We start from the raw sequence: 144,179 nt of genomic DNA, 5'->3' as shown, positions 1-144,179 counted from the left end.
ATTCAGCACACCACATGGTCTGATGCATTTAATGCACCTTGAACAGTGAATGACATGAAGGTCTTGTTGCGAGGGTTTGTACATATCAAGATATCGAGAAAGGAAGGTGCTCGCTGGCCTTTGCGGAACACAGGGAGACAGTGGCTCCGGCACACAGAGACTGAAGGCAAATTAGAAAAGATCTCATTAGGAGACTGATGTCCAAAAATTAGTGTGAAATTTGATAATGAAGACGCGGCGGAATCCTAATCAGTGAGGAAGCAGCTCCAGCCTGCACTGCACTGGGATTTGTGTTATTTCCGAGGCTATTGGGATTCTCAATGCACACTAAAGCTGTAACCAGGTGGGCCTCTGCCTAAGGCTGTTGCTTACATATCTAGTGAAGTAATCATCAGATCTCAGCAGGAAATTTTGCACCCCGTGACCCCTCACACATCATCACATACAATACCGATGGCTGATTTTCACTCCATGTCAGAGAAATGGCACAAATGCTTAAGAAAGGCCACGTAGAGTTTCTGTTCTAAGGGCTTCTGCTATTGTATTTGACATATCTGGCGGTTGAATTTAAATTACACAAACAAATGTGGAAACAATGAAACCAACTCCAGCTGTTTGTGAATATGAGATGATACGGAATACGTCTTCTCACCTCAAAATCTGCTTTATCTCCGCCACGGGCCACAAATACTTAGTCTCAAACAACTTTTCTAAGTTACACCAGCTGTTGTCTCTGTGTTCAATGAGATGAGCGTAAGTGTGTAAGAACTTGATTACCAAGAAAGATGTTCGACTTTTGATTTTTTTTTTTTCTTTAATTGATAGGCAGCTTGCACCTCACATATCTTCTCACTGACATGAAGTGAGAGAAGAGAAATTTTATGTTATATCATTAATGGTGTATTTGCAATTCCCTCTAAATATCAAAGGCTGCAGAGTTTCTTTCCCGATAGGCAATTTTTTCAATACTTCATAGTGACTGGTGACTAGAGTAGAATAATGTGTCCCACATTGAGTAATGTTCAACCAAAACTACAAGCAAACACACTTCTGTGCCGTGTCATTTTTCATGGTGTGGCTTAAAAAGGTTTCATCTGTTCCTGGACAACCTGATGGAGTTTAATCATCCCAAAGCGGGCGCAGCAGGACAAAGCCAGCTGAGACAAATGTCTCAGTTTAGTATGATCACTGGCAGATCTGGAGCATTTTCTATTTGTATGAGCCATATACAGCTTTATGCACCATCTCCTCCTTCTCTCTCTGCCTTGCTCTCGCTCTCTCTGCTTGGTACTGCATTATTTATTGTACCAACTGAAGATTTATACGTAGTAAACAGCGGATATTAGCCCTTGGCTTGAGAAGACCAGATGGCTGATCAATATCTCTCAAGCCATTGATGGTGAGTGAAAAGGGGATGTGTTGTTTGAAAATGACACAGCAGCTGGGTAAAGATCCACACCCCCCCACCACCACCCCACCCCCCGATCTCCATTTCCTTCCTCACTCTGTCTCCACTTCTCTTCTCTGTGTCTCTTGGCTGCACCAGATAAACTCCGTCCCTCAATCAGACTGACCCGTGTAAGCACCCCATAATATAGTGAACTAGTGGTTCAGTCAAAGAAAAAGGAACAAACTCAGGCTGGCAAAATGCTGAACATCAGCCTGCCAACTGGCTCCAGCCGGGTGGATGGATTGGCGGTGTTGGAGGGAGTGCGGTTGACTGTGGTTTGGGGATTCCCTTGCCTCTGTCAGAGTGCTGCAAAGCCATCCATCAAGTCTATTTTTATGGGCCTAAAGAGCTAAACCACAAGCCTGGGGGGAGGATATTAAGGGGCCTGACAATGTGAGCTGAGGCAATTGATCTATTTAAAACAGCAGAGGCAAAGCAGTGGTGCATTGCAAGATTTGTTGCGTTTTCATTTACTTCTGCGTTTTTCAGCTTTTGATTAGATCTGGATGGCCTGTGGGTAAACATTGTCAGTAGAAAGCATTCGCTCCCTCTGAGGGCCAGAATGTATATGAATGTCTGTGTCTACCAGCTGCCCAAACTGGCAACCTTGTTTGTCTGTCTGTATCAGCATTTCCCTCATTATGAAGGCGAGGTTCGTCCCCCAAAGGACATGGAGATTTAAATACAATTCTAACCACATGGCTTCACAGTTTATTTTCCCCTCATAAAGTTCAATGCCATTTCCTGGCTAATTATGTCAGTGGTGTTCCATCACTAGGTTGGTGTTGCTTCTTCACTGTTAATTATTAATTGTGTGTATATAAAAAAAATAAATAAAAAAAAGATAGTAAGACTCAAAAGATTTGTCCTTGACATTGGAAAAACAGATAAGTGCACGCTCAAACAAAGTATGAGTATTTGTATTATAAGGTTCAGCAGTACAAAAACATTGTTAGAAGCAAATAATAGGGGGAGCAAGTCTATCCCTTTCACACTGACATCATTATTCAACAATGCCTATTGAGTCTTTTGACATGGGTTTGAAGCATTTCTAAGACATTTCTGGTGTGGCATGTTAAATCCATGCTTTTCTTTCATGCGGCCTGTCATGTGTTAACCACATACTAACATAGTCAACAACACACCTGAATAATGTTTCGCAAAAGCTTATTTGCAACATATGTATAACGTTAACTGCTCATAGCAGAGGAGCAGCAAGCCAATCCTGTCTAGTAAATAAATTACACCTAGAGTTTTGGCAATTAAAAAGCACAAGTACTATCTGAGTTCTATCATGAAAATATGATACTACCCAAGGAAAAGATGACCTTTCTGCAACCAGGAAAATCAGGAAAAACAAAGTACCACAAGGACATCAAATAAAGCTATATTCTTTAATGGACTACGTGCGGTTTCCATTAAAGTCAATCTAGTCAATGTCAATTAAATCTGAGAGCTCATCATTTTGAGACTGGAAGCAAATTACAATACCAGAACATGTGATATACACCAGCTTCTGACAAAGTCCAGATCCATTTATTGACAGAAACGTCATGATCAGTCCATGGTAATTTCGCTTTAACCTGCAGATCAGACGAACATATTGATTTGAGAAAGGTTTCTGTGTACAAAAACTGGCACAAATCCGACATTGCACGCGCACATTGTGTGAAAGCTTACATGTTACTGGGAGGCGTTCGTGCTATTACATAAATGTACGACAGGCAATGTGAATTACAAAGTCTGGAAATGTTTTCATTGCGTTGTTTTTTTATGCAATCAAGATGGACGAAGAAATAAGCTCAGCTGTTATTGTAGTGAATAGGAATTTCCTCAGCTGGTCCCCTACAGCACGGGCTTGCTGTGTTGCATCCATTCTTTGGTCCATTCAATCTTTTTCTGAATCTCTTCTGTTTTCCTCCAGTTTTGACAGATGACAGATCATCTCCCAAAACACATTCGTCTTTCTTTTTCCACTCTCTCTTTTGTGGCCAAATTAGGACTTTTTATGCAGAATCACTCTGATGACTTACTCCACCAACATATTCACCTCTATGGTATCAAATTTCACCTTTCATCATCTGCTTCGGGGCTCAGCACTCCATTCAATCAATCCATGGAGAACAGATGCAAACAAACATCGATACAAAAATGGTTCCAGTAGATCTTTTTGGGTCTAATGCACCCTCACTTGAATAGTCCTGTTTGTGCCTGCCGTATTCATGGTGGTATTCTTTGTTGATCTCCTACAAAATGTACCCATATGAAAGCGCAATCTGTGGGGATGGATTTTAGAACACCTTATACTGTCATTTTTGTCTGATATGTTTCAGCTTAAGGAGTGTTTTCCACTTACCTCCACTCACATTAGTGTTGATGTTCTTTTTTTAATAGCATACTCATGAACACCAGGAGAGTCTTGCACCTTCTGGACAAACCTCAACTACTTGAACGCCGACAGCGGCCAGTGGGGCCAACATCATGTGTCTGATGGCAGCCTGGGTGACCGTTTCTACGAGTACCTGCTGAAGGCCTGGCTGATGTCTTACCAAGTGTACATTGTTGGTGAGCTTTTTATTCTCCTACACTTCCAAAACTAGATTTCACATCATGAAAGGAGAAGGAAAGACATGTTTTCTATAGAATGTGACATCAACAGAAATATGGTGACTCCCCCATTTATCTGTCCCCACTGTCACGTGTCCGTCTTCTCACTGTGTGTATGAGTTTGAAGTGATAAATTAATGCAAAAAGGCTTAGTGTCCCTGCCCCCTGAAATCGCTTTTGTCTCAACCTGGTGGACGCTGAGTTGCACCAAGGCTCACCAAGAAATGCAATGTCTTCAGCTTGTCTTGGGTTAACTTGAGGTCGTCTCTCTCTCTTTGCTGTTATTGGTAAATGTCTAATGGAAAGGCGTCCAAAACCACCTCAAGTAGTTCATCCAATTGTGAAAGAGTAAGAGCTCTATTCTGAGATCCTTTTAGATGTCTAAACCTCTCATCTTCCCACAAAGGTCAAGCAACTTATATTTGAATGTTTGTATTTTTCCATCCAAACCACAATTTTATAACCACATGTGAATGTTGGGATGGAGTCCAGTTAACGGAGCTCAGCTCACTGTTCACCTCAACACTCCAGTAGTTGCATTACTGCGGCCACTTGGTCTCTCCTGTGGCCGAGTTCATCATCTCTCCTCCCATTGCTTTAAAATAGGAAATAATACAAAATAAACTCCTTTTTTTCTCCCCCCAGGTTGGTGTTAGGCAGGATCTTGTGTCGACAGCACAGTGCACAATGTTATTATAAGTCATGAAAGTTTTATCAAGGGATAAGTAGCCCATGGGTACTAATCACTCCGTACAATAGTCTTGATTAAGATGCCGGAGGAGGTAGAAGTGTCAAATTCTGCCATTTTGACCAAAATTTATGGATCTGGTGTATAAATCTCTGATGAAGTTTTTAAAGAATCAAACTCTCTCAGCCTGTTTAAAGCTGGATGTGAGTATGTGTGTGTGCGATCAGCTAATTCAAGGACAACTTTTTACTCAGTGTGCCAGAAATGAAACAACAGAAGTGCTGGGAGAATGAATCTCAGCATGTTAAACATCCATCACAAAATAAAATCCAGTATCAAGTAGCTGTGCTTGGTTAGAGGGGAAGCTTTACCTCAAATGGCCTAATGCGCATGTACGATTTGTTATTTTGTTAAGAGAATCTTTTATCTGTTCTTCTTTTCTCCTCATTTCATGTGTTTCGTTCTATTTCAGTTCAAAGAGGAACAGACTCTGTTCCACTAGAATTATGCTGTCCAATTCTGTTATGTCCCATTTACTGTGATACAAGAAAACGACACAATCCCTCATGACCTTGTAGCAATACAAAAAGGAAAAAGGAAAAATCTAGTTCCCGGAAACCATCCTCCAGAGGACAGACACAGGCGTGTGTTCGAGCTTCTTTCCAGATTCTTATGAGGACATGAATCCCGTTTGCTCGCAGTGAGGAGGAAATCGACAAACGAGACAAGTCAATTTTGATTAATTTCAAACTCAACCTGTTTAAATCACATCTCATTTTTTGAAGCGTTTTCTCTCAGGGAACTAAAATAAACCCTCCCAATTAAAGGAAGTAATATTTGCCACCACCTAATTGGGCAGATTTTCATTCTTCAATAAGTTGTGCTCTAGTCGGCAGAGCCATAAACACCAAAACCTCTCAGCTGGATACTGAATTTCACCCTATTGTGCTCTAATCTGTAGCACTGGGGTTAATTCAACAAAACAATTCAAATGTGAGCCTCAGACTTCCGTTTTAAATTGAGTTTGCCCAGGGCGGCTAATACAGTTTGAGCAGTTAATGTCAGAAGAGTTGAAGCAATTTTGCTCAGTAAAACATTAGCAGAATGCAGCAGCAGAAAATTAACAAAAATAAAAACAATTACTCATGCATTCGTGTTTTTTTTGTATGTTGTGGTGCCCACGACATACAAAATAGGCAATACATTCAGAGAATTCCGAGTTTTGTTTAAGGTGAAGGCTTCAGTCAGTCACATTAAGTCCTACGCCCAAAACTCATTGCCCTCGGGCAGTGCAAGTCACCTTTTGCCATTTTAATGACAGATAATCTGCGTTCCCCATTAACACATAGAAAAAAGGGCTCAAACCAGGGACATTCTCACTGTGAGGTGAGCACACAAACCACTGCACCGCTGCGCGTCCTAAATCAAGTTCCTTCGTGTCAATAGTTTAGTGTCTCCGTGGAAAAGTGGTGTACAGTAGCTCAACAGTACAAATCTCTGCCTTCACCGGCGATTTTTTGTAATCTGTCTTCAAAGGTGAAATCACGAGGCTAAAACAAAAAAGATCAAGCACAGACTCCATCTTACTCTTGTGGACAAGAGAAGCGTTTCAAAGAGATCCGACACGTCACTTCAAAGGTCTCTTCAGCTCAATGCTGTTTCTTCCACTGTTTTGGCTTTTTCTTAAAACCGTGTGCGTTTTATTTTGTCCTGTAATCTTCCATCCATCCCCGCGCCTTCCCCTTTCCCACCCCTGACTCTGTTTGAAATATCTTCTTCTTTTTTTTGTTGTCATTCGCTTCGAAGATTACACAAAATGAAAGATTAATCAAAGCAAGTAAGTATTTCGAGGCATAAACAGGATTAGAAATTGATTTAGAAGAATGCTAACAGGTAGGAATGAGGACAAATTTTCATTTCGGCACTGCTGCTGTATAGTTTGATTCTCATATATAAGCATCTTCAAAGGAGCGTGAGCTTTAGATAATGAGTCCTGAATCCCTCATCGGTCCTGGATACCTGGTGTTTGATCATGTGGTTTTGGCTCATACTTCAAAGGTAATTTACCTTTTTTTATCCAGCGCTGATGATTCCAAATAGTGTGTCTATTAAGACTTTCTCCAAAAAAACAGGACGAGAAGATGAGAAGATAGTCAATTCTGCTCCACTAAATTTCTTATTCACAAAGGAGGTGTTAAAAGACTGAAATACATGGCCCTGAGCTGACACTGACATTCATCTCAGACACAAATGTGGCCTGATGTCGGAGAAAAACGAATTATTATCATGTAATACTTTCCACCTCACAGCTATTAAACTCGGACTTCTACTCGAGCAGTGAAGTTTTCAAGAACTTAGCCCACGGCGACACTTCAGTGAGAAAAAGAATGGAAGAAAGAAAGTTAATTCTTTGTAAGTTTGAAAATCCAAAGAAGCACGTTGACTGAAGCAAACACACATTATTCTGCACCTCGTAAAATGGAAGAAATGTAAACTCTGAAACCAAATAATAGAAATAAATAATATATGTGGGAGGATGACTCCTCACAGGAAAACCAAAACTAAATCTAATTCCAAGCTGAATGTCAGATTTTTTTTTTTCATCTTTGATACATCATATATTATTAACTGCAGTAGGTATTTATAGGGAATTTAAAAAGAATATCGGTTCTTGTGCTAATTGGAGGCTTTTAACTGTAAATATCAAAATATTGTTGGAAATATTATTCATACTCATATTGTGTTGTTACACTAAAGCAGGACCAGTAAAAGAGTGCCACGTTAACCTTCAAATTTGCACTTTTTTGTAGCGTCATTTTTGCAAAAACATTTACTACCAAAAATTACTACAGTTTTAATGATTGCCTCTGGTGCAAAATACAGTGAAATTTCCCCCCCAAAATATTTGGCCTATAGCTGTTTCATTATGTATGTTTTTACAAACTCACCCTGCTTTCAGGGTAATCCTAGTTTTTTAGCAATGAGATTTTCATGCCAGCATCACCTATATCTCAGCTCGGGTCTCAGTGTTGTGTTGCGTCTGCAACTCTTTAAAACAATCTTTTAAAAAAAAGACTATGTTTCCTTCCAAAGTTTTATCATTTACTTGGTGGTTTTGGGGCCGGATTGGAGCTTCTTAGGGGTCCGGCTTTGGTCTATGGGCCTTATGTTTGACACCCATAATGGTTTTTTTGAAGATGTGATGTTAATTGATTAATAACACAATTATTAATAGCTTTACCCTCAAAATTTCAGTTTTTAATCAAGATTTCTTTTTTCTTCCTTTTAAAAAAAAATTTTTTTAAAGAAAAAATCCTGGTGGGATAAGACTGATCTCCAAAATTATTCTGCTGCTGCGCCTCTCCTGAAAGCCGACCGCCATAGACAAACGTATACGTAGCATTTATGTGTTTTGGTGCTGTTGCTCTTGTTGTTGTGCTTCTTTCTTATTTACTTTAGTACCCACTAACATAGCAGGTGGGACACCTGGTCTGAGTCCTTTAGATAGATATATGAGACGTTTTACTCGAACAGTTTCCTTCGCCGGCAGTGTGGGAGCAGCTGGCTGATGGCTTTTATCTCCCGCTGATAACTAGAGGTGCATCTCTGGGGGGACTTTAATTTTCACTCACCAACATCGCAACTGTTCGGTGGGAAGCACTTTCTAAACTAAGTCAGTCATTCTGCTCATTGACAAGCCGGGCAATCTAGCTGAGTGTTATGGCATTGTTAAAGCCTATAAATGTACTTGTGAGATTATGGGGCTGCCATTGTAAAGATGTAAAAAATGAGTATCGGCTTTGCAAACTCTCCCGAGACTCTTGTTTTTCTATCTGCTTGCAGTGAGTTATACTTAAGGAGGTGTGTCCCTTTAATTGCAGTCCTGTGGCTTTTATATTATAGTATCGTTGGTGTATCCTGGTCATTGGAAATTGCTAAAGTAGATTATTGGAACATTGTTGCTGAGATAGGGACCCACTCCGATTCGGCCTTTTACTGCTCCCCAGGCTGCCATTGAGAAATATAAAATTCTCCATAATTTACATTTTAACACTTCCTGAAAGACACAGGCCCATTAAGAAGCCCTCTAGAGGAGTTGCCTGTAGTTTATACTTTTATGAATCTTCCAGAAGGGTTTTTACAGGCTCTGCCTGACTACATGTGCCAGATCGTCCCCACAGCTGCAGTGCAGCACATAAAAAAGGAATGGTAATTAACGGAATAAACAACATTTCAGCAAGGGATGCACTGATAATAACATTATCTCAACAGACTATTTTTTTATTTTAATTTTTTAAGAAATATCATACAAGCACATGTACACATCTGTGGTGCCAGAAAACGTGTTAATGCACAACATTTGGGATGTTTTATTTAGTGGTATAATTTTTCATATTTGTAGGCATCGTATATTCAACACATTAATGGTCAATTAAAAGAGAACGCAGGACACAGTGGATATTGCATCGTTGGCCATTACACCAGTATGGTTTTACAAATGGAACTAGCGCTGACAACAATGGTCACATTAAGCCTTCATAAAGATATTGAATATTTGATATTGAATGTTAGGCAATATATTTGCCAGTATAAAGAATGTTTTTTTGCTTATACTCGATAACCTATCAAATAATGAAATACACCTTAAAGTGCTTCTGAAATAATTCACAAAAACATTAATGTGTATGTACTATATATTATGTATCTGCACAAGTATGCATCCAAAAAAGATCTCATTTGATATGCAAATAGTAAAAGGATTTTCACTGCTGGTTCATGCAAGGTGCTGCCAATCCATTGGGAGCAGCTTCGAGTTCAGTGTCTTGCTCAAGGACACTCCAGCATGTGGACAGGTAGAAATGAGAATCTGCACCATTCCCAATTTGTAAATTAATTACTCAAATACAATGTTTACTTGTATGGTGGTAAATTATATGTTTTAACATTATCTAGTATTGCATTTTTACACAAGTATATTTTATATAAAAAAAAAAAACATAGAAACCAAATGGTTGTGCGACTGATGAATGTAGAACAAAAAGGGATTTACGACCTCTGATAAGATTTGAGTTGTTAATTATTGTATCCGTCCAGTTTTACTGTCTTTGGAAAGGTGGTGCGGATCTGTTCAGCTTTTACAAAAGATGCTGCTGTTGCTGCGGTAAAAGTCTATTTTCCCGCTGGCTCTCCTTGACATTTGTTTATGGACTCTAATATGAGATATTTTCTGGGTCGTATCAATCATCTACTATGTTGTTTTAATTTTTTTTCCAAGATTCAACATTCGAGCTGATTGAGCCGAGTCTCTGATATGTTCAAAACATTTAATGAACCCATCAACCTTTCAACACCTCCAATTCCACGTGTTTGTGCTTGAGATTACGACGAGATGCTGGAAAATCCAAACACACTACACAGACTGAGACACTGCAGAGCCACCGAAACCGAAACAGAGACAAACCAGCAACCAGAACAGAGTGAAGGTCCCCAACATATACCTCAGCCACCAGGTGAAGACAATCACACGATCAGGCACAGGTGAGACACATCAGGGCAGGGAGCAGCAGTCGTTGTTTTCAGGAATCATCATTTGTGGTGAGTGCGTTTCTGTGTAAATACGTGGCTCAAGCGCAGATAAATATCACAGTTTTTTCAAATATCTGGGTACGTGTAAACGTGGGCCGAAACAATGGACGGTGTCAGAATCACAAAATAACACAAGAAATTAAATCTGAACCACGACTAGGTTGTTTTGGTATAGTGTGTTTGAAAGAACCGCGATCATCCATAAAATGCACAAAAATAAAAAACACAATGTATTTGCTGTATTTAGCAGGCTTTATACTAAAACAACTAACTAAACAGTTTTAAGCATTTTTTTTTTAATCACAACTGAAATAATTAGGGCCTCCAGTTATAGAAAAAGTGCGATTTGTTTTGTTCTAGTGTTTTTTTAATAACTTTTACTGAAGTCTTTAGAAATTGCACAGTGTTAGAGAAATTATAGGGGTTTAAAATGTTTGCCTCCATCTATAGCTTTTCTTTACTTATTTCAACTCTTGGAACTCCATTAGTAGGATGTAAAGCTGAGGCACCTCCTCCAGTAAAGCGACACCAACTGAAACCCTGAGACAGACTGTAGAATCCTCCACCGCACATTCCTATAAGATCAAATTTTTTCGATCCATCAAGCGTCAGAATCCCCAAAGTAATTCCTTCGGTGTTTGCGAAATCACATCCACGAAGTGTCAACAATGTCAGCAAACTTACCGCTCCACCCTCTGACTCCATTGCTCACCTCATTATCCAGCGTTACAACTGAGCGCAGAGTCCAAAGTCATTACTCAGCTCAGATCATCCAGGAGGAAGAAAGAGCGGAAAACACTTGTAACGTGCTGGTAGACATGGCTTCACTCTGTCTTTCAAGCAGTGCAGCGCTCTGATTAAGCAGCACCTTTCAAATATACTTTCCCCCTCACTGTCCCCCGTTCTTTGGCTCTGACAAAGACTCTGACAAAGTCTTTTAATCTGCATACCTCTCAGGAGGTAAAACGTGGCAGAATAAGAGTCTTTCTTCAAAACTAGAAAGTTAGAAAGGGACATGTGTGAAATGGACCGCTGCAGAGAAAAGAAAAATGGACAAAATCTTATTGATCTGACTGAAAGAAAAAGTACTGCAATTTATCCTTTGCATGAGGAAAATCACCCCCCTCGTCGTGCTATTGTCAAGTAAGAGTTAGAAATATTCAAAGTGGGATTATGTGTGGAACCTATTGTTCATGGTTGCCTTCCGTTTCCAGATGCAGGCAGTGGTACCTGAACGAAAACTACACAGAGCGTTCCTGTGGAGAGGGTCAGCAGCAAAATGTCGTAGTCATATTAGGAAAGCCCAATTAAAAAAAAAATCTAAATATATATATATATATATTATTGTTAATATTATGAAGGAATATGCTCTATTTAGATCATTTTCACACTTTAGCTTAGCGTCAGATGGTGTTGAGGGAGCCAAGCTGTGAGCTGACAGCTACCCGACGTAGGCGTTAATCCCTGCTTGCGTCAAACTGCATGGGTAACATAGTGCTCTTACCATGTAAACGTCCCTGGTGCGAATCCACGTTGGACTTGGGGGGGGGGGGGGGGGGGGTTTGCATGTTCTCCTTGAGCTTGCATGGGGCTGTTTCCAGTTATTCCACAGACCGAAAACAGGAAGTCTTTTAGACCGCGAATGGGAGTGTTTGTCCTGTGATTTCCTGTCACGTAAGATGAATGACTGGATCACACCGCATCAAACTTGTTTTGTCCATCTGATCAAATTATTTCCAATTGAGAGATCAGATCGTCACATTGTTTGACTCCTTGCAGTTGGCACTCCCCTCTAAAAGCAAGAAAATTCAAGTTTGCATCTGTGCCTGAGCCTTTTAATGAGTTTACAAGCGCTCCCCCTGTGCCTGCGTTGGTTTGCCGGGGATGCTCCTCCATAAACCCTGTTTTAGCTTTGTCTTGCTTCAGTTCTTCTTTAGAAAAAAATAGATAAAGAAGTTGGGGCAGCATGCCAAAAACAGAGCGAATGACCCCCTTTGACAATAGAGTGCAGCTTTGAGGAAAGCAACGAGAGATGTGGTGACAGAAACTTACTTAGATATTTTAAGGTAACTTTTTGTTTAAGTAGCCATAATTTGATTTGTTGCTGACTCTGTTTACCACGGCAATGTGTGTAATATATGATATTTCATTGTTTATAACTCTGACCTCCATCAAATAGAAGACTGACCCCCATCAACTGCAGGTAATACATTTGCAATCAATAAATAACCTTATATGTGTTGCCACAACAATTCCTAACAGGGATAAATCAAGAATAATGGCGAAACATACAGGCACAAATAATTTTTAAAATGTAATGTTTCGTAAGAATACGTGGAAGAGAGTATATAGTAAAACAAGCAATATTGTAAATCTGTTGATTATCAGGCACATTATCATTTTCAAAGTTTTATTTGTGAATCAAAGTCAAACAACTTGAACTATAGGTTGTTAACAATCACATGGTGGCGTATTGGACACTCTTTTCCTGACACTCCGACGCTTCACCCGCACTGTTCAGCAGAGTGTTGAGTTCAAATGGAAGGATTTCCGCAGATTCCTTTGGAATGTCTTTGTCTCCACCCGCCGGGACACTGATATGATGCATATGTTGACACTGGCGAGATGGCACAATGTTCACATTAGCCGTTTGCTGAAATGCCAGCTTCATTCACTTTGACTGGCTGCAGGAGTCCCTGCACAGAGCGGAGTCCTCCTCCTGCTGCTGCTGCTGCTGCTGCTGCAACGAAAATGCTAAATTGGCCATCAAAACTTTCTACCTCAGTATAACATGTTGTGTGATGGGTCTATGTTAGCATGTTTATTCCATTAGCATTCTAATGTTTTAGAATAACAGATTTTCTGTTTCTTTCTTTCTTTCTTTTTTTTTTTTTCACAATGTCAGTCAAAAGCAAGTGTTTGGGATTTTTTTTCTCGGGCTGGAGCAGGTGTAAAAACAACAGCGGTGACACCAAATGACATGTCACGGCCACAGGTGGCTCATCTTTGCAATGCAGCCCTCATTAAATTGAGCCTCCTTCAGTTAAAATCAGCTCTCTTCAACCTCAAACATATCAGTCCATTTCAATAACAGACATACTGTCTAAAGCAAAGAAAGGTCCCTTTTCCATGGTGCCTTTTCTCTCTCCTCTTTGTAAGATATTTCCTTCAAGTGGCTCAGCTTTCATTTTTTCTTCCAGAAGCTACCTTGTAGTGAGATAATCATGGTCCATTAAGACAACACAGACTTGAAAACTGTGGGCCTCAATTTGATTTTGACAAATGGGCCCCAGACACTGAGTGCCTCTTTCAATAAGAAACATAAAACATCATGATGTGCTAAATTAAAGTGTAAATGCCAAGCAAAAGCATGAATAAATCCAGCCTCCATCCACTTCCCAAATCCTACGGTAGCGATTACAAAGTGGCCAAACAGAAAGTTAGAGTCATTTCTAGTGTTACAAGGAGCCACTCGCTTCCTAAATAACTATCCCTCAAGGAAAATTGCGAGCAAAGACATGTCAGTCCTGTCTTTCAAAAAGTTTATGTGCATCTAATTTGGAAGTATTTCAGAAGGAAAATATTGCTTCATGGATTATGTCATTTAAAAAAAACAACAACAACAGGGAAATTCAATTGACACATCTTGAAAAATCTCAGTATATTGCTCACTGAAATTTCATTCATTGCATGGAAATAGTTTATCTTCCAACACATCTGTTCATGCCACATAAAGCTTCACGGAAAAAGTCTTGTAATTTGAAAAATAGCTTTTGTCAAACCCATAATGAATTTTGCTTCACACGACCAACTTAATATATGACACATACTGCAAAAAAAACAAATCCCTCAATCACGTAATCCAACAGGTCTAAAACCTCCAAAAGTGAATTCAGTTCCATTGGCCTCAGTTGTACTTCATGTTTCGTGCTTGCAAGCATATGTTCAGGATATGAGTATAGATAGCTTTCCATTGGTTTCTCTCCGAGACGTTTTGTAGCGAAGGTTTGGAAAATAGCATTAACTAAAGATAGTGATTTCATTTAGTAAGTGAAGGATGTCGTTAGCAGTCGCAAAATGTTTACCTGTAACCATGTGGATCGCCATGTAAACATCTTATTATCTCATGACTGACAGGATATCTCTTTGCAAAGTAGTCATTGGCATTGGTTCTCCCTTTCAATTAGAATTTCACCTTACAAATGGTAACATGTCTCAGAAAATCACTTTATGTTGTTGGTTTATTTTCTTGATTTCATCCACTGGAAGGCACAGGCTGGCTTACACAGAGATCAGCTGGGCTCAGTGTGAAAAAGAGTTTTATATAGAATGAACCATAAACTATGCCCCTCTTAGCAGATTTTTCTCGTCAGTCAAGGTCTTGGAGAAGACTCTGAAATTGTGCTGAGGATAGTTTACTCCATTATCATCAAAATGCCAAAAAATGAAAATACACTAGGTGTAAAGCAATACTCAACTTAATGGTCCGATGCCGACGCTCTAATTGTTGAAAGCAATATCTTAAAAGCTGCAGAAGTCTCTTATTAAAAATCAATACATATTACTTCAAAACATACTTCTCTGGGATGATCTTTGTAGAGCGTTTGGCTTTAAAGCATCAAGAGAAGCTGTGTGAATGAAAGCCGAAGCAGAAAGGACTGTGGCAGAAGGCAGTGGGCATAGCTCCTTTTTTCTACATTTTATGTTTTACAATATTTCATAAAAACCACATAAATTAGACCTCAGCCGACCGGCTCGTTCAGGCTTTCACCAAAAGACGTACTTTTTTTCCCCACTACTGTGATATACAGAAGGTGTAACTACACATAAACATTAATCACTACTTGCCATTTTTAAGCAATCAACTTCAACATGAACTTAAACCTGTTTTCATAAACTATTTATTAGGTTTGTACTTGATGCTATAAAACATGTCAAACGAGGCTAAGAATTTATGTACAAAAGTGACCGCTCATTCTTCTTTTATTTCAGGAGACAGTAATCTGCATTAATTCAATCAGCAGCGACCAGCTCATGGCGGTGATGGAAACCCATATGTGACAACTGTTTGCTGTGGCGAAGCGGTGAGTCACGGGCCGTGTTATGCATGTGCAGACTTCTTGCCAAATTTTGAGGGCAGTTCTCAGTTAAGCGCGATCCCACCAGAGGGCGGACACCAGAGACAGTCGAGGGCTTGGGCATGGTGCCGAGACCCTTTCACGGAGAGTTAGTGGTTTTACACGCAGGATCTCGCTATGTTTATGCATGTAAAATCTTAGTTTGACATTAAATTTGAAAAATCCGATTTTTTTTAAGGTGGGTCACTCCAAAACGAATTAGATTGAAGGATTCTGACGCATGTACCCTCTCCATTTAAATTTCCTAAGAGCTGCTGCTGACTGCAGTTTTAGCCAAGTGAAACCAACAGCAGCATAGAATACAAGAGAATCAATTATAATATAATTTATTCTAGTTTTCCTGCGAAAGGAAAAATGCCAATTTAATATTAAAGAAATAATAAGAAAAAAAACACATCAGAGACCCCGGATGTGTTGATGAAGGAAGCTAGCAACCGTATCGAATTATTACAGCAAATACAAAAGAAAAATGCAACGTGAGATAATATGTCACGAGTCAAATCTGTTTGAAAAACAGCAGAAGAGATTCAGAAATGATTAAAAGATATGAGAAACAATACGAGGGAGAGAGGGTTTTTTTTTTATAATATAGAAGTCCACTACTAAAATTCGTGGGGAGCTAAGTGAATAGTCTAGATTTTGGAGGTCGGAATAATTTCTTTCTGTGTATTTTTCTGTGCATCTGCTCATGTAGAAATGTAGTATTTCTATGTTGGATGCGCGGAGACAGCCCGTTGTTTGCGAAGATACTGGGAACAGTGTGATGCGTGGGGTTTCCTGGATAGAATATTTGTGAGTGATTTGGGTCGCCAAATGTCAAAATTCTTGAGGTTTTAAGGTATTTCATACTCTTAAGATTGTTAATTGCTCGTTCTAATGTATTTCTTTTATTTCTTTGTGAAGCACTGTGAATTGCCTTGTGTCAAAATGATGCTCGATAAATAAAATTGCCTTACCTATTTGTTTGAATCTCTTTGCAGAACAGAGCTGGGTGTGACCAGGGTGTGCTGGGTTGCTTGGATAACAGCTGGATTTGTTTTGTAATCTGTCAGCGTCTGTGGGGGGGTTGAAGTGGTCTGGTTATGATGTGCTCTGACACCGTCACGACCTGCTGCAGGTCTGTTTTCTTCTCTGCAGGTGCAGGTGGCGTTCTCTGACTTGACTGGTAGAAATGAATGGTTGTCATCCGTAGTCTAATATAGAAATATGGTCCCGTTTAGAGTACATATATAGGAATATTAAGCTTTTCAAATCGTCATTGACGCTCAGGTACACAAGTAGCTTGTTATCTCATACCCCGGAACAGCCATAACATTATGTCTAATATTACGTAGGTCCTCCTCATACCATCCAAGCAACCATCAAAACACTGACTCCACTATATCTTTGCAGATGTGCAATAAACTGCGAGGTTGGAGCCCATACACAACCAGATGCATCCCATGATCCCTTGTGCACATATGATCTTGACGCTGGTTCAACACCTTTTGTTTCTCGGACCATTTTTAAAAGATACTGACCTTTGCAAACAGGCTGTCTGGCCATCACAAATATCTCTGAATCCTTCATTTTGCATTCATAATCTGGATCCATCTAAAAGAGTTTTTCATTTCACCTGCTATGTAGATTTCTTCCCGCTATATGTATACTTCATATACTGCCTATGATCAAAGTTAAGATGAGACACTTGAATGGTGTAGAGAGGCACAAACATACTGTATAAGCAGTGGCACGGTTGTTGATGGATAATCAATAGCCTCAAAGTCACACACAAGCGTGTCATGTTATACAGAGTAAAGATCAAAAGATCAAACAGACTTGCATGCTTAGTGCAAGAAGTTTGTGTTTCAAACCTTCCTTCTTATTTTTTCTTTTTTTTTTTCTTTTTTTTAACAAATCTGCTCTGCTTCATGCAGTGGCACTGAAAGCAAACACAGGTTTCTTCAAAGTTGGCTGAACAAACAAAATGGACGGTCTCATCAAATGCTCACTGGCTGAGAACAAAAGGATATCTGACAGCACTGAGGTTAAGACTGTGTGGCACTCTGAGCAAGTGAGAGCAATTGGAAGTCAACCATACAGGTGGTGAACTGAAGCAGCCTGAAAGGGATCCAAAGCTACAGGGAACTTCAAAATAATGGAAGGATTTTCACCAGCAGTATGGCCAACCTCACACATTAGAGAGTCAAATCACAGACCTGTAAATACTGTTATCTTGTCCTATCAAAGCTTCCTTTTCAGGACTCTTTTTCCTATACACAGTTCTTTCACTGTAGCTCAATGAATTTACCGCTCATCAACTGTGTGCGTCCCCCAATGAAAGAGTAAACACAAGCTTACTAGGTTTCATATTATAAAGCAACATGTCTAGACATTATTAATATATAATCAGACATTATTCCCTCTATTCCTGCAACATGACTGCAAGTCTCTTGACCCTTTAAGCATTCTGCACAGGCATCAGCTCTGTGGTGCCTTTAAGATGCTTGAAAATGAAACATTATCAAAAAGGTCTGAGAGTATTAACATCACTCAGGCTGCATTCATAAGGGATGAAAACATGAAATAAAGGTAGCAAAGTCCTGCTCTCGCTCTCAGTCTGACTGAGACCTCGCAGAGTAGTATGGATGGCAATGTCAATACCACCGGCTCTTTGTTTTATGGCCATAATAGCTCACCATCCATCCTTGGTTTGCGGGTTATTGATTACAGTAGGCTTAACATCATGTGAATTCTATTTGTGCCCTTGGCCACGACACACAGTAAAAGCATAACTACCCATTAAATTTCCTCCCAGAGCACAAGCAACTTCTGCATTGCCTTCACAGTGACAAATCCTAAATAGCATCATACAGGTTTCATGTATGACTTTAATGTTGTGACACTGACTCTTGCTGCCGTGTTTACTCTAATTACACTTCAGAAATGAAACAAGTGAATGGAGTACAGCCAAATGAAGCCAAAAGCATTTAGATATCTCGACATATTAACCTGATGTCCAATAATATATGTTTCTCTAATCTGTCTTGACAGAAATATTGGTGAAAATTACTATTTTGAGGCCCTCAATATTCTAAGTATGCATTTCATGTGATGATAGATCTTGTATCCAAATACAAGAGAGGCTTTTAGATGACCAATTTTATTATGGGAAAATTTATGTTGCAATTTCAAAGAAATAATCCCGTTGGATTTAATATTTTACTATTTTCACAATAATTGATCACAACCACAGAAACGTTTTTGTAATTTTAACAAAAAAAAATGAAATGATCCGTACAAGTTATCTAAGGAAATTAAAACTCTGAATTACAATGTTTTTATATCGTATCCATATATAAACGCTTGTGGGGGTCATTTTTGCAGTGCCAGTTTTGAACTAAATGTATCACTGTTTTTATCAACAATATCATTGAATATATTATTACTTTTCAAATATAAAATAGTTAACGTTTGATCATGTCACCTGTACAAGTACAAAATCCACTAATATGAGGGTGGATCTCAGTCCAGGTTTCACCCAGTCACATACACACAGCAGCTATTGTGACAGAGACCTGCTAGATATTCTCAATAAGTGCAGTCAGTAAGATACGTTTATTAAACAAAGCAAAGCTAATGCTAGTAAATCATTTCACCACTACGAGCTGGAATTTATTTAAGTAAACGGTGAAACAGAGAATAAAAAAAACATGCACAACTGAAATTGTTGTTGTTTTTGTCACATTTGTAACTTTTTGAGAACCATCTTCGAATATTCTGACTTCATATGCTGAACATTCATTCGTCTTGGGACCTGCTTGTGTTACAGACGCTAAGAAAAAGATACACAATAGCTGAGGATCCAAAAGTGTGGATTGGCGATGCAACTTGGTGTCGTGGTTCGTGGTCTTGCTTTGGCCCGAAGGACCTTTCTGAGAGGAGTGTGGACGGATTCTCAGGGCATGTTTTCACCGGCTACTCCTGTTTTGTTTGTTTTTTTTCTCACAGTGCAGAAACGTTTTGCCAGTGAGGTTAATTGGTGGCTCTAGCACAGTCTGTGAATGTATGAGTGACTGTGTGTCACTCTGGCTTTGCCCTTGGATGGACGGGCGACCTGTCCGGGGTGATTCTGCCTTCACTCACAGTCGGCTGGGATTGGCTTCAGACCGCGCAACTCTAGATTGGATAAAGTGGATGGACGGATGTTTCAGTGTGGATTGCATATTGATAAAAATGAAGATGGCTTTGATTTCCACACACTACTAATGTGATGATTCATGTCGATCAACAGCACACATAGGTAGTAAACATGCCCCACTTTAGACCCACAAACATACCGATACAAATCCTGAATGAGACAGAAATGACGAAACCTTTGAGATAAGAGGTGAAACATCTCCAAAATATAAAAAAAAAGTTGAATTATGCTCTTGATAGAAAAAAAATCATTTGCTAATATTAATCAAAACAGTAAGCATGATGTACATTTTTTCACAGAGATGATGTTCATTCCAATAACCAGGTTAATCGTAATAACTCTAAAACTCAAAGTAATTTAATTAAATCAACTAAGTAGCATTTACTTAATACTGTAGCTCAAAGAATGTTTACATTAGTTATACATATATAGTGGCCATGACACGTGAGTTGAAAGTGATGGAAATTACTAATATCTTTCCGCAGGTGGACTTTTTCAGGGTAGTTCAAGGGATAGAAACAAACATTAGGTCTGTACCTGCATCTGACGTTGTGATACAGCTTTATCTTTTTTGTTTTGTTGATTTAAGCTTGTTTACGAAGGAACATTTAAAGCTTCAGGGGTGTATGTATCACATGGTACACTAGATAAAAAAAACCAAATATTCTTACTTTTGAAGAACATCAAATAAAGCTCCGTCCAACTGAGGGAGAGTTTGCATATAATCACAGTGCGCATCGCATGTGTAGATTATTTTAAAAACAAAGTCTCTTCACCTTGACATTTTCCTACCATCCTCTGTCTCTTCTTTTTTAGTAGTAAGTAATATTTCTCACTCCATCTGTCTCATTTGCAACCACATGTAGACACACAAACCTGAAAACTCATTGTCGCATAATTTGTAAGGTTAAAAAAAAAAAAAAAAAAAAAATTATTTTATCGTCTGCCTTCCACTCATCCTCCTCCTCCTACAAACCTCGTTGGAAACAGAGATCTACGTCTTGTTATGAAGGTCGGTTGCCAACAAAGGTGCTCAGTTGCAGATTCAGCAGCAGCAGCAGCACACAAACACACACACACACACACACATGCACGCGCAGATACATCACAGCCTGAACCTGATTGAAAATATACACTTGGACATGTAAGGATGATTATATGTACTTCACTGTATGTGCATGCATGCATATCATTAACATCTGCCAGTCTGCCATCTTTAAAAGGCAAACAACTTGCAAACAGGCAAACAGATTTACCCCACATCTGCACGCATCATTGTAATGCCACGCAACGTCGGGGCAGCCAGATGGCAGCGAGCTGCAGCTGAACAGGAGAGATCAGCTTTTGAACTGCGGTTTCTTCCTGTCTTGCTCAGAACTGTAACACGGAGGCTCACGGGAAATCGCACAAGCAATAGGGCCAGGCAGGCTTCTCATGAGGTGAAGAACAGACCACCTGTGCCAGTGGGGTGAACGGAAGGCAGCGAGAGAGTGTGTGGGCGTCTGTGTGTGGGTGACATTGTATGTGTGTGTGTGTGTGTTTGTTATGCAATGGAGGGAATGAGGTGATGAATGAGAAGATCTTACAGTATCTAGGAATACAGCCAGCAAAATAGTAAAAGGTTGGGTTTTTTTTTTTTTCCTTATATAAATGCAGAGGACAGCAACAAAGTAATGGGAAGTGGAAATGAATTTTTACAATGTGGATATGCAGCATGTTTTGGGCATACTATATCTCACAAGATTACCACGCAAAAGGATATCTACTGCATTAGGAGGCGCTTAGTGAAATCCTTGAAGAGAAGACTATTTGGTGTTTTAGTCCAACGGGGTCTCATGGTTCAGGGACCGTAGAGGTTTATAATGTTGTGAAGTGTGCAGTAGGCGCACCTCCCTTCGTTTTTGGAGCGTCTATAGAAGTAAAAAGTGATTTAGCACCACACACTCACTTGCACGCACGCACTCTAACACATGCACAGAGTGAATGCTTCATTAAACTGCATCTATGCTCCCAAATGTGCCTCAGTAAAACCCAGAAGGGACGGTTACAGACAGATGAAGACCAATGAATTTCTGTGGCAGCTAAGCTTATCTCAGAGATAAGATGGAGACCCTTCAGGGAGATGAGAACAGAGACTGAAAGATGGAAGGAGCCGGAGAAAGGAGAGTCAGTTCACCAGAACGTAATGGGACAGATGTTGAAGGAGAAAGACAGAAACAAAGAGGAAAAGACAGGGGTAAAGACATTCAATCTTCAGATAAGAGGGAGAGAGAAAGACAGAGAGGGATACATATTGCATGTTGGAGTTCAGTGGCTTCAGGTCAGTCTACCACCCTGTCTATATTCCTTTATTTGGTGCTAAAAAATGGCTAGATTAGGACTCTGCTCTGCAAATGTAAATCAGCTGGTGGGGAGATCAAACACTTTTGGTTGATTTAGCCCTTCGGTCCTCACACTTGCTTCCTATCAGAATGGAAAATGTTACAGTTCTCCCTCTGTAAACCCTGGGAGAATAAGAAGTAGACTTCTCCCGACTGCAGGAGCACCAACCTAACTTTTTCCCTCTCATCCACGGCTACACTGTGACCTCAGATTTACAAGAATGTAGAGAGAATCCACAGGATACTTGTGCACGCTGAATATGTTGGTTTTTTTTTTAACTCAAATATTTTCTTTTTCTCAGTAGAGTGGAAAGTATCAGGTTTGGGCACAACATGATTTGCAGGAAAAGTCAGTTCTAATTAGGGCTTAACTAGAAGGCACCCTAAGGAGACTAGCGTGTGACTCTCCATGCAAAATATCCAACGATATTCAACCCTTGATTCTACAGTAGAGTGTGCAGCCATTCGTTGATAACCTCTTAAAGTAGACAAGTAGATGAAGAGTAGTTGTGGTTGGAATGAAAAGGTTTCACTTAATGAGAACACATTGGAATGACCTTTGTAAAAACATGGAAGACATGAAACGAAGGTTGAACGTCTTCGATGAGGAATACAAAACAAGACTTGCTGATTCATAAGTATTATAGTGGGTTTTTTTTACTGACAAATACTAACCAGCTCCTATTATGGTTATGGAATCAGCATCAGACATATTACATATCACAGGCCAGTAAAAACTCTTACTGCTCTGCATTTGTTCTAATATTGTTAAATGGTGGGCATACATACATACATACATACATACATACATACAGTCTGTAGTCGCCAGGACATTTCCATCATAATGAAACCTAATCCACAAGTCATACTTTTTTCTCAAAGGCTAGGAGCATCTTTATAGACACGTGGATTTTTAAAGTTTTGTCCTGGCCTGTGGTTAAAGATTTCTGGGAGGGGTTGTGTGAGTGTGTAATGAAAATTGTCTCCATTATTACATAACAGTCGGACAGCTCTCTCAACAGGATAAAGAAATACATGGATTTCTCCTTGGGCTGTTCAAAAAATACTGGTTTTGTTATATATATTCTCAAAGTTTAACAATCTCTAAGCAACCAAATACTGTCAAAAAGTAAATGTTAATTTATGCCTTATTAAAGCATTTGCTATAAACGAATATACTGTGCAAATTATAATAACAGTGAAATTGAAGAATGCAATTTACGTTCCATAGCAAAGACAATTCATTTGAATTTGATTATGAGTTTCACATTCTTGGAGATTCCATACTGTCCTCTTCCATGACGGGTTAATCAAAGGAATGACTGCCAGTCTTAGTTTACAATGGGTAAAAGGCCTCACCATTGTCAGGTCACTAGATCAGCTAGTCACAGAAAGACGGTCAATTCTTCATGCACACACTCACAGCTATGTGCATATGTTTTGGATAGTGGTAGAAAATCTTGAAAACTATACAAAGAAGTCCCGGAACCTGAACCAAGATTTTCTGACTGTGAAACAAGAGTGCTGACAACTGCAGCATGGCACGGCTTTGAGCAATCCATCTGGTAGGTTTTGTGGTATTTGTGACTCATACAACCTCATTTCAGTGTGTCCGGCAGGATTTGAACTCATACTTTCAAAAACCTGGTGTCGGTGCAGAATTCCATGCGAATCTGTCCAGCAGATGTTTGCAGGATTACTAAAATCTTCAATCTACTGAGAGCAGGAAAGGGCACCACCAGTGTCATTAGAATTCATTATGTCAGCATCATGAATATTTGCAACCAAATTTGATGGCAGACAGCCATACAGAAGTTGAGTCAAGGTGCCGGAGTCTGGGCGAAGAGGGGAAACTCGTCAAACTAAAAAAAGGCATTTCAATTCTTATAGCACAGCTGTGGAGTTAATGATAAGATATTTCCATAGTAAATGTAAAACTATAAGTCGTTTGTTTGAAAATACACTCATTGCTTTCACATTAAAACTCCCCTGCGTTGTCTGCAGAGAAACAGAAATGTAACTTGGCTGAGGCGACATTTGGATTTTAAACTTTACAGAGAGTTGCTCAAAACCTAATATCTGCTATAGCTGGACGTATAAAGCATGTCAGCAGTACTGCAAAGGTTAGCAGGAGTCTCGGGCCTAATGGGGGTCATTTGCTTTAAAAAATTTATGTTGCGGCGCATTTTAAATTACAGCATCTATTATATGGCAGATGCGGCGCTGTATCTCATTCACGTCTTCATGCTCTGCTGGGCTGACACAGACCCGAAGCTGTTCATTTCAGTCAAAGGTGTTTTGTTGAACACTAAAAGCTTAATGCCTCAAGTGGACAACTGGTCAATGATTTACTGTGCAAAAGTGCTTCCACAAATTATTGGAGGTTTGTGGATCTTTGTAAACCCTTGCATCGTCACTGCACAAGCATCTAAACAGCTGGAGGTGATGGATGGTTTATGGCCTGACAAAATGTAACATAAACTCCGTAAATATATGGGTGTCACCGTTCTACTCTATTCGAGGCTGGATTTTGTGAATATGCTTAGAGTCGTCCAAACACAGAAGAAACTGGTGATGAAAGCTATCAAAAGGTATGGGACCTTGCAAATCCTTGTGTTTATATATATAGGCACAGTACATGGATTTAGCTACAACTGTTTTAAACAATCATGTGGATAATCTCCGGCTTTTTTAGCTCATTTTTCTGTGAATTCTAACAATTCACAACAAACAGTCGGATCTAAATGTCAATACGTAAACAAGCCAGAAACAAACTCAGGCTTTGCCTTTTTGGGTGAAACGGTACCACTAATGGCATAAAAAGCATTGAATAAATAAGCAATAACCTCTGCATGTGGGTTTTAGCTGTGTGTAAGAGTGTCTCTGAATGACGTAATTCAGATTTGCTCTGTTATGCTCCTGAGTGCAACCGTCTGAGACCTCCCACCCCAAGACACCATAGCCATGACATTTGAAGGAGTTTCAATTCAGCGACAGCTTAAAGGGAACAGGAACTGGAGGGGAGAGATGATGCAAAGCACACTGGTGACTTCAGGTTACAATCTTTGCACAGGGGCCTTGAGAATCTCGGATACACTCAGGGTGTCTTACAACAAAATTAGCAGTCAAAAAACACATTACTGTTGCACCCGGTGAGTTATATTCACAGGAAAATACAAGGCTACTCCACCAGGCACCTCCAACCTATGAGGCTATGCTGCCAAAGTAATGAATAAAAGATGTTTCGCTGATTATTAAGTTACAGTGCCAGCAGTTTGAACAGACAGACACGTTAGTTTTCAGGGAGAACAAGCTGATGCCTTTGCTGGCTCCAATGTGAAAATTAGATATACAGTATCTGTAATTTATATATATTCTTTATTTTCCACTTCTGTTGGGTAAGAGTGATAAAGATGATCATGACACGGGTGCAACTTTTTCAGTTTTTTGCTACAAAAGGTATATGGACATCAAGAGCCTTAAGATGATACAGGTGCAAGCAAGACTTCAGACCTGGTTCAGTGTTCAGACAAGGTTTATCAAAGGACAGAGAGAAGGGTGATTTTGTCATTTCATTGTCAGGATTATAGTTATATTTCCTCGATTGAGAGAGCAATAAAAAAAGAAAAAAGAATTAACTTGAAGGAAACTCACACAATCAAACCATCACAATGCGGCAGAACCAAAACAATAAAAAATAAAATAAAATAGGCCAGAGAGAGTCAAACCAGGAACAAACAGGGATTGAGGAACCGGCCTGAACATGCAAAGACAGACCCACAGCTTAAATGCACCACCTTTAAAGTGCTTATGCAGCTGTAAAAAGAAATCACCAATTGAAAAGTCTAATTTCACAGTTTACAGGGGTTGACATGGCAGCAACAAATAAGCCGCACTGCCGCCTCCAGCAGTGCTGCTTTAATGCTGCTGTCAGAGTCCAGAGGAGAAACATGCTCGTCATCAGACACATCAACCGAGAGTGGGGGGTGAAAAGCTCGGGAGGAACATTGTGTTTTCACACTACAAATATGCACATTTACTGTGGAGCTGTTACAATGCTCTTGGTTTGTTTCTCTGTTTTGTTGATGTGACGAAAAGCAGGGCTGAAATTAATGCTGATATGTGCAAGCAAAAAAAGACCAATCATATATATATATATATATATGGAAGTATGATTTTGACGTTTTACCCAAACCGCTGCCATGCTGAGAGATGTTAGACCTGCTTCTGGGAGATCTTTGATAGATGCAACTTTTCAAGCAGACAATACACACTTTCATTGTTTGCTTGGGGGTGAGCAAGGTATCAAATGCATGGAGAAATGTGTAAAAATAAGCAAACATGAACAAAGACTGGGATGAGTTTCTGGCATTTGATATATTGCAGGTGACAAAATATCAATTTACATTAACTGACAAAACAAGGCAAACATGAATAATCCTATCAATAACAAGCAAAGTCGTCCTCCGCTATGAGTCTGGAGTCTCAAATTCCAGTAAATGTGACAGCAAAGAAGAAAGAAAAGGCAAATAAATGAGATTCTTACAAGCATTCCTCACATATAGTTTTAGTACTGCAGTATGGCGCACCCATAATACAATTACAATCCTCAGTACACAGACAGTTACAGATAATACACACTATAAAAGACATTATTTATGAAATTAAATTTGATTTTATGCCTTGAACCAGAGATTTGGCTCACTTCAGATGATTTTCTGTAGCTTTCACTGCGGCTGCACCACAGCAGACAATCCGGGAAGGGAGACAAGCACTCAGCAGTCATTTTCAAACTATGGCTGCAAAAACAGTAGACTTGGACATTTCTGCAACTTATGAACGTTTGAATGTAGCCTAAGCTCAAACCCCCACACTCATTACAAAGCCCCTGATTTTAACTTGTAACGACACCCAATGAAGTAAAGGGATTCGTGAGTTGTTGTCGTACATGTCAAAACAAAAAATGATTTAAAAGTGGATTAATGCACAGTATAAGAAACTTTTTTTTATATGCATGTTCGAAACAACTTTACTTTCATGAGCGACTATTATCAACATATCAAAAGAAACTCAACATTTTGTTACACTTTGTTACAATTATGTATTAATGGTTGATAACATAATGCCGACCATCAATATAATAATGTTGGCCTTTCTCAATGTAATAAAGCCTACACCACAATAACTTTTAATGGATACATCTGACTGCATTTTCTAGAAATAAATGCTTTTTTTGCAGGTTTTGTGCAATTTGCCTATCAAAAATAGGTCTAGTGGTTGGGATAGATGACGTACTCATTCATTGACGATACATACCATGCAACACTCTCTCAATTATGGTTTGTTACGCTATTGACTTTATTACATTACTGGCAGTTATTGGTCGTCATTAGATAATAAAAGTGAAGACTGTACTATGATTATTAGAACATTGCTTAGTCTATTTTATAATTTCATATTCCGCTCTTAAAACTGTTTCCAACTGAACTATTGCGTTGTTATCACACGTATTCAATTGAAAGCAATAGTTAAAAAGAATACCAAAGAGCTAAAACAAAGGGTAAATTAATTTGACTTCAGAATGGTGGTGAATGTAGTCAAATTCAACAAAAAAGTAATCTATGAAATGGAACACAAGAACAGAAGTCTCCTAAGGAGAAAGTGTCACACGAGAGTCTTAAGGGGGAAAGTAGTTACACAAGTTATGTCTGTGGATGAAGGCACTTTGTGGAAATCCACTTTTTCAAAAACACTACTGACACTTGTACTGCGGCCATGCTCTGGATATGAACACTAACTGATTCCAAATTTATTTAATAGGAATACAATTCTTTGTTTTGCAGAGCCCGTTAGCTGGGCCCATTAAACTCCGTGCTCTACTCTGTCTGAACAACAATGGAACCAATCACTTCCACTGATGCTGTTTCTAAACAATATGCCAGGGTTCCAGGTAAGAGTTATTCAGGCACAGACAAAAGAAGAAAAAAAAGAAAAGAAAAAAAAAAAGCTCTCCATAATAGTTTATTTGAGGTCTCCGACAATTAGTGAAAAGAACCGAAGCCCACACGAAACAAACGAACGAAACTAAACAAGGGAACTCAAATTTGAACACAATGCAACAGAAACCAGGAAACCATAAACAGAAGCATGCAGAGACGGAGCTTCGATGCAGGAGCTTGGACGCCTGTTTAAGGGGCTTTTGCACAGGTTTGCGAGCACCAGAGTGCACATTTGTTAGAGACTATCCTGTAGATGAGTCACAGTAGTTTGGTGCAGCTGCTTGTCGTGTTTCAATGGCTACTGGATTCCCTCGCGACAACAAGGTAAAAGGCCAGAAATACTGTATGTTTGCCTTTCTTCGGGATTGTTACACAAAGAGACTGAACACAGCAAACACATGACTTCTTGTGTGTGATGGATGGCTGTGCAGGCACCCTACCGAAAAGGCAATGAATCTTGCATTGGCTCCCAGATTGGCCGCAGTTGTTTGTGTTCTCCTTCGCCATGTTTAGCCACATCTGACACGCGCCGGTAGTTCCAAACTATGGGAACCTTCTGAGCGTCACCTTGTGGCATCCATTTGGTTTGCTACACGCTATAAATGCTCCAGATATGGACCGCTCCAAGACCGCCTCTTCAGAGCAGCGGCTTTAGGGCGAGCGCTGTGAATGCACCATGATTCCGTTGACGCAGACGGCTTCAAAATGGGATTTCTTCAGTCCTGACGGTGAGGGTACACTCTCCCATTTCACCTATCTATTTGTTAAAGTGTCCTTGAGCAAGACACCGAACCTCAAATTGCTGTAAATGGACGTTGTTCACCTTGCATGCCAGCTTTTACCATTGGTATGTCGATGTGTATGTGCCTGCTTGTGTGAGTTTCTATACGGCAGTGAACGCACGTTATATCGGAGAAATCAGTTTGCATCATATCTCTATGTCCATGTGACGAAATTTAGGCTTCATGTATGTACATAACAATGAAACAGTGGAAGTGAGGCGAATCATTTAAATCGTTAATCACAAGAAGACCTGATACTTGAACAAGGAACAAGAACACCGGAGGAAAAATCGTCTTGTAGGCGGAGGAGAAAAATCTTTTTGTAAGTGGCAACAATAACAACAAACGTAATGCTGGCAAGGACATTTCATACTTCACAAGAAATTCAAACTTTCGCACTGCTTCAGTCCAAAATATCCAATGCTGTGTACAACTTAATGCACCAGCAGGAATACAACCTGAAATACTTCAAATTTCTGTCCAATCACATGGACGTTGTCAGATACCACATGAAAAAAAAAAAAACATTCTGTTTGGGTGGTGTATCGACAACAAGCTGTGAGACCGCCTCATCCAACAGTTTTCTCTGTTCTTAAGCAGCATTTATGGACCGTAATGCATATCCAACAGAAGTGCTTCTTGAGCATTGATTTGGGCGTCTGTGGTATCATACTCACCTCAGTACTGATTTTACTTACATTTTACTTCTACTCTCTACATTTACACAAACATAGCTACACTTTTTAATCATAACATTCTTAAAACTATTAAAAAAGATGTTTTAGAGTTACAGTAGCAGTTGGTGGTAGCAGTTCACTTTTTTTTTTTTTCTCTTATCTCTTATATACAGTTTACTGTAACAATAGAAGTTAGTCAAATAACTTGCTCTGTTAACTTTGGATGAGCATTTTGGAGTCATTTTACCAGCAGAAAAAAAACATTCAAATGCTCACACTTTGATCCGCTTGTCTCTGGCTGGAGGTGTTGATGTCATCAGTTATTGTTTATCTAACTTACAGAACACAAACTTACTCAAGTGTGTGTTTGCTGTGGATGTGCTGTTCGCAGTAGAAAGGTTGATACACAGGATGTGTGTGTGTGTGTATGTGTGTGTGTGTGAGAGTCAGTTACAGTTTACTGAACAATCTAAAAAGAAAAAGAAAAGCCTGTGAATTTCTTCTTGGGCAGCTCAAAAAATTGCTCCAAAATTTCACAGCCAGGAGCGAGCCAAAAGCCATTTTATCCAAGTATAATCCATCCGAAAGCGATTCTCCCATAATATGTCCAGCGTACTTTCACTTATACCAAAGTCTTACTTTAGAGAAATGCCTGTAATTATACTTCAGTAAAAAAATATCAGAAGAGAGCATTATGCTGGGGTCTGTCTGTCTTTCAGTCTTTTCACTTTGAAATCTTTCTGTTGCAGTCAGACGTGAGCCTCAAAATCTAAAAATGTTTAGAGGTAGACAAGGGGGTGCGAACACGTAAAAACACAGGTACTCTACAAAGATGGACAAAGACCGGAGAAATATTACAAGGTGGACTGACTAAACATGATCTGGCAAACGGCGAATACACACATCTGAAACAATCAGGGGGAGGATAAATCAATACAAAGGACGTGCAAAAGACCACACTCACACACACACACACACACACACACACACACACACACACACACACACACACACACACACACACACACACACACACACACACACACACACACACACACACACACACGCACACACACACACGCACACACACACACACAAAGAAAAAAGAGAACAACTCACAGGTGCGACGAAGACTGAGCAGAAAAGTACTGAGACAAGATAAAATAACAGTTAGAAAAATAAAACATGAAGGTATTTATAAGAAGGAAACCATATCAAAGGAAGACGAGGAGCAGGAGGTACAGGAGACAAGGGGGGAATACAGATGCAAAGGAAACAAGGCAGAAACACAGCACAGCACTAAACATGATGGCTGTGACACAACAGTATACAGTGGAGTCAGAAAAATCTGACAAATACCAAACCAAAGTCATAATTCAGTAAAAGTTTCCAAAGGCAAACATGTTTGGGTTTTTTTCACCTCACAGAAACGATAATAGTTTCTTTAAGCTGGGAAATCATCCATGCATCGGTGCGTCTGTTGGCTGTTTGACATACTCCATTAACAGGATTACCAAAACACTCTAAAATGTTTCTCTTTGTTTTCAAATTCAGACGTTCAGAAATTCAGACACAATTAAATTGTCACTTCTGTGAAAAGCTCTCAATGACTTAGCCTCACGTGTCTTTCACTCTGTAGTTGCTGCAGTATGTCATCAAATATTCCATTAACTGTTTCAGTGATGAAGACTCACAAGCATTTGGAGATAGGTTTGGCATCGTTTAGTACCGTTGCTTTTTTTTTTTTTTTTTTTTCACAAATGCAGCCAATTTCCTTCTATTGCGCATTTGTTTGTAACGTCATATTGTTGGGTGAAGGATCTCCATGCGTCTGCCGTTCACTCCAGCATACATTCATGTGCCAGGTACCTCTGCTCGTGTAAGATAAGTGTTTTTCTAATATTGCACAATACTATTCAGTTGTTAGATTTCCCATCATTAATCGCAAATGAAGTTAAAACATCAACCTTGACCTTCTTTGTGTTGCCAAAACCTTCGGAAGCAAAAAATCTACAACCTCTTTGAAATTGTTGAAGCCAGTAAGAGGGGGGGAAATGCTGTTTAAAAAAAAAAAAAGCTCATTGTTTATTTATTGTATACAGTACACAATGCATATTTTATAGCATTCACTTATCACTGGCTTTTTCCAGGTATATCAGGTACTTTTTGTTTTTCGTGTGCTGAAGCTGGGCTAAAACGTCCAGAATCAGCTTGCAGCTTTTCAGATCTCATCGAAAAGGCTGTTTACATTCTCTCTATTATGATCAACTGCACATGTGTTTTTATCTCAAAATGAGGTACTTGACTCTGCTGGGAAAAAGTGTGACAATTGTTGCTCAGCATCTTAATTTACATGTTTTTTGTTAATTCCACCAACGTTCTCCTTTAAAAAGGACAATTCATATTGGGATCTTCAATGGCCCCATGATCAAAAAACCCTGCAGTCAAAAAAGAAAGAAAATAATAATAAGTCTTAGGAGAATCTCTTTCCCTTTAGACATTTGAATAATAAATGATCTCTACTTCCTGGACCTTTCCTGCAGGTCTAGGCCTGATGTATGGGAGGCCAGAGGGGACATGTGGACACATTAGGTCTGCACAAATGGGAAGTGAGTGATGGCAGGAAGTGTTGACATCCTTTGACAGCCCAAAGAGCGAGAAAACAAGGCTTTAGCACTCGGGTCGTAATCATCTGCAGACAGCGGTAATTCATACTTACACAAAGAAATGTCTGCAGGACAAGAGCATGTGGCACCAGATAATTTCTTGCTAAACTTTGAAATGTCAGTGAAATGTTTTAGTAATCACTAATCACCCTTCCTTGGTATTGAATTCCTGCTACACTTTGCCTGCTTTGCATAGTGCAGGCCAATTAATCCAACTTGGCTGCTCCCTCTTTGAGTGCTAATGCGATTAATGGGATTGTGACTAAAGCTAGTTGGATGTGGGTGACCATGCTCCTGCGAATGGATGAAAGCAGTCGCAGAGAGGCGCGTGTTTATAGAAGTGAAGAGATATTAAAATCACTTCTGAGGTGTCGTGGAAAATCGGTGAACTGTTGACCCGCTGTGGCGTCTTTATTATAAGAGGGAGAACAATCACAGAACGCTCACAGCAGTCATATGAGAGTCCAAACAGTGGAGATGAACAGAGGAATATATTAGAAAGACGAGCACAGAATGCTGTTGCAGGGTGCAGGAGGCATTTCTCACACAACACACACACACACACACACACACACACACACACACACACACACACACACACACACACACACACACACACACACACACACACACACACACACACACACACACACACACACACACGCATACACACATCTGGTGCCTGGTGCCTGGGTCAGTCTGACCATGGCTTGGGGATGTTGCTGCCGTGTGAATAAATACGCTGACACTATTCCCACAGGGAGTCAAGGTTATTGGACATGATAACAACAGAATGGGCGCAGATGTTTGGATTACTGGAATGAGTGGGAAAATACAGAGTGTGCTGGATATAGGAGGTATCTACGTATAACTAAAGCCCTGTTTTCACGACAACTTCCAACTGGAAATGGAATTTTTTATTTTTTGTTTTTTTGGTTTCAGAAATGTTTCACATTCAGATGAAAACCTTTAACAAAAAAAAAAAAAAAAAAAAACTCTGTACATACCCAATACAATGTAAACATTTTAGTCTTCGGTATCTGGTGTATGAAAGGAATATGTTTCCGCGTGTGATCCAGATGAGGTTCGCAGTGAATGCACACTTTGTTGGAGGAGTCTGAAAAGAGTGAACGGCACAAACACTCGCCATTCCTCCATTGTTATTGTCATGACTCCACAGAAAAACTCTTGATGAAGTATGCCTCGTTTCTGAAAAGTTCTATTTTCTCAGGATCCAAGGTCGCGCAGTGAAGAGATCATATAAACATGAATAGAGAAAACATATAATGATTGCCATTACAGAAGACTGTCTCCAACAGAGAGGCAGAAAAAAACGGGCCACAGCTGTTTTGCTCCAGAGACCATGAGCAGGGATGCAAACGGTGGCCTGGTGGCCGAAACCCAATGACTTCATTTTAATCAAGAAAACAGTCTGGTTTTAGCTGTAATAATGTTGTTCCATGACGCAACTCTCAACTGCGAAACTTGGCAGGATTTTGTTCTTCTTGTCGGATTTTGTTCCATTCCCATGCATACTATCAAAAACCGTGAACTCATTGAACCCGTTCCTCCCGCTTTGAAAATATTGACTGTAATAAAACCACCATTTTATGTTTGCAGCACAAAAAAAATAATAAAAAAACCACCAGAAGTTGGCCATGTCCTGATTCTGTGCAGGCAGTTCAACTACAAACGCACTCCCCAGTAAACTCCATCCCACAGAGGCCACTGCCCTCACAACTGCAAAGCAGCTCAAAGTGTTTCACAAATCCAGAGACAAAAGGCAAAGCAAGAGTGAGCAATTTAGTGTTAGCCGCTTTGTGAAGGACCTCGCAGCCCACACAGCGCCATTCAGGGGGCTAAAACACTGGCCGGGATTACGCTTATCAAGCATCAACTGTTTGGTCACACAGACAAAGGCTTATTGCTGTGGGACAACTTTAATGGCCTGTGGCTAAGTGCAAAGAGCGCCTCTTCTAACAGAGGAAGAGGGGGAGTGGAGGAGGAAGGGGTGGTGGTGGTGGGGGGAGCAGGGAGCAGCAGCGGCACAATCACTCCTTTCGATAATGATGAGAGCAAATGAAGGGATGAGCAGTTCGGGTTTGTTGAATGGCATTATCTCTTTGGACCATAATGAAAAGGGAGCAGCACATGAACCGCAGAGTGAGCGGCGGAACAATAGCAATCCCCCCGTCGTCCAGAGGTCCGCGCGAGATTCAGGAGCTAATAATAGCTGGGCGGATGAAAAAGTCTGCTGGAGCCGCGCGATGAAGGAGTGAGAAAATGTCGTTGTCGAATTCAAATCTGTCAATAGCACGCTGTCAAAACAACACACGGAGCCGTTCCAGTCGGTTTGGCGTAAATCCATAAAATGCAGTTTAAACTTTCACGACCTTGGATAACAGGTGTGCCTCACCGCCTTGCTGTCACCTGCATGGGCCAAATTCCCTGAGTTTAATGAGTAGCTTTTCTCACATAATGCAAATCAGTTTTTATTCTGTAGGAATGTATCATTTTGACAGGGTAAATGAATTTGATTGTATTTTCCCTCTAAAAACAACAACAACAACAACAACAACAAAAAACAACTTTGACGCATAACTCCAGCTTTGCAGGCTACGACGTGAGCGCAACTGGAAATCGACTTTAATTGTGCAAACATTTTATCACGATTTGACGTTTTTCTAAATCTTTGCCGTTTCCTGGCGTGATGCAAATTATTACCAAAATATCCAATTACTTTTCAAATCAGTAAATGTTTTTTTTTTGTAATATATGCCTTGCACGTTGACACGTCCAAATCCTCTGACTGCTTTATAATAAACTTCACCAGGGGCCTCAGACCACGCGCCTGAATCTCTGCGATTACTTCAGTGAGAGCAAGTCACTAACATTAGACCCGAGCAGTAAACCAGAATAATCCTGTAAGGAAGGTAAGACACAGGTCATGTCATACACTCTTTTTCTGTTTTTTCGTTTCCCCCAAGCTGCCGGTTTAAAATCCCTTCAAGCCCTCATGTGTCCACTGCTTTTTTTAGGCTCTTACTTTTAAGGATTTTAAGAAATCTTATTTGTGTCTGAACCAGATCTTTTTTTTTTTTTTTTTTATCCCTTTCGAAATGGCAACACTTCCTGTGTTCTTTTCAGCCTGCAGTATATCAGCTCATACCATGTAATACATTTATCCTGGCGTCAACATTACACAGAGTTCACCTGCGTATTCCAGTAACCTCTGATACACTCTCCCAAATCCATCAGATATAGTCTTTTCTTGCGTAAATCCGTTCAAAAACTACATATGTAAATCCTGATCCTCACTTTTTTTATCCTCTCCAGTTATTTTCTTAATCCTCAGCTCCATCTACCTTCTCTCTGTCTCTCCTGATGCCACTTCCTCCCTCCTTTTTTTTTTTTTTTCCTGTTACACAGCCCATAGCTCATCTCCTTGCCATGCTGTCCACTTCCTAGAACCACTGAACTCAGACCTGCGTTTGCTCAAGGGTAATCCGTAAACAGTAATAAATGCTTTGGCATCTCTCACTGCGGTTTTTCTCCCGTCCCACATCTCCCTCTCCTCCTCCTCCGTCTCTTTACTGCTGCTTGTCTAATTAAAAGGCATACAAAACATTTTATTATGACTCTGAGACTTGAGGCTCATCTCCTTGCGGATCTACAGTGCGAGGGTCAATTATACGACGCGCACTGCTGAGGAAAATTAAACCCACCATTAGCTCCTTTGCGTCATCCGCGTTATTGCAGGGTACACGTGTAAGAGACGTTGTAAATTTCAGCCTGATTTTTCTTGGGAGGCCCATGCATTGCTGAGTTTGCTCTTGTCATGGTAAAGCGTAATTATTATGGAGGAGTTGTGTCACAGTTAATTTAATTCAGCGATAAGATGACAGACTAGCTACTTGGGGACACGGAGTAATCACAAAATAGCTGCTGGGGCAATAAAATGTGTGTTTGTGTTTTTGTTCCACGAGCGCAGCATTTGAAATGACATGCAATGGACCAAAGCCTACTCTGCCATCTCGAAAAACCAGGCCATTACTCTGCCTATTGATATTCCATAAGAGTTCTCATTCTGAGGCATCTCCTCACTTGCATCCCGGTTCTCTGCTCTGATGTGACAATCTTTACTTGCACTCCAAAAAAATTTGAAAAAAATAACCCTCAAAACACACACCCAACATGAAAAAAACAACATAGCAAAAAAACACAACACAACTCTTCACATATGCAGTCAAAGCGAGGGAGGTCGATGAGCCATTCTCCATTTGCGTTTGTTCTCATCGTGACAGTCTTTCCTGTGGAGTCTGTGGCAACTGAATACTAAAGAGCGGGGCTGTGATGTGGAGAAGGCGTGCAGGTCCCAGTCACCTCCCCAGAGACGCCAGGTGCCTCGGCGAGCGAGGGAAGAAGCGGAGACCTAGACTTTATTCATTGATACCGCCCACTGAGCTAAAGAGTTTCAAATGGGAGGAATTACAGGATCAATAGTGTGATTAGCAGAGGCCTTGTAGCTGTAGCGTGTTGTTGGCAATCCATCGCATGAAGCTAAACCCATGGGACAGGGGGGCCGGCTGCTCCTTCCACATGTGGAGACTTAGGAAGGATGAGAAGTGCACGTGAAAGAACCTGATACATATCTTTAAAAAAAAAAAAAAAAAAAAAAAAACCTGCGGCCTCAACAAGCTTTTAGATCTAAAATATATTGTCTAGAAAAAAAACCTTGCTGGTAATAAATATCTAGTCTAATGCAATCAAACAATGTTATGTTAATGCAGATAAATCGCACTGGTGAAGCCTGAGTCGTGTGTTTCTGCCAAATATCGGCGAGAGAGGGTAGGTAAAAAAATAATAAAAGAAAGGCACAGGCATATGGCAGAAATAGGAACTTGTGAGCTGTTTGAATATTGAATATGTATTTGTTCTCGCAGGGATCCAAATGTCAGATTCGCTCTACTTTTCTCTTTGAAGTCAAAATGCCACTGTGACATCCCAAACAATATGAAGCACAGTGAGACGAACCTGTGGTGGGGTTGTGAAGTAACATAAAGCAGATGGGGATCATTACTGTTCTGCTGTACAAATAAAACACACACATTAATTAGATCATTGTGCGAGTAATCCTGTCCGGGCCGAGCCTCTGCCGTCTCTGCTACGGTGAGCTGGGACTGGGTCCAGCCCTCTTTGACAACCGATGCAAATAACACAGAGAAAAGTCCATAAATATCGATAAGTCTCAGAACAAACCAGTCCGACCATACTGAAAACAAAAAAAACGTGTTTAAAGTTACTTGTTTTGCTTTAGGTGCTCGGGATTGCTATTGTTTTCTACCCACCCGTGTACATTTATTGTTCCTGGAGATATTTTCTGCTCTCAGATGCTGAAAAATGTTGCTTGTCATGTTGCACCTGCCTGCCTTGACAGTGCCAGGAAAGTCTTTCACAATGCAGCCCAGTCGAAGCCGCGCATCTCAAGTCATTCTGGGCTTCTTTTCTTTTTTTTTTTGTGAAAGGACATGGCAGCACATTCATTTCAATAAAAGCATGTTACTGGTGCGTGCACCGTACAACTTTCTCTTGTTTTGGTTTAGGATGCCTATAATGCATGCTCATTAGTGTCTCACACTGGCTGAGTCTGAATATGTGTATAAAAAAACATCTTTGCAAGGCTGTTGTTCAGATTCAGGCACTTTGTGGGGACTTTATTAGCAGATATAGTCATGATTAAGTTTTCATCATTGCACAGATACTGCATATGTTTTTGTTGGTTCAGAATGATCCCCTCTCACCAACATGGGGGAACAGATTGTCTCAGACATGGGGCTTATAAAAGCTATGTTAGGGCACGCATTGAAACATTGGGAAAGGAGAATTTCAACACACAATCTTTCATTACCTACTGTTTAACGTTTGTTACTATATAAATTCAGTCTTAAGAAAAGCAACTTATTTATATGGAATAAAAATCTTTTGGAAAGTGTAAAACGGACTGGAATGACATCACATTTTGCAACTTTAGATTAAAAGAAAATCTCTCAATCGAGAAAGAGTCTTACTGTGTGTGCTCGGAAAGCTTTTCACAAACCTGTTTCTCAAAATGGAACTTTAAAAAAAAAAAAATGTTTTTTTTATCAGAAGACCAACGCGTCCTGGAACTGATGTTCACTTATCATGGTTCGTTTTGAAGAAAGAAGAAAAACATGACCAAGGTTACCCACCCTGTCACCTGTTGAAGCTGGGGGGGGGGGGGGGGGGGGGAGACTTGGGTGTACGTAATGTGCAATGATGCTGTAAGATGCTGCAAAATAAATAAAAGGGAAATGGGATTCTTTTTTTTTTCTTTTTTTTTTTTTTAACCATAAGGATCTACTAGGGAAAGTCTACTTTTGACTTTCATGTTTCCATCTGTTTTTGCACCTCTCAGCATTAACCTTGCTCAGAGGTGATCCATTGGTAGTGGGATTCAAACCAGTGAAACTGGTTACAAGCTTGTTTCCTCTAGAGTCTAGATCGATGATTCCCAAACTTTTTCTTGAGGTTTTTTCACCATTCTAAACTTAGGTACATGTGAAATACAGTTTCTTTATAATATTCTGTAACGATGGGTTCCTTTTGCTGTGCGGATAAACTCTCTGGGTTCACACAACATCTCGGGGTGTTTGTTGGACCCGTGATATTTCAGTTTACACAGTTTTCCACTTTCATTCAGCAGTTTCTCGCCACAACAGATGCATTCAGCTCTTTGCCACTTTACCTTTGTGGATATTGCTTTTGAATGTTTTCTTGAATATTACACTTTTAATGTAAACATGTAAACTTGGTAAGTGTGGGACATAAATGAATTAAATGCAGATTCATTTATTTTTGACGACCAAAAATATTATACCACTTAGAATTAAGAGGGCTTCATGACCCCAATGAATCTTTTGTGCTCTAGACCACCACTGTCCCTTTACCCGAGTACCTGCTTTGTTTGTTGAGTTTTCTTTCATTTCTGAGTTACATCCCCTACCTATCAACTCAAACTCTGTAGCACCATTAATCTTTATTTTGAATGAAGTATCGGTTTAATTAGTGTGTTTATATTGATCCTAATTGTGAAATATTAAACCAAACGAGCCTTGGACACTCCGAGATTTCATCTATTTCTTTCAGAACTAAAAAAAGGACCTGTCACAATCTTCTGAGCTGAGGACTGAATGAATTCGGCCTTGCAACCTGTGGTAATGGACTGTAAACTGAGTGGGCCAGCCAGCTTTGTTTTTAGGCTCCGCCACAATGCCTAACATGTGAAGAAAAGTCCCACACAAACAGCACAATAAAGCATAAGTTTGTGACATTACGTTTAAAATATATATATATATATCACACACGGGTCCCCACAGAGCAATTTCTTTATTTTTTTTTCCCCTCCGAGGAAATTATTGGCCACGGCGGGCCATCACACATTCAAGGAGGTGAAGCGCGAATGCTGACCCGCACGTAAAAGTGGCACACCAGCAGCCACTCTGTCCCCCGGCCTCTGCTGTGTGGCTCTACAGTATCACTAGTTTACCTCCGTTCAGACCGGTCTTTATGCATTTAGAGCTGCTGGCTCCGACGTACTGGCTGAATTTCATTACAGCATGCTATTACACGAGCAGGCTGCCGGGCTGGCCTTGGGATGAGAAGGCCAATCAATACAGTCAGTATCTGCCCCCTCTAATCTCTGTCGCCTGTGTCAGACCCGCTATCTGTAATAGATCTTAAGGATTACAGGAGCCCTTCTTAAGACACTTCTCTTTGCTGAGAACTGGCTGCCCAACAGGACCCATGGGGGCCAGGCCCAGTCATGCTGATCCAGCAAGAGTCGCATGGGGAGTGCCAGCAGGATGGTGAGAGTGACACACTCACGGAAAAATGAGAGGGGAAGCAGTGGCATGGCTTGAGACGGAGATAGGAGAAGGTGAAATAGGAGTAAAAGGGATGTCACAGGGGAGGAAGGTGAAGAAGCCAAGAGAGCAGCCATGACATGGAGAGATTGATAGAGACAGGTGAAGAAGAGAGAAAAGGACATTGGAGTGGGAAAAATTGGTGGGTAAACACAGGGCGAGGCTGAGAGAGAGAGAGAGAGAGAGAGAGAGAGAGAGAGAGAGAGAGAGAGAGAGAGAGAGAGAGAGAGAGAGAGAGAGAGAGAGAGAGAGAGAGAGAGAGAGAGAGAGAGAGAGAGTTGAGCAGAGAGGAGGATAAGCACCAGGCCAGGAAAGGCGAGAGCCTATGTAATTTCTCTAATCCTCCTGGCATTTACACTTTCACCAGACAGATAATAAAAATGAAAAATAAAATGGAAAACTTTCCCCCTCAGACTGGGCACAGGATTTTTTTTTTCTTTTTTTTTTTTTTTAATCTGTTGCACTGCTCAACTTTTTCCTTTTTTCCTTTTCACAACGCCTCAGTGGATGTGTGCTGAGTCGACAAAATTGTGTCGGTGTTATTACTGCATGTCATGGGAGATGTGACTCAGTAAGGCTTTGTTTCATCAGCCGAGGCAGGCAGACGGACCCATACATACATACATACATACATACATACATACATACATACATACATACATACATACATACATACACACACACACACACACACACACACACACACACACACACACACACACACACACACACACACACACACACACACACACACACACACACACACACACACACACACACACACACACATACATACATACATTCCTCTTTATATTGGGCTCTCTGTATGTAATTTTCATGTTTCCCTTGTACATACATGAAGTTTCGACAACCGAAACTGATGCTTTCCCTTCACAAAAGACTGCCGATAGCAATGAGTGTGTGTGTGTCTCACTGTCTGTCTCCTGTTAGCCCTGTAATAGACTGGCAACTTGTCCCGGTAGTACCCTGTCCTTCATTCAATGTCAACAGGGGTAGACTTCAGTCCCTGCGGCCCAGACTTGAACAAAGTGGGTATAGAAGATGGATGGAGAGATTGGCCGCTCACTAGTGCAGTGATTGGCACGGTTGCATTGCAGCAAAAGGTTCCTGTTTTGAGCCTGCTGGGAAGAGGCTCTATCTATACAGAGTTTTCCCTGAGCATATGTGGGTTTTTCCTGAGTGTTTCAGCTTCATCCAACAAACTGGTAGCCCTCAGTTGGTTAGTTAGTGTGAACATGTACTGTATGTGGGATGAAAAAAAATGGTGCCGACAATTACTTGTAAAAAAAAAAAGTGTGAAATATTAAATAATGTAAAACCCAAACAAAGGACTTTTGGAGTTAAAAAATGAAGATGAAAAAAAAAAAAAAAAGGATTCCAAACAATAACAGAGCAAACGACTAAAACCAGGGCAGAACAAAAAGGCATTTAATGGGACAGGATTGAACCCAATGACATGACGGGGTGGAAAAAAAAGCTGATTGAGATAAATAAACGAGCGAACAATGACACACAAACATAGAGAGTGTGGCTTCCATATAGACACAAGCAGAGGGTCAACAAAACATAGCTGGCGACAAGCTGGGAGTGTAATCAAAGGGGAGACACTAAAGAGGACAGAATATGAATCGAGACAACAACTGGAAACACACATGGCAGACAAGGAATTTAACTACATCAAGGAGTCTTAACTTTTGCATAAAAAAGTCTAAAAACAGTAACATAACTAAAAATGATTAAATAGCTAACACAACTAAAATGGATCAAATAAAGATTAGAAACTTTTAAAAGGGCAGAAAAAAGAGTCTAACAGTCTTACGAGTAATAAAAAACTGAAAAATGGGTAGCACTGTTAAAACTGCTAAATAGTAGAAAAACAGCTTAAAATGTAATAAAAAAAATATTTTAAAATATTCTGATAATATAGATGTAAACATAATTCTGTGAGCTTTGTCGTCTTAATTTGGAAGGTTAGATATGTTCTGAAGCTCCAGATACATTTTTATAGGTGGAATGTATTAAACAACTGTTGGTGATGAAGGTTAAACTAGACTAAGGTTTTGAAAACAGAACAACTTGATGGGTTTTGAAGGAGGTACACAAATCATGAAGGAGACTAAAACAAGGCTCGATGATGAGAAGAGGAGAGCGAGGTGGTCCAACACAAATGTCGCGATTTTCTGACCGTGGTTAGATTTTCCGATCTGAATTCGACAGAAAAACATAAACAATTCTAAAATTCATGTGGATTCATTTCAACCCACATTACATTAGATTGCCTCTTCATCGAGGAAAGAATTGCATTCAGAGTTCTCGTTCTTTTTCCTACTTCTATAAATATGTAGATTCTGAATCATAGCAAGTCATCATCTTTCATGTTTGTACATTTCAAACTCTTCACATAATGACAGAAGTATGATATATTGTGTGTCGCGTTCCCTCTGTTACACACAAATGCCTATAAATTTAAGCGGCATCGGCGGACGAATCCACTCTTCTGCTTTCTTTTCTTCCCCCCCCCTCTCTCTTACCGAAACAGAAATACATGCGTGCAGCCATACTTGGAGACACGCACATGCAGACGGGAGATTGAACTGTCGTAATTGTGAGCAAGCTGGAGGGCAGGAGCCATGTCCAATTGTTTTTAATGTGCATAGCATGGGAAAGCAGCTTCGATACACTTGTAAATCAGGACAGACAGCAGCCCGCCAATTAGAGAGACGTCACTGTTCATAACCAACAATGCATGTTTGTGTTGCTTCTGCCTGTCAGGAGGAGGAGGCCGCACGGTGGAGACCCAGCAGTCCAGACATCGTTTCCACGTGGGGGAATCCGGTGTTTACCTTCACGATGAGCACGGCATCTCGACATGAAAGAGGTCTGTTGACACTTTAATGTCATGAATAAAACACCTTGTTACTGTTTTGGCCTTGGAGTTTACAGGCACAGTTTTTCACAGCAGCGGGCCCCGTCCACAGTTTGTCAAGATAATTACTCGATGGGAAGCAGGAAGGGATTTTGCATTTAAACTTCTTGCAAGGATTTAAAGTCAGCTGTGCGCTGCTGCGCCAAAGGATACAAAAGGGCTCCTCCCTCTTGAGTGAGAAATTAAGATGAGAGAAAATTGCAGTACTTTCTCGCCGGTACACAAAGCACTTCACGCTCTTCTGCAGCTCCTTCTGGACTCAAACAAACCTGTCCCCTTTCTAAGCACACCACAATTAACCTCAAGCACAAAAAGGTCAGGACAAAGTCATTTCAGTCGTTTTCAGTCATTTCAACAACTCTGATAATGTCACTGCCCCTAAATCTTCCTGCATCCCCCGCTCAATGATTGGTTCAACCAGGAGCCAGATTAATGTGTTTGTTATATAGCCTTCGGGAGGCCAATGTAATTGCAAAAAAAAAAAATGCACTAAAGTTATATGTATTCAACATCCTGTATTATTGTGCCTCCAGTGTGTGTAATCACAATGAAACAGTAGAAAAAACTTTTTTTTAAATGATGAGTTTTCTTTTCTTTATCAGTGTTTGATCCTGACCTCAAACCAACCGTTTGTTATACAAAGTAATACATCAACAGCCTTCACAATATCTTATTCACTTTGAGAGTGTATTGTTAAGAAGGTTATTATTAAATTGACCTTTCTAACTGACCTTTTTTTTTTATAGCATCAACTAAATGTCTGATGCAAAAATGCAGATTAACCTCCTATTGAGAGCTCAGAACTTTTGTTAAGGACACAATCTCAAAACAAAAAAGGTGCAATAAACCAAGTAGGACAATGGGCTGAAACATGCAATCCACAAATAATTTAATATTCGAAAAGTATACAACTATAGCACATTATGTTTGAGTGAGATACTGTATATCTGAACTCTGCCTCTCAATGTCACAGACGTAAAACCCAGTGTGAGTCGCTCCTATTTCCTAGGAATGCAGAAAACCAAAACATTTTGGTACATGACAGGTACATGATCTGAGTTTTAGGGTCTTGGGGACTCCATCACTCATCTCTTTGTTGTAAAAGTGGACAAGATGCTGGACCAAATTTTTAGAAGGGAATAGAGACGGCTCGCAAAGAAGTGCATGTTGGTTTTTCTGGAAACCGTCAAACAACTCCGACTCTTGTTGGACGATACAACTAAAACGAGGCTCTTACATGTTAAAGAAAAAGGAGAAATTCTCTGAGCACCCACTTACCCTACAGGAAAGCTTCCACACTCTTCAGATCATTTTTGTCAGATGTATTGTAATCATTCGTATCATTTTTTTTTGTCTTTCTGTTTACTGATATTGATCCATTTTTAATTTTTACTTTCCTGTATTATGTTGTTGTTGTATATTTTTAGATGGTTTATACCGCCTTTATTGTTTTTGTTAGGGGTTATTTGTAAAATGTTAAAAAAAAATCCAGTCAGTTAAAAATTAAAACAATAGATCCATTCATCCTTTACACCCCTTCTTTCAGCTTAAGGGTCAGACGAGAAGAGACTCTCCAGAGTACACTGGAGACACGGCCATCACATGGCAAACACAGAGAGATGGACAACCACACACACTCTCATTTTCACCTCCAGGCGATTCGAGAGTCATAATCAATCTTCTGTACTGGTTAATCCATTTCAGAGTTGCAGGGCACCGGAGTCGATCCCAGCCGACAGAGGAGGTATTCTCTGGACAGGTCTCCAGCCCATCACAGGGCAAAAACATACTCCCATTCACATTTACGGGCAATTAAGTAAAGGGGTCAAATATAAAATTAGTTAAAAAAAAAAAAAAAAAAAAGACAGAAAAGGAAACTGCCAGCCTCCATCCCCACAATGGAAAAATGGCCTTTTAAGACTCCACTGCTCACTGCTCCTTTGTAGTGCAGCTTGACAGCAGGTCAGGATCACCTGCACCAAGAGAAGAGGGGAAAAGGAAAAAAAAGGAGAGGAGGAAGGAATGTGTGCAAAGTGTTTCTCATATTTTTTACCAGCTGTCACTATTTGTTTCAGTTTTCCAGGTTAGTTTTTGCTAAGGGGGTGCAAATTACATTTAGCAGACTTTTTAATATTCCCAGCAGCCGTCCGTGCGTCTGTCACAATGACTTTACTATACCTACGGGCCCCGTTTACAAACAACAACCCCCATGTTACTCCGTGACTCCGTGTCAAATCACACAGTAACATAGAGCTGCAGTGTTCACGAGACTAACCAGTATTGTGAATTCTGTCAGCGCCGGTATTTGTCGCTGCAACTAGACTCATGAGAGAGGACTCCGTACATATAGAAGATGAAACTAGCAAACGCAAAGCAGCTGCCAGCTATTAAAGCGGTCAGTCTCACCTCCACGTTTTCACAATCTAAGTTCAATACAAGAAATACAGGGAGAGCTTCCTGATGGTGCACAGCCAGCACTGCGTGGGTTTGTTAAATCACAGAGCAAGTAATATCTAATAATTCATATATACAGTGTTATAATGTGCTTCAGTCAGTGGTGCTTTATGACATTTGTCAGCCCACCCCCATGTATCGGGCATGAGTGCTCTATACAACTGGCATGATGAGTAATTTGACCCTTTTAGAGTACCAGTCACTGGACTGTGGGTTGTTTGCCATCACAACTGTCCAAAGGTTGCAATTTGCTTGGTTTTAGCCAGTGAAATCACAATCTTTTGGAAATGTTGAGTTTATTCCTATATTATTTGCCATGCACTCATATTATCATATTTGAATCACGGTGCAAAAATCTGAGTCAATAATAGAAGTTCAGGCCAGCCACATTCAAGATAAAAGAATCACACATAAGGTGAGATCACACTCTGATTAATCAAGTTATTTCTGTGGAATTACAAACAGAAAACCTTCATTTTTTTTAATCCAAAAACAAACTATTATCAACAACTGTTTAAAATGTCCTCTGTGTTGGAACAACAATCCACTGTTGTATCCTGATTTGTGAAGTGGTCCCTCTCTGTAGTTCCCATTATCCCAGTATGAGTATGATCAATGACTTGCTCTAAGGTTGAGTAGCCAGATTTGGATTGCCTGAGTTCAGAGTTACAGGAAATAAAAGACCAACTTCTTGTGAAGCTGTGGTCCGGCAGCCTCCTCTGTCTCCTCGGCACTGGCACCCGGTTTCCCCTTTAATTTGGTTCTTTGCACTTCAACATCACACGCACCATTTACACCACTTACACCCATCCATCATCGCTCATTACAGATGTTACAGACAATCACACTCCATTTAATTGTCGTCCGTTTGATTTATTTGACATGGAATCATGATTTTTGGGGGGAATGGGATGTTCTATGCCCTTTTCGGTTTGGTCTTAGCTTCAGTTCAGCTCATCAAATGACCTTGTACTGAGTACAATTAGAAAGACAACATTAACATTATTATTTGAATCTGTTGATTAACATTTTGTGACAGTATGGGAGACAGAGCACAACACTGACAGTCAAAGTGAGAAAACGGAAAGTGAACGCAACAGCATTCGCATAAAGGATTAATCAGATTTTAAAAAAATTTTTTTAAAGATGTTTAGGCATTCAACAATTGGAGTTGTGGTTATTTATGATTTAAGTTTTTCAGTTGGTGCAGTGGGCCATTTTTCAATCACAAAGTTGTTGGTTCATGCCCACATCTCCTCCTACCGTCCATGAGTCAAAGTGTCCTTGAGCGAGACACTTTACCCCATTATTGTGTATGAATGTGAATAATAATGTAAAGTGCTTTGGGGACTGTAGAACCAGCGGAAAGCCACTAAATGAGTAAAAACTATTTCCTATCAATGCCAAAATTCATACAAATAATCCCATTCATCAATATGCCACTCACATCCTGATCCGGCTCGCGGGGCGCTGGAGCCAATCCCAGCTAAGTATGGGTGAAGGCAGGGCACACCCTGGTCGCCAGTACAATTATCTTCTTTCCAGGTTCATTGATAGGTTTGTGCAATTCACTGTAGGTTAGTTTAGTGTGTCGTTGCCTACACACTGGTTTCCGCTTCAGAAAACTGCAGGTTGGTATCACGTCTGCATTATCAATAATGACTGAAATTCAACTTTGAGTTAATTCCAAGTTTTAGCCTTTTGTTGAATGTATGAAGTGCAAAAGGTACAGTTGCCAGGACACGCTTCTTTGTTTGGTATTTGCTGTGCTGCAAAAGTTTTGATCCATTTTTTGGCGCTGGAAATCAGTTAAACGATTTCCCTTGGTGTCGGGTGGATCAGACAAGGTAAGTGCCTGGTTTGTGTGCGATGCTGTCGTGTGCGGGACTTACAAGGAGGCGAGGGAAGCAACCTGATATAGGTTAAGCATAGATGGGATTTTCTAGACAGCCTCTGTAGTACTATTCTTCTGCTTGTCAGCAACAATGTCTTTAATACATATACCAACACGTTATAAAGAGAAAGCATTCCAGGCGACGGCTACATTTCATTTTCTGAAATGCATTTTCAGAAAAATGCATGGTGGCTTAGTGGTTGGCATTCCCATCTCATAGTGAGAAACTTTTGTATTTGAGTCCAGGCCAGGGCTTTCCGTGTGTTTCTCCCTCCGTGTCCAGGTTTCCTCCCACAGTCTAAATCATGCATGTGGGGTTAATTGATCCCCCTAAATTGCCTGTAGGTGTGCGTGGTTCTCTGTCCCTGGGTTTGAGATGGACTGGCGATGTGTCCAGGATATACCCTTCAACCATGGTTAGCTGGGATCAGATCAGGCCCCCGGCAACCCGATTCGATAAAACCTTATTGACAATAAATGGAGAGGTTGCTCTTTATAGGTGTCATGTCTGCTCCATGCAGAAGGCGCCTCATTGAGAATAGCTCATCATATTCCTGCAGCCAATTAATGTAGATGAATCTAATACCCAATTATTGCGTTGTGTCCTAATTGTATTGTCGTCATTCAAAAGGACAGGCGTGTAGCATATAAATAAAATCACTTTCCATGAGTGACAAATTACATTTTTCTGACACCAAATGTATGCAATCACTTGACAGTCATTTTCCTGGGCTTTTGTCTGCGAGAACCTATTTTGCACGAAAGGTCCATGAATATCTAATTAAAATGTTAAAAGATAGAAGGGGAAACGCATATTTTGTCTCATTTTATTCATTATGTGTCCCAGTAATTGGCACTGAATGTCACCGAGGCGCGATCAGATGCTGCGGCGGCGGCGGCGATCAGGTGAGTGCCTGGTTCCTGTCAGAGTGGGCACAGATCTGTCACTAAAAGGACTGACAGAGGGCTTTTCAATGGCTCCTCTCCTGAATCCTGTTTTGCCGTTGCGGCACAATGTGACTATCTCAGCCTTGACAGCTATCCAAATTCATTCTCACTGCTCACACAGTGCCCAAAGTGCGGAACATTTCCTCTCAGTCTATCCAGGAAATAGAAAGAAGAGGCCACTGCAAGATCTTCAAATGCAGGTCCGTGGCCAAAGCCTCGCACTATCGCTGTTATTCACCATACCGTCCCACTACTTCAAGGTATGACGGTGCAGTACTTGCCTGAATAAATTTTAGGCTCCTTCTGCTTCGCTGTACTTAGTGAATTCAAACTGAAACAACCATTTGCTGTTTGACTCCACTTAACATCATTTCCAAGGTGGTATTTGTGCTAAAAGCAAAAAATGGGATGTTTTCAACAAAAAGAAGGGGATATTCCTCAAATACATAGTGTGCAATGAGACTTACAAAAGCTTGTTCATTTACAATGAAAACTTTGAAGTAGAACCCATCAGCAAACGTCATTTGTCGCCTAATTTTGGGTTTTCACTATCTGTAAGGCATAATCATCAGCATTTCTAGAAATAAAAGGCTTGAAATATTTCACTCTATGTGTCACGAGTCTATATCATGTATGGGTTTGACTTTCTGAAATGAGTGACAAAAAAATCTTGAACCTTTTCATGATATTCAAATTTTTTGAGATGTACCAGGAACAGGATGAAAGATGGACACTGAGGGGGAAAAAACTTGAAACACCAATGTCAGCTCGGAAGTTTCTACTGCATGTCAAGTCAAAGACGCTCATCACTTTAGATGCAGTGCGCAGGTGAAGTGAGTAGGTCAGCTCTCTTTGATCGAGGCTCTTTAGTATCTCATTGTTGCTGCAACCTCGTGCTCTTAAGTCTTTTTTTTATTTTCTAGAAACCTGGCATGTGGTGTCAAACAAAATACACATCAAGGTTTATCAAACTAACATTTTATTTGCATCGCAATGTCCGAATTTAAACACAGAGCAGGACTTTACAGAGACAAAAAATTAAAAAAAAAGAAGCCAAGCTGCAGTACATGGTTGCAGCCAATTGCCAGGAATAATTCGTTTTTATTTTATTTTTTTCTATTTTTCCATGACCAAGAAATTAGGATTAACTATTATTATAATTATGAATTTGGCGTGAGAATGTATGCTCAAGGAACTGGTAAATCCCTCCCGCTCCCCCTTTCCTGAACCCTCCCAGCCAATAAGCACCCTGGTTTTTACTCATATGGTGTCCTTGTACAAAATAGCAAAACGTTAAGTGCTGATCCATCAAATATCATGAGTCTGACCCCAGCTGCCTGATTCTTGCACGGTCAACCGTGGACAAATTTCACATGCACAAGTTCTCACACATTTAAAATACCTCAAGTGAGCTCTTGTATTCCTATAGTAGGATGTGCTGTTAAATTGTAAACAAATTGACTTGACTTAAATAAAACTTTGTGGAGTTCTAAAGCAGCTAAAGAGACATTTACCGCAGCCGTCCTGTACTTTCCCAGTTGAGCAGCTTGAACCCACCCGAGGGTGGCAAATTACACCTCCGCCACTTTGGATTGTTTCCAAAATGCAGATTCATTCATTTTACACACGCCTATCGTGTTTAATTAACTAAAGATAACTAGTAATTAGGCGTTATTTGGAGTCCAGCAGTTGTCATAATGACGAGGCTGAATGAGAACGACACAACAGCACAAACAGCTCGAAGTGCTCAGCAAAGCGTGAAAGTGTGAAGACAATGCTGCGTCCTCCCTGCTGGGAGGGGAGCAGTCAGGCGGGTGCGGGGCTTAAAGAATACTGACACAAGCAATCATATCTGGATAGCTTCTCTCGCTAAGTGTTTTTAGATTACATATACTCTGCAGAGGCCATCTCACAAATTAGGACGGAAATGTGGAAATGCTTTTTACCAAGCATGTTTTACATGTGCTGCTGGAGCAGAAGTCGGACTTAATGATTCTCATTTCTTGAGATCTTGAAGTTCCACTAAGAATGAATTCACCGGAATAACAATGCTTTAACTATTCATCGGGCAAGCGACCATATTCGGTAACTGGGGTGTCTTTTTTTTACTTTATTTAACAATGGTGATTAGAAGTAAGTACCGGAATAAAGAAAGACCATAGCTTGTTCAAACTCTTATTTAGTACATAAATGATAAGTAAATAATTATTCTGACGCCTTTCAGTCAGGTTGTCGTCCACACCACAGCACGGAGACAGCGCTTGTCAGTCTTCAATGCCATTTGTCTGAACACAGATAGAGGGAGAATCTCAGCTCTGGTTTTGTTTGAGCTTCATGCTGCATTTGACAATGTTGATCAGGACATTCCGCTCTGTATCTAAAACCAGGCTGTAGACCTTTCTGTTTGCTGCTGCTACCTTTCAGTAAAGACTGGATTTATTTCATCTTGCAGTCTCACTTCAACTGTTGTACTTTTATACTCCTCGGTTTGCTCTTCTTTCAAATGCTTTGATATCATGGATATCTTTTCCTTTTTTTCTTTTTAGCTTTTCTTATTTCTATGCAACCGTTTATTGTTTTTAATCTACCTTTTTCATTGCCCACCATACATATTTTTTTAATGTAAAACACTTTGAATAAAATTTTTGATTAAATGTGCTATACAAATTAAGCTGCCTCGCCTTGCCTACTGACATTGTTTCCAAACACACACGGAATAAGCCTATTAAGTTATATTGAACATAGGTTTTTTTCTAAATAACACATAGTATTGTAGGAAAATAATGCCCAATAACGCACAAGCAATATGGAAGGCGGAGTAAAACGCATTTAGAGATTTTTCTTTACTGCAAATGGTGTAATATGTGTGATTTTACTCACGCCAACAATAACTCAACAAAACTTGAGGATAGAAATGTAAATTTCTACAGACTAAATAGGGTCAAAATTACTGGTTCGGGATTTTGTGTTATTTCCCATCAACACTGCGGTTAATATAGTGATCACTATGATACTCACATCAGATTTAGAGGTCTAAATATAAAAAAAAAAAATATATATATATATATATATATTTTTTTTAAGATTAAATCAATATTACTCAGTTGCAATAATGCAAATGTCCCCATTGTGGGACAGCTAAAGGATTATCGTATCATATCATGCCTTATCTTATTTAATGTAACTGAATAAGCATTTTGGATGAGATATTTCTTCAAAGTCTATGCTGTTAACGTTTAAGAAAAAAATGATGTATGTTTATATGGCACATTAGAACTGTTCCACTGTCCCAATGCACTTAAAATGATTGCCACTTTCACTCCGACACCAAATGGTAGCAGCTCCCCTACAAAGTGCTCTCACACCATTGAGGGAAACATGGGGTTCAGTGTCTTGCTCAAGGACACTTTGACACATGCTCAGGCAGAGCTGAGCGATTAAACCATCAACCTTGAGCTTAGAAACAACCGGCTCCACCACCTGAGCCCCGGCCACAGTGAGAGCTCTGTCGCAGCACAGACTCTGGATGAACAGAGCTCATTAACCAAACAGCAGGACAGTTTACTATTGGCCTGTTACTCACACAATTACCATCAATTAGCATAAAGTGATCAAATCTGTTGCTGGTAAAAAAAAGAAAATACATATTTTGGGGGAGAAAGTAGTGATCGGGCATTGAGGGAAACCTGACTGTTTTATCAATTAGTCTTTGCTAAATATAATTACAGTCCAGTCACAATGAAACCAACCTCTGCATGGAAAGAGAGAGCGACTCAGTGGTGCACCAACAAACATTGTTCACATTCCCACCTAAATTTCTTACTTTTGGAAATCATCATGCAGCAAAACTGTGGACCCAGCTCTGGGAAAGGAGACACACAGTGCAACGCCAACCTGCTGAGTTGGACAAAATATAAAGTTATATTGGGTAAATAAAACATCTGATGTTGATTTTTTAGCCCAAGCCAATTCATCAAAACGTGCTTTGATCAGCTACTTTGAAATAGCCCAGAAAAACATATCTGCAGTCAATGTATTATTGGCCAAATGGTGGGAAAATGTAATTATTGTTTATTGCGCTGATCATGAAATATCAGACTGTAATTTCATGTAGCTGTTAATCTTGGATCCAAAACACAGGGGTGATGTTTTTCTACATTTTTGTTACTCTCCAAGCTGCTTGTTTACATCACAGCGGACACACACACACACACACACACACACACACACACACACACACACACACACACACACACACACACACACACACACAGAGCTGAGTGTGGAAGGGGCTTTAGGTTATTTCTTGCTCGAGTCAATGACAGCAGGGCTCGTTACCCTGTAAGTGCCACAAAATCTGCCAGTAAGGGAGAGAGTAGAAGCAATTTATCAAACACCTGTTGCACAAGAGAAACTCAAACAGCATTTGTTCTGCGGAAAGCCTAACGAAAGCAGAAATGTAATATCTTAAACTTGCACCCTCTGTCAACACGCCGCTCTCGTCTCATCTACAGATTACATAACTCCCTCCCCGTGTTGGTTGTGTCCGTCTTGTCTGTAGGCTGCATGTCACTATCATCTATTCCATTTCTCTATTCGTCACGGGGGGGGCTGGGAGCAAAGCCGGCTGACAACAGGGGGAGAGGGGGAGAAGAGAAAATCGAGGCATGCATAGGGAGAACGTGCAAACTGCTCGCTGTGAGGCACGAGCGCTCGCCGCTACACTACAGTGAAGGCAACGTGTCGTACAGCCTGGACAGATTGCCAGTCAATCACAATGCTTATCCCACGTTCACACCTAACTCCGCGCACACACAGAGGGACTGTTACATTTCATGAACCAAATAGAAAGAAACAATGCAGCAATTCAAGTTTAGGAGACGAGAGACTGAAATTTTTCCCCAAAATTCTATGGAAAAGCTGCAGTAAAAAACAAGATGAGACAGACATGCTTGGCAGAGCAGGAGTCTTTATAGAGAGCTTGATTGGCTTGATTGATGGCAGGTGTGCAAGGAAGGGGTTGGGCTGGAGAGCAGAGGGGGAGTGGCCATTTGTGTCCTGCAGCACGTGGAAAACAAACAGAGGTGGGGGACAAGAGACGCGAGGGACTGGGGAAAACACCCGAAACAAGGGGAAAGAAGGAGGAGACTGCCATTACCCATCAAGAACATGCAAACCCCACACCGAAAGCCCTCTGCACCAACACTGCGCCGGAAGCCGCATGAGACATTTGCTAAACTTCCTGTTCTCCAGCAAGCAGTGATGAGGAGCAAAGGATGAAGGTCACTGCAGGTGACTTCCTAAGACAGCGCCCGGCAAATGTTTTCTGTGGTCGCTTTGATGTGGCATTATAATTTCAGTCCCCCAGTGGATAAAGGAATCACACATCATATCTAACCAGGAATCACTGGCCAGCACCATTGAAGACATGCATATTTAATCGGAGTAATGTGAAAACTCATGTGTAAAATTTGGTAGCAACAACATCACTTAGTAATGGTCCTCTTAGGAAAATAAATACAGAAACAGCATCTCATTTAGATGTATCAGAAACATTAACATGGATAATTATACTTAGTTTACCATATTTCTGTCTGATTTTGAGCAATAAATGTGTCGCCCACAAACGTTCCCCATGTTAACCCTTTAATTTATGCAGATATGAGACTTGTTTTGTACATGGGAAATTGTTAGGCAATTCATCCTCTATCACAAGCATTACACTTTGGAGCGTTATTAGCCACATACAATGCTGATTGCTTTGATAGATCATCGACCACTGGTGAATATATATTGACCAATGTGTTTTCTGAGGTTGAACCATATGATGGAGCCGCTATTATCTCTTTGCAGTACGTCTGAGTGCAAGGACAGCATTTATTTCACCCTTTTTTGCCTCAAAGTTCTGTAAGAGCGACTAATAAATTGTCATCTGTGTGCCATTTGTCAATAAAAGCCCATGTTTGTGTGTAACCTTCACGCAGCTCCATGCCGGAGAAACACAACTCAACAATTTATTATCAACTTTAAATCAGTTTGCAACGAACAATCTGCACTGGCTGAACCCAGCTGAACACAGACTCCCAACGTTGTGGTTCCAATAAAACTGATCACACACACACACACACACACACACACACACACACACACACACACACACACACACACACACACACACACACACACACACACACACACACACACACACACACACACACACACACACACACACACACGTGCACAAGATAATGCAGGAATATTACAAAATGGGGTTCTTAAACCCATCACTTTCTAAATCTGTGCTCGGTGTCATGAATGACTTAGGGTCTGATGTTAGAGGAAAGCAACATGCTGGCGTGAGCAAACTGAATGAGCTGTAACTTTTCCTCGACTTAAGGAAGTAGTACTGCATGTTTTGAGTTTGAACTCGAGGAGGGACAACAAATTCTTCACTTGTGTGGAGCCAGGAAGTACATATAGATATGTCTATATGTAGAAATAGTGAAACTAGAGATCCTCAATTTCTTTATTCAGTTCAAATTATTCAGAAAATAACCAAACATTGTGAGAAATATATGTGGAGGAAAACATTGAAGGACTTCTCTACCTTGCCTTTGTTTGTTGTGTCTGTTTGAGTAAATACTTTTGAGCAGCCACGGATGCTGAATGTCTTTGTCGGTGTGAATGTGCTTTGGTTGTCCATGTTGTCTGGTTCCTTCTAGGTCATGTAACCATGAGTCACCTCTGTCACAGATATTGCATTTAATAAACAACCTATTTAGTCTCAGTTCTTGAATCCTGTGTTCGTTTATTGTGCTTGGATACACAAAGTCCCTGCAACCATGAACAGGACATAAGCGCTACTGTATAGAAGATGGATGGTTGGATGGATGGTTGGATGGATGGATGGACAATCTTTTTTGTAGTTTCCCCATCAAATTATCTTGAAAACAGACTTGATGTTAAAAAGGAACACATTGACACAAAAACACACAATTTGATGCAATAAAGTGGGTTTATCAATATAAGACATATTCAAATAGCAGTATATTTTTGTGGTTGAATAAATAGAAAGCATATTACACAATCAGGATTAGAATGAAAACTCAATAAGAAAATGTTCTATTCGTGACAACACATCTCTGGCGGATTTGTATATTTTGTAAACAAAGCTAATTATTGCAATTAATCTTTTCCTTCTTTTCTGGGCATTTACTGCTTTTCATTCTACCTCTTATCCCTTAATTTGAACACTGTTATACTGATGTCCTTTTAGATCCACCTATCATTTCTCCTGGAATAAAGAGATGGAACGACGCCAATCACCATGCAGGGAGGGAGAAAACAGGAAGAGTGGCAGCCCTGAACAGGAGTGGATCAATGAGTTTGGTTGTTTTATTGTAGCTTACGTGTGCTGCGGGAGAAGCATGTGTGCAGGTCTGCGCGGTCCACATAAATGGCTATTCAACTTCCCTGGCAGGTTTCAGCAGTACCGTGGCGGCGCCAGGGGGGATGTGCATCTTTGCTTAATGTTTTCCCTGGACGGAGCAGAAACACAGTTTGTTTTAGTCCTGTCATGGCCTGTTGGGGCTCTGCTCGATGGTGAGATGCCCTAATACATATTGATAATCATACACTGATGGTAATGGTAATAAACCACCTTTGTCACAGTGCTCAGGCACAGCAGAGTAGAATGGATTAGCCTGTGTATTATTCCCCCTTCCTTAGCCATATTTCACTGCTACTCTGCGAGACACTAAGCCAAGCTCATTGCATATTCTGCAAAGCACATATGGTCTTGTATTAAAAAATTTGGAGGCAAATCCAGAGTTATGAAGCGGCAGGAGCCACACTTGGAGGCCCAATGCAGCAAAACAACTTAATGTCAGTCACTAATCTAGTTGCAGGTGTTCAGAAGAGCAGAGCTCAATTAAACCAAATTGGCTTTCACACAGTTATTCAAATTAGTTTAGAATCAAACCCTCGCAAACTAAATATGCTTACCTGGGCAGAATTGCCCTCTTTCCTGCAACTCTCTGCCACGCTAGCTCCTTTTCCGAGACACTGTCGAGCTGGGAGGAGCTGAAATAAAAATGAATTTACATTTAAATCAGTGTGGAAGGTGAACAGAAATGTGATCAGGGTCTGTGCTTTTCCCACCGCCTTAATCAAAGTTTTGATGTGATGACACGCGTCCTGTGAGAAGTTTCACCGGCTCGTATCTCAAGAGATACCAGAGGTAATAAGTTAGTAATGTACTGCCCACGCCGCAATTAAGCATCAATTAAAGCCACGGGCTATGTGTCCGCTGTATTACGGGGCTTTAAACCTCCTAAACCTCTCAGAGACTTTTCACCCGCTTCTAAATGCACTGGAAAGGTCACGTCTGCTTTAGTTATAGTGAAGGAGATAGGAAGATACTCTTGTTTGGAATTAGAAAAAAAAAGAAACTATTAAATGGCTGAAAGCACAGTGTTCGGAGCCAGTAGCATTTGTAAGAAAATCATCTGTCTTCTCTTGTCGTTCGTCCAGCAAAAATGCTGAGTCAGCTTGTGCAGCCCAAAATGCAGCAGCTGCTTTGTAAATTTTAATTGCGAGATTCATACTAGTCCCTCTAAACTTAATATAGATGAGGCGTTTTGCAGTGTAGCATTACCTTGAAAAAGTTTCATTTGGAAAACATCAGGCTCCCTTGAGTTTCTGTTTAATTGACATGTGCACCAATGTTATTGTCCCAGCTTTCTTTCACTTGCAATAAAACTTTTTGTTTTCTTTGTATATTCTTTGCTCGTGTGTGCCCTCCTAAAGATCCTTCGTCCAATCATATTCGGTGGTGGAAAAAATTCTCGCAACAGTCAAATCAGTTCATTCACTTCATGTTAAATTGGGCCTACTCTCAGTTGATATCGTTTCCTTTCCGTCTTCCATCTTACTTTCTCTGTCTGCTCTCCTACATCAGCAGAGTCTCTGATGGACGGAAGACAGATCAGTCAATCAGTCCAGTACATCCCCCCTTCCCATCCAATCTCCACTGATTTTTATCTCCTCCTCCTTTTGTTTTTTCTACGTGAATGCGCGAGCGCGTCCGCTTGTCTTTCTGTCTGTCTCTTTGTGTGGCTTTGCTCGGTCTCTCCGGCCCGGCAGATGAGGATCAGTCAAATCCAGAGGGAAGCGAACAGCATGTTAACAGAGCCCGGAGTACCTGTGGGAATGATGGCCAAGGATGGGAGGCCAGTTGAGGCTAAGTGAGTCTGCCACTGTGAGCTGGGAGAGAAAAGGACTGCTGATCTGCTCAGTCAGAAAACTCTCACCTGAGGTTTGTGGACAGAATTTGGAGGAAATTACAACCGATGTGGCCGCGAAGCCAAAAGAAAAGGAGATAACTAATTATATTGGGATTGCTGCCCTGTCTTCCATGACAACCTGTGATAAACAGCGGTTTACCGGCAGGCTGATTTCACAAAGAGCGCCACATGGTTGTGGACTTGTGTGGATTATGACCTTTTGCACCAAACAAAAACAAAGTACTGTGACTTGAATCGACCTCAAAGTGCATACATTTATATATATATATATATATATTTTTTTTTTTTTTTTTCCAAAAGCCATGAAATGCAAAGCTAAAAGACAGTGATCACACAGCATCGTTAAAATCCTTTCCCTCCTCCCTAAGTTGTTTGAAGAAAATGTCGGGCTAGTTCCTTGTATTTTTGCAAAATGTAATGATTTGCATGCAGAAATATGCTGCAATTAGCCCGTGCAGTGCTGTAACTGAGTTAAAAGACAACTTCTGTGGAGTACAACCATATAAACAACCTCTCATACGTTGTTGAACACGCTGTCGAGACCTAGTTCCCAGCACCCACAAAAAGAAAAAAACAAGCTCCAACATAAGGCAATGGTACGGAAAGCTTTACTTCAGATCTTTTACCCGACGACCGACGTTGTGACGCTCTCCATCTGTGACACACGATTTCTGTCTGGTGAAGACTTTGGACCACAACCTCCTTTACCGGTGAAATGCCTCCGAGGAAACATTAATGAGCAATTTTCTGATAATACAAACCCATTACCCTTAGTGACCATAACACCAACAGTTCATCCTGTGAATATAAACCTTGTTGATTTTCCACAGAAATGGATTAATGCGACATTTATTTTCTGACTGAACATTTAAATGCGAAAAATTTTAAATGACACCATAACTACGAGCCCCCCCCCCAAAAAAGATGTTTATTTAAGACCCGGATAAGGAAACTAATCAGAATATATAGGGAAAAATTCAAACTGTGAAAGCCACTATGAAAAATAATATACACAAATAATAGCAGAACCTCCAAAGAAGACATTTTAATTTGTCTATATTGTTTAACTCATTTAAACATACGTTTATGATTCCTGTTCCAAGGATTTAGTGGCTCTGGTGATTATTGGCCAATAATGTTTCAAAGATTCTTCCTGCGGTCTGGACCTGTTTTTTTTTTAATTTAGAGTCTAAACTCCTCTTAAAACTCAACACTGATGAGTTTAGTTTGAAAAATCAGCCATCTCCTGTCTGCTGAGCCGGCGAGATCAATTAAAAAGGAGATACAATAAACAAAGAGTCATACATTATTCAAGGAATTGTAGTTTCTTTAGTTGCGATAAATCTATACACTGATTTAACTTCAGGTGGAAGGAAACTCAAGCCCTCAAATGAACTGACCTGTTGTTAAGCTTCCAGAAAAGACAGAGTCACCTCTATACTCCACTCTAAAACCATTGGGCACACCTTTATCTCATCAGGTCCTCGAACTTAGACGCCCTTTCTCTGTGTGTATACTGTACATAATCCACGCATTCTTCATTCGTCATGGCATTTAGGAGGCGGCGATCAAGCTTTGTAGGATGGACAGGGTGTGGGGCGACTTGGTAATTTGTATTGCAGAGGCACACAAGTTGAAACTCCGCCAATAACATATTTTACATCTACCCGACATGATAGATGAGACAGTCCGCCCTGTAGGATATTACCATTTCTCTCCGGTGCGTCCAGCTCTCTCGCTCTACTTGGTGATTGTATCCTATAAATACTGGCATGGTTTTTAAAGTTTGCTCAATTTTAACACTTGTCTTGACAGCACATTCCTGTTGTTCTTTTTTCCACGGGCAGACAGCACCGTTAGCATTGGAGTTGGTTTTGTGACAGGGACACATTCATCATGTAATAAAGTGATGCAAGCTGTTAGAAAAAACGCCAAATTGAAACTCAGCAACTGTGAGTTCCTCTGGCTGCGAGGGGGGATCGTCGTTATTTTAGGGACGTGTTTTTTTTGTGCCTTCAGTGCAAGTGATGACCAGTTACAGACTGGAAACATGAAAGTTAGTATTTCTTCAAATGGAAAGGTTGGATTCTTTTTTTTTATGCTTTTATTGCTCTAGTCTACATACATGCACATCAATCGACTTGGGCTTTTTCCTCTCAGTCTATTAAACACATAAACAGAGCATGCTCTATTATAGTTTCAGAAACGTGCTATTTGAACACTGCTGTCACTAATGACATCACTATACAGTGTGTGTGTGTGTGTGTGTGTAAAAGAAAGAGAACAATGTGGGTCCACAATATTTGTTTTTTTTATTCTAAATGCTCAAACTGCAAACACAACTCAAGTGTAATGACTCTGCATGTAATAGAACAGTGTTTTACTGCCACCTACTGTTTAGAGCAAAGGGCAACACATTCTTAGGTGTTCTGAACCTATGAAATGATTTCAGAAATGGAAATAATGAAATGATCGGTTGAAATCAGGCATCACTACTTGATTTGTATATTATTTTTTTTCCAAAACATAGACATGTATTATACTGAATTAAAAAAAGAAACAGAAAAAAAAAAAAAAAAAAACATTTCTGTGCACTGTGATTTATAAACAAAGCAGAATTCAGAAACTTCACAGAAAACCACTGCGACCAACATCTGCGTCTTATCTCCACCTCTTGAGAGATTATAATGCTGTGAATCTAAACAAGCAGTTAGACCATTTGTTCTTTTCACTTTACAGTTATTGACTTTTCAAACAGTTATCAAGAACAATTTAAGACAGGAAAAGCAAAAACCTCTAGTTCCTGAAAACTTGAACTACAACACTTTTTGAGTTTTAGCTTTAGTAATAGTCTTACTAGCCACAGAGAATGCCAGCAGTAAAACCAGATCTGATTCAAAAGCCAAACTGATCAAAGTTCTGAAGGTTGTTGACTTCAGACCAAGCGCTGTGTTGTGCCCCATCCATTTCCGAGGCAACTGCATTGCCTCTGTCAAGCGTGTGATTTTGCCCCCCGATGGTGGCGTCACAGTCGGGGCATTTTATCCTTTCCATGGCCCCTCCGCACTCTGTGATGACATAGATGTGGCCATTAGGACATTTGTGCCAATGTCCAGGCCGCATTTTCATGGCCGAGACGATCATTTTTCGATCCTCCTCACTGATCCCCAGGCCACTCGATGGGATCTTCTTCGTCAGGTCCTTCAGCGCTTCTTTTACTCCGCGTTCGTCCTGCTCAGAGAACTGCCCAGGCGCTTCCAAAACGTCTCTTATTTTTTGCGCGTCACATTGAATCTCGTCAGTTTGTTTTCTCTTTTCCGCCATGTGGCAGCACGCATTGAGTTCAGCCAGGAAGTGGAGTCTCTGCAGCTCTCTCTGCAAATCGAAGACCTGTTGGTCTGTGAATTTCTGATGCTGATGTTTGATCCAGTACACAAACTCTGATACACTCCGTTTGAACTGGAAGGTGTGCATGGACGACATGCCCTTTTCTGCAACGTCCAATAGCTTTCCCACTCTTACCAGAAAATCTATTTTGTTTTCCAGAAACCATAGATCATTTGTAGCCAGGTTGGGCTTCTCCAGCATTTTGCTGATGTCCTCAAAATCCTGCACGGAAAGATTTTCAAGGATTTCACTAGCTTCAGCCCATCGCTTCAGCAGAGTTTCCCTGTGCATTTGAAGATCGGGTTGGGGACCATTTATTTTTTCCTTGACCATTTCTATGTCAGCCAGGCGTCTGTTGATGCTCGATCCATAACGTAAATTTTTACGGATGGGAGTTCGGCACCTGGGACATTCTTTTAGTTTTATGGCCACCTCCTGTCCCTCTGTGGCCTGGTCATCATCATCCAACTTCATGTATTTATCCATTGCTGTGTATTCTATGATGTGTCCACAGTCTTTAAGCTCAATGAAGTAAGCATCGGGTTCGTCTTCGGTCCCAAAGAAAATCTCGGTGACTTCCTTGTGGTCACAGACGCGGCATTTCTTGGGACATTTGTCTCCACACAGTCCGATGCATGGGTGGCCACAGCCCAGGGTCTTATCGCAGGGCTGGGTGCAAGGTGGCCGGTCACATGGCTCATGGCAAAGCTTGGTGCAGCTTTGGTGCTGGCACTGCCAGGCGCAGGGTTCGACACAGGGAGAACAGGCCTGCCCGCAGTACTTCTTGCACTGACTGTGGACGCAGCAGTTCTCACAAGGCATCCGACATGGAGGGCAGTCGCGTGTGCAAGGCTCCTTGCACTTGTGAGAGCAAATCAGGAGACGCTCGCATTGCTTTAAACAGGGGGAATGGTAGCGTCCCTGATTACACCTCCCACAGGTACCTTTACAGGTATGGCCACATTTTAGCTGGTGCCTGCACGGGGTCCGACACCCTGGCTTCTTTTCCTCGGTTGTGTAGAAGCACGCACCTTGTTGGATGTGTCCACACGGGAGCTGCAAAGAGACCGCCACTGTGCAGTCCACAGTGCATGGTTTCCCACAGAGTGACGCACATGGATGTCCACATGGTAGAGTCTTCTGGCAAGGCTCCTCGCATGAGAATATAGCTGGGTCCAGATGGCAAGGAACCATTTGTGTGTGCTGACATTGTGGTACGATCTTCTCAACCTTCACTGGACAATCTTTTAGACATTCTTGGTGGCACAGAAGTTTGCACGGGTGCCCCATGTCACATAAAATCTTCTGGCACGGCTTCACACACTTAAAGTTCTGGTGCTCTGGATCGTATGGATGACACACACTTGCGCAAACATGGCCACAGTCCAAACGGAACTGGCATGGCTTGGTGCAGCCGCCCTCAGGTGCTTGCTTGAAGTCTTCAGCACTGGAAACGGACGCCTTTTGTTCTGGATGATTCTGGCAGCACAGGGTCAGGGCCTTTCCGATCTGCTTGTTACGGCTCAGAGTGTGGAAGATATTGCCCCACAGTTTGACAGTGCAAAGAATCTCTCTGTTCCCGATACAGTAGAGGCCCTTCTTTGCACGCGACAGGGCGACACAGACACGATTGGGAATGCTCAAAAAGCCAACTTTCCCCTGCAGGTTGCTGCGGACCAGAGACAACAAAACAATATCGTTCTCTTCTCCCTGATACTTGTCTACCACATGAACTTTCACCCCTGTAAACTCGCTGGCGGGCATAAGTTTGCGCAGACGGTGGAGCTGACCAGTATAGGTTGTGAGGATTGTAATTTGGTCTGGTTTATAGTCCTGAAGGAGAAGGTAGCGGCAAAGAGCTACAACAAAGTCTGCCTCGTGTTGATTCTGGTGACTTTTCCCATCTTTGATCTCCTCTTCCAGGTGGTTGTGCTCCACAAAGAATAAATTGGCGTTGAGACCCTGTAAGACAGCATTAAATAAAACTTGATCAACGTTTGTTTTCCTCCTCCACCAATTTGTACAATTCTTTTGAAATTGAAATTCTTAATCTGTTTTACATGACCCCATTTGTACCTAAATCGTACGCAGTACACGAAAGACAAGACTATGCAGATTTCTTTTTTTTTTAACAATACAGACAAGAAGAACAGAAATAAAAGCAAGGAATCTAAAACCATCCATACTTTGATGTTTTCGTAGTTGAACACAGAGGGATGATTTTCGAGCTCCGGGTAGATGTGCGGGGTCAGAAGACGAGCAATTTCGGACCTCATGCGATGCTGAGGAACAAACAAGAGCAAAGACATGGAAATCACATCGAGCTGCTGAGGCTCCTGATCTATGGTGAAGTAGTGCTGAGCACTCCCACCTAATAGAGACAATGTAGTAATTTTGAGTTTGGGCTCTTCTGCACATTTGATGTAAATTTGTGACTGTGCATGCGATTGCCTTGCTGTGAATGGATGAGAATACCTTTAACAATACAAATTCTACTTATTTTGTCTTGAGATGTGTTGATTACTGATAGATTAAAAAAACCTTTATGACCAAAAAAAGCTATTTTTATCATTGTCCACCAAATCAAATTTCCCTAAAGCTGCAAAACTTGTTTAACCTTGATAATGAGGCTCATTGTAGCATCCCCCCCCCCCCCCGTTTTGGTAATTGTTCTTGAATTTTAAAGCCTTTTTACTTATCCAAGAGTGCAAAATAAAAAGATAAAAATGTTTATTTAGGTATAATTCACTGAAAGCTTCAGGGAGTCACTGGAAAAGGGCCAAAGAGCCACATTTGGCTCCAGAGCCGCAGACTGCAGACCCCGGGATTAAGCCAAAAGATTATCAAATGTAGAAACACAAACCTGGTAGTCAAGTCTGACAAAGGGCAGTTCCATTTTCACCAGCCTCTCAAACATGGACATCTCCAAGTTGTAGTTCTTTGCAAGGTCATACACTGTGGCACTGGGGCGCAGCTAAAAGAAAGGAAACAAATACGTTAAAGGGAGGTTTGTAAGTCGGGGGAGCCTGTGCACTAAGTTCAGACTCTGAAGTACATAATGTAAGTGAAGATGACTTCTCTGGTCACAGGAGAAGGAATATTCATTCAGTGGAGACTTTTTACAAAGGTCCAATACATAGAGACTGGACTAAAGTAATAAGATGCAAAAGCTCTTTAACTTTCTTCTGCTGTCCTTTTAGGTTCCTGTTGTTTTGCCCGCATTCGTGTGTGTGTGCAAAACTAATTTAGCTAGAGGACAGAGTGCGATTGTGCATGTACAGTATGTGGGAGGGGTGTGGAGGAGGCAAGACAAATTCTCGTGTAAATGTGAAGCATTGTGTTCTGCTCGATTCAACACTGAACCTGTGATTAATGAATAGCACAACAATGTGCCAATGCTTATTTTACTTGGAAAGTGTGATCCATCCACCTCCATTACATGCATGGATTCAAGTTTGGGTTCCTCAAAGGCTCGGAATGTGTGCTGATGTGATCGAAATAAATATTAGCTAAAGATCCACGCAAAACAACACTGATATTACGATTAAAATAGCATATCTGCTTTGCTTTGAAGGACTTTCTACATAGAGTTTAAACCGATGCAACAATAATGATTTAAAATAGTGCACTTGAGGCTTATAAAATGTAAATGTAAGAGTGTCAAATCACTTTCACGACTGATGTCCATTGGTTTCCCAGGCTTGGTTACAATAAAAAAATAAATTAACTCCTTTTGAAAATGCTATCCTAATGGTTGCTAAGCGTCCAGTGCAACAGCTTCAGGTTTGTTTATACGAGCATAAATTCATGCAAAAACTTTGTTTAACAAGCAAATACTAGTTTGGAGAAGACAGAAGTTTCACAGCAAAGAGACGGGGATCGAACATTGAGAAGTGTGAGGGAACTGTGTGTATTTGTGATCACATGCTGCAGATTGCTAGACAGCCTGCCCGGCCATATGTCCTTGGCAGGCCTTGACAAGTTGTTGTATAATCGTCTACAAACGTCCAGCATATCACTCCTCACTCTTCAGTCTCTTGTAATGGCTGACATGATTTATTTTTTTATTTTTTCCCCTCTGAGACAACAGACATCAACACAAATCCACAAATTAACCGGAAAGATTATCCACCGCAAAGATAGTTGTGAAGAGTTTTGCTGTGCGCAAGCCCACTTGAAAAGAAATGTCAATTGTAGGTGCATTTGTTCCTAAAACCACTGACCTGCTGGTGGTCTCCGATGAGAATGAGGTGTTGGCATTCTTTGCTCAGTGCGGTGATGATGTGTGCCTCCAGAACCTCCGCAGCCTCTTCTACAATCACCACGCGCGGACGCAATTCCTGCAGTTCCTTGCGGAACTTGGCCGCTCCTGTTGTTGTCATGCCGATAACCTGATGAAGAGGTAACAGTTAGTACGTATCAAAACACTGCGTGTTTGGTACATAAGCACATTTGGTTCATGTTCAGGGTTTGTGGCAGTAAATTAAAGTATTGGTTCCCTTTCCTGAAGTTGTCACCTTGTGTTGCTATCTTTAAAATACATATATATCAGAAATATGTTGACCCAAGAGTGAAATTAACTCATGTTTGTTACTTCTAGACTCCAACATTAGCTTCATGTTGAGTCTAGAATAGAAGTAAAAATTCTTCTTCTAACTTATTCAATTATTAACCACCAGACTATACCATAGCTTAAAGGCTTGGTTTCTAGGTTTTCTAAAAGTCAAATGTGGAACCAGCTCCCAGTTTCCGTTAAGGAGGCTGACAGTCTCTACTTCTAAGGTTAGGCTAAAAACATTTTTGATTTCATAAAGCTTACAGTCAGGCAACTCTGGACCTTTTTTTTTTTCTGTGTGTGAAGCTGCTACAGGTTAATGTTGCTGGGCAACTTTTTTTTCCTCATGCTCCACACATTCATATGTCACTATTACTATGAGCCCGGTTCTGCAAAGGTTTCTTCCTTAAAGAGTCCACCGTCACCTATACATGCTCATGAGGGATCGTTGAGTTTTCCTCTGTAAACGTCTAAGTTGAAGCCTTTAAGTTGACTGTGTTGTTAATAAAATGGCCTGTTTCACTTAATAAGTGCTTTCACAATTTAACAACTACATCATCAAACAATACGCCTCAATTTATTTCCTGGAGTCCTGCATTTCCCAGCATTGAGATGAATCTGAACAAGTCAGAACAGTCCTATTGGCTCATCACTCCAAGTTGTCACGCACAAGCACAAAAACCTTCTTCACACTGTATAGTCTTTATGAACTGCATTTTTTTTTTTTTTTAGAATGCCTTTGTTTTATTGGTAACAGCTGAATCAGGAGATTTATCATTTATGTAGCAACAGCCAGCTGATAGCACAGCACAGAGCTAAATGGGCCAATTCTTCATCTCAGGACATTTTCTTTTGCTATTTCTAAAAGAACAACAAGCTAATATCACAAAAAGTTTAGTTTACATCCCCTTAAATCACATTCAAAGTATTCAGTCCAGTTACTGTGTACCTTTGCCTCCTTGAGGACACAGAGACTCTCGTGTCGTTTTATATCTGCCAGTCTGTCCACTGCATTCTGATAGGACACTTCAGACAGTTCAGTGTTTGTGCGAAGCTCCACCCTGTAGCGCCTCACCCACAACCTGCAGACATCAACCACAGAGACATGCAACGTATGGTGCTCCGTGTTACAATGACCATGGCAGGATATACCGACAGAAACCTGGCGCTTTTATTAGTTTAAATGATAATCAGGTCTATTTCAACAGAGTCTTGATCTGACAGTAGTATATGCTTGGAGCCGCATCTTGGCCCTCTATAGTGAGAAAGTCCTCTGGGACAGATTTTACTGGTGATTAGTTGATTTAATGACACACACTGGGAATATACTTCTTCCAAACTGAGGTTTCTTGGGGGATGAGACGAGCGAGGCAGAAGGAAGAGGAGAATTTTAAGGACAAATACACAAAATTTGCTTTAAGAGGCGATGAAAGATAAGACTTAAAAGAGTTGCGTAATGTATAAACGAGAAAAAAAAGAAGTGAAGTAGTTGTAGACCCACCGATAGAGACGCCATCTGTCTTGCTGACTCAGGGTCCAAACATCCAACACGTGGCTCTCTTCTACTTTGGTCATAGCAGTGCCATTTTCCAGCTCTTTCCGAATTACTTTCCTCATCTTTTTCTTCTGTTGCTTTTGGAACTTTAAGAATCAGGACATGAACAACATTAAACTTCAAAACACCAGTTTATTCAGTGGTCGGTTTGCTTTCAATTAGATTTCAGCTTTCATATTGTCAAATCAAAACTGGATGGTATTCTCTGAGTAAAAAGACACATCGAATGCAAGTATTAGGAAGAGATCTAGAAAAGTGTAAACATCAAACACTGTTACCAATTATCACTGTTACAGTTATTTAAACAAACAAAGTAAAGAAGATGTATATTGTTATTAACATTTCATTGAGATATTGCCATAACCAACTATTAATACTTCCAACCCATTTTGTTTTTCCTTGTCGATGTCTCATTTTCACATTAGTCTTGATTATGTAGGGAGTGATCATCACGGGGGAATATAAAAATGGACAAAGACGGGCCAGAAAGGGGTGCATGATTAAAACCCAGTGAAATAGACGAGACAAGACAAGACAAGCTTTCGACACCAATTGTCCCCGTCTGTCTTGTGTAGAGTGCATCGAAAGCTGCTGTGCACCGGCTACTCGGGGTGAGGAGAGTCTAACCCGAATCAACTCAGAACTGCGGGCATCGGCAATCTTTGAAGCCATATTTAAACTGTATTTATAAAACAAAAGTTTTAACTTGTAAAACAAGGTTTGAAACACACCAAAGCCAATGTACTTTAGCTCCTCCGTGGCTTTTAAGTGACAAGACTGGAGGAAGACCAAACCTGCAGACAAGCTAGATGCTGCAAGTCCAGCCTGTAAGGATGTGTCTGAATTGATTACTTATAAAATCAATCAGTTCTCGACGTTAAACCCTCTTGTCATGATGAAGATCCTCTTAATCTTACCTGAAATCCATCCTCATCCTCATGCTGCTTGACCTGTATGTCAGCATTATCCAGGCTCATGGCCAGCATCAGCTGTTCCACTTCTCTGACAGCCGCCTTCATTCTCGCCTTTCTGTCAACTTTTTCACCTCTGGGAGGAACGCCCCAGTCTTCAATAATCCTGTCTGCCTGCATCCAATCCGCCTCCTCCTGGATTTCAATAAAATCCACTTCCACCTCTTCATCTGAAGCTACAGGTAGCACATTGCAGGGGAGGACATGCTATTAGGGTCATTTTATTAGCAACATGTATATATTTATCATGTTTAGAGACAAGGTATAAAGTTTCATGAAAAAAAAAAAAAAAAGTGTGATTAAACATAACAGATCAAGAGTTAAGAAGAGAGATTAAGACCGGTAACAGACAATCTGGAATAAATAACCTTCATTAGGCGAAAAAATAAATAAATAAGTGCATTGTATATAATCAAGATGTTAAATGTATTCTACTTTACACGTAAAAATATTGTTCTGTTCCAGTACAAGAAAGTACAAATAAAATGTGAAATTTTCATAATTTACAAATCATCCCGCAGGCCTGTTTGGACTCCATGGCATACCCTGATATATATATATATATATATATATGATCTGAGGAACAGAGAACAGGGACATCTTTTCAAATACCTTTAAAATTTGATATGAATTAAGTACCGCCATTTCCATGAGTTGGCTCGCCTTACAGTCATTAAACAAAAACGTTGCAATAACTACTATTGAACACCCACGGAGACATACAACAAACTGATTTAGTGCTGAGATGTGTCATCAAGTCATTGAATTCCATTACAAGGACAAAGGAAGAAAAAAAAAAACCAGTTACATTGAAAGTCTAAAACTAATAGTATATGCCATTGACTTGAGAAAAAAAGGATTTCATAAAGCCTGTTCAAAGTGGAGCGTATGAGTTATTTCTTCCAGTGGAAGGAATTTAAGGTGTAAAACAGTGTTGAAGGTGCATCAGCAAACTGAAAGCTTTTAGAAATATATATATATATCGCTTTTTGCTGCAACTATTTGAAGCAAAAAATAATGCAAAAAAAAAAAAAATCTACTAATGATCAATTAACTGTTGTTTAACAGTACATGGAAAGGCCTTTTCTAAAGGAGCTTTTTATGTTGTTGTTGTTGTGAAGTGCCTCAAATAGCAATGGGCTTACCAGGATTTTCATTGTCATCCTCTGTCTCCCTCTGGAGGAAGACGGTGGAATCCAAACCCAGCCACTGCATCATCACGCTGGGCTTCTGCTCGTTCCAGGTCATGAATCCATCCTGTGTCTGCACATCGTTTTAAAACTGATGAGTTGACTCTCTTTTGAATTCTGATCAACTCTATTGGCGCACACACACACACACATCTTAAACGTATTCTTGTTTGAACTCACAGGCTGAAATTGCAGACTGAGCCAGTGCCTCGGTGAAATGAAATTCTTGAGGAAATTCTCACGCAGTACACCTTTCAGAGAACACTGCAGCTTGATAGTGTGCTTCTGGAGCTCCCTCTCCTCTTCGCACACCTCCTTGTAAACCTGGTGAAATACAAACACATACGATTAAGTGACGTAAGTGATTGCAGCTTGCACTGCAGACTTGACTCGTATTTAATAGCTTTTACTTCCAAAGTATTACAAATCTATGACATTTTTTTTAATTTAAAACTTTCTATGAGCTGAAAGGTGTGCAGCTTGAGTGTCAGTTTGAAGTTAATTACATGAGGTGGAAAAACTCTACTAAGATTTTACAAGACATTTATTGCATCTAGATAAATGTACATCATTTGATTTAATGCATATCAAATTATTTTTTATGCCCCTGTAATAAAAGTAATGAAGCAAAACTGGGATGCATAGACAAGAGGTGAAGTAAATGGTCAAGATATGTGACAAAGCATACGACTGGATAGACTTGAGGCGTTAAAAAGATTGGTTTGGTTAGGAATAATTAAAACCTATGACATTTGCCAGATAAGATATCACAAGATGACAGATACACGTGTGAAAAAACTTGAAAGCATAAATATCGGTTCTGAAATATCCTTTGTGGGTTTAGTAGAATCCCATTATACTCACCGCACTATATGCAGTTTGCAGGTGAGGTGGCAGAGTGTGCCTGAAATTACGTGAGCTGGTCAGCTCTCTCAGGGTGAACCTCTTCAGTACCTCACTGTTGCTGCGACCTCCGACTCTTACGATGCCCCTTCCCAGAAACCTGTGAATACCTGAGTCACAGAGTCAAACCAAATGCAAGTTAAAGTGAGAGTTTATGCCGATTTCAATCCATTTTGATACAATCGTGAATTTGTCGTACATACCCTCCAGGAACTGATCCAGTGCGTGGTTAGTGTAACACACGACCAGCATTGGAGCGTGCTGTACTCCATTATTCCAAAGTTTTAGATTGGTCAACAGAGCCTGAGCAATCTTTAGGCCAACGTAGGTTTTCCCTAAAAAAAAAATAAAAATAATGCAAGATTGATTAACACTGATTGATTTTCTTATATTAGTGGGACATTTTACTTGTCCATACATCATGTCGCCCTTCAAATATATTCGCTTATGCTTGCATTCTACACATCACATTCACAAATGAAGTCATCCCGCAAACAATGGCTCCTAAATTTCTCAGTGTCTTACCTGTGCCTGGAGGACCTTGTATTATGGCCAGCTCTTTGGTGAGGGCCAGCTGGAAGGCTTTCATCTGAGACTCATCCAGTCCCAGCGTTTTCATTGCCGGCCAAGCCTCTGGCACCAGGCTGGAAAATGGTCGCATTCCCTTCTTGTTGTGGGGTTGGGTGACAGACGACAGATCATAAACATCATTCCTTCGCAGATAAGCTGGGGGCTCCACTTCCTTGTTGCACTCCACAATGTACCTGCAAAGAATTATTGACTCTCGCTGATGTGTCACAGATAAAGGATGATGTTTTGAGCTCCGCAAACATTATGTTTTAGTTGACAATGTTCAGCTATTCCATGACATTTTTAGGTGATTGACTTGCGTTCGACGCAAGTGGAGAAAAAGACAAGAATACAGTGAAGAATGCAAGTGGTTTTCCCAAAAAATCTTTGGAACAGTCTGCTAAATGGACAGATAACAAATATTTTATGTTTTCGAGAGGGGCCCTGCACACTCAGACCATAACTCGACTTTAGGAGTTAACCCTGCAGTATAACTGACTGTTTCTGTTCTAATGCAGGCTTTAACGCCCCCAGAAAACTCAGAGACATGTACTCTTACCTCTGGAACGGCAGGTCCTCCTCCAACTGCTCCTGTAGGCCCTCCAGAACGTGCCGATAGGCCTCAAAGTAGGCAGTCGTTTCAACCATCAGGAAAACCTCGTGGTCCTGTAAAATGCGAAAGCGGTTGTGAATGGTTTATCTTTCTCACACTGACATTAACACCTCCTGTATGTTAAAACAAAACTGTACACCAGCGTTCGGTGGGTTAGCATTAGGTTTAACCCTTAAGCTTAAGCTTAACGACTGTTACACACTGCACCTCCATACCTCAACTCTGGCCAACTTGACTTTGCTTTCCTCTGTGAACATAATCAGGACCTGTCCTTTTTGCAGGTCTCTGGGGTCTCGATCCGACACCGTGGCGAACAAAAAGCTCTCAAAATTATCGGAAGACAGGCACACCAGTGAGCCATAGATCAGCCTCTTGGAGTTCTCCCAGCACACAAACTGTTGGAAAGACAGAGGAACCACTATCAATACACACAACACGTGCATTTTCCAGGATGTACCTTACGATGATCACAGCAATTGCTTCACTAAATCATTTATGTCAAGACAAAATTAAAACCCATCTAAAGACTAACCTTCAGCGGTTGAATGTCAAACTGGACAATGTGAGCAAGGCCAGTCCTAGTGCATTTGGGTGCGATTAGTTTTGCGTTGAAATACACTCTGATATCATCAAAGTGCTTCTTCCGTAGGTTGTCATTCCTTCCCACATCCATTTGTTGTGCGAGGAGCTGCTGGATCCCCTCACGGAGAGGCCGCACAAAGTCTTCTCTGAGCAGCCGGAAGTGTGTGTCAAGGTAGACGTGGGTGTTTGTGTAGCGCCGACTGGTGCGGTTGCGCCGCAGGAAGGGCCTTTGGGCCTGATGGAACTCTTCAAGTGTTGGGTAGATTGGTATGGTCCTGAAATTCTGCTGGTCTCCTTCATCTGTTTCCAGAGATCAAATCATTCCCACATTTAGAAAACTGTGTGCCAGAAGGAAGGCGCTCTCGTTAACTGCGCAGAGGCTCTTACCTGGGTCGTCGTCGTCATCGTCGGCGGCGGCAGGTAGGCGGGCCTTGTCCGAGCTCAGGGTACCCTCCCTGGATCGCTCCTGTAGTTTCCCTATGATGCCCTGAAGACTCGCCACTTTTTCCTCCATTTCAGGCTGGATGTCCACATCTAATTTCCTCAGGTTGCTGATGGAAGCTTGAAGGAGAGTAAGAAGCATCCCCACTGTATGGACAGAGCTGGCACGGAAGTTGCTCATCACCTAAAGGGCATAATGAAAGAACAGTTACATCCAGATTAGTTCCTGTAGTGTTACGACATACTTTCTTTTAAGCTGTATTATTTATTTATTAACAGGATAACCCCTTGAGATGTAACATTTTGTTTGTGAGGGGGTCCTGCAACAAGCATCTCGAAAGAAATAATAATAATAATACAAAGAAAAGATAAGCAAAATGGCAAAACGACGACGAAAACAACAACATTCAAAACACACAACATGCATACAGGACAGTAGTGTTCAGCAATTGTGCAGCCCCTCATACCAACAATAGGATTTGGTGCAAAGAAGAAATAAATTCCCATGTGGTATTTGTAGCCTAATCGTGGGATGAAAGCAAGAGACAATAACAAAGTCTAAAGTATAAGAGTAGCAAATTTGCAGAGGCAATAGAAATAGATATTGTTACCATTGTCAGTTTGCCCATTATTTTGAAATAAAACCAGCAGCAGTAAAAACAACAAATACAACAAAATGAAACAACAGCAAAGGAGAGTTTAAAAACAGGAGCAATACGTTTGTAAATGTTTGTGACATGCAGTCCTAAACTGATTGAAGGATGTAATAATATAATATACTTTATTAATAATATACGAGTGGTTCTTTTGTTTACTTGGATGTACCTCTGAGAGAATAGCCAGGATGTTGTCTAGATGCTGTGGGTATTGTGCTCTACGGACCGGGTTGGACTCTGACCCCATGCCCGCTAGATACAACGGCAGGTTGGTTCGGAAGAATGTCGAGTCTTTAATGACGCCTGCCAGGTGCTGCAGCGTGCTTCGGTCTGTCCGAGACTGAAAAGCTTTCTTCATCACCCGGCAGAGGAGTTCGGTGAGATCCTGCCTCATGCTTGGTTCGTCCAGGACAGTCTTCAGAGCGGGGTGTGAAGACAGGGTAATGGCTACAACAGACGAGTCTTTGTCGTAGAGTTCTTCGAGAGTTCGAAAGCCCAGACCACGGCCTTGTGGTGCCTTCACGGGACCTCGAGAATTTAATCTATAGGCTCCTGCTCCCCTCACATCTGTTTCAGCTGCATCACGCACTTGACTTCTTCCCATCGGAAATCTCTTTGCATCTTGCCTTCCATGAGCGCCTCTTCCTCTTCCTCTTCCTCTTGTATTTTTTTCCATAGCTCCATCTGCATTTGTTGCGCCTCTTCCCCTGCCATTCGCTTTTACCACCACATCTCCACCCCTGGCTCTACCTGACTGTGCTATACCTCCCCTTCCTGGCTCTGATCTTGCTGTACCTCTCCAGCTCGTTCCTTCTCCTGCATCTGTACTCCCCTTTGCAGATTGACCTTTTCCCCAAGTCTTTCCTTTCCCTCTGGCGCTTTTCTGGGTTTTTTTCTGGTTTCCTTCTGCACCTCCAGATATGCTGCCTCCCTCGTCATGGGGGTCCTCATTTTTTACAGTCATGGGCACGCGATCCATTTCTGGAGAAACAAAACATTCATGTCAGGGCTTTATAAATGAACCACGTGATAGACTTAAGCTTTATCAGATCTTCCTTGTTCTCAAAGTCCACTTTTTTCTTGTTCTTACAAGTCACTTCTGATAAATCTTTAACTAGAAAAAAAACAGATTAAAATCTCAAATGAATTTAAGGATTAACTGAAAATAATAAGCCGAATGTATCTGTGAAAGGATCAGATTGATGCTTGTTTTGTGCACTGGAGAGGACTTACTGATTAGTTTTCCAAAGTGCATTTTTACTACTACAGATGACAAATTACCTTATCAGCTATAACTTCTGAGGGAATTAAAGCAATACTCCCCCAGCTTGTTAATTGTGCATAGATTAAAAAAAAATCTATTTAGTATAGATGAATGTTTGGCAGACTATTAAACATAAACTGAACCACGACACATTTTATTTATAAACAGCACTTTGGTTCAATTGTAGTTGTTTTAAGGTGCTTTACAAATCAAGTTGAATTGAAGTATTCACAGTCTTCTTATGCAAAATGTTGTGGCAAGTTACTTTAACTTGCATTGATTGAACCCCTTTGTAAAGTGCGCCCCCTGCTGGTCGAAGTAGTTTCATTTCCTGAGAAATGACTCAGAACTTTTGACACACCTGCCGATACCCCCCCAAGGTTGTTCTGGTGAATCAGTGTTTGTTATCGGACATAAGTTTTTATAGCTTCAATCATTTGATTTTGAATTTTATAAGAATACAATAACTGTGTTTTACAGTTACATAATAACACGATTTTTTTTTTTTTTTTTTATAGGTATGATTGTTGAGAAAGGTAATAACACTCTTTACTTTTCTAATACAGCTAATAATGTAAAAGACTTAAGGGTAAAAAAACAACAACAAAACAAACAATGAACCTCTGTTCTTATATAAAAGAAAGAAAAAGTCATGTACACGTTGGTAAACAGGGGTGTGGCAGAGATGAACTCAGCATGTAATATAAAGTCACATTTACGACGATTTCATTTCTGGGATGCGTGTTCGTGACATTACCCAGCATTTAATTCAACGTTTATAAAAGAGATATCTCTCTAATTAAACCTAAAAACTAGAAAAGTTTAGATGAAATATTGTTTCCGGTGGTTTATAATGAATAATATTTCTATATACGCATGTATTCACACAAGAAAAAGTCTCAAAATCCCAGGCAGAATATTTCAATGCTGTTATATTCTTTTTTTTTTTTTTTTTTTAGTCCCAATCATTCGAAGGAAAGGAAGATAACTTACCAAAACTTTATTCTTTGCAGCTTTCAGCGCATTGTGTTGTCTGGTCGTCTTCCTCCAGCATCTCTGAGCACTCGGCTGCTGAGCCTCCTCTTTAAATATCCTGTCAGTATCAGTTTCGTTTCATCACAAGAAAAACCGCCATGACTCAGAGAAGTGGAACCTGAAACCTAGCAGCTAACAACCCCGCGAGGCTAAAACAACACGTCGTTGTTTGTTGTTTCAGTTAATTGATTGTAAAATGAGGGAACGCGCAAAAAAACAGTTCTAGTAAAAAGCTGCAAAATGGAGCAAACAGGTGAAGGAGTCACTTAAAATTGTCAATTGTGACAGACAGTAATTCTGTATCGTGCAAAAAAAAAAACGATCAAAATATTTAATTGGTGCATTAAAGCAATGGTTGGGCGGGCCTACGCGTCACATCACCAAGACGGGAGGTTTTCCAAAAAAATGGTAAGCCTGCTCCTCTGATTGGCTCAAAATGTGATTGACACAAGAATCAACGAATCAGGTGTAGCGGTATTCAATCGCTCATTTTCGTTTTCTCTTTTATTGATTTTGTCAGTCTTCCCCCCCCCCCCAAAAAGGGTATTCATTTTTTATTATTCTGACTTTAACGTCAGAATGATGATTTTATTCTGAAGTTAAAGCCTCATTAGTTTTTTTAAATATTATTTTATTGGGTTTTTCTAACAGACCATGTTAAAACACAATATAGAACATATAGTGAATTGTAATAGCAGTAAAAAAGAAAGATCAAAACAGAAACGCAATCAAACAAAGCAGAGCGAGAGAGAGAGAGAGAGAGAGAGAGAGAGAGAGAGAGAAATCCCAAGAAAACCCAAAACAAAATAACAACAACAAAAGCTGTAAAAACAGACAAACAAAAAAAGAAGAAGGGGAAATTGTTGAGACCTGCCTGCAGTCCAAAGCCCAAAGTTAGAATTCTGATTTTAAGTTGCTTTAGATTGTATTGACTGAAGCTCTCTGCAAAGTGTGCCCCTTACTGGTCATACTTTCCAGTTTATCTTCCTGATAAATGACTGAGAACCTTTGACACACCTTTGTGGTGATTTTCCAAGGCTAATAAGAGTCCATTCACACTATGTTGCTTTAGAAAAAAAATAAAGTACTGTACACTTTGGTAATTGACACTTCTGTATATCACAAACAAGGGTGTGACAGAGCTTAACTCAGCAACTTTGATAGAGCTTTTCACATTTGTGTAACATTCACAATGATTTTATTTTGGAGATGTTTTAAGTCAAACTTAAGAATTCTGAGAATATAGTCCGAATTTTAAAAAACAAAACAATTCAAGACACTTTTTTATGTGGCCCTCTTCCGTGAATAGCAAAGTGGGTGAAATACATAAATATGCATGTTCACAACATGTTTGTTCATGTTTGTTACGCATTCATTTGTTTGTTGAAACATGACGCATGATTGTTGCTCACTAAGATTATCTTGTCATTATTCTGTTATTCTTTCCTCTAATGCAAACCCCCACTTCTCCAAGTAGAATTAACTTTAATGTAATGTGAAAGACTGAGGGTTATACCAATATGACATAGCGCTTGGTAAATACCTCTTCACATTGACTTTCTTTTCATTCAAGCCTAGCCCAAAATGTCCATGATTTGTAGCTTTGGTGTTGATGCATATGGCCACATGATCTCCTGATTTAAGAATATAAGAAGATGCAGAATGAAGAGACTGACATAAAACATATTCACAAGAAGTGAAGTGCAGATAGAAAAAAAAACGTCACACATTGAGAGCTCTTCTTCCCGTGTGTGTGTGTGTGTGGGGGGGGGGGGGTTACAGTCACTTCCTTCACAGTGAAAGAAGACAAAATAAGACAAAAGTATGAAAAGTATACATATAGTATTATTATTGTTATTATTATTATTATTATTATATTTATTATTAGTATTATTATTTTTATTGTAGACGCCTCCCACTCTTAGGCTTCCGTCATCTCGCCTACGTCATCACGCAGTCTGAGCAGGGAGGCTAAGCTAACGCAGCTAATGCAGCTGTATCCTTGGTCGCGTATGTTCACGTAAACATGTAGTCGCTCCTGCGGTCTGGCCGCGTCGCTATTGGAGGGTGTTGAGTAGTTGTGTAGCTGCTCCGAATAACGATGGCCTTGCCGCAGAAAGTTGCGGTTTTCCAACTGGGGCAGTGCCGCGTTAGTCTGGTAGCGAGCTGTCCGGCTGTGTTTGTATGAGCCGGCCTTTGCTAATTAGACAGCCAGTTAGCTTCGGCTCTGCAGCTTAGAACAAACAAAGTAGGAGGATGGGCAGAAATGTTATCTAACATGGACACGCCGAGAAGTGCAGAGGAAATGAAGAAATCCAGGAGTGTCGGCGCGTCGTCGCCAGTGAATGGAAAGCAAGGTAATGGTGTCAAGTCTGGTCAGTTGTTTTCAGTCTGTGTTATCATATGATCCGCAGGCTCCAGCAGTAAAGACTGTCACAAGACTGCTTCTATAACATATGGAATCGTGTTTTGAATGTGTTCTTCATATTGTTCACAATCAGTTAAATTCTTCCTAAATACACCTACCAGCCATGCTATTGTGTACATTTGGACAAGCTGATGTCACAGTGCTTCTTTTCAGAGTTTACAGTTTATCACTTCCTGTTGACAGTGTGTGAAAAGTGTCTTTGTTGTAGAAATTCTTCCTCTTGACAATGAATCCGACACTGTTACCTTTTTCTTGTGGTGCCTGATTTGTAGGGAACATGCATCTGTAGGATGAGCAGCAGAGCTGAGTGTGTGGTTTGCACCCCTGGAAGAGTTGCCAAATGTTCTCTTCTAATGCCATATAGCTTTTGTTTTTTTGTCGATTGGCGTTTGTTTGCATGATGAATGAAGTCTGAAGGAACATAACATTCTGGTTGTGTTGGTCACTCTGGTTCACAAACGTTCAGTGGGGACTGCCGGCAAGTCTCTCCGTCCTCTTCACACCCACATTCTCAAAGTATTCTCTGATAAACTGTGTGGGGGCCAGTGTTGTCATCATTGAAGGTAGCGCTCATTCCCAGGGACCGGAAATGCAGGGTTGCCACTGGATGCAGAATTCAATCAATAGCAACATAAGAAACCGTATGGCATTGGCAAATGTTTTAATTGGCATACTCACTCTGCTGCTTATCCCACAAATACAATTTCCCCAGTAATGTGTCACCATTTAATAGTGAACGCAATGAAACTTTCCAGTGGTGTATGATTTATTGCCAATAGACATTGTGAACAAAAACAAATAATCCAAACTTTTCTGTACATACTCTTGTCCAACTTCAATATTAAGCGTATAGTTTAAATAATGTCTGACAGCTTCAAGGCCAAGTGAACACTTGCTCTGTGAAATTGTTGTATATGACTTATGGCTGTGTTTGCTGTACAGTAGCTCGTGAGTGTAATAACTGAACAAAGGTCAGCTACTAAAACATGGCGTGTTTTTTTTTTTTCCTTGTCGTAGACTGGGACAGCAAAAAAAGGAGGAAAATTGCAGACATCACACACGCCCTCAGTGTGAGTCCAGTCGACGTCGCGGCTCTGAGGAGGATGGCTATCAGTGAGGGGGGGCTGCTGACCGATGAAATACGCTGTCAGGTTTGGCCCAGGCTCCTCAACGTCCCCCAAAATGTCTTGGAGCAAGATCCAGGTACTTTGTCCCAGCCAACTTCCAGAGAGCGTGCAGATGAATGAATGGGTGAATGCTGCTGCACTTACTTCTCCTCCTCTGCTACGTCTGACCAATGCTGAGTTTTAGCAGGTGCAAGTTCTCCCACCCAAAGTTGTTGATGATAAATATGTTTGGTGCAGAAACGGTGGAGCGAGAAAATAACAAGGACTACAACCAGGTGTTACTAGATGTTCAGCGCTCACTGCGGCGGTTCCCACCTGGTGAGTAAATCTTACCTTCCAACTGTCATTGTTCTATCAGAATAGCTTCACTGATTCTGAAATTCCACTTTGAATCAGTTAATACATGTAGATGGAATTGATACTTAACAGAAGGTGATCATTCTTATACTAGGATAAAAAAAAAAAAGGCTGTATCATCGAAAATAATGATAGTAAAAACACATGGAATTAAACAGCTGTTGTAACGGTGCAACTTTGAACTTCTCAGTTGCATCTTTGTTACATACAGTTTTACGTAGTCCTCAGTGTCTTCAGCATATTCTATTCTTCGAATCACCCTCACGCTCCAGTTCAGCCTGCGGATCTCATAACACGTCATCATTGTTGCCATCAAACGTTGTGCAATAAAGCAATTTATAGCCCGTAAAGCTTGTTAACACCTAACACCAGTAGCCGCATATTGATCCTGGGATATGGTATGAACTTATAAGGATTATAAGTGACACGCAATATTTTCACCACCTGATCATGTTTCGACTAGAACCAGGTTCCTTCCGTCTCGAAGGAATTCATAGCCAACAGGGTCAAATAATGGTTTAACAGATCAGTGATCAAACAGGTAATGTTTCCACTCGTGTTTGTATTTGAGTGCAGGTAAACTGCTCCTTAAACGGATCAATCCAGTTCGAGTCATCATGAATTAAATCACGTCTGATCTGGTTGGGACTGTTTGCACCTCAGAGATTTTTTTTACGTTCAAGAGAACAGTGACACGAGGCTATCCAAGCCCACTGCTCCGTTTCATGGAAGGTGGCTTTGTGCAGGCATGCCAGACGAGCAGAGAGAGGGTCTTCAGGAGGAGCTAATTGACATCATCCTCAGAGTCCTGATCCGGAACCCTCAGCTGCACTACTACCAAGGATACCATGACATTGTGGTCACCTTTTTATTAGTCCTGGGAGAGCGCCTTGCAACAGCTCTGGTGGAGAAACTCTCGACTCATCACCTCAGGTACCCGACGCAGAGCGCTGCGCACTGAAACTGGAGCAGGATCATTATTCTGCAGTCTTTCTTTTGGAGCAAGTGCATTTCTCAGAATTTCACTTGGTGCTCTTTTTCTCAGGGACTTCATGGATCCCACCATGGACAACACAAAACACATTCTTAACTATCTGATGCCCATCATCGAAAAGGTCAACCCCGAAGTGCACGACTTCATGCAACAGTAAGGACATTCTGACAACAGCAGATCAGATCTTTGCCACTTTCTAAAGAATAAAACAATAAAGGTTTGAAATATGTTTCACTGCTTGAATTAAATGGGAAACATGGAGTGCATAATATGCAGTTATTAGCTGGTTGAGCTTCATTTTTTTTCCTCCCATGAGAATCTAAAGTCAAATCGAAGTTGAGTTTCCAAAGATTTCTTTTGTACGTTCATGTGAGCTGATCCCATTGCCTGCTGCTCCTCAGGGCTGAGGTGGGTACAGTCTTCGCCCTCAGCTGGCTCATCACCTGGTTCGGCCACGTCCTGTCAGACTTCCGTCACGTCGTGCGGTTGTACGACTTCTTCCTGGCGTGCCACCCGTTGATGCCCATCTACTTCGCTGCTGTGGTAAGATCTTGCAATCACTAATCCCGGTTTGTGTTGGGATTGATTTAGAAAGTCACCTTCTAGTAGCCGCCCATATTTGTGACCAAAAGGCTTGAACTTTTAAAGTCTCGAGTCAAGTTGCTCTTTGTGAACGTGGCCTTTTAGTGGAGGTTGTGATAAGTTTGGCACTGTGCCTTTAATAGTTGGGTAAAGCCAAATCAGAGAATGAAGTTGCAATGGTTGACTGATAAATTCATCGGTCCCTGTATCACATCACTGCAAACGACATCATGACTCTGACAAACTTCGTGGCCTTACACTCACGTGCCCTCGTATGTTTTCAGATTGTGCTGTACAGAGAGGAGGAGGTGCTGGAGTGCGAGTGCGACATGGCCATGGTTCACCACCTGCTGTCTCAGATTCCACAGGACCTGCCGTACGAGATGCTCATCAGCCGAGCGGGAGACCTCTTCGTCCAGTTCCCTCCGTCTGAACTGGCTCGAGAGGCTGCGTCCCATGAGAGGTACCGAACCCCGTCGGGTTGTAGATTTGAATTCTTTGCAGTCACGTATCATAAAGGTTAACCTGGATAACCTTTCCATGTTCTGCCTCCTCTACAGCACGGCGGCCTCCACCTTTAAGGACTTCGACCTTGCATCCACTCAACAACGACCGGACTCGGTTCTCCGCCGCAGACGCAGGCAAAAGCAGGCCGCCATGGAGAGCGCCGCAGTGAAGTCGGTCGTTGTCGCGTCGCAGCCTTCGGCAGCGAGGCGCTTTGTCCGGTTGGCAGTCATGGGTCTGACTGTGGCTTTAGGCGCGGCGGCGCTCGCAGTGGTCAACACCGCGCTGGAGTGGGCACCTAAACTCGACCTATTTCCATGAACTGCTTCACTTCGACTCCTAACACTCCCACTCACCTCAATCTGACGGGTCTGTTTCTAAGAACCCGTCAATTAAACCGTACGCCACAGAGTCTGTAACACTGACAAACACATGTGCTCTAAACCCGACCTGTTAACGCTCCTTTTCTTCAAAAAGACCCTGCTCCGCACAGGTCTCCTAAGACCCCATGCAGTGGGCCATTTTATGATTCCTAAAGAGCGTGGACTGCTGAAGTTCTTGTTATAATTAGACTTCTTCTAAGAACTCTGTTCGATCGTGTCATCATTGAAGTTTATTTATATTCTGTACTAGGATAATCTGATGTGCAGTCATGCTGAAAGCTTGGTGGACACAATACCCTTGAAACCGCTGCCAACTTATAAAGAGTGTATGCGTGTGTGTTTGTGAGTGTATTTGTTTGCAAACCATTTGTTTGCTATTTGATACTTGGACTGAGACCAAAATGAGGATTCCTAGAGTCCTCTCTTTATATTTTTGTTGTTGTTATTTTAAGAGATGTAAGTGACTGTATAGCAGCGTGACACACGGGCACTTTTAGGGTCATGATTTTATTTCATTGTGTTTAGGTTGTTCTGTACTTTTAATGTTAGAGCGAGCTTCTTCACACAGCAAACAAGGAGGATGCTCCTCTTTAGGAGGGAATAGAAACCACGCAATTTAATCTGGGCTCATGGCTAGAATCGAGTTAAATTTATTTAATTATGCAGGTAAATTGTAATTGGTGTTGACAGAGTAAATGTACCGTAGCCTACATACAGCATATGTAAATTAAAAGGTGAGGACAAGACAGAGTAAAGCGTTCACTGTTCAGAAGGACAAATTTTAGTTTAACCTTGAAAAATGTTGTACTCGGCGGTTTCCTCAGCGGTTCTACATATAGTCGAGCCACATACGTGTCACTCATTTCAAGGGAACAGAAAATATTCTCGGTGGGATAAATGAAAGTGAAATGCAGATAACCGGGACTGTTCGCGCTGGAAATGTAACCAGAGCACCATAAATATTTGTTTAATAGGTGCTTGGCTCAGTCCCGCTGCTTAAGGTGCTTCTGTTGCAGAACCTGAACCTTCACATCAATGCTGTCTAAGATCTGTAACATGATTTGATTTGAGCACGACGTATATTATTTTTGCTGTACATCTCATTTCCAAGCGATGGATGAACGTAATCCTGCACTTGACTGTAAAGTTTATGACGTTGTTCGCTTGACATAAATCTTCACAATAATTGAGCTCAAACACTTTGTCACACACTGAAGATGAAACTTCTCAAATCAGTCATCAAAGTGATGTTTGGAATTTGCTTCTTTTTTTCTTAAATGTATATTTTTGTATACTAAGAAGTGAACTCGTGGTTCATGGGTCTGCTGATCTCACAATAGTGAACCTGCGGTGACCTGAAGGAGGCTCAGTGGCGTGTGGATGAAAGAGAGCTGGCACATATTCAAGGACGCTCTTCAGAGCATTGATGTTCAACAGTATTGTAATGTACCGCGCATCTACACTCTGGTTCATTTCTTTTTATTGCACTAAATGATTTCTTTGCCTTTTAAGTTTATTTTGTTACAACGAAAACCGTCATACTAATGTAAAGTTGTACAAGAGAACGCTAATAAACTAGAATGAAGATGTTTAAGGTACTTGGCTGTTTTGTTCTCTCGTTTCTTCTGATCCTGAGGGGGGGGGGGGGGAGTCCCACGTCCTACGTCCCTGATTGTTTATACCTCAGGAAGGGGGGGCGCTTAATCTCCCAGCATACTGGACCCAACACATCAAATGTTTTTATCGGATGACGAGCGTTGAGGTTTTTAAATGCAACTGATAGTAAGGTAACCATGATTAAATATCAAGGAAGTCTCAAAATCTAAGGTTTAATCTAAGATTTATAATTATAGAGAATCGACAAAAAAACGTTACGTTAAAGTTGTATAACAACTGAGATTGCTATTACATCTAAACCAGCTGAAACAACTACAACTAAAAGTGGCTGATACACAAAGAGATTTAATGTGATAAGTCTACTGTTGTGAACAAAACTTCACAAGCGCAACATAACCAGTTTTCGGCTATGTCACCTTCAACTTTATGATCGGAGTCGTTTTCCTTTTCAAAAGTCGCAGACTTTTGGTCTACGCTGTTTTTGAATGTCAGTTGAAGACATCGAGCGTTTATTAATGTGTACTTTGGACAAACAACAAACAAACCAGATTCAACACTTAGTTCTCTTCTTAAAAGAAAAACAATAAAAACAAAACAACCAAGTAATCTCTTATTTTTATTGTGTTCATCAATACAAACAAGTAGAACAAAGCCATTTAAGACATGTTTCAAATAAACCCTCTCCAACTTTAAAGACAATATATACATAATATATATGGTTTACCTGAATGAGATAGCCCTTTGAATTGAATAAAAATACTGCATCATTACACCAATATTTTATCTTACATCGGAAACTTCACGGTGATGGGAGTGCATAGGAAAGACCTTCTTTAGACTTCAAAAACATTCATTCATTTGTAAACATGTAAAACATCGTTCAGCAGTCCGATAAAAAAAAAATAATAATAAAAAATCCACCACCACCAATAAGTAATTTTGGTCACTTTTAGAAATAAACTCTTTATGGCTCACCAGTTTAGTTGTTTGCATTAAATGATCATAGACGATAATCTTTGGTTCTATTTTGGTAGTCATTTACCAACACAGTTGAAGGCACTTTGAGAGGTGTCCAGCTTCATTTCAAATGTTTATATTTCAAATCTCAGATCAAATCTCAAGTTTGCGCTGAATTTATTGCATGTAGTAAATCAAGCTATAATTTCATGCTTTTTTTCAGTGAATTGTAAGGATCAGTATCCAGGGCTCTCAATATAAAGCATCAGTGAAAAAGCAGTAAAGGAAAGAGAACAGCATTAAGATTTATCTGAGAAAAGCCACCCCCCCACTGATAGCTGGTTCAGGTATTAAGCGGATGAAAGTTGTACTAAGTGGCAGGACAAAGACCGTAGGGAGGACTGTCCGCCCACGAAAGAACCCAAGGCTGAAATAAACATTCCCGCTGCCCGTCCTGAGCAGGGTGTCTGACCTTCAGATCATTCTCACAGCAGCGCGTATAATATATCTCTCCGTTAGTGTATCTGCCTCAGTGGCAGTTTTGACAGTTGGGATGACAAGGCAAATTATTGACTCGACATTTGCAGCCCCCAGATGTGTCACCATTACCCTGGAAATGAAAAAAGTCAAAGTCAAATACATATAACTGGGAAAGAAAACCCAAAACAAAACATTGAAATCATGTTTTTAATCATGCTCCATACACAGGAGCATTTTCTAAAAAATTTTTTTTTACCTTAGGTCCCCATCGAGCTTGTTTAGTGACCCAACAGATTTCTGTCTTGCACATCAAACAGCAGATCCAGTCGCAGCCGTCTTTTTTCTGCACAATGATGTCACATCGCGGGCATTTCATGGCTTCCCCGTTCTGCAGCATGCTCTGAAGTCACAAAAGGAAAAATGGTGGCAATGTGATAAAGCTACAAAGTATTATATCTATTCAAGGCAGTCAACACGGGTGAAAATGTGAAATGAGTTCAGAAGGTAAAGAAAAGAAGCAACCTGATTGTCTAAAGGAGAGACGGCATACTTTATTGATCGCCTTGGGGAAATTACTTTTTTTTTTTTTTTAATTACCCATGCTACACATAACCTGGAGGCCAGCACAGTCCACTGAGGCTGTGCTGAAGCAGCTGAAAGGATCAAGACCTACTGAATGTCACAAGCTATTCGCCTGGATTAGAAAATAACAATAAAACATGTAAATAAATAAGCTTGAACAACATTAAAAAAAAAACGTTGCCAGTTCATCAGAGCATACTGAACCCAAAATTACAGTCACAGAGTGTGTGTGTAGAGAAATATTTACTTTTCTGTGTGAGAGTGTGAGACATAACCCGGGCTTTGAACGTTTTACTCCTGTAGCCTTGATTCTATTTGTTAGGTTTAATTGTGTCAGTCCGAGAAGGAGGATTGTGTAAAATGCGGAGGAGAGAGGAAGAAAAGGAGGACTCCGGCATTGAAACGTTATGAAGCAGCAGCTGTGTCCTCCTCGTACGCAAACATCTCTCCTTATCATGGGAGGAAACACGGGAACTCCTTATATTTGAAATAAGGACTCGAGGACTATCTAACTTTTTTTCCCAGGCAGGCTTAAACACTGAGATCTGTTTTATCTTTCCCCGAACTTTGGTGCTGATGATTCTTGTGTGCACACATTTGAAACAACAAGACTTTAGGATCGTCCTTTGGATTGGTGATTTCCCCATTCAGAGCATCCATCCTGCTTTCCTTTATTGAACTCACTGTGTTAATCCCTACAACGCCATGATAACTTGTGCACTCGATGAAAAGGAAATGGAACGCAGCCCGTCTCTTGTGATTTGAGCCGGGGTCGGCTGCTACTGTGAAATTTCCAGCGTGGAAATAGTAGGAGATGCTGAGGTCTCGTCTGACTTTTTAAAAGTTAGAGGGACAAAAGACAAAAAACAAGTCTCATGTCATGTCATGTGTGTCTGTATGGAAATGTATTATCTATGTTTTTATACCTGCTGCAACAATAACTGCCCAACATGAATATAACTGAACTGAACTAAACTGGACGGAAATAGAAGAGCAATAAAACTCACTCTGTTTGTGAGGTTATCAAAATACTTGTATATATTTGGTGTGATCATGGGTCAACTTAAAAACGGCATTCTTACTCCGCAGCGTTACATCACAAACTAAACTCTTGTACGGTCCTGAGCGAAGTGAAAACTGTGACCTTTGGCCACTGACATCGCAGGAGTTAATATATAAGCCAAATTTCTGAGAGTCGTTACAAGACACGTAGGAGAGCTTTTATCCATCAGACCGTATCGTCACGGGGAGACGTGTGGGGACGAAACACGGAGCCTAAACCTCGACCCACCTCTAACATCTGCTTGGTCTTCTGCGCTGCTTGGTCGTTTTCTGCCCGGATGCGCAGGTCATCTTGGTAATCCTTACAGTTCATGTCGTTATGGATGGCCTGAAACACACGGCATGTTTTGTACATTTAATCAATCCACTATGATAGCAATCATAAACAAAAAGCCTTTCAAACAAAAGGGATAATAGTGCATGTCCCAGCTCTACCCTGCAGAGGATGCAGTTGGTTTCTTTGCAGAGGGCACAGTAGAACTGATTGACTTCGTCCTCGTAGATGCACCAGCCTCGGCAGTTGGGCGTCTGACAGTGGAAGCTGTGCTCTGAGCGGCTTTCTGCAATGCTCAGGCGCAGCTCCAGAAACCGCTGCAGCTCCTCTTCAGTGAGCAGCTGCCTCCCGCATCCCAACCAAAACACACACACACACACACACACACACACACACACACAAAAAAAAAAGACCGACAGGTGACACACTGAATGGCTGTCACCTTCACGTCAAAGAAATGAGAAACAAGACACTTGCTGGAGGGTGTTCATGTTAAAACGAAGGCGACCGTGACTGAGGACAACAAATAAACAACAACAAAAAATGGGCCAATATTTCAAAAGAGTCTCGAGTCTCCGGTGCAAAACCCCAGTTTGACATGCTGATGGTATTTTAAAAAATCTATAGATCTATTAGATACAGGTTCTCCCAAAAAGACCAATTGAACTACGGCTTTCTGCCATTCGGATCAGCCATATTTCTTTCATCCTGACAGGATGGTGAGGATGTCACCGCGTAGTAATAGTTAGCACTTGAAGAATTTTCTAGTTTGAATCAACAAGTAGTTGAATTATCCTTTTGGGGAATCACAGGATGAATTAGTAATGATTGGTCCAGGGTCTGACAGTAAGCTGCGATACACCCAATGCCTCACTCACCACGTATTTGATCATTTTTCATCCACTTCTAAAGCTTCGGGGCTTCTCGTGTTTGCACGTTTTGCTCTCCTGCCTTGAACTCACCGCTTTGATCTCTCGGTCCAGGAGCTTGCTGTCACACGTATCAGGACACGACACCTCGGCGTCGTGGCTGTTCACTATTGTGCCTTTCAGACAGTCCCTGAACAAACACGCATGAAATCACTTGATTACCCACGGCTCATTTTGCAACAGGTCATTAAAACTATTGACTTTTCAAACATATGCAGGACACATTTATCACCGTGACGTCGCCACGGTTTGTTCTCAAACCTGCAGAAAGTGTGCAGACACTCTCTGAGCACGACGCCCTCCCCCGGCAGCAGTGCAAGGAAACAAACGGGACACTCTGCGCTCTCGGTGTTGGATATGATGTTCAGGTCATCTGTGGCCAGTAAAAACAGGTAGTTCCTCTCCCGTTCTTCCTGCCGAGCCTCAATCACAGAGCAGAGGAGTCACAACAAGCACCATTAAGACGCGGATTACAAACACAGGTTACGTCACTGACTGTTTATCTCTCCGGGCTCGGGTCGTTTCACACCCGCTCTGAAAGCTCGAACAACCACACGTATGAACATGAAGGCATCAGGGGAAAAAAAAAAAGTAAATATCTGTTCTGGCTGAAGATTGGATGTCAGATATTGATGTTAAAGACTTTCAGATCTATAATCCTATTTCAGGAGGAGATTAGCATTATCACTTCCTAGCAGATACACAGATATAAAGATATTATCATTCAAAACATTTTTATGGTGAACAGATTTGACTTGTATTGCACTTCCTCTTGTTCCTCACAATTTGTGCACACCTCTGGAGATAAGACTTTCAATTTTTTTCCCACACACATGATCAACATTTCTTCCTCCAACGATTTAAATATTTGCAACAAACAGCAGCGTCTGTGTTTGATGTCAAAAGGAAAGCGTTTTAAAATGTGTGCAACCTTCTAAACTGCATGTCATCACTGTGGCGATTCAAACACCAAACAGAACAAGATGCTACCACAACATGAAATACAGGCTACCAGAAACACATCATTTGTCAATTTAACATTTTACTAAGTAAATTAAAACGTCGGGATCGAAGTTCTTTCCTGGCTCCATCTTTGATTAGGAGCAATCAGAAATGCTCTAAACTCCAGGGCAGCGTGTTAAAGTCTGATACTAACGCCTTCGAATATTAAAATGATTTATTTAAGGCTTGTAACGGCCAGTGGTGGACAAGAGGTTATGGAAGTGAGCTTGCAAAACACAAATTCCCGGTTTGATCCAGACTGTGGGCACGTCACTCCTGTCGGGCACAGCAGAGGGAAGCTCCCCAGATGGGTCCGGAAGATTAAGCCAAATGTACATATTTGGCTGAGGCGTTGTAGATTTATTTATCATCTGCCTCCCATCCGACCGTTATATTCATATCGAAACAAAAAAAAAACTGCTTTGAGAAGTGGGAAATAACCCGGAGAGAAATAATGCAGATTCATAGAGAACACGCAAACTACACACAAACAAACTTCAGACCACAATCAGAGCCGGCAAAAATCAGCCGAGGTGAGTACTGTTAATGGCGGCTCTGTTACCTGCTCGTACTGTCGGATGGCCGTTTCCTCTTGCTGGAGTCTCTCAACCTCCTGGTGGTCGGGCTGGTAGATGTCGGGCACCTGGTAGCCCTCTGGTCGCTCCGCTCCACACATCTCGCAGCCCGGACGCGTTGGCTTGTTCACAAAGGTGCACATCTGACAGGGCCAGCCCAGCTGCACACGCAAAAACACAGAGACAAGGCGCGATGCTACTGCCCGCCAGATAACACACTGCCGTGCACAAGCTCAGACGCAAAGCAGCCGGAATGTTTCAAAAGTGCCGCCCAAACCTGAGTTTTAGGACGCACTGCAGTTTTAGGAGGAGGAGGAGGAGGAGGACCGCCTTTTTCAACACCAACTGCGCCAAGCCCCCGGGGTAAAAGCTGCATCGTCTGCATTGACTCCACGATACCTGAACACAGAGTGATCACGCAATGAAATGACTGTGAAAGAAGATGCTTGTGAGTTCGACGATATAAATGAAAAATAAGAAAGTTTGACGACGCCGTGTTCCATTTTTAGTCAATTCTGGTCTGGTGTAGAGGAGCAAGAGGCAAACTCACACGGGAGAGTTACGAGCTGCTGCCACCTAGGTCGATCTTATAGGTATTGCCTTCAAGTATGTTGTGCATATTTTAGTGAACCAAATGTTAAAGCATTAAAAATTACTCCAAGCTTGCACAGTGTCACAGGATAATAACTCTGCTTTTAACAGTGTGAACGAGCAAAGTCACAAGAACTCGGGTTGTGTGTGCGCGCGACCATATGACCACTCACCGTCTAGGCGCTCCTGCTCTTGGTCCATGTTGTTTTGGTGGCGTGTGAGATGAGCAGCCTGAGCAGACTGGATGAAGAGGAAAGCCTGGTCGCCGCACTTACGGATCCCATGGCTGTGTAACGTTTCCTTGTCCTTGGCCAAGCGCTTCCCGATCACCCAGCGCTGCAGCAGCGGGTGGAACCCGAAGTCGTGGCTGATCTTTTCACGTCACGTGGAAGAAAGACTTTTTTAAGTCCACATACAGATATTTTTTCCCTCATTTAATGGACACAATTCAGTATATGTCCCATCTGTGTTATTAAGACTCATATATTTGTGCCAAAGCATACACTGAAAATAGACAATGGACTCGTATCCAATCCAGAAATTAACATTCTGATTTAAAAACATTATAAAGTTGCCTCCATCTTTTATGCCACTTTTCCAACTTGGAACTGCGTGGCTGATGAAGCTGATTAGATCACAGAGACACACACACACACACACACACACACACACACACACACACACACACACACACACACACACACACACACACACACACACACACACACACACACACACACACACACACACACACACACACACACACACACACACACACACACACACACACACACACAAGGAAACGGACTGCGACTTAAGAGTCACCACTTCAGCCTCACACAGAAGCAATGCACAGAGAGAGCATGCAGAGAAACCACAGCACCGTACAATCCTTTATTATTATTATTATTATTATTATTATTTAACAGAGGTAGACATTTATTTTGAAACCCAGAAATCAGCAGAAAGCCAAACTTTTTGGATCTGGATTTTGTATCTATAATCGACTGCTACAAGTTGATAAAATATTGGACTTGATCGGGGGACACATCGGTACCTTTTCTTTAAGTTGCCCGATTGTCATGGAAGAAGTGACCTCAACAGTCAATGGGATGTAGGCGTCTGACTCGGCGTCTTCAACTCCAACCCTCAACCTGCAGAACGTAAAATAATCCACTCATTACTGTCTCATTATTAAATAATCCACTCATTACTGTCTCATTATTAAATAATCCACTCATTACTGTCTCATTAATCAACAATATGCATCGTTTTTCATTCATCCAACAAACATGTCTTCATATTTGTAGAAAGAATGCAGATACCGGGATGATTCAAACAAAGACTTTCACTTTCCATTTCTGGTCACTGTATTCCATTTCAACACTTGAACACGATTGTTCAATGCCGTCTCAGGACAAATCAACTCTAAAAATAGCCCCCCCCCTCATTATGTAGTAGGCATTTATCCACTACAAAGTCGTGACGCAAACCGTTGTGGCTCACCTTATGGCGTCCCGAGGGTAGGCCTGACTGCTGACGCTGACCGACACTGGAACGGAGAGTTTGGACAGCTTCTCACACAGTTTCACCGCCTCTTCACAGTCTCCAACGCTGAGGGCTTCACTCAGAGAGCAGGCCAGCTCCTCGGCTGCACGGCAGGGGAAAGAAGAGCATCACATCGTATCGGTCAAAAAAACAAAACCAGGGTTTTACAACTCAAATGGATCAGTGGGTTTCAAATTGTGGGAGCTTTTCCAGATAGTTAAAGCATCTAAACCATATGGGAAGTGTTTGGTTTTTTTCCCCCATATCTATAAGTCCCTACAGCTGTTATTAACACTGTATAGGTCAGAAAAAAAAAGTCAAGCAAAAAATGTCTAGTACTGTGCAATACTGCTGATTTGATTCCTGGTCTGATACCAAGTTAGCTGGCGATAGTCTGAACTGTATAAAGAGGTATAGAAAGTGAAGGATGGATACCAAGGAAGTCATTTTAAATTATAGCTATTGTTTATTTTTTTAAACTCTAAAATAAAATGTGATGAAAATGCATATATAGCTACTTTTCAATATAGTAAGAATGTTCAGCCATTGTAAAACAAATAATTGAGTTAACTGGATTGTAAGTTCATTCATTAGGTTCACTACCTATAAAATAAAATCAGTGGCCAGGCTTTAATAACAATAGCGATATATATATTTCATTTGAATTATGTGAGCACAATTCACAAACCTCTGAGGTTTTAACAGAATCTGAGATGTGAATCATTAACATGGACACTTCTATCTAAAATCACTAACCACAATGTTTAAACTTGGAAATTAATTTTTTTTTTTAAAAAAGACACAATTGTAAATATTTTGATATTGACCAGCACATTATTAACTGTTTGTGTGTGTGTGTTTTGAAGCAAGCAAAGTATTTAATGGGGGTGGGGGTGATTGATCCTGATTATTTGTACAGCAATTCACACGCGCGCGCGCACACACACACACACACACACACTGAGCTGAGCTGAGACTCTCACCCTCTTTCAGGTTGACTTTGTTAGTAACTTCAGACGACATGACTACACCTGAAACGACAAGTAACACAATATAAGAGCCCCCCCCTCGAAGAAACGGATAAAATGCGCATTTTGTGAGAAATAAAGTGAAAACTTTAACCTCATGAGGAAGCGCTGTTGACGCCTCCAACAAGACTCTTCCCTCCGACGTCACGGTAACAAACTGAAGTCCTCGCAGTCGAATAAAAAGAGAAACTTCGTGAGATCTGAGGACTTGAGTGTCTGTTCGAGTCGAGCCGTGTGCGGGTTTTTTTTTTTTCTTTCTGTTTTTCTGTCGCTGTCAGTTAGAAAGGAAAGTGAAACTAGGACATTAAAAAAAAAAAAAAAAAAGAAAGAAAAAAAAGGCAGGAAGAGACGACACGTTTAGAGAGGCTCTGTGCGAAGCTCCGCCCCTCGTCAAAGTGTAAATAAACGCATGGATATCCCAGCACGTGACTTGAATCCTGTGACTTTTAACGGTTATTATTCCAGACACTTCCTCCCAGTGTCATGCCTTTTTCCACAACCTAAACTTCGATTTCCACTAGTTTCAATCAATTTTATGACTGAAACTGAGGTTAAGAGATTAAACAACTTTTTTTTTTCTTCCACTGGGATCTGACAACTGCTCCACGTGAGCTGTTCCCCGTGTCCGCAATCTCAGAAAACAAAACGTGATTGTTAGTATGTGAAGTGATCTAAGATCCATCAGATATGATTCTTTAAAAAAAAAAAAAAAAAAAAAAAAGGTTTATCTGTGATCTTTGTTTGATATAAGAAAACATGTTTGAGAGAAATCCATATTCAAGCATTAAAATCAAATTTGGGGGAAATGCAGAGATGGCTACAATTCAATATAGCAAAAATTGTTGGCTCTTCTTACATGAAAAAAAACAAACATTGCCAACAAAACTACTGGACCAATATATATATATATATATATATATATATATATATATATATATATATGTCAAATATTAGTTTAGACAAGGTGAACTTTTCAACAAGCCAGGCTTGAAAGAATAAGAATAAGAATAAGAAAACGATTTGTATTGATAGCATATTAAGTCAAATAAAAATTCTAAGCGTTCACTTGTCATGATCATGGCCTCCCTTAAAAACCCAAGAAAAAAAACAACAGATATTTTTTTGGTTTGTTTGTTTCTCAATAGGTACTCTTATAAAGAATCTAAGGTTGAGAGGTCAGTTTCTTTAGGGGTCCAGTTCTGTTCCCGAACAGTCCCTACCTTGCATGTTTTCAGTCTACACACCTGATCGTAAAGGACAGACTCGTTTTGGGCTTCATGGTGGCTTAAGGCTTTTGATTGATTCGTGTCAAAACAGCGAAACATCTAAAACGTGCAGGTTTACAACACTTGTACATTTTGAAAGGAAAGCAGCAATAGCTTCATTCATCCAGCAGATGGCAGTGTCTGTTAAAAACTGATCAAGTTGCAGAATTGAACTTGTGGTTTTTTTTTATGTTAGAAACTTTGCCATCTATTTGATTTTTACAAAGACCCCTTGTTGATCTCTGACTGGGACTCTGTTTAACGAAAATAAAGAAAAACAAAACATCATTACGCAGTACTATGAAACCATTGATCTCTCTGAGCAATAGTTTAGATTTCTGTTTTAATTAATCGTCCAAAACAAACAGAGAACTGCACGGGGAGATCAGAGGAGCGTCAGATGGACGTTGGGGGTTATTTGGGTGTGAGGACGAGGACGAGCCGGCCAATCAGCGCCTCTCCTGCAGGAGGTGCTGGAAGCTGCGCGCCGTGCAGCAGCGGCGCAAACACAAAGTTGCACACCAGCATCATCTGATCTCACCCAGTCCCCGCCTTGCCCAACATTTCTCTCTCTCCACTTCACATCTCTCGCACCTGCAACCCGCGTCTCTCTCCTCCTCGACGGCTTCACTTCCAACAGTTTTCAGCCTTCAGCCGGAGTCTCGACGCGTCCAAAGATGCTGGCTTGTACGGAGATGATCACAATGTGCCTGCAGTCGGCCAAACAGAAGCATCTCCGGGCTCAGCTGCAGCTGCAGCAGCAGCAGCAGCAGCAGCCGCTGCAAAGCGCCGGACAGGGGCTGACTATCTTCCATGATGTGAGTGGATCTGATTTCTTACTTATGCACCACCACGGGAAGTCTTTCTTTGTTTTCCTGCACAGGAGATTATGCATTTCCCCAAGTATTGATGTAAGACTATTTTAACACTGTATGACGCAGAACAGCCTATTTCTATGTAGAAAATCCAATGAAAGTTCAAAGGAAGAGCAGTGTGTGTGTGTGTGTGTGTGTGTGTGTGTGTGTGTGTGTGTGTGTGTGTGTGTGTGTGTGTGTGTGTGTGCGTGTGTGTGTGTGTGTGTGTGTGTGTGTGTGTGTGTGTGTGTGTGTGTGTGTGTGTGTGTGTGTGTGTAAAGTAGGAAGAGCTGCAGCTGCTGCCTCTGCATGATAAATTAAGCTGCCAGTGGGTTAGGTTTAGGGGCTGCTTGGGGGGTTCTCTCCCCATTTTGTTACACTCGAAGCTGCTCTTTCAAAAGGCTTTATGCAAGAACACCCACCATGCACACGCTCACACGCATTAAAGGTCCCATGTTATGTAAAGTCCATTTTCATAATGGTTTTCTAACAGTTAATATGTGTCCCCATAAGCTGGCGTATGAGGCCCCTGCAGTGGAGAAAGTCTGTCCTCTCCCTCTTAACAAATGTGCGTTGTTACAGGTGAATCAGAGATTGTTCCCTTCATGACGTCATTTGGGGAAATAACCACTCTCTCTGACAGTGGATACTCCCCTTGACCCTCCCACAGGTAGACGAGCTCTGCTCACTGAAAAATACGCAATTTGGTCTCCTTGCAAGCATGACTGGAAAACAGACACAGAAGCAGCCTGTTCTCAGTAGAGCTTACTAGAGTGGCTTTTAGACTGGCTGAAAGTCAAGACCCAGGCTGGATTTGAACACTTCAAATTCAATGTTGGAGGACCTTTGGACAGCTATGTGTAATAGTTGAACAACTGGGACCTTTAAGCAGACTAAATGCTTGATAAAATGGGAATACAAAAATGTGCAGTCCAGTTAAAAGACTAAACTTTCTGACTCAAGGACATGTTTTAATGCACGGACGTCCTTCATGGGTGCTTTGATTTGCTTCTTTGTCTCCATGTGCACACGCACGTAAAAAAAATCTTTTTAAATTAAAGTTGCGCACACACAGACACACATCCAAATAGCAACGCGCTGCCTGATTAGCCTGCATCACTAACAGCCCTCAGTCCACGCAGGACTCCGACAGAACTCGTCTGAACAAGGGCAGTACTTCTGCACATTGTCCCCGGATGGGTTACGACACTAAAGCGTCTCCTTCATTCAGCCTCCAGCCTTGAGTTTGTTTGCTTGTTTGATAGATGAAGCACAAGCATGTTTTGTTTCTCAGTAAGCGTCTATCTGAAGTGTATGAAACAGAAGGCATAAAACAGCACACACACTATGGTGCGTGTTTTTTTTTTTGTTTTTTTTTGCTGTGTTTCTTTGTTCATTATCTTTTTTCACATCAGTCCTTCTTTTTTATTTATTCATGTGTTGCTTTCTGCTTTGGCCTGGTGAAGGAGAACAGCGTGTCGAGACTGGGAAGATGGTTCTGCCAGTAGGTTGCTTAATTATTCCACTGGGACATCTGACAGGTTTTAACTTGACAAATTGGTGTTTTTATTTTTATTTTTTGTTCTGTTTTCTAAAGCAGGTCCTGCTGTCTTGTGCTGCTGAGGCATTTCCATCAATCACCACAGTGTGAAGTCATCAGAATAAAGTAATCCGACTGAAAACAAAAACAAGGAATTCTCTAAACATGATGTTTGTCTCGAACTAATTTTGTAATTGGACAGATTGTTTTCACATTGCAGCATTCCAATATTCATATTGTGTTAGTATTGTTAGCAAACTGTGCCAAGGCGAAAGTGATTATTGTGGATATTTTAATGGTGTAGAGATATCGGAGCCTTTTGTTTTGAAAGCATGCAGCTTGTTTGTGAGTGAAACAGACAGATTTCAGTGAGTGAGAGGTCAGGTCAGTGCTCACAGGATAATCAGGGACATGCAAAGACTTTAAGGGACTTAAAGGGATTTTAAGGGACCGATTAGAGACTCTGACACTGGCTGTGGGATGTTGTTTATCACTACAATATTTAGTCCAATAGTTGTGTTTTTTGTTGTCGTTATTTTAGCTGCTATCCACTTTTTTTTTTATGTCTGTCTTATGTGTCTATCTGCCGACGTTCATACCTTTCTACTGTTGCTTTGCTGCTATGCCGGAGCAGCACAGACAATGCCCACAGACCTGAAAGCAGATCACCCAGTCGATCATCAAGAAGAATAAAGGATGTGGCGCGTATCTTCTCAAAGCCCAGAATGAAACGGCGTGTCGGCTGAGGGCGAGAGGAGCCTTCGATCTTCATACCTGCCATCAGAGCAGCGGCTCTCTAAAGCGGCAGGCCTGACCTTTTCTGGGTTTGCTGTAAACGATGCATTATTGTCTCCTGACACAGACACAGCCAAACGACAAACAAGTTTACCAACCGCCAAGATCTGCTCTCAGTTGATATGAACAGTCGGGAGAAAATGTTCTTTACACGGATCGCCGTGTCAAAGATGAAAAGGAGCGCAACTAGGATCTGATGTTTATATGTTAAATAAAAAAAGGGATCAAAATGTCCTTTCATTATGAAAAAAATAAATAAAAAATGCATCGATGGCAAGTTCAACTATGGGAGTCGTGTCAAAAACAGGGAGTGTGACCTGAAGGGGTGTGACGTGACCCGGTTCTTGTTATAAGACGGGATTGATGCTGCAGTGAAGCAGGCTGACAGGCTGAGGGCAGAAGTGCAGACCCTGAGCTTGTTGACCTATGGAAAAGAAATGCAAAGGGCAGATTCTGCTGTTATTAATAACTTGTAGGTCAAAGCTGACGGCGCGTCAGTCTCGCCCGCTGCCCAACAATAGAAATGAATACCTGAGGGAGTGGCATAAAATCAATAGAGCAGCACAGACCACATTTACTGTCTCCAGCTTATTTAGTCAACCTATTAATGAAGGATTTGTGGTTTGAGTTTGTGGCTTTGGAAGATAGCCGGGTCACATGAAATAATTTTTTTTTCATATTGACATTTTAACCTTTTATAGGGAGACACAATCAAATATATGTAAATTATTAAAGTGAAAAAAATGATGTTTGTTACAATCGTCAAGAAGACTTCAAAGTCACCATGAAGTTAGACCTTTATATGTTTGTAAGGAACTCAAAACATTTCACAGTTTCTTAAAGGGAAACTCTCAATGGACTTTAGTCCCCCAAAAGAGAAAAATAAATACAGATTTGAATTCTGTTGTCTTCCAACACAATGTGTTATTTTATAATTTGGTACACTTCATTTATCATATTAGCCGTGTTTAAAAATAGACACCGTTATTGCAGTATAGTTTTCTATGTAAAGTGCCTATTTTGATGCAGTTTGCGCAACGTTTTTTCATGGTCACTCGCCCGATAAAAGGTGAACTCTGTAACATATTGATTTTGCCACTGTTATACGAGATTAGAAAAAAAAGAGGCTAATAAAATATCTGATTGATCTTGATTGGTACACCAACTGTGATCACATGGAGCAGTTTTTAATCCGTAAAGTCTACAACTATGTTATTGTGAGAAGATTGAGCACCGTGTTAAATCCAGGTCTGAGAGTGCGTTGGTGTGTGTGGGTTCGAATCCCGGTTGTAGCAGGAAGAGCATTTGGCAAAAAACACCAATGACTTACTATAGTGAAAGAAGAGCAGCTGAATAGACACGACTGTCAACTGTTACTATGGTGCTATTATTTTTGTCTACAGTAATGTGTCTGCCCCAACAGATCAGCACCATAAACTTTAAAGTGCTGCTTTGGAAATAACGAAGGAAAATTGATGGCATAACAGCTTGGACCATTAATAAAGTCGCAGCAGTAGCAAACATTAAGCACCGCATGTAAAGTCTCTCATCTTCTAATTATTTTGCCTTTTATCATGAACTCCGAACGACTCATTTTCTTTGTTTGTGCTGAACAAAGTGAATGTGATGCAACGTAAAGCTCAGAGGACTTTTGGACTGTGGGCTGAAGTAGACTCTGGTTTCACATCTAAAAATGGGACAGTTAGTTAAAATTGTATCAGCTCGGTGTAAAATTTTGGCCTTTTTTACATTATTTACAATAATTGACTGTATTTTGGAGTAACACTATATTACCTAATAAAAATCCTGTGTTTTCAAGGGAATTTATACAATTTAATTGTAACTAACTATAATAGGAGTTTTTGCTGACTATAATCAAATCTCAAAATACTCAATACTAAATATTTTCTAAAAAGAAAAGTACCCCGGCGTTTCAGTCAACACCACCACCAAGCTTTGTTTCTTTTATTTTGTTGGGTCATGCATCGATGTTTTGTTCTCGTCCGTTTTCTTTTTGATTACTCTGTTTAGTGAACCTCACCAGTTGTATTGCTATTTTCCGGGCAGATGAAATTCCCATTACGCCAAAAACAAACGAAACACACAGCAGGAGACCTCCTCCGTGAAACCAGGCCGCATCTCTCCTTACGTGGTCAGCCATGAGCGGCACTGTGTGGCCTCGTGTCGTCGTTCAAGCCTGCGCCGGTGACTCATCCATACTGGAACTTTACTGCTGTGTTCGCCAAATGTATTATCTTTTGCCTCATAGAAAGAATCCTCTTTATAGCACTTCGCCAATTTCTCATAAGTGTGAAATAATAGAACATGGACATCCAGGCAGGTTGTTTAATCTTGAAATGCATTTGAATGCATGGGAACTGTTGCTGCAACACCATGTTGGAGTTGTCAAGGGTTATAGTGGGGAAGAGAATGTGTTTCCTTAATTTTCTGTTATATTCAAGAATAACTAACTACTTTGTCAAAGAAAATTCAATTTGTGTTGTCAATTTTGCTGTGGATATTCCCAATGGGAGTATCGCTCAGTGGGTTTTTCAGCGGGGGGAGGCACCGTCAGAACTAACTTTGTTGTATATAGATTGTTTTCTTTTGTTCCTCGCCTTTTTTGGATTCGGCGTTGTAAATAACCCCCCCCCCCCCCCCTGCTGCTGCAGCCTCTTCTGCTCCCCATCTTATCGTGCACCATTGGAACACAAAAATCTAATAGGAGTGTCGTCATTGAAAGTTTCTCAAATCAATCACGAATCAGATTAACTGGTGAAGTAGTTGACTGAAGGCTGAAATAAGGCTTTGTGGGAGCAGGACACATACTGGTGGAATCAACAACAGCAATGATGGCTTTGTTGAAGTGTAAACGAGACAGCAGGTAAGGTCATTAGGCTTTAAAAATGTAATTCACCTTACACATTCACGTGCGTGTTAGGAAAGAATACTTTGAGGATGGTTTGATTTTTATATAGTGAAATATACGTTCGCGAGTGCACAGTGTTGGCGGTATGTTAAGCAGAGATGTAATGACAGATGTTCACATTCTACACCGTGGTTGGCAATGTATAGACTTTTATAGAAATTCACGTCTGCAGCAGAATCAACAAAAAATGGTGATGATAAATTCACAACATTTATAGATAAACCCCACCGCATCTACGAACTGAATCAGTTTACAGCATCACCCTGAAGCCAATGAATTTAAATAGGGCCAAACATAGAGATGGATAGCACACAAAATAAGCATCACCTGGAGAAACTAATCGAAATGGAGCTTTCTGAAGCACCTGCAAGGTAATGACTGTGTGGCCTCCTCCACCTCTGCAGGAATTACTATTTACTTCCGAGGCGATAATTACTAAACACATTTTACTGACACACACCGCCAATTGGCATTCAACCCGGCATGAGTCACAGACATCCTTTGTGAGTGTCCTTGTGGTCTTTCTCTTCGGTGCAGCCGGACAAAAGAGCTGCAGACGTCAAGCATCCGCTCATGTTTTTGACAAACCGCTGTGTTTTCTTAATGATCTGTGAATGCTGATTGCCAGAGACTCTTTTATGATGCTCGGCTGGAAGTAATCATCTATTTTGTCTCTCTCTCTCTCTCTTTTTTTTTTTTTTTTTTTGCTCCCCCCAGATTTTCCGCAGAGCGGACAAAAACGGTGAGTAAACACGTCTTAATATGCTGCCTGCTTATGAAATTTGACACAATGCACTCTTCTTATTTTGACATGTTTTTTTCCCCCCAATTTCATCTGGGTCACCCAATCTGGGCAATGATAAAAAAAAAAAAAAAAAAAAGTAAAAAAAAAAGCTGGGGAGAGGCGGAGGTTGAATGAATCGCTCATCAAGTGAGGCTCCTTTCCTCTTCATGCTTGAACTCCCCCCACCACCACCACCACCACCACCACCACCCCCACACCCCCACCCACCCAATTAAAATGATGCTAAGATTCTGGATTACAGCCAAGATGTGAAGAGCGTGTCACACAAAATAAAGCACCTCTCTGTCAGTGCCAGCGCAGATGACTGGGTGCTGTTTACAAATTAATGTGAGACATGGTAACACTGGCAGAGATATTTTCCCCTGCAACGACTTCATCATCAAGTGCGTGCAGGATGATGTTGCTCCTTCAAAAGACATTCATACACATTGGCTATTCACAGTGATTTTTTTTTTGTTTGTTTTTTTTGTTTTTTTTTATCAAGACCACATGTGACTCCTGCAGCTTTTTTAGCATCTGCGCACGTCTCAAAATCTCAATGCCTGCATAGAAACACATCTCACTTACATTTACAGAGTTTTCCTGACACTAAATGACACCTGAGTCACATCTGTCAAATATGTTGAAACTTGGTTATACATACAACCATAAACAGCCACAAACTGGTTTTGGTGCTGAGACGTACATTCAAAAAATTTCATTTTACCAATGCGTATTATGAACAACCTTAATTTTGTTTAAGTAAAAATATGTACCCTCTTGATTGTCATATAATTGATTCATGTCCCTTCGGCTTTCAGGATGCACGTTTTCACAAGCTCACCGTGCGTACAGTCAGTTTTGTGTTTGACACCGTCGGCATGTGATGTGCAGTTGTGTTTTGTAAATATTTGGCATCGCCTGGAACCAATGGGATCCTCTGGGCTGCATGTTTGAAAGGTGCTCTTACTAAAACACACGATCCGAATGAGAGGATGGCCATTAAACTCTGCCGAGCCCGTTAATCACCCTTTTCATTTCCAGCAGGTGCGTCAGACCCAAGGAGGCAAATGAAACCATCAGGGAAAATTATTCTATTCGGACCACGATTGGGAAACACACTGATTCGTATCATATTTACATTACATAACAGCATCTCTCGCACCTTCACAGCGTAAAAATGATATGGCACCATTCGCCCCAGGGTGTGATTGTAACTGAGGTTTTACGAGTGCCGTCTTGCGCCGCTTCAGATTAATGATCTCGCGAGGTGACAGCATGTAGAAGCCCCGCAGGTTTGCAGGTTGTGGCAATCAAACAATCAGAAGTATTACAAAGGGAGTTTGTTATAGGTACCATTTGTCTCAGTAACCTCCAGATACTCCGGCGCAGCGATACATCATCAGTCTGGGATGTTACAAGGATACCCTGGGAGTTGTACCGGAATGAAATAACTTGTGGCTGTACCCGGTTTCGCCCTCGAGCTTGTCTCATCAAATTTTACACGAGAGAGCGTCTCGACGTTTTGTTGCACAGAGCAAGTCGCAGGGAATTACATCAAATTGAAGCTGCAGGTCATGTCGCTGTTGGATTAGTATCAGATTTCAAAAAAATGTTGTCAAAAATGTAAAACAAATGTTTCCAAGTTTTTGGTTTTTATGTCTGTGTATGTGTGGTTGTGGTTTCACAATCATCTGATATCATTCATAGTTCAGAAAGAAAACCCCATATCCTTGGGGTTTGATTTGATGAAACACATTTTGATAAATGTTACTGGTATGGATGGATTGGTTTTCTGGGTTTTTTTCTGTAATTGAACTGAAAGTCATGAGGAAGCATATTCCACTGAAATGAAGAGCTTTCTTTTTCTTTTTCTTTTTTTTCTTCTCTTTTTTTGTAATACAGCTCGACAATGTATTGGTGATTTCAATGGGAAAGTATTTAAAACCTCAAGAGCCAAAACAGTTATTAATAACACTCTTTTTCTGTAATTACGACCGTCTTCTTTGTCTCCAATTGCTGCTGTGGTTAAGACTCTCCTCCCCACAGAGCCGCTCATTTCATTCGAACAGCAAATGCAATGAGGTGCCAAAGCAAATCAAGAGAAAGTGAACACCAGCGAGACGTGGTTTTGCTAACAGGGTCTATAATCAGCCTCCAAACAACAACTACCCCTCAACAGCTCCTAACAATCCCTGTGATGAGTCTCGTACATGATGAATTGTTCTGCCGCTTCCAGCGGTATGTATTCACCGTTTGAATCCTATTTTAATGAGCACGGCTGAAATGACTGTCATCAATGAAATGGTTGTGGAGAAGGGGGAGGAGGGAGGGAGGGGGGAGGGAGGGGGGAGGGAGGAGGGAGGGAGGGGGGAGGGAGGGGGGAGGGCTACTTCTGACATAGAAGGAAACCAAGAGGGAATAGTACAGTTCTTCATTCAGCCAGGCAGCATATGCAACATGAAAATACACAAGATCAGAAAAAATACATTCAAGCGGCGGCAGTCGTTGCCAATAATACGGCACTGAGTGGGAATTAAACAACTCATCTCGTCCTTTAATGTCTTCCTCCCTCAGTCCATAAACATATTTTTGAGGTTAATTGGCCATTCTAATAAAAGACAAACGTTCACTAGTTATCTAGTCTGTGGCACTTTTCTTTAAGCTTGATAAAACATCCCTTTTTAACATCTGGTCACTCACTCTTTGAAGGGGTGAAAGGCTCATGCGGTGGTAAACATCTTATTATCGTTCAGCCATTTATTTCGCTCCTAAAGTGCATACTCACTTTTTTCTTGAAATGCTTAATCTTGTTTTGTAGACGTAGTGATGCAACATATACACAGGGCGTGATGAGGAATATAAAATGAAAAGAAGAGGGAAATTAATGATGGGAGGGGTTTAGATTGTTAAAAGTTAAAGGGTAATGAGCAGATCAATGAGTAATAAACTGTGAATACATGAATTTGATCAAAAACACATTTATCAATTAATTATGTCTTCATTTTTTTTTTTTATCAAAAATCCATGGAATGGAGTGTTTTATTTTTTATTCTTTATTTTATTAGGTTGTATTTACACATTTAGTTGGTCTGATCTGACGCCTCACATTCCTCCAGCAAATCGCTCCCTGCACATAAGTACAGAGTTGATTTTGCAGTGTTGACTTTAATGACCCCCTCCTCCGTCCTGACATCTGTTCCAAAATGGCCAGTCACCTTCAAACCATCAGAAAAGAACAGACTTTACAAGCACATCTCCCTGCAGGCGCAAAATAGGATGGAAAATTAGAAGAGGATGGAAAAAAAAAAAAAACTTCTTTCTCACAGATGGTCTGGCTGAGTCCTAAGTAGAGCATTGATTCTAAGAATATCGGCGTCTGTAATGGTTTTGCACGCGTATCAGTGCATAGGGGTTCATCATGAAGATCCAACTCTCTGAGCCATGCTGGTTTTCTGCTGAAGCTGTGATGCACTTGTGGGGAATTTATAAACCACTTAGGAGAGTCTGCAATGGGACGGACCTTCGGAGAGAAGCGAGCGCGACCTACTTTGTGCCCTACTTCATGGGACATCCTCCCCTGTTCATTTGTTTACTTGAGTCTTGTGAAAAAGTTCATTCAGAGTCATCACACTTTCTTTTCTTTTTTTTTTTTTTTTTTAAAACAAAAAGCCGCAAACAAGCCATTCGGATGATTGTGCTCGCCACCTTTTCACCATCTTTGGAAACACTTTAGAATCAATTTTGCCATCCTGCTTGTTCTTCAAGCTTTAATAATACAATGACATTTTCTGCATGAAAAGAGACACTTGAGTTGAGTTAAAAGGAAATATCACACATTGCTTCGGTCTTTTTCTGTGAGTTTTCTCCAACAAACTGAAACTTTTTGTACTGACGAGGTAATTATTGCATCTTATAATGTATCTACAATTTATCTTACAAATCAACAGACGACTAAAGAGGAGATAAAGTGGTCGTGGGAAACATTTTACAGTCGTGCACAAAAAGTGTCAGGGTTAGAGTTTGGGAGGAAGGGATGGAGCGGTGATGCTGAAAGCATGAAAATGATACAACAAAACAAACCTTAAATTATCTACACTTGGAAAAAAAAAGAAGTAAAAAACATGTTACTTTTTTTTTTTTTTTTCTTTTACTGAACACACACACACACACACCATCATTAACTAACCTCAAACTCCTGTTTTTTTGGAGCGCGAGAAGAAAACCAGTGCACGGGATATCATCCCCTCTCACTATGATCAGAAAGTGCCAACCACTACATGATCAGAATATTATGTTAATTAACAGCAATATGTTTTTCCATCAAGTTAAAAAGTGCCTGAAGGGTATTGAGGGTATTTTCTTTCATAGGAGCGTGTTTTAAATGAAGCCAGGTGAAACATTTCTCCATGCAGAGAGTGATTGGATTGCACGCTGTGATTCAAGTTGTTTGCCACAGTGTTTCATTCTCTGAAATTGTCCCTGGAAAATCAGTTTACTCTCACATTACCTGGAAACATGAGACTCCATAATGAGCGTAATACCAGCATGCATGTATGTGTTTGAGTGTGTTTTGGACAGATTATCTACTTAGAGAAGGCACACGCTGTTCAGCCATGAATGAGTGATTTAGTCGTTTCAAAGCACCAGTCGACACATGGGTATGAATTTCTTAAGAAACCAGATACTATACCAGCTTTAATTGGCGTGTAAGTGGATGAAGAGTAACTGACATCTGTGCATAATGGGTTTTTTTTGTTTGTTTTTTACCAACAACACCATCGATTTAAACTTAGAATAATTTGTACTAAAAAAAAAATACAGATATAAAATTAATTGTTTTTGTTTATTATGGAAAATGGTCAAATTCTAGTATTCCTAGACAGGAAAACAGAGACAGAAAATTAGTGAAGAGCAAAGATTCCAGGCAAATACATGAAATCCTGCATAGGGCTTTATCTGCATGTAGTATTAAGAACTCAACCATCAGCAAGTTTTCATCAACAATCATCAGTGATGTGAAATGTGCATCAGTATTTCAATTATTGAACTCTGGCTCATCCTTCTGTGATTGATCAGTGTCAGTGACATGAGTTCCTGGCCCTGAAGTTGAAGAACCTTGCTTCAATACCATATATCAGTGCCAAACAGAGCAACAGCTCATAGCCTACTGTTGAATAATACAGCTGTATAGCACATCATTAATGATGAACATCACTTCAGAATAACACTGGGCTGAATCAGAGTGTCCCATTTGGCAAAGAGGCGTTGCATCAATTCCTCCATCTGGCTCTTTCATATTTCAACACAGATGCATGTGATGGATAACAATCATTTCACAAGAGAACAACAGGTATGAAGCCTAAGATAACAGACACGAAATCCCACCACCTGATGGTAAATCTTTTTTTGAAAGTCTAGTAATACCCCTTCTTTAATGCCATCTGTCACCATCATCTCTTGATTTTACTTTCTATTTATTGATGCTGATATTGCACTAATCCAAACACACGTCTACTTTTTTTTTTTTTTTTTTTGCTCTAGCTCCTAATATAGGGTAAAAAGTCAAAGTAGTGCTGTGCATTGGTCGTGTCAGCATGTCGTTAACGTCAACTCAAAGTTTTAAAGCCTTAAAATGCTCGAAGTGAAAACACGGTGAGGTCAGGACTCGTATATTTGCTGCTGTCAACCTCTTTAATGATGAAGACATTTGACCCAGAACTGTCAAAATAAATAGAGCAGATGGCCAATAGTTGTCATTAGTCCATCTAATGGAAATGTGTCACTTCGCAGCATTGGTGCTGTCTGTCTAGTTTTGCCACTCTAAATATAGGAACCATTCCAAATACAACACTGTGAAGAGAGAATAAGAGAGTGAGACATGTGGACAGATCTTCAGTGCCTTAGTCCACTAACTAAACACAGATGGCGTCAGCATAAAAGTATACTGCACAACCGCCAAACATTTTCTAAATGAAGTTAGTGGCTATGAGATCCATCCATCATGCACGCATGCAGGAAAATTGGGTTGGTTGGTTGGTTGGTGGGTGGGTGGCCTGTTTTAGAACTACAATTAAAAGAGATAACATAAAAAGCCATACGTCAAAACCTTGACATTTCATTTGCTCGCTCCCAAATAAATCCCAAATGATTCATTCATTCATTTTCTTCCGCTTATCCGTTTCCGGGTCGCGGGGGTGACAGTCTGAGCACTGTCACCCAGATCACAATGCACCGATTAAGAACCTTCCTGCAGGTGGTGAGCCCACGGGAAGGTGACACCCGGCGTGGGACACAAACCCACTACCCCTGAGATTGGGAGTCTCATGCTCTACCAACTGAGCTAGCCGGGGGACTATCCCAAATGATTAAAAAAAAAAAAAATCCCAAATATTTAATATGCACACGTTCGTTGTTTACAGTTCTTTATACAAAGGCAAACACCAATTTTGGAAACACATTGAAAGAGTTAAAACAAATTCCTATCTCTTAGGTAATACTGTTTGAGTGATGGGAGAAGAATCATGTAAAGAAGATATTTAAGATCTGTCCAAAGTGCAGCTCCTTACACAGTCTGGTCAGAGGTGATGGCGAGCAGCACCAAAGAAGCTTCAGTTGAACAGATGGTCTTCAAGTTTGCCCTTGAATTTTCAGCTTTGCTGAGTCAGCCAACTGGAACCCCATGGTATATTAAACCGCTCTCGTCTCACCTTGTCTTTGTGTAGACAGCGGTGAGATGCCTCAACGAGCTCTGAAGTCGTTCTGCCCTCTGGGTTCCAAATCAGAACCGCAATGATAATTGTGTGGTGAAAGTTTCTGCATGAATGCAGACATTGACATGGCTGGGGCTTTTCTAGTGTGTGTGTGTGTCTGTGTCTGTTTCAGTAGCTGCCCAACTTGCTGTGACAAAAATCTGTCTGCGGTGATTCAACAACAGTCAGACTGTGTTTATATTGCCCATCTTGGCTCCACTTTGTCGCTGATCATTTCATTCTTCTGTCGCATTGACTAATTGGGAACCGGACTCCTTCCAGTATATTTGTGTTCCCTGGGTGTCTGTCACGGTTCAGAAGCACCCTTCAATGAAACCGTCTATCTATTAATTTGGACTCTTCTTTGAAGGATTATAACATCGAGCGGTTTCTCTCTGGCAGGGGAGCTGCTGACTGATCTGTGTAATCTGTGATAGCGGACAGATTGATTGTGGGATCACGGAGGAGCACTTCTTCACAGATGACTACCGAGTGATTTATCGTCATCCATTTTTACCCCCCCTCCCCCATTCTGTGCATATTCTGTCACAACAAGCTGTGCTCACAGCTAACTAGTCCCAGCTGACGGAACAATTCCCTGTCTGCTCACAATATGAAGTTTCTTTGTTGTTATAGCTGTATTTAATGAAGTAATCTTACATAGCAGTGCAATAACAGAGCACGGTGGTGTAGTGGTTTGCTGCACCATCAACTCAGAGTAGGGTCGCTTAGATGATCTTCTGTATCGAGTCATCCTGTTTAAAGTTTGCATGATCTATCTACATGTTGGATTTGCAACCTGTGATAGGCTTCAGCCCTCTCAACCTGTGCATCAATTTTGTAAAGAAATGTTTCTGATTTTAGTTTTATTGGCTAAAACTAAGAGTAAGTGCATTAGAAAAAAAAAAAATCTAAATAGATACGAAAATCTTGAGGTTGTACAACGTTGATGTTTTTGAGTATTGCACGCTCTCATAATGAATAAAATTAAATTAAAAAAAGACACTCTTGATCCCAGAGATTCACATCACAGGGAATGATGTTGCCAATAGCTGGACGTCAAATGTGGTAGCCGTGTTTATTGGGACATAAACATGGACGTACTGGATTTCACTGACAACAATCCCAATGTGAATGCATGTGAGTGGTAACCTTCTCCAGATTTCCTCTGGGCAGTGTCAGGTTTGTGTGAAGGCTACCCAAATGTAAATGCTGGTCAGAACAAAAGCTGAACTTTTATAATGATAATGCAAAACAGAACTCACAATTGTGGCGAAACAAAACAAAAGTCTGTGATAATCAGTCTGAAAAATATGGAGCAAGAGACCAAACCAGCAAGAACGAAAAATAACTGGGCGTGAAGAGTGAGATGACAAAAACAGGCTCTCATGGAGGGAAACAAACCGCTAACCTCTGAAAGAAACACACGGGCAAAGACAAACGTCAAACACAACTATGGAGTACATTCATTTGGGAAAGTCCAACTTCTGAGTCGGGACGAGCCAAAATATAGAGAGATTAAACCCTGTATTTGTACTTTTTCACATAGGGAAGCATGTTCAGTTTTCTATCTGGCAAGGAAGTATGCTAGGCTACTAGCGACGGGCTACAGTTTACTGCACTATGACAGAAAGCAGTTTGTCATATTGATGCACAAATACTACTTTGATTAACTTTCCTAGTGTGTAAACGAATGTGTATTTTTTACTTGAAAGCTGGAACTTCTCACATATTTATGCTTGTACCATTATTTTTATACACAGAAATGTGCAGTAGGGTTGACACACACAAAGGCAAAGACGAAGATACAGGTGTTGCATAAAAAGGGCAGACAGAGACTAAATGGAAATAAATGGCAACAAATAGAGGTGCGTTCACAGACACGGTGAACCAAATAAAACAAAGAACTTGAAACGGCGCGAAAAGAATGAAAACAGGTGGTAATGTTACAATAGGAAGCCGTGTCGACCTGGAAAACATAGAAAAACACAGCGAGCAGCGGGGTGGTGACAAGCAGCAGTTGAGGTCCTCTTCCCCTTTTGTTTTTCAGATGATGGCAAGTTGTCATTTGACGAGTTCAACACTTACTTTGCTGACGGGATCCTGACAACTGAGGAGCTACAGGAGCTCTTCTACTCAATAGACGGTCGACAGAATAAGTAAGTTTGATACTTTTAAATGCTTGAACCTGCTGTGTATTATTACATATTTTTCCTCACAACACTGTTGGAATCTTCTTTTATCTCTCAGTGAGAAGCATAAAACAGCTGATAAGAAATGTGAGTCTTAAACGAGGGTTGATTTGTTTCTCTTTAGCAATCAGTTCAAAAAAAAAGAGCCCTGCAACCAAGCTCAGGCAGGCTATAATAATCCCCCCCCCCCCCCCATTCTCTTGGACATATAATACTGTAGACTATACCAAACACTTCAAAACCAACTCGACTGAAATTGCAATCAAGGAAATTCGCCTCAGGGAAGCTGCTGAAAATTGCTCCTCGGGAGTGAACATTTAACTGACTGCAGCCGCAGAGAAAAAGACTGTTTCTACCCTTCCGTGATACGTGAAATGATTCAGTGCTTCATCTTTTATCTAAAGCGTGTTGATTTCATTGTCTTGGGCAGGTTAGGGATTTGTATTCATGAGACATTTTGCAAATTTCTTTCCCGTCCCCTTTTCACATTTATCCGCAACGTGTCAGCGCTGAAAGGTGAAACAAGGTTTCCTAACCCGGCTGTCAAACTGTGTCGTGTCTGACACGCAATATAATGAATTTTGTTGTGATTGGTGAAGCACTCAGAATCGTTATTACGTCCAACTGTGCTCACACAAACATACTGGGACGTATTGATGTTTTTCAAATTGACTTTATAAGAGGCTTTTCTTTGACGCACCTAACCAATCAGATAAGTACCGCTTGGCTTGGCTACAGTGACGAGTCTGTATTTAATGTTTGTGCTGCCAGTTCTTCCATCACTGTGTGATAAATTGTTTTTGGACATGCTGTTGGGATAAGCCCGCCACTTGTTTAACACAACAGCCTGCAGACCCCTCTGACCACGCTCCAAGCTTTTGACGCAGTTGGCGTGTGCTGAACTCAGATGTCTAAATAAAGGTCTTGTCGTGAATGACAACACTGGTAATTATTTGGAGATGGCGAGCGCGCGGCGATAACGCAACAGAATAAACCCTCTGAACTGTTATGAAGGTAAAATTGTTGCTTTGGTTATTATGATGGGGAGTCTGCAAAAAGTGCCGTGGCAGGACTTAACGCTCGCCATCGAAATACAGCGTCACAACAGAGGCTGACAAATCGAAATGGCTTGTGTGCTTTCACTAAACCGTGGAGAACACAAGCCTGCTCAACAAAGTATTGATTTTAATGAGTGGCCGACTGCTAAGACATTCTAACAGTTACGAGGGAGCGATAACGCAGGCATTACCGATTCATAAGGTTTAAACACTGAAGAGGTGTGTTGTCGTGTGTGAGTGTGCGTCTTCTTTGGACTAACGACGCAACGTTCACTCTAGAGTCTCTCGAGCAGAACTGAAGTGCAGCACGACTTTGGGTTTTTCTAATGACCTTTCTCGGTGCTTTTCCCATTCATGTCCTCTTGTGCTCTGCCCTACAGCAATCTGGACACTGACAAGCTATCAGGTTGGTGCGAAAGCTTTGTGGGATCATTCCGCTGGTCACAATGCATGAATTTGTCTCTCATTAAAAAGGATTGATCGACATCAGTGGTAATGATGTATTTTGAACCTTATTCTCATTGAATTCATCTTCTACCCTGGTCTTAAAGATTATCAGTTTTAACTTAAAAGACCAGCTGAGTCACAACAACCATGTGCTTATCTTAGTTTAGCAAAAATAAAGGCATTTTTTCTTTTCTCTCTCTTTTTTTTATTATTTTGTTTTTGGATTCCAGGGTGGCCTCAGGCAAATGCTGCTATCTTTGTAGAAACCGAGGCAGCTGTTTGTCCATTTCTACTGATTGCGGGACGTAAAGCGAAGCAGCTGCCGGTGATATCTTGTTATTTAACGGGCTCGTCCACAAGAAGGCAAACAAACCCGGTTTGCTAAAAATGTGACATTACGAAAAAAAACATCACCTTGCCGTTCGATCATCCTTATTCATCTGGTGCGTTTAGGAAAAACAACTGCAACACAGATTTCCATCTGTAAATATGAAGAGGGAACACTCGACGTGATCCATTGACCCAGTTTTCATATGAACCTAAAAAAAAACGTGTGTGTGTCAGATGGCCTGAATAAAGTGAAGAAATAGAGCAGAGACCGGTAAATACCAGTTGCGCCCAGAATAAAGCTTCTTCATAATTTATTGAATGGGAATCGCATCTTTTCTTACTGTTGACTACGTTTTCCACAACTGAATGCTTTTTTTAAATCTCAGATTCAGTTCACTGAGCGTCATGCGGTCGTTGCTCTTTTGTGCCTATTTGGCCAACTATTTTAGGATGACAGTGTCGTATCAACTAAGATAACTTCATTAAATCTCAGTTGTGTAAAGGTGCAGCTGACCCACCCACCTTGAATCGTGTTGTTGACTGCAGCTTTTCATTTGGAATAAAATTGTGTTTTTAATGAAGACATTGAAATTAATTTAAAGTGAAATCTGCCTTAGCTTCATTCCTTTTATATCCAAACAGTTAGGTTTCCTGACACGGCTGTTAACTTTAAGCTTAAATTAACCACAGTAGATATTTTCTCAGGTCATATTTTTGTCAGTTGTGACAATTATGAGCATGTTGTTTTTTTATAAAAGTCGGCTTTTCCTGGCATCATCAACACACTCCACCAGCGCTCGACTGAAATAATTCAAACAATATACATCCTGAAGATGGTAACCAATTTGTGTTATTGATGCATACAGTTGAAAATATTATTACTTCTACATGACATTTTTTTTAACCTGTTTATGTCAAAGCAAGTTTTCTCGGACAGATAATTGCAAATCTGTCATAGTCACAAGAATGTATGTTTGATTTATAGAATATAAAATAAAATGCTGATGTTGGCCGTGACACTGACACTCTGTTTCCTATATTTCCTGATAGATTATTTTTCTCAGCACCTTGGAGAGTATCTGAATGTACTTTCCGCTTTGGAACACCTGAATATTGCCATTTTAAAGGCCATGGATAAAACTAAGGAGGTAAGAATTCCAGCCTTTTTTTCCCAGCAAACTGTTGTGTTTTCTTTATTTTATTTCATTTTATTTTATCTCAATTTAGTGATTTGTGGCTCTGATATTATGACATTATGAATCCATGGCGTCTGGGGACATTGTACTGACTTAGATCCCAGTTCCGAAAGAGTCATGATGACTTGAGTTGCCATGGACGTTCAGACCTGAATTGTACTAGGTAAATAAGTCCAACTGTCGTCTAACCTTATAACATGTATTCATCCAAAAATTCAATAATTTCTTATATGTAGACTTTAGTTTTTGTCACATGTGGTGATACCACAGAAGTTCACTTAGTCAGCTTACTAAAGTTTGGTCATTTGGACATTTTACATTAACACTACTTCTCACCTGAGACCACATCATATCAGATCAGTAGTAATTACTTGTTTTACTACTAATCTCCATTCATACCACACAAGTTGTGCTTGCGGTGGATGTCTTCTTCAGTTCAAGGCTTCGTTCTCACACAATAAACACCAGCATGCACGGTTTGAGCAAAAATAAATAAAAGCAGCAGAATATTTCAGCCAGAACAGACAAATGAAATCATCTGTGTAGTGTGGACTAAAGGTACTTCAGTATACCCTCACATGAACTCAATATTGCAGGTTTGTCTCAATATCCTACCTGATGGCACTATTGAAGCTGGCGTACTTTGGTGCTCGAGTAGAATTCTGCCTTTGTTGCTGATAAACAATAGCAGCTCAGAAAGAGTTTGCCGTGCAGGTCATTTCATGCATAAACAAATCTGGATGGATGAATTCTTCACAAACAAATGACTATTCTGTCCTGCCTTAACAAAAAAAAACCTCATTGTGTATTTTATAGCAGTGCTGAAAATATCAATATATACATGCTGTGAATAAAACTGAATCACAAGTCAGGAAGTTTTGTTTCCAGTGAATTTCTATTTTTTTTTACTTATAATGTTATATTTCTTTAACACAATTTCTATATGATCTTTGTCCTTGGTCCTTCTTGTTGTGTATTGAGTCTATAGCTATATAAAGCTAAATCTGTCAGTCAGTTGAACAATGAACTGACCCCTATGTGGTGATGTGAAGCAACTCTCCATCCTCTTTTCTTTGGACATTATTTGCCAGCTCACTGCGCCACATGCTCACACAAGCAACCTTTGTTATCTTTTTCTATCAAATGTAGCAGGCTCCTGCGAGTTATCTTTTATTCAAATGATACTCTCCACATCCTGCATGAAGACGGGGTATGCTTTGTTCTCACAAGGTATAAAAATATACTGTAGATCAGAGAGAGGGTTGAAAAATCAGCCTCTATATATGGTGCAGTTTTTTTATTTTTAACGCATCGTGTTAAATTGCTGCATTTAAATGCAGTTGACTCTAGTTACTGGATTTTCCTTAACGCACTCTGCTCTTCACCTTTCTGGTCTGTTCCTCTCATACTGCTGCATATAGAAACATGCCTATTAGTATGTCGGCCAGCAGCTTCTAGTCAATCTGTCCAGCCCCAGTTCAGTTGGTCCAAGAGATACTTCCGAGTTTGGTTCACAGAATATCAAATGTTCTGTCCACCTCTGAGTCCAGCCATACATACCTAACTTTAAACACTGCAGTGTTTGTGTCTCGGTAAAGGCAGATGATGCAAATTCTACATAAACCAACGATCAAAATGGAAGAACTTATTTTAATGTCGGCTCAAAACAAACAAAAAAAACCCACGTTTTTTTCATTGAGTTAGATGGGAAGACAAATAAGCACACTTTTCAAAATAAAAAAAACCATCAGGAAAAGTTTCACTTAGTACAAAAACAAGCACCTGTCAGTGGATCATCAATTAAAGCGTGATTAAATGTGTTAAGTTTTCCTCTGCAGTTTTACGGCTTATGAATTTACATTATGTCCATGGAACAATCCTCTCGACGCATAAAATGTTCCAGTCTGGTTAACGCACGGCCTAACATTTGATCTCGAGTCATTATCTTATTTAGCTGCAATTTTACAAGATGTCTTGAAACTGCCTCGCAGCTTCTTTTTTTTAAGGTAACACCCTCAAATCAGGGATTTAAAATGTGGTAAGTGGCCAGAAAACAGTGGCGGCTTGTTAAATGAGAAGAGTGGAAGGAGATGTGCCCTGAATGATTATACATCCGGTCTTAATTGGATCACCTTGCTCCTCTGTTCTGGTTAAAGCTGTCGAATCCTGTAGAGGATTGAGCAATCACTCGTTAGCAGCTGCAGTCTGCTGGTGCTCTTGACCGCTTATCCCATGATGCATCACCAGTAGAGGCCACTTGTCATAAGTTTTGATGGGGAGCTGTGCATTGTTACTTCACTACAATCCAACTCCTTTGAGGATGTGTAATCGCGTTCGTGTTTCGAGGACTCAAGCTCCAGTTACGTCTCCCATTAAAGGTCTTGCACTTTGGTATTTGGACACACGGCACTGAATAATGCATGTATTCTGAGAATTAATTAGCTGATTTAATTGGACCTGCCACATATTTCACAAGTGTGGCTGTTTAGGTAAACTTGTAAAATCATCTCTTTTGTCTTGCTTTTTCGATTGGTCTGTGTGTGTGTGTGTGTGTGTGTGTGTGTGTGTGTGTGTGTGTGTGTGTGTGTGTGTGTGTGTGTGTGTGTGTGTGTGTGTGTGTGTGTGTGTGTGTGTGTGTGTGTGTGTGTGTGTGCGTGTGTGTGTGTGTGTGTGTATTAATCTCTCTTTTTGTGTGTCACTGTCACTCAGGAGTACCAGGACGCCAGCGTGTTGGGCCAGTTTGTCACCAGGTTCATGCTGAGGGAGACGTCCAGTCAGCTGCTGTCACTGCAGAGGTCCCTGCAATGTGCCATGGAGGCCGTGGAGGAGCAGAGCAGCCCGGCCCCGTGAGTGCTCAAACACGACCGAGCGTGCTTGATACTCAGTGGCACGTGTTTTTTGTACGTGTATTTACCCGTGATGTGTGATGATGATAAGAGAAGCGATTGACTGAACCCAGTAGAAGAGCCCAGTTTGCACATCGACTGCTGATTCTGGTTGATACCTCACACTATGTAACACACTCTTGGGATAAATGTATCTTACTTTTCTTAACTTTGACTTTTCATACCTGAACTATAAGAACCGTATTTCAGTGACAATACTTCTAGTACCGTACCCATTGATAAATCTCAATTTAAGCTGGCCCAGCCTAGAAAATACTCATTAACCTGTCTATCGGAGTGGCTTTCCTTTCAGTTGACTGACCTTGAACTGGATGAAGCTCTTGTAACTCTTTCTAAAGAAAAAAAAAAAAGCTATTACGTGGCTAATGGACATATTTGTATGTATTGGAGTTACTTAAAGTCTGTGTTGAGATCATTTGGGGATTTGTGTCTAAACGTATTGTTAAGGTTAGAAAATGAAAGTTTGAATTTGTCATAAAGTTGCGATCTGGGTTGAGATAGAGTGGTATAGAATATGGATGGATGGGACATAAATACTGCATCATTTTATTTCTGTTCATGGCTTTCCTCAATTCTTCAAGGTTTGCTGAGCAGTAGATCACTTGTGCTATACAGATGTGAACACACATGTCTGTCTTTCGTAGAGAAAATGCATCAAAACACCGTCTATAAAAGTGCAGCGAGAGAACATTAGGTGAGCTGAAGAAGGCTAAAAATAAGACTGCAGGTGTAGGATCTCACTCTCTATTGTATTGCACTGTACTGCCCTGTCCTATAAGAGACACCTTTATTTATTTAGCACCTTTCAGGCAAGGTTCTTTTCAAAAACCTGGAAATGGGTTGAACTGAAATATTGAAGGAAGGTTAACTTTATGTAACAGATGATTAAAGAAAGATTGAAGCAAGACATTAAATTTTGAACATTATACAAGTCAAACAATGTCTTATTTTACTTTAGAGGTGAGAATACAGGCTTGCATGATATTTATAAGATTTGTTTTGTATGTGCTTGGAGAATATAGTATTCTTTGCCAATTCCAAAGTGTGGCAATATGTAAAGTAGCCTTTCACATTATAACGGTATTTTTTAGGCATGTGCATGGGCGGCCTTGCTAAACCTCAACCATCAGTTCAAAACACACACATGTATGCTTTTTCGGGAAAATCAACATAAAAAGCAACAAAAGCATTGGTCTCAAAGCAGTTGGAAGACTCAGCTAATCAGTGCTACCTCTTTCTTTCAGCACAAAGCTTTGGATATATGACGTTCAGACAGTCGCCTCACTAATGGGCAGGCTGCTTGAAATTCAGGACTTCTGTCGAAGGCCTTAACACTTTCATTAGATGTAAATAGAGCTCCAAGAACTGCAGCAGATCTGAAACGCTCGCGCTCAGCGAGTGAGTCATTGCACGCAATGGCGGCAACTAATTGCCTCTTTCTGTAAGGCAAAACAGGTCATTTAAACTTCCCTTTGTTGATGTACTGTTTGTATATTTCTGATTCATCAAAGACGTCAATAAAGGCCCCCGCGTGCCTTAAATGCATGGAATTCAAAAGTGCATTGCTCAGCGATATAATCACAGCGCTGAAAAGGAAAACGCTGTGTCCAGTTCAACCGAGCGACAAATTACCAACAATGACCTCCAGATTATAGGCAGTTCACAATTTCAATATTTTTTATTTATTTATTTATTTATATTTATCTCAGCCATTTGGTCTGCAGCATGGTTTGTTTTCACAGCTCTGTGGAGCTCTGCTCTCTGATCTCCGGGTGCCACGTTGGTATTACAGGAAATAATAGAGCGATTATATCCAAGGTGAATTATTGAGAGGGGACCTGGGGAGGCGGAGAGGGATGGAGGTGGAGCACAGATGATAAGCGTGACCATGACATATAGAGACAATCCCAGAGACAGATAGGGCAGAAAGTGACACAAGAAGTAAATGAACAGATAGTGAGTGAGTGATGAGGAGAGTCTGAGGAAAAAAAAAACGAGAGAGCTCGAGGAGGCTCCGAAAGAGACACAGTGAGGAGATTTTTCCGGCCACAGAGGACTCTTTAAGATTGTTCAAACAGATATAGATTTTTGGGAAGACGGCGCGAGTGTGTGAGCGTGGGGACGAGCCGAATTAGAGACGCATTGAGTTCGGCAGAAAACTGCTTATCTCTCTCTACTGTGCTCTTCACTGCAGAGGAGCCATGGCTGTTGCAGTGGCCTTTGGGTTCCAGGCTGCTCTCAGCATGAGAACCTCTTAGCAACGTGCTCCCTCTGTGCTGTCAGCGTGTTGCTGCACACACACGCACACACGCACGCACACACTAAGAGAGTGCACACACAACCACATGACAAAAGAAGTGAGGATTGTTGCACACTAACAAGAACAAACATATCTGCACGAGCATTGAGGCCCACAGGGAGTCTCGCACTTGCGCACACACACACACACACACACACACACACACACACACACACACACACACACACACACACACACACACACGCACACGTGTCTCAAGTGTCACACTCTCATAGCCACGCTTGACGCCCTGACCTTGACACTGTGCATTTAGCACAGCAAACGCTTTCCTCCATCGGCCACAGGCTTGTGTTGGTTTGTCTGTGTGATATTTTGAGCGCAGGGCTCCGTCCCCCTCGAAAACCTACCTGCCGGGGTAATAAGCACGGGTTTGTGTCAGGCCCTTTTACTAAGTGTTTCCACCTCTTCTTTAGTTCTTGTGTCTCGGCATTGTTGATTGAGCGCTTTCTGTTGCAACACGCGATAACCTATCTCCGTTTCTGATTGAAATCAATTATTAATGCGTCCGGCTTCACCTCTCTTCCTCTCTCTCGCACTGTATTTCTCCTCTCTATCGCCTTCAAATTCCATGCTATACCTTCTTTTTCTTCCCTCCACCCCTGTCTGCCGTATCTTCAAATTATGCCCCCTCCCTATCCCATACACCTCTGACAGTTGTTGTCTCTCTCTGATGTTTGTTTCCCTTGGTTTCCACCGCTGTCATCTCAGGAGAGAGGTGAAGGCTCCGGAGCTGACAGCAGGGCAGAGAAATGGCAGGCGGTGTGGTCGCAGGGTTCATAATAACATGTGCATGTCCCCATCAGATCCCTGCAAAGGGATCCTGACCACAGGTAGGAAGAACATCATCTTTTAAATGTTTTTTTTTCTCCGTTTTAATTCTAACATGTAACATTAATTAATCTCCTTATATCATTTTTCATTAAATGGAATTTGACTGTATTGCTTCACATCTACAATGCTCACATATGAATGAGTGCCTGAGGAATAAGGTACTTTAATGTACACAACTTGTCAGAATATGCTGCTGCTTCTTTCTCTGTAAAAGAGTCGTCACTCTCTTCACGATCTTGTAGCACAAAATGGGATTCACACACTGATTTGGCTGGTTAACCTCGTCTTCACATTTGTGGTGCAATTACCATATTGTTAAGCACCTCTGTCTTACTATAATGTATTATTTAAGAAAAAGTACCTTCGACCAAACTTACTACAAGTATTTGGAAAACTTGGTAAAAACTTGGAAAAAGTTTAATGTGTGCATTACTTTGCTTTATCGCGGCTTTCCATTGTTTCGTTAAATGCATGAATCGGGTGAATTGTCTTGAAAGAAAATGTGCTTTCCCAAAGCCATCGGGTAAAATAAAAAGCAGTAGCTAACCATGTACAGCAAAACAGCTTGATAATGTATTATTTCATTTATAAGAAACTTGAATACAGAAAATACCAATGTGTTCACTTGCCCGATAATGGGTTAATGTTGTTTTTCACTTAAAATATTCCATACTGGAGCTTTCAAGGAGGAAAATCAATACATTCTCACTAGTTCAATCGGTTGATGTCTCTCCTGCCCACTGGTTCCCACCTCAACATCCATTAAATAATTTTGAAAACAGCTCACAATAGTGTCAAAGCTTATCTTCCTGACACCACTCACTCCGTCAATGTGGAAATTAGACACAGATGTCTAATTGCCAGCTATGGATGGAAATCACATCCAATGATGTGTACATTGATTATTCCAATCATTGCAATTAGCACTGTACATCATTAAAGGTGGCGGTAAGCTTTTTCCTCAAGCCATTTTCATCCTAAATGATCATTTTGACCTTCTCCGGAGGTAATTACTTTATGTGGAGACTCATTTCTTCTCCTTTTTTTAACAAGTGTTGAGAGACTCAACAGCTGACCCAGGAAGTGTCACGTAGCTGCAGGTTGTTTTACATCAATAAATTCCAATTTTAATTTACATGTTTTCACTTTTTTTTTTTTCTGTTTAGTGTGATTGTTGATTTCTGTTTCAAGTCGTCCGTTTTCTTTCGAATCTTTCTAATAAAATGCTGTTTCCTGTTCCTCCACCGTGAAGGAAAACGTTTTGCTATATTATACATTAACTTTCCCAGAGCTCCGTCTGCATTAGTATGTCTGGTGGGATCTGAGATGCCCCAGCTGATGATTTACTGTCTTCTCCAGGCGTCAGTATGGAAGACGGAGAGAACTGGTGCTCCCAAATTAACAGGCTGCAGCAACTCTTGGATAAACTGGAATGCCAGGTACGAAACCAATGAATGTTTTCTGAAGCGGTCACTCATTTAGTGGGCATCCTGCTACCCCTGCAACATTCGCTTGATATTAATTTATTACTTCTTACCTATTCGAGGATAAAATTGTGCATTCTTCTCTTTTAAATGTCGATGGCAAGCTGCTGTTGAAATGCATGTAGGTGCACACTTATGCACCAGGCTGCATCCCAATAAATCCAGTAAACAAGAATTTTGAAAAAGAAGCTTAGTAATTTTACAGTGACTATAAATCGAAAGAGGAGAAGGTTACATCAATTCAGGAATGTACTGGGGGAAAAAAAGCATAAACAAACTTTAGAATGTGGAGTACCTGGGTAAACTGTCCTTCGCCTCTCGAAAGATCGTCATCAGGTCCTCATGAGGGTACAACACAATGAATACACCTTCAGACATGATCATATTGGCAAGCAAAGCCAAATGAAAAGAGAGTTATCAAGTAGTCACAGTGCTTTAATTTTACCACATTTTGTTCTGTAGCCTTATTCCAAAATGGATTACATTCATTTGTTTTTCCCCAAAATTTCCACACGCAATACACCACAGTAACAACATGAAAAAAAATCAGGTCAGATATATATATATAGATATATATATATATCACAGTTTGCATGTCAGAGGAAAAACCATGTGTGAAATCAAGGGAATTGTCTGCAGACCTCTGACACAGGACTGTCTTCCGGCACAAATCGGGGAAAGTGTCCAGGATATATTCTGCTGCTTTGAAGTTCTCAGTGAGTGCAGTGGCCTCTCTCATCTGCAAATGAACAAGTTGGGGAAAAACCAAGAGCCTTCCTCGAGTAAACTGAGCCACCGGCGGGAAAAGGGTCTTAGTCATGGAGGTGAATATGAACCTGATGGTCACTCTTGTCAGAGCCCCAGAGTTCTACCAACTCTGCAGCAATCCATCAAATCAGGCCTGTATGGAAGAGTGGCCAGGTGGAAGCCACTCCTTCATAAAAGTCCCATGGAAGCCCACCTGGAGTTTCTTAAAATGCACCTGATGGACTCTCAGACCTTAACAAAGAAAAATCTCTGGTCTGATGAGACAAAGATTGAACTCTTCCAGAATTCCAGATGTCATATTTGGAGGAAATCAGTTATGAACCATCACCAGGCAAAAACCATCCCGACAGTGAAGCATGGTGGTGGCAGCATCATGTGGTGGGGATGTTCTTTCAGTGGCAGAAACGTTGTCGTTATGGGGTAGTGTGTGTGGAATTCTGAGGAGGAAAAAAAAATGTATCACTGTTTTCCAATTCAATAAAGATGTTAGAAGCTAGTGAGTTGAGTTATTATTGATTATTGGAGGAATGCAAGATACAAAATCATATAATGAACTAAGGTGTGGGTAAAAGTACAGTATGTTTATTTTAGTATTAGGATATACTGGTAACACTTATTTTCAAGAAGAGCATGATGTATTCCTGAAAATAAATGAATCTGAGGAGGAAGCCTTAATGTTGTTGGCTGCGATCATCCATAGATGCAATACATAATGCAGAACTTTTCTATGAATACAAATACAATCATCAACGCTGAATATATTACCACTGAAGAGCAGGCAAGAGACTTGATTTAAAAATGAAAATAAAATAGATTAATTATGATCCTTGTATCAGGCTTCTTCAACAAAATGCATAGATAAAATATGCAAAGAAATACATATTTAACGCAAAGAGTTATGCAAAGATAGTTTGCTTTTGAGTGCAGAACATTAAAGTTTTACAAGCAATGAGAAGTTGGACTGCTCATACAGGACGCGAGACAATTCCTTTAAATCTGTTGTTCCGTCCTCCGTTAGATTACTTACAGTCACGACATTTAATTCCAAGATGTGGATTTCAGCTGACCGCGCAGACTTAATAGTCCTTCAGGCCGAGAATAACCAGCAGGCCGAACAGTGAAGAATGTTTTTGTGTGTTCTGCCAGTCAGCAGTATGGGGGCAAGGTATTTTAATACCTAATATTGTCCCAAAGAGCAACAGCGGCATCGCATCATGAAAAAAAAAACAACATTAGTTTCCAAATGGACATTTGCAGATCTGTGTATATGTCACGCACAAAGCACAGTCACCTGTGTCTTGTCTCATCCTGTGACCCGTTCTCAGCAGCACATCCCGGAGCCTCTATTTCACGCTCTCCTCGCCCTTCTTCTGCTCCATCTCCTTTCTTTATTAACTCCTGTTACTCCCACCTTTTGATGTCCATTTCTTCCTCCTCCTTTCAGCCCCTCACAAAGCCTATTTCTCTCTCCAGTCCGCTGTTTTGTCGGCTCGGAGGGACTCAGAACGCAGTATCAAAGCAATTCATGACTGGCATGTTGTTCTGAGAAGCAATATCCTTCGCCACACACCTCGACGCCGCCGCCATCACACACACCTTCTGTCCATTTCGCTCCTATTCGCCCGCTCCGAACAAATGCAACAGAATGGGATTTCTGCCTCAAAGGTTATGTTTCCCAGAGTAAAATCACACATGCAAGGACTATAACCTTTAAAACCGAGAGCCCATTCTGTTATTACATTTATCGCACAATACATGACATTACCTTTATTTTCACTTCTGTAGGTTGAGATGATAAAACGACAACAATTACATGTTTTCCGCCTGCTCAATGTAGTGTGGTTACTCTGTCCCCAATCCCCTATTTTAATAATTCAGCAATAACACAGTTGCCTAGCTTTGGGAATGAAAGAATGAATTGATGTAACCTTCATTTTTCTGTAGGGAAACTGCAAAATAGATATTGGGGGGGGGGGAAATTAAATCTGATATTACATCTATACCTGCAGAACAGGTATATTTATTTTTATTTTTATTAATAATAGGCTTTATCTTATTTCTCTTAGATACAGGTATGGCCGGCTTTGCCTTATTAAACTCCATACAGACATTCATTCCTCTCTTTTTCATCCGAGTTCGCTCCGAGGGTTTAATTGCAGTAATTTATGGTTCTTCCAGTACCTTCCCTGATCTCTGCTACCCCGATGTGCAGCCAAGCCAGGATCTTTCTCTAATTACTGTTATCTTCTTGTTCCAGAGTCCTAAGTTGGAGCCACTCAAGGAGGACACACTGGCCAGCACATACAAGTCTGTAAGTCAGAGCTGATGGCGAGATTGCAAATTTATTACCGAATCACGCGAGTCTCTCATTAATATTTCTAGGGGCTCCGAATAGCCCTGAGGGTGGAGCAGCTATAGAGACAATGATCAATGTTGTGAAAGACTCCTCATAAAGCCACAATATTGAGTCAAATGACATAAAACTGCATTCAAAATGACTAAGATATTGAGAAAGGGTCACGGTTATGCAGGGTGGGCCCAAACGCAGACTCGGTAAGATCCGTGAAAACCAGGTTTATTGAAACACGAGGAGACGCAGGAGACACAGGGGCGACGAGACGAGAGGGGCGACATGATGACAAGAGGCGAGACATGTTGACGAGTAGACAAGACGCCCCGGCAAGGACAAACGGAGGGAGGGGAGTTTAAATGAACAGGGAAAGGGAAGACGCAGGTGGAACACAACGATGGGCGCTCACAGAGGGAGAAGATCATTGGTTGATTGGAAACACGAGGTGAGACACACAGGGGCAGACGCTCATTCTTCCAAATAAAGTAAATAATGTCAGAACACATCAATAGCACCTTGTGGTGATTAAGATGAGATAGCAGGATAGTGGAAAAAAAATAAGTTTTAGAAGGTATTTCTGAACTATTCAGGGATTTCTTTCCAGTTAGGAAATACAATTTGGTTTTTCTCTCTCTCTCCATCTCACACACACACACACACACGCACTTCTTTCTGATTAAATGTAACTGTAATTATTTACTATTTCTACTCTTGTGACCAGTGAGGATACTTGATCCACATTTTTTTATTTTAAACTGAAATGTAAAACATCATAACAACGTGGGAACTTCATGACAAATTTCCGATAACACAGGAAATGTCCACCAGAAAGGATTTTTTTTTAAAATCTTTTTCTTTTTTTTTTTTTGTATATTCATGAACTAAATTATTCTTTTCCACACGGCCTCTCCTCAAACACTGGAGGTCAAACCGCACGACACTTCTTTTCCGTGTGAAATCAGCACAGCGGCAATATTTCACACAACAGCTGGCAGCGACGCAGCCCGGAAATCGACTCATTTCAGCAGGTAGTCACAAACAAATGAAACATCTTCGTCAGTCAAGGATGTTTGTATATGTTGGAGACAAACAATATATACACGTAGAGGTCACTGTATTTGTTTGCTTTATTTATTTTTTTGGGTCATTTTTGAGCATTATTTTCTTTTGATTACAAATTCATATTGAGATTCCATAACATCTACAGGTGGCTCTGAACTGTTCCACTTTGTAAAATATGTCACCGAAAAGTCTTTTGTTCACCTTTTTTTCCATAAAAGGACTTTGCAGTGCTCAAACTTTCTGTTTGTCCCTCATTTTAGATGCGCCCATCACAACAAGAACTCTAATTGTGCCTCATTTCAGCAATAAAAATAGCAAGATGATAGAACCAAAGGTATGAATCGTGATCACGCGGCCCTCGACGAAACAAAAGAGAGGCATTTGTTAAATGGTTCAGTTATAGGTGTGAGCACATTAGACACACTCGCACATGGACAAAAAAATATATATAAAAAAAAAAATAGCTTGTGATCCACTCAAGGGGGAGAAATACTGTGGAAACACCCACAGACAGGTGAGAGTGCAGCCTGTTGTTACGGGTAACTGTGGTGACAATTTAATCAAACTATTTATTAAAGCTGTAATGACGTAACGCCTGATGTTATAGATGTGGGGAAGAACAATAGACGGAGCACAGCATCCCAGTCTGTGTTCAATTGAGCTAATTATAATAATGTCCAATCCTGTACTTGAAAGAGTACGTTGAAATATAGAATCACGTGAATGCATCTGTAAAGAGGTATTGTCAAGATTCTTTTGAGGCCAGAGGAGCTTTGCATATAATGAGCGCAGGTTCACTTTAAATATACATGAATGTGGATTCTCATTCACACATAGTTTTTATTTTCCAGATTGTTTTCTTATTTTTTATTTGCCACTGCAGTAAAAAAAACACATCTCAGATTAAAAAAACAACAACAACAAAAAGACCCCTGCATTTGCTGTTTTCTTGAAGATAACACAATGGGACTTTTGAATTCAAAGAAGTTGTGTGTCAACCCCAATTGTTGCAGTGTTTTGAAAGCAAATGAATTGAGAGGATTCTAGAAACTGACAGATGAGACAACGACACACAAAAAAAAGCTGAGTTGTGACTGCATGCATAATCGTAGTGAAGCAACACGTTGAGGCAGATTCGGGTCTGTGAGACAAGCCTGGGTTCTATCGAGGTGCCACGCTGAATCATTGCAGTCATGATTTGTTGAGACGTGCAGGTTGTGCACGTGGCGCTCCGGAGGACCAAACACACCTTGGGTCGGATCCAATATGAACCAGGACAGAATGGATTCTCCTTGTTTAGGAGCAATTTCAACATGTTGAGCAGCTCAGGAAAAAGATTTAAAAGATGCATATTGATGCTCCTATTGTGTTCTTCTTCTTTGCTCGAGTGTAAATGAGAAGGGGTGTCAGTAAAACTTATGTTAATTGAAGAACAACATACATACAGTACATATATTAATGCATTCTGGACGGTTGATCTCATTTTTTATACTACTGCTGTTTTTGTTTTTTGTTTTTTACCACGAGCTAAATAGCCTCTCAGCTGCATTGTTGGAGGTTTTTCTGCCATCTACTGTTCAGGTCTGATTGTTGCGCTATATCGCTCTAGTGGTCACATTAGGAATGGCAGTTACTTCCTTTTAATTTTTTTATTTTTTTTATTTTTTTTCAATTACAGTTTATGGGCTTGATTCAGGAAGAAGTTTGCCACAATGAACACGGGTGCAGATGTGACGTTGGATGGACTGAGGACGGTTGTCCGACAAACGCGCAAACTAATTGAAACGATTGATTGAGCACATTTGCCTTCATGAATATGAAATAGCAGAAGGGTGTTCTCGATTGCGCAAAATCCTGGGAGGGGGTTTTTCCTGATAGAATCGTACATTCGTTGATATCACACTGTTGTGCACGATAATGTCCATTTTCTCAGTTATTATGGTGAGAGGCCTTTTGTCCCTTGGTTCAGTATGACTAATTATTAAATTATTAAATAATTAAATAATTCGATGACTTTATCATGAGACGTTTCCTGCGTTGAACTTTATGAGACTCTTGACTCTCACCAGTTCAGTTCAGGTTAACTATGAATAAAGTCGGTTAGAGCAATTTCGCCAAGGGGATCAGTAAATTATACTCCCTTTGCCAAATTGAGGTTTGAATTTGTTTTCATGGGAGCTTCAGACTGCTTGTCGTCACGAGCTCAAAGGTGAGAGAAAATATATCGCTCAGCTGCTTTTATGAACTACGTGTCCAACTCCTCTGACGGATCAAATCATTGGCATAGCAACAGAGTTAATATAGAGCGGCGCTGCTTGTATCTTTCTATTTCGTCCTTATCAGCATGCAAGTGAGCTCTGGGGCATTTTTTTCTTTTCCTGCAAGTGCCCTTATGCGAACGAGGTGATAATAAGTGATAATGATCAGCGGCGTTGTTATCGGAGCCATGAATGAAGCTCTTAATTTGTTGTCACAGGAAAGATTGATACCTGTGGGCAAATTGAGTCACAAGCCACAGTAATATATTATTACAGAAGTAAAAAAAAAAAAAAAATGTGTCTATCATCAACATCAAGGTGAGCTTGCATTGTACAGAAGTGCAGAGAGAGAGAGAGAGAGAGAGAGAGAGAGAGAGAGTACTTGAAATATGTTTTTGCTGCAGAGGAGAGAAAAGTCACGTTTCAACAAATGTCGCACAATGTGAAACCCATAGTTTCCAGAAATGTTCACACAAGGATCGCAGTCTATTTGAACCCAATATCCTGTCTTACTATCCCCTAGATATTGTAAGATTTAATGCATTTTAAGATGGATTTTAATTCAAAAAGCTTAATATCCAACCTCTTTTTGTGAAATTACCTGCTCCAATTCTCATTTATCAGTAAATTAATCTGCACTTTTACGCCATCCAGTTGAGATGCCTCTCACCATGATAAAAGTTGACCATCTCTGCCTTTAATAGACATTATTTTACATTTATGAGCGCAGATTAGTGGTCTCTTATCGTCACCGTTCGCCCATTAGGTGTTATGCCTCTGCTGAGAATTGTATCCCCAGGTTTGCAGAAGGGAGCGCTCGCACTTACTTAAAAATATCGTCACTGACTGAGTTACATGAACCAAAATAACACCATCTGACGCCACCGCTTGACTCTCGGCCTGAACTTAATGAGTGAATCAGTCGGACCCACTCAGTGCTGACGGCTCAGCTGACGTGTCATAGCAACTCCATCCACAGAGAGACAATTAAAAGTGATGCACAAACTACTTTTACAAGAAACAGTATTTTTTTTCCAAGTAGATAGTGAATTGAATCATCTACTTTTTAAATTGCATTCAAGTTTTTTTAGAAAGGACTTCGGTGTCACACGCATGTACGCCAAACCTCATCAACCTCACGCTCAGCCATGTGTCGGAGTGAACCGACCGGGTTAAATATCTGAAAATGCTCTCACATCAGAGACGGACAAGAAGAAGCGCCTGCTCACGCAGGGTTGTGTTGTCATCTCGCTTCGTCTCTGTCTCTCGTGGTGCTGCCCACAGAACATCCTGCTGGTTCAGAGGCAGATGTCGGTGACTGACGACGATCTGGGCGACTTCCGCAAAGTCCTGAGGAGCTACATGGACGCCACCTCGGCCCACTCCGACAACCTGCAGTGAGTGTTTCACTCCTCTCCAGACGCCGTCTTCTGTCTTTCAAACGATGAGCCAGGCTCACCCGCAGTGGCAACTTTTACGGTGTTGATTTGTCACTTATGCCAAAAGTGATGCTAGATAGGGATACTAGAATCTGTGGACTTATTTATTTATTTTCTGACAGTTCTCTAACTTCTTAACTCCTCCTACCTGATGAAACGAACCCCGCCTTTGCCTCTTCCTGTAATTTACCCTTGCTGAGTGCAAACTCTGGATCACTTTGTACTCTCTTCTTGACTTCTCAACTCTTCCTCTCGATCCCGCTGTCAGCGTGTCCGTTCAGAAGCTCCCAGGAAAGTCGTGTTACATAATGTATGAGTTCTGGCAAGACCGCATCTCCTGGATGAGGTCAGTCCAAGCGTGTGTGTGTGTGTGTGTGTGTGTGTGTGTGTGTGTGTGTGTGTGTGTGTGTGTGTGTGTGTGTGTGTGTGTGTGTGTGTGTAATAAATTGGCAGAGTTTTTGGCACTCTTAACTTTTTGATGGAAATGTTCCCCACTGGTGAAAATGAACAGATGGCTCATCCCTCACTTTGTGCACACTCACACACACACACACACACACACACACACACACACACACACACACACACACACACACACACACACACACACACACACACACACACACACACACACACACACACACACACACACACACACACACACAGGAATTCAGTACAAGTTTTTAAATAGCCTTTCATTTGCAAATTTTCTTAATAATGTTATTCAACTGTGTTGATATTTGGCAAAAAGTGAAATAAAAAAAAATGTGATGAAAAAGTTTGAACTATTTCACTTTCAAAATATACATCATAAGAATACATGGCTCTTGTAATATTGGCCAATAATGTAATAACCTGCTAATGATGTAGTAATTTTAGCCATTTTATCATAATAACTTGATACTGTAGTAACATGTTAACAATAATGTCATAGGTTATACTGTATATGCGACCTTATTCGATTATTAAGGTGACGTGAAGAAAAACCTTTGAAAATGGAGTAACTACAGCGAATAACGTGTAATAAAGAACGTGCCAACATTTCTTGAAAAGAAAATATTTCATTGCAAGATGAATGCTATGCATCTCTCTCTCTTTCTCAGTTATTATATCATTGGCTTGCACTTTTGAAATCCAATACATGTTGTGTAATATACATATATTATTCATTTATTCTGTGCAATAAAAACACCATCTCTGGTATGTCAACGATCGATACTCACTTTACTCTTGTAAAAAATAGTAATAATGTAATGGTCATTGTCTTGATTGCATATTTTCACTACTTTCTACCCCAGGTGAAGGTTAAAACTCAGATCCCCTCTAACCCGTTTCTCTCCGTTTCATCGTTTCTCGTTCGTCTCTGCAGCTATCTTCAGTCCAACAGCAGTAAAGACTTCCAGCGCTGCGTCATCGACATGCTGGAGGACGCGGAGACTGTATCTACTATGTTACTCCCAGGTTTGTATCCGGGTGTGAGTGAGTTCATCCAGACATGTACTGAACCCATGATACTCTGTTCCACAAAGAGACACACAATGGGAACCGTGTTCAGTTTTCCCAGTTTCTAATGCTTCGCTTGGTTGTCGTCGTGTTGAAGCTTCTGTACGTCCTTGAAAAAAGAACCCAGAAATCCAGAATTTTATTGGACCACAGGCATCAAAACATCTTTAATCGCGTCACTGCTGTGCAGTTATGAGTCATGAGACCAGATTCTGGCATGTAAGAACCTCCCACAGTGTTTCCACATTAGACCCCAATTCTTTCGAGCAAATAGGGCGGCTCTTAGTTTTCTGTCCGCTTGTCTGCCTCTGGGATCTGTAATATTTCAGTGCTTTTTAAACCTCCTTTCATCATGATCATTGCTGTGTCACTCAGACAGAAACGAGCTTTGTAACCTGTGACAGGAAAATCTTTTTAAGTAATGTTTTGATAAGAAAATTGCAAAAATTCCATCTCCTCAAATTAATAGATAGCATTTTTTGAATCTCGTGTTTTTTTATTTGCAGGAATTTAAGAATCTTTATCGGCGTTTACTGTTGCTTCATCGGCGCTCTTCGACAAGCACCACACAGCGAACCATGTATATGAATGTTGCAGCTCAGATCAGAACTTTGCGATGTGGCGCCCAAGTGGAAATTAAGACTAAACATTGTTTAAACACCACAGGCTTTTAAAATCTCAGCATTCTGTGTTGTTTAATCACACTGACTGAGACGGATGAAGGACGTGACGTGCCTCAAAGTTTCACACTCGGATGCTAATTGCATTTGTCTGTTGAATTTTGATTGCACATTATTTAACAGTCTGCACACAGATATATACACAAAAAATATGTGGTACAATCTGTTGAATTTTTTTAACAGATGAATATAATACATATGGAAATATATGACGTTTAACACACACACACACACACACACAAACACAAACACTTTATGATACATCACACAGAACTGAGTTAATCTTTGAGTTACGCGAAGGGCTAAACATCACAGGACATCATGTTAAAGCTGTTTCTGTTTGAGTTAAAGGCGTGGGGAAATGTCAAATAGGATACTTGTTTTGCAAAGTGACGCATGCCAGGCATGCTAAACAACGCGCGCACGTCTTATTTAGCCCGTCATCGACTCCTTAACGGATGACCGAGTGTAGTGTGACTCACTGCCACTCCTGCACAGGCTGCAGTCACGGCTCCTCTTCTCCCACCTTGACGTTTCGTTAATTTGTTGCCAAGGACACACTGAGATGTACTTCCGAAAGCAGCGTCATAAATTAATATTTCCGCCATTTTCGGCGTCCGATGCCGGTTGTGATTTGGCTGTGTGGGATTCATGGGCTGTGCCCGTTGCTAGGATACTGTACCTGGTTGTTTACCTCCACATCTGTGACTCCCCTGTATGCACGCCGACATTCTCGGACATGAATTAAACCATCGCTGTAAATTAAGTGTGGGATTTTGATATTGGATGGCAGTCAAAAGTTAGAAAGTTTAAAAAAAAAAAAAACACCTCTGAGCAAATTATCATCAAGGAAAGATTAGAAGAGGCTGTGGGTCTTTGCACAATCTGCCTTTTCTTTTAAATCTAATGGAAAAAAAATCTCACGAGACTTTCGTCTCCTGGAAACTAAGCTCAGGCTTCAGTCTATTCTTTTAAGTTAAATACTGATTTTAAGAAATATTTCTTATAGGTGTTAATGTATTATTTATCATATTTTATATGGAGTATATTTCTATTTGAAAGTATTTTGAATTAATCGCATCAATGACATGAAATGTATTATTATTATTATTATTATTATTATTATTGTGATGGTCATGAAAAATTCCATTGTCCCAGCAAAGTGCGAGTGATCAACTTAGAACAAGAATGACGTGCAAATAGGCGAATTCATAAGAGGGTTTTAGGTGCATGTTTGCATGTTTTCACGTGAAACCTGCATGTGAAGCTTACTTTCCTTGTTTTGACTCAGTCTGGAGACTTCTGGGGGGGGGGGGGGGTCACACTGCAAGGATTATGAGGAGCACATCAGTAGAGCAGGAAGGGGTCGACGCTGAAATCAATCACTGAAGGATAAATAAAGTGTAGCTGGAGGACGCTGCTGTTATTCTCTGCCCTGCTGACAGTTTCTGGACTCGTTTCATTTTCTCCAGGAGGGATTTTGCACCAGCAGATCGCCGTTTGAAATACCTCAGACATCTTTATAGGCAATTTTGGTCCATTTGGATATTTTTCCTCTTGGTCTGCCATCGTTTGACTGTGTGAGGACCGTTGTCTCAAAATGTCCTGGTGGTTTGGTTGTTAAATCGATTTAACAACAATGTAAAGCGAGAAACATTGGAGCATCAATGAACTCAACCAGAGACAAGATGATTATCCAATCAGTCACTCGCAAGTTGATCAGATTCTGAAGAGGGAAATAAAATGTCATGTTTTGAGTTTTTACTCAAGCTCATTCCGGTCCTGCAGTCCTTCTGCACTCACTCACTCAAACGGCTTGATTTGTCGCTGTGATTTGAATCTTTAACTCCTGGGGGTAGTTGTACCAAAAAAGCCTCGGAAGATTGAAGATGATAGAAAAAGCATTTGATTGGAGAATTAAAGTCAAACCAGAAGAGAGCACATATAACTTCAATTTGAGGAATCTTTAGCTTTTTGAAGCAAGTTTGACATTTCTTACACGGAATGATGAGGCAGTGATGGCCAGGAGCTAAAACACATTAAATAAAAACAAACAAGGCAGCACATTTAGATGATCGATACACATTTCAGATTGAGAAATTCATCAATGGAGGTCATTTAGGACAAAAATGACTTTCTGAAAAAAAAAAAAAAAAAAAAAAAATTGATAGTGTTTTCTGACTTTTCTTCTGCATGAATCACTTTTTTTTTTTTTTTTTTTTAATGGAATTCAATCATTTTCAGGCTTGAGACACTTCAAATTCCAGTCTGATTCCTTGATATGAGTGTATTTATTTATGATGAAACGCAAAAATAAGTTGTTTCTTGTTTCCATGAGTTTGTATGAGTGTGTAAATAATCTCACCATTTTCTCACGTCATGTGCTCTGATGCGTCACACTGGACTGCACTTTGATCATTTATTTTCTATTTTGGTGGTCTAATTTGATTGATTTTGATCATATAAAAATACGTCATGTATCAGATTTATGGGTTCAAGAAAATCTTTGGTTGCCTGAGGGCAATGCTGTGCTGTGGAGGGTTTAAAAGTTGAACCCCTTCAACTGATGGAATATATATATATATATATATATATACCGAGTGTCTCAAACTCCATTTCCAAACAGAATCCTCATCAAAAACCTAAACGTGTAATGCAATTTGGTTATTCAGTCGTGTGTTTTATTCCATTCTACTGTTGAATAACCACCTGTTGTGAAAATTCTAAAATGAAAAAGGAAGTGGATGTGGTATAAAAACAAAAATGAAGCAAAGATTTGCACTAATTGCTATTCGAATTGATTGAGTAAACCAGTTTGTTACTTTAATTCATGAAAAGGTTTTAATTAGATGGGAAGGACATGCCGTATGTACTTACTGTTTACATTTGCATATCCTTATACAATATTCGCATTAAAATAACTAAAAACAACTGAATTGCATTTAGAAATGAATGACTATATATTTTTTTGGGACTTGGTCTCCAGTCACTTTCCCCCAGTGCTGGTTGAGTTTGAGTTATCTGGTCTAAGAGATTGATTAAAAAACAAAATCTATAAAGTTTTTATTTTGAAAGTGGACATTTTTCTCATTAATGACTTCAGAGAACTGGAAACTAAACCTTAAGGTTACCTTGATTACCACTGGATGAAAAAAAAACGACAAAAAAAAAACTGTCCACTAGGCTAATTCTAACGTTTATTTATTTATTTATTTTTACATTTTCAATCATTATTTGCTTTGAATCTGACATGTTTGCAAGGGATTTGTATATGTGAGCCTCGCTTTGCTTTTAATTGCAGCCTTCCCTTATAAAAGGCTCGCGAGGCACGGCCACAGCTTGAAAGGAGCGACTCCCAAAATCAGATAATGAACTCAAAAAAAAAACCTGAATGGTCAACGATTGTGGACGGGATTGATGGTTGTTGAATGCCCCGGGTATTTTGGTGCGAGGTGACCTCGGTCTTTCTGTCTGTGTTTCCTCAGCTTCGTGGTGGATTATGACTAACAACTAGCAACCGAATCCAGAATGTGACATCCACTGCCTACACTGTCACATGGACAAAGGCACAGTGGCGCATCAACCCACCCACTCTCTCTCTCTCTCTCAAACACACACACAGACACACACACACACGCGGGCGCGCGCGCACACACACACACAGGAGGTTTCAAAAGGCGTCCACGCGTTTGAAAGCAACAGGAGACGGAGAGAATGGCATCATCGAGCTTCTCCAGCGGCATCTTTTTAATGTTCCTGTCTTCGAATGCTCATTACTGTGCTGCTTCCATCAGGAGGGGTAGTTGCTCCCTTTAGCCAGTTTATAGACCCAAAAGTTACAGATTCTCTGCGACGCAAAAGTCGTTTCCGTGACTTTTTCTAACCCCGTCTGCCACTCCGCGGTACATGGCCTCCTTTTTTCTTGCAGTGTTCGTCAACCAGTGGAGGGCAAGACAAAAAAGATGCTGACATAGGCTATAGAGCGACAAATCCATTTGGAATGAATACTGTAGTGCTCGTGGTGTTTTGTGTTTTTTTTCACAAGGTGTTTACAGGTCGATCCTTCAATCATGATGGAGAGAAGATGACGAGAAGAAGGGTTATCGCATGTTGATGTGGCCATATCCCGGCTGTACATGCTGTATGATAGTGTTTTCATTCAGCTACCCGACTGTCATGTGCACACAATGCCAAAAAAAAAATAAAACGAAAAAAAAAAACCCACCCCAGCTATTTTTAGAAATGCTACACCTGCCCTGACTTCTAACTATTGCTAGAAAATGCTCGTGGCTATTAGTTGCATCTCCTTAACCTTCAGTCCGAGGCATGCTCCGTCTCACCTGTAAAAGATCTATTTACAATAATGCATATCTGGAAAATAGCACTTTGTGAGGAGGTTTCATTGTTACCACCAAGTTATGAAGAGAAATATGTATATTTGATGTATTGCATTTATTTTGACCATTGTAGGCTCATTCCATCTGTACATATTGCGCTCGCATATACAGTGTTTATATTTCCGTTACGCTTCAGTTCGGTAACGTACACCACTAAATGAATAAGCAACTTTAATAAATTGATCGAGAAACCAACAACACACTGTCAGTGGGCTAATTTATTGCTTCCTATTGCTGATTGACCGTTTATTTTTATAGCACCGTTCAGGACAAATCCCAGTGCTTTAAGAAGCATACAATGATACAACTGAAATATAAAAAATAGAAATACATAAAACTAAAATTGAATAAAAAGCCTTAAAAATCTTTTTTTTTTTTTTAATTAAATAGAGATTTAATAGATTTGACTATCCCAGGTACAAACTGCACCCTCTTTAGATTCCAGGAGTTTGATCCCAACGCAGTGACTCTTAAGTTTTTACTGAGCGTGTTCCACCACTATGACCTACATGAACCTAGAGTAGTAGAGATATCTTTGCTTTTAATATGAGGTTAATTTATGGATCGTGTCCACCGGGCATGTGGTGCAAACCAGAACTTTACCTCAATTCTGACAAGGTGAAGCACATCTTTAATCCCTCATAAATACAGCGAGCCACATCATTAAAAGGTTTTTCCATGGACCAAAAAGAAAAGAACGTTTTCATTTTAAATGTGATGTTAATGTTTTGTATATTTAGAAACACACATATGAATTTAGGTTTTCTACAATTTTGATGATATTAAATATTGTCGAGATTGTTCTCTGCCTACCACATTTCTTTTTTTTCCAATATCAGAGCGAATGTTTATTCTTGTTGTGATTTCATGTTGGGGAACTTTTGATCTTTCGTATCTTTGCAGCAAGGGACAATTTCTTTTTTTTTTAAACGTTTTTTTTTTTAGTCGACTGTCTATCGTTGATTGAAAAATAGCAGCTCCTCTTAATGTTCTCACCTGCTATATTATCCATTCATCCACCTTCTACACTGCATTGTCCAACTTATTGTTTAGCTTCAGACAAATTTAATGACTACTTTGTAAACATAGTGTAACTTTTATACACTAAAACTCTCTATCAAGTGTTCAAAAGTACAAAAAAATTGACCTCAAGATGAAGTAAATAAGTGATTATGAGTGACTAATAACAGTGCTCTACGTCCTATCTTTCATGCTGACAGATCATCATCACTTATTCCAAAAAAGTTAAAAGATGTGTTGCTAATTTTTGGGATAATTGTCCGTCTGCTTCTCAGAATAGTTTGATTTTGATGGCAATTGTGAAAATATTGATTGAAGCAGCTTTAGCTGGTTTCACTATTGTGTCTGATTTGATCACAGGCCTCAGATAACGTCTTAACTTGCGTGTAGTAAGAGGTCGAATTCAAAAAGATCAATATGAAATCCGAGAAAGATTTTTTTTTTTTTTAAAAACCCGCTGAGGAACTAGAAGTCAAATTGGAGCAGACAAACATCTCACTCTAATTTTACCGATATTTTTATTCATCACTTTTCTGTGAGCCATGACTACCAAGCGTGGCTTTGAAATGTGCTCAGCGCTGGAAATGTCCCAGCGTTTTCCATACGAGCGGGATCGGGACTTCACCAACATTGTCATTACACCCTGATGAGTTCTATCTGTTCGAATCGCGCAATCTGCTGTCCTTCTGATGTACGGCGTCTTATACAAGCTACAGTTTACATTAAATCCTAATACACATTCAGGCGTTTTCTTCCTCCCGCGCCGTGACAAAAGGACTGCAGCAGCAGCAGCAGCAGCAATGCATTGTGGCATACAGAGCAGTAGTTTGGTTTGCTGCAGGCACCAACTGTCTTGTGCACGGTGTCCCCGCAGGGACCTCCAACACGGAGAGCAAAGACATTAATGCAGTTCCATGTCCGAATCAGTCATAGGAAGATCGATTCTACTTCGAAACTACCCGTTAAATATGAGTCTGCAGCAGGTCGGCTGCATGGGGTTTACTAATAATCTGTCAAGTATGTGAGCGGGATTCCAAAGAAGCATGTGGAAAACAAAGAAAATTACTGTCATAGTAATTAGTAAATGTAAGTACATTGATTGAAGGTGAGCGTACTAACCACTACACCACTGTGTCACCCAGACCTGTGCTTATCTATAGATCATCAACTCAACTGGAAAACATCCAACTGATTAAAGTCAGGAGCTATTTTATGATTTGCAGGTGGGAACCACCACTGATCCGAGGTGCACAGTGTATAACATCCCTTCAGGGCCACTGATAGGATTTTACGATGTTTTGCCAAAGCCGAAGACCCAAAAACAAAACAGTGTGTATGTTACTATGAGGAGTGTGAATCATGACGGCAGCGCATCCTTCTCACTTGGTGCTTCAAATGCGACACGAGCAGCTCCTGCCTCAGTGTCGAACACGACAATATTAGTCATTTTTTATGGATCGCTAATAATTCACTTTTTGTAGTTTGTGAAAAGAGAAAAGTGATGAGGCAGCTCCGGCTTTGCTGCGTGCAGGATAACGGGGTTGAAGTCACACGAAATGATTGATCCCCTTTAACTTCTGCAGCGCACAGTATATCCAGTCACCTCCTGCTGCTTTTCTTCTACAGAGTAGATACGATCCTCCACCTGAGTTATTCTACAGTGGCTCCATGTTGGAGATACGGGATTTGACCCAGTCTCTGGCCTGATTTTTTGCAGACATTATAGAGATTCTGGTGGATGAGAAATGTGTATAGGCTAATGAAACCTTGGCGGAATGAATTATTCTCTCAGAAAACAACCGTAGGGACTCAGGAGATTTCTTCTCGCAGCTGCATAGCATATTCCCATACACTGTACATAATCCTGAAGCGAGATGAGCACAGGGCTCCTTTGACTCTGTCAAGTTTTCTTAGGATGGACATTTTAAATGAGCCGTAACTCCGGTGCTTGTGTATGAATAAATAAAGCAGCATGACGGTATATTCAGGCACGTTTCTTTGCACTGTATACATTTTGTGCGAGTAATAATTTCCTTTTATTCTTGATTATGAGAGACACTTTTCTTTGTAGCGAAAGCAGCGTTGGTGAACAGCCGTAGTCAAGGTTAAAACCTCGTTCGGTTATTTGAGATCGCATAGTTCTCCGAATAACATCTCCTCCCTGTGCAGCTCTGCACAAGAAAATGGCTTTTTTTCGCTTGTTCGCTTTTTTTTTTTTTTTTCTCAAAGAGGGGTTTTTATTCCCTGTCAGGCAGGTGCCCTTGGCTCTGATGTGTGCAAACGGCTCATCTCTTTAGAAAGCCAAGGGGCCAGGGCTGAGGTGACCAAACGACATCTGTTGTCCTGTTTCACTCTCCACTGTTTCCTCCCCACCCCCCCTTCCTCCTCCTCCTCCTCCTCCTCCTCCTCCTCCTCCTCCTTTGTTCCTTTGCGGTGCAGAAAGCAGCTCACAGAAGGCATCCAAAGTCAGAGTTCACGTCACCGCTTATGTATCTGTTTCCAGTGGCGTAAACAACACAACACCTTGAAGAAGCTCACAACATGCAATCATGAAATCAATGCGAAGTCCTCGCTATGGACGTCACTTCACTGGCAGCTTTTTAATATTATTCTCGTTATTGTATTGAGACCTATTTCATGCAAACTTTTTAATTTCTGTTTGTTTGTTTGTCTCAACTACTCTCAGCCTGATGAGAATTCCCTCGTACTTTTCCCAAAACAAACATTAAGAATTTTTTTTTTTTTTTAAATAGATAAAAAAACACATCTGACCTCCTTATATTACATTCTAAAGAGATGTCTAAAATAGACACTCAACATTGTTGTCTGAGTTTTTTTTTTTCATTTGGACAAGACAGTCAACATTAACTTGTTACCATCCGTGTGCGTGTTCTTTACATGGCGACCATCACCATTGGTGAGAGGGTGCGTGTGAGAGGACGAATGAACATGACTCTCAGTATATGGCACTGTGTGAGAATGGATAAAAGTTACCCACCACTATTGACATAATGACCATGTAATGTCACAAAATTGCACATCCAGCCATGTCACCGGTCCAGCACAGGGAACAAACACAGAGAGAGACCAAACACGCTCACATTCACGCTTTCGAGTCTCCCGACTCGTCTCAGCATGTTTATGAAACGCGAGAGAAAACTGAAGAAGCTGAACTCCACACAGAAAAGGCCACAAATCCACAATCTATCCTCTTCCTGTGAGGTAGAAGTGCTAACCGTAAAAAAAAAAAAGAAAACACTGCGCTCTGTGAAATTGCCAATAAAAGATTAATAAAGTTATCCACACTGGACCGAAAAAAGTCAGTGCTGTCAAAAGTAGCTTATTGGGTAAAAGACTTGCAATCCCAGCATTTTTCTTCTTTCGATCTGCCTCCACATGAAAGCTTCATCAATCTTTATATACTTCACACATCATCTGCCTTCTTCCGGAGCCTCTGTCACTTACAAAAGCACTACCCGTCTCACTAAATCAAAACATACGTCATTCAGCGCCTGTCGATACGAACAAGGCTGTTATAAGAGCTGAAAGATCAAAACATAGTGTCTTAATGTGCTTTATCTCACATTTACCGTCGCTCGGTACGCGATGTTGATTCATTTGGTCTGGAGTTTAGTTGATAATCAGCCGTTCAGTATTTCTCTCCCTGTGTCTGAAATCCAAACGCTCGGGGTCAAAAGAGGCAAAGTAGCAGCTGCTGTCCTGTTTTGTGCCTCAGTGTTCTTCAAACTGGAGACGTGTGTAGGAGGTAACATGTTCAGAGGGCATCTTGCCTCTGAAACACTGAGTCACTCGTCCTCGTTGACTTAAAGACTCACTGACTTGGGTTTCTCTGTGCTTCACTGCGTCTTCTCTGCAAATCTATTCTCATGCTATTGGTATTCCTCAGGAGCTCACCATTAACACACAAATTAAGTTGTTGTTTTTTTTGTTGTTTTTTTTAAATGATGGAGGTCAAACAGCAGCAGAAGATTGTTCTCCCTACGATTTACAGTAAATCACTCCTGGCCTCCAGAGCATGAAGTATTTATAATGGCATCCTGTTAGAAACCCTTTGGCACATTTCACCCAGGGGCAGACAGCGTGATAGAGGAGGGTAGAAATGTCTCTTAAGAGAGATGTAAACATGACTGAGGGATGTTTTCATCAAGATAGGATTTAGTTTTGTCATTGTATGTAGACTCATTGTCCTCTTGGCATCCCTCTGATAAATCTGTTGATAGACTATTGATTCTTTCTGTGACAATTTTGCCATCAGAAATCATAACTGTATTTTTCGAAGCAATTTTCATTTTTGCCTTTATGGCATTCATTTGGCTCTAGAGTTTGGAGGTCGCAGACCTTCTGTCTGAGTTGATGCGATTGTGTAATCATGTACTCGCCAACAGGTAGCTCAGCCGTTCGCGCTGATTGCAATCGGGGTATTTCAGTGTGGACTTTGCATGTTGATTACATAGGTTTTCTCCAGCAACCCAGATTTCTTATAACACTACAGACAAATATAAAATATGGTAATACTGTGTATGCGTGATGTACCCTGCTGGCATCGGCTCCAGTGCTCAGCAGAGCTGAATTGGATGGATGGATGGATGGATGGATGGATGGATGGATGGATGGATGGATGGATGGATGAGCTTTACTCAAGACCCAATACAGTCACTTCAGGCCTCTGATATGATATATCATCATATCATATCTTATCACATCATATCATGTCATATGAAGTGACGTCACGTGGCACTACGTGGTGTGACATGACATTACGTGACGTATAATCTTATTTTATGATGACGTGCCACTAAGTGATGTCACGTGTTATGACCTGAGGTGATGTGACATGACGTGACATTAAATGACGTGAAGGCACGGCATTACGTTGCATTACGTTGCATTACGTTGCATTACGTTGCATTACGTTGCATTACGTTGCATTACGTGACGTGACATGACGTGATGGGACTTTACATAATATGACGTGAAATGACTTGACATTAAGTGACATTAATTGACACTACATGACAATAGGTGATGTTATGTGATGTGACATGATGTTATGTGACGTTATGTGATGGGACATCGCATAACGTCAAAAATAATTGTACTGAATTGATGAGGCTGGAAGAAAATTACTGAGAAATTCAATGAGAATGTATATAGAATAATGTATTCTAACGTATTGTATAGAAGACAAGAAAATAGGAAAAAATTCATAATTAGATTGTACCGAGCTTGTTTCTCCCCCTTCTCCATAAAATTGCTTCACATGATTTCTTCCCACACTCCACAGAATATTTATTACGATTCATTCATTTATGCTTTTAATATTTGATGCTTTTTAGAGCTTTGTGTTGTTAAGCGTCATTGCTGAATTGTTATAAGTAGTTCTTCCACTGTGCGGGAGATGGCTTTAAGTTAATTATTTACACATCATCCCATTACAAACTATGGCGAACACGATGGAAAAACTTGAGAAACTGCGGAAGACTCGGAGCCACTTGAGTGGCTTTTTTCACCATTTACGAGACGACGCAAGAAGACGAAGAAGTTAGAAAATAATGAGCCGATAGAAAGAAAGTGGAGGCGAAAACATTGTTTTTCCCAGCATTCTTTGCATACTGTAGCAGTTGTTGTTGTTTTTTTTTGTTGTTTTTTAACCATCACTCCATTACAAGCCTCGAGAACAAGATCAGAATCAGAAGCGACTTCCATTACTTTCCCTCCAGTGAGACATCGGGACGGGAACCAGGCACATAATTAAACCGGCCTCTCTCTCTGCAACCATTACGACAGTGTGCGGCAGCGATCCTGCCAAGCAACAAGCAGTAGTCGCTCCCCACACACTGAGACAGCCCTCGGCCCGCAAGAAAACACCAGAGTGTTTGCTGACTCCACTTTTTTCTTTGAAGTGGCCTTGTGGTGCAGGGCTATAAAAAAAAATAATAAATAAAAATAAGTCTTTCTCTGAAGAACAGAACAAAAGAAAAACTCTTGAATGCCATGAAAGTTATTATAAAGTGTCTACCAAAAATAAAAAATAAATGCCTTAAAGGGAAAAGTTTGCTTTTACATAAAGGGCAGCAAACTAAACTTCTTGTGAACAACTAGAATTAAGAGTTTGGAGAGTTTTTTTTTCTGCTGAGTCCCTTTAATAGTGGAACCGCAGTCTGAAACCAGCAAACTTAAGCTGAGTATTCTCACCATCCAGACACGGGGGACGTTTTTACATGCTGCACATGGTCAGAGTCAGGCTGGATTTCAGATCCATTCAAAAATGATCAATTTAGAATCTTGCTGCTTTCCGAACCTGATCTCACTATAAGTCCTTACCTGCAGGGGTTGGATGTTTCTCTCACTTTGTTGTACTGCGTTATTTATTTTTTTACGGATTATGTGTTGTCACGTGAAACGTTGTCGCGTAAACAGGCATGTTGGTGTTTTATACATCACAGCTTCAAACTCAATCTGATAATATTTTCTGAGCATGTCTTGTGCTTTGTAGCTTTTGAGAAGAAGTGGTGATGCAAAGGGCGTAATGGGAGTTCAAAACTGATATGTACTGGAATAAAACTTTAAATGTAAATGAAGGTTGCTTTCTGATTATCAAATAAGCTCCAGAAGAAAAAATAAATAAACATAAATGTAGAATGTAATAATTTTTTACTGCGAAAGCCCGTAGCCTGTTTTAACTAGTTTTGCTGGTTTTACTGGACAAAAAATGTGTATTGAAAGGTTTTTGTTCTGTCATGTTATTTATTAACTGTATTTGGCCTGCTGGTCTAAAGTGAGCTTCACCGGCTTTTAACACGTGGAGCCTCAAATATGTGAGTCAAAGTGAGTTTTAAAGAACTTAAGGATCATGGGAATAACCTTTTGATGGAATCAGCATCGTAGGGGCTGCATGGCGGTGCAGTGGTTCGCACTCTTGCATCACAGCGAGGAGGTCTGCGTTCAAATACCATCCGGGCCTTTTCTGTGTGGGGTTTGCATGTTCTCCCCATGTGTGCGTGGGTTTCCTCTGGACACTCCGGTTTCCTCCCACAATCCAAAAACATGCATGTGAGGTTAACTGGTGACCCTAATTGCCCCGAGGTGTGAAGTTGAGTGTGCGTGGTTGTCTTGTGTCTTCCTGGGATTATTTCCTTGCACATTGCATGGATCAGTCCACTAATATCACATCTGAAATGGTTTAGTCTCAGTCTGATGAAGGTCAATCACATTAAAATACTCATTACAGTTCGTATTTAAAATAAATGTCTGTGACATTTCCCAAATTGACCTTCAGATAGTTCCCCCTCTATGACTTCACAGCGCAACTCTTCTCCTCTCAATAAAAAGCTTACAGTGTCACCTTGTGGTCTAATGGGATATTACATCTTTCTTCATCCTGCAGGCGTTTAAGATCAGTTCTTTTATCACTACTTTGATGCAAAACGTCATATAAAGTGAAGTAAATGTAAAAGGTAGCCAACAAGCGGGGCAGTATATGATAGAACTTTCCAATGCAATCAGAACAAAACATGAACTTCAAAGGAGAGAAAAACATTATAAATAATGCAGGAATTCCCACTCACTTCACAATAACCCAATCTCACCAAAGCCTTCTCATTACGTCTCACCTGAACTCGGAGATGTCTCGTGCATATTTAATTAGGAGCCACTGAATGATTCACGGCATTAAGGCCACAGATGTGATGCAAGATTTAGATGCTCCCTTTGAGAGAAACCTCAGACCATTTAACGCTCGCCCTGCTCCTAGAACTCTTTATCACTTGGAAAATAGTATTCATTCAGCTTTAATCAGATTATTTATGCAAAAATCATGTCATTATTCAAGTAGGGGAGTCCATTCTTTATTCGCTCTGACTCTTTGAGTTGTTGCAACAAAAGCCTGAATGTGTGTGTGTTCAAGTGAATCTAAAAGAAATGAATGCAAGTTGAGAGAACGTCCCGAGAAATGGTCCAAAAACACAATTCTGTGTGTGTGTGTGTGTGTGTGTGTGTGTGTGTGTGTGTGTGTGTGTGTGTGTGTGTGTGTGTGTGTGTGTGTGTGTGTGTGTGTGTGTGTGTGTGTGTGTGTGTGTGTGTGTGTGTGTTCTACATCTGACCTGCATTTCACATGAAAAGTAGGATATCTTTCCATTAATTTGTGATAAAATCATATTTGACCCTGAAATCAAAACCATCCCAGTAATGATGCTTTCATACTTGTAATTTTCATTTGAAGGGAGATTATTGCATTTCCATGAACTCTTTTGCATCTAAATAAAATTCCTCTATATGTTTTGTTACCCCTCATTAGTTTCCCCTCACGCAGAGACACACACAGGCCGGGTCTGACACATTCTGAAGCAACTCTACTTCTTTATTTCATACTTCATGTCAAGATATGTTTTTCATATGAAGGTACGCTTCATAACAAAAGAACGGATTGAAAGAATGAAGGAAAGAGTGTGGCTCACAAAATAAAGGCAATCTCTCATAATATTTTACAAAGTCATCTTACAACAAACGAAAACAAGACATATCTCAGTTGTAACAGCAGAGTACCATAGAGTCCGATTCCCTCGCGAACGTGTCCGACTTGAACCTAACCGGGACCGAAAAAAAAAACAAC

At 40.7% G+C, this 144,179-nt stretch overlaps 4 protein-coding genes across 9 annotated transcripts; 2 read left to right on the top strand and 2 right to left on the bottom strand.

The window, feature by feature from the left end:
- Positions 1-59,748: 59,748 nt before the first annotated feature.
- On the bottom strand, positions 59,749-75,390 carry znfx1 (zinc finger, NFX1-type containing 1). Its single transcript, XM_080460998.1, has 18 exons — positions 75,326-75,390; positions 73,238-74,049; positions 72,359-72,596; positions 71,922-72,271; positions 71,605-71,784; positions 71,336-71,442; positions 70,732-70,970; positions 70,410-70,541; positions 70,168-70,316; positions 69,484-69,627; positions 69,259-69,376; positions 68,060-68,289; positions 67,089-67,228; positions 66,537-66,669; positions 65,256-65,423; positions 63,896-64,006; positions 63,219-63,314; positions 59,749-62,994 (listed from the first exon to the last, which is right to left on the bottom strand). The coding sequence occupies exons 2-18, from the start codon at positions 74,045-74,047 to the stop codon at positions 60,541-60,543; spliced, it is 5,799 nt and encodes a 1,932-aa protein (XP_080317124.1). The 5' UTR covers positions 74,048-74,049; positions 75,326-75,390; the 3' UTR covers positions 59,749-60,540.
- Positions 75,391-77,318: 1,928 nt separating this feature from the next.
- tbc1d20 (TBC1 domain family, member 20) lies at positions 77,319-83,344 on the top strand. The gene is made up of 8 exons (XM_080461246.1): positions 77,319-77,724; positions 78,813-78,998; positions 79,160-79,240; positions 80,026-80,212; positions 80,325-80,426; positions 80,675-80,816; positions 81,140-81,318; positions 81,416-83,344. Exons 1-8 carry the CDS (start codon positions 77,634-77,636, stop codon positions 81,678-81,680), a joined length of 1,233 nt encoding a protein of 410 aa, XP_080317372.1. The 5' UTR covers positions 77,319-77,633; the 3' UTR covers positions 81,681-83,344.
- Positions 83,345-83,957: 613 nt separating this feature from the next.
- Positions 83,958-92,759, bottom strand: rbck1 (RanBP-type and C3HC4-type zinc finger containing 1). Of its 6 annotated transcripts, none has more exons than XM_080461771.1 (13): positions 92,482-92,759; positions 92,343-92,390; positions 91,318-91,462; positions 90,869-90,965; positions 89,985-90,183; positions 89,498-89,619; positions 89,208-89,381; positions 87,905-88,065; positions 87,677-87,773; positions 86,876-87,055; positions 86,670-86,768; positions 85,053-85,196; positions 83,958-84,926 (listed from the first exon to the last, which is right to left on the bottom strand). In XM_080461771.1, exons 2-13 carry the CDS (start codon positions 92,380-92,382, stop codon positions 84,846-84,848), a joined length of 1,539 nt encoding a protein of 512 aa, XP_080317897.1. In that variant the 5' UTR covers positions 92,383-92,390; positions 92,482-92,759; the 3' UTR covers positions 83,958-84,845. The 6 variants fall into 6 exon arrangements, with proteins under 6 accessions (XP_080317897.1, XP_080317899.1, XP_080317898.1 ...); XM_080461773.1 differs by having other exon boundaries at positions 89,516-89,619; positions 92,482-92,687; XM_080461772.1 differs by having other exon boundaries at positions 87,905-88,056; positions 92,482-92,685.
- A 1,395-nt stretch (positions 92,760-94,154) lies between these two features.
- On the top strand, positions 94,155-134,720 carry necab3 (N-terminal EF-hand calcium binding protein 3). The gene is made up of 13 exons (XM_080462590.1): positions 94,155-94,470; positions 100,488-100,512; positions 109,357-109,465; positions 110,937-110,962; positions 112,384-112,481; positions 115,239-115,375; positions 118,464-118,585; positions 119,946-120,025; positions 123,096-123,149; positions 127,793-127,905; positions 128,216-128,293; positions 129,317-129,408; positions 133,616-134,720. Exons 1-13 carry the CDS (start codon positions 94,330-94,332, stop codon positions 133,642-133,644), a joined length of 1,104 nt encoding a protein of 367 aa, XP_080318716.1. The 5' UTR covers positions 94,155-94,329; the 3' UTR covers positions 133,645-134,720.
- Positions 134,721-144,179: the final 9,459 nt, after the last annotated feature.

This window comes from Lipophrys pholis (assembly GCF_963383615.2).
Source record: "Lipophrys pholis genome assembly, chromosome: 4".
NCBI classification, from domain to species: Eukaryota; Metazoa; Chordata; class Actinopteri; order Blenniiformes; family Blenniidae; genus Lipophrys; species Lipophrys pholis.
The sequence above is the reverse complement of the archived record's forward strand: the minus strand, read 5'-3'. Positions and strand labels throughout refer to the sequence as shown.

Coding starts and splice junctions, on each gene's coding strand:
- necab3 (XM_080462590.1), top strand. CDS start 94,330: ATGCTGGCTTGTACGGAGATGATCACAATGTGCCTGCAGTCGGCCAAA. Junction 112,482..115,238: donor CCATGGATAAAACTAAGGAG/GTAAGAATTCCA, acceptor ACTGTCACTCAG/GAGTACCAGGACGCCAGCGT. Junction 120,026..123,095: donor TGGATAAACTGGAATGCCAG/GTACGAAACCAA, acceptor TTCTTGTTCCAG/AGTCCTAAGTTGGAGCCACT.
- rbck1 (XM_080461771.1), bottom strand. CDS start 92,382: ATGTCGTCTGAAGTTACTAACAAAGTCAACCTGAAAGAGG. Junction 86,769..86,875: donor CCAACTGCATCCTCTGCAGG/GTAGAGCTGGGA, acceptor CGTGTGTTTCAG/GCCATCCATAACGACATGAA. Junction 84,927..85,052: donor AAGCTCGATGGGGACCTAAG/GTAAAAAAAAAT, acceptor TTTCATTTCCAG/GGTAATGGTGACACATCTGG.
- znfx1 (XM_080460998.1), bottom strand. CDS start 74,047: ATGGATCGCGTGCCCATGACTGTAAAAAATGAGGACCCCCATGACGAG. Junction 72,272..72,358: donor CGATGACGACGACGACCCAG/GTAAGAGCCTCT, acceptor CTCTGGAAACAG/ATGAAGGAGACCAGCAGAAT. Junction 63,315..63,895: donor TTGTCAGACTTGACTACCAG/GTTTGTGTTTCT, acceptor TTTGTTCCTCAG/CATCGCATGAGGTCCGAAAT.
- tbc1d20 (XM_080461246.1), top strand. CDS start 77,634: ATGTTATCTAACATGGACACGCCGAGAAGTGCAGAGGAAATGAAGAAA. Junction 80,213..80,324: donor CTCTCGACTCATCACCTCAG/GTACCCGACGCA, acceptor TCTTTTTCTCAG/GGACTTCATGGATCCCACCA. Junction 81,319..81,415: donor GAGGCTGCGTCCCATGAGAG/GTACCGAACCCC, acceptor CCTCCTCTACAG/CACGGCGGCCTCCACCTTTA.